At 35.4% G+C, this 114,711-nt stretch overlaps 1 protein-coding gene across 8 annotated transcripts; it reads left to right on the plus strand.

The window, feature by feature from the left end:
- The first annotated feature begins 11,417 nt into the window (after positions 1 to 11,417).
- On the plus strand, positions 11,418 to 110,236 carry LOC121424355 (adhesion G protein-coupled receptor L2-like). 8 transcript variants are annotated; one of them, XM_041620006.1, is made up of 25 exons: positions 11,418 to 11,470; positions 30,644 to 30,789; positions 38,768 to 38,990; positions 48,539 to 48,651; positions 53,243 to 53,494; positions 55,428 to 55,544; positions 69,960 to 70,066; positions 70,773 to 70,964; positions 71,358 to 71,541; positions 80,420 to 80,560; positions 81,450 to 81,765; positions 82,233 to 82,368; positions 83,027 to 83,130; positions 83,867 to 83,969; positions 84,900 to 85,053; positions 85,594 to 85,660; positions 86,284 to 86,350; positions 87,140 to 87,237; positions 90,547 to 90,633; positions 95,728 to 95,775; positions 99,508 to 99,537; positions 101,135 to 101,303; positions 101,800 to 101,928; positions 102,518 to 102,611; positions 108,992 to 110,236. In XM_041620006.1, exons 2-25 carry the CDS (start codon positions 30,708 to 30,710, stop codon positions 109,789 to 109,791), a joined length of 3,813 nt encoding a protein of 1,270 aa, XP_041475940.1. In that variant the 5' UTR covers positions 11,418 to 11,470; positions 30,644 to 30,707; the 3' UTR covers positions 109,792 to 110,236. The 8 variants fall into 8 exon arrangements, with proteins under 8 accessions (XP_041475940.1, XP_041475941.1, XP_041475939.1 ...); XM_041620007.1 differs by lacking the exons at positions 11,418 to 11,470; positions 48,539 to 48,651 and adding exons at positions 14,488 to 15,451; positions 47,111 to 47,223; XM_041620005.1 differs by lacking the exon at positions 11,418 to 11,470 and adding an exon at positions 14,489 to 15,451.
- Positions 110,237 to 114,711: the final 4,475 nt, after the last annotated feature.

Here is a 114,711-nt window from a genome sequence, read left to right on the forward strand (position 1 = left end):
CCAAATACATGTTGCAAATTCTAGACTGTATTATTTTATTCTAATGAGGGAGTCGATGATGTTACAATCTCACCATTCCTTTTGTATTTTATTACATGCTATATAAAATATATATAAATAAAAAAAAGCTTTGATTGCAGCTAGCTTTTCACTGATTCACAATAAACTGAATAATGATGACTTAAAGGTAAAAGACAGTAGTTACAGCAAACAGTTATTTCATGAGAAAGTCTTTTAAATCAAGGTTAAATAACACTTCATAATCATAGATCTAGTTCTGGTACATTGAAATGAACTTATCTTTGTGAAATCATGAAATCTTAGCTCAAAATCAATAATTCTGATGATCACTATTACACAGAAAAGCATATGTGGGACAGTGTATTAATATTGCTTCGAAAAATACCCAACATTTGATGGGATCCTGTGCTTTATTTTACTAATTTCTCAGCAATTACGAATTTTCTTCCAAATCTATTTGGCACATATTTTTTTATTTATACATACATGTACAAACATGTGAGTGGTAATATTATTGGATTCTGTTTGAACTCATTTTTGAGATTGTTACCACAACTGGTATTTATATTCAACGCTTTGGATGCAGCTCTTCAAAATGATACACAGTAAACTGAATAACGATGACTTAAAGGGGAAGTTCACCCTGAAGAAAACTTTGTTGTAAAAATAGCAGAAAAAATAGTAAAAAATATTGATGAAAGTTTGAGGAAAATCCGTTAAAGAGTAAGAAAGTTATTAGAGTTCAAAATTTTGGATTTGTGACGTCATAAACGAGCAGCTGCCCCATGTGTTATGTAATATAAAATGTATGAATTTCAAATTTTGTATGGTTCCTGATGACTTAATTTTGTTTTCTTTTCATGATCGGGTGTGAAATGATTTGTCTATTGATATACAAAAGTTCCAGTGAAAACCATTTTCAATTTTCTGAGAAAATGACATTTCATTGATTTTTTACCATTCGCTATGTAGGAATACTGCTCGCATATGACGTCACAAATCAAATAATTGAAATTCTAATAACTTTTTAATTATTTGATGAATTTTTCTCAAACCTTCGGCAATATTTTTTATTATTTTTTCTGCTATTTTTACAATAAACTTTTTGTCAGGGTGAACTTCCCCTTTAACATATTCCATGAGGAATCATATTAATTTTTACATTTATTGGCAGAAAAATAAAATATTTGATATTTAAATTAGCAAAATACTGTAATCTACACAAGCAAGATCACATGCACGGCAATTTATATCTTATTTTCACAAAACACTATTTCCCACTCAATTCCCCGACCTGGGGAAAGTTGTTGAAAAGTGTGAAACTGTTTTGTTCAAGAGGTACCGGATTTCCTTCCTTGTAATTCACAGGTTTTTCTTGAAGGTGTGGAATGGAGGGTATGTTCATACTTAATTTCCTGAGACATGTGAGACGGATTGCCAGCTAATGTTTTAGAAGTTAACGGGAAACGGGAATTCAAAGCACTCTTGGTTGGAGTACTATTCATGCTCAACTTTTACTTGTTTCATGAAGGAATGCCAGTCTTAGAAGCGAGGAGTTACTAAATGGAAATCTTCTTTAATTGGAAAACAAAGTTAAATATAAATTTATCCACCTTTTGTGATTTTATGATTGATAATTTGAGGAAAACTTAGTCCTTTATATAAAAAATGCCTCTACTAGAATAATCACATAGGCCTACTAAGTTACGCTCTTAATAAATTTCATAGATTTGAAATAAATCCAGATCGACTGTGGCACTGTGCTATAAACAGTGACCAGCCATACACTGGATTTAGATCAAATCTGTGAAGATTTGAATTTTGATCCTTTGAGATTGAAAAATAAATCTTTTGGAATCAAATTAATTTGGAGTTTCACTGCTCGCTATTAGTTTACAGCCAATCTGGATTTATTTAAAATCCATGAAATTTTGAGTATCACGCTCTGAGCTAGTACAAATTACAAACATGCCCAGGTGGTGTGAACACACCCTACGCTTGATTGAAACATAGACCTAGTGTAGAAGTTTCTTGGGCCAGTGCCTACTTCTGATCCTCGGTACAAATTGGATTTTGTTAAAAGATGTGGGTGACTCTGCAAAGACAGAGATTGATGGATTTTGAAAATCTGAAATTTATGATTTGTGATATTTTTCAGGATTTTATTTCTGATCCAGCAAAGTATCTCAAACATTTAATGCGTCAAATGTGTTCTTTTCAATATAAAACTAATTCATTAAGTTCTACTTATGAATTCATGTTTTCTCTAGCCATAGATCTCTTATTACTTTAATTTTTTAACAAGCTATCTTTAACTATTCATTAATAATTTGATACATTTAAAGTATAATTATTTTGATATAAGATCCTTCAAATGATTTGGTTGTGTATGTGTGAGTGCTATTGTATTAAGTTGTATTCTGAATGAGAATAGTGTTTCACTTAAACAGAAATTCCAGTAGTTGCAGTAAACACTGATTTCATGAGAAAGTCTGTAAAACAAGGCTTAATTGTCAGTATATCATCGAGGATCTAGATCTGGTACAGTTACATTAACTGAACTTTGTGAAATCTTGAAATCTACGCTGAAAAATGTTAACACCGAAGATCACCTACACAGATAAGCGCACGTGGGACAATGTATAATTATTGCTTAGAGCGTTGGGCCCGACGCTCTACTCGAATCCTGTGCTTATTTGCTGATTTCTCAGCAATTACACAATTTCTTCCAGAATCCTTTGGCACATGCGTTTTATTTATACAAACTTACACTTTGGTGTCATTTTATTGGATTCTGTACAAACTCATTTTGATATCATTACCAAAACTAGCATTTACCTTTAAAGGCAGTTATGGCATATATGTCCAAGATTAAAAATTGATCCCAGATTCAGATTCTAATTCTTTTATAATACAATTCTTTAAGTCAGTTTAGGTCAAACAGGCAAAATTATCCAGAGCTTTGTCAGTTGTCCATCAAGATATCAACATTGTCGAAATTAGGGTATAATTAAAATCCAACATATTAGTTCAAGATTTATGTCCACAGATTTGAATATTTAAGAATACTTTTCAAGTTCAAGAAAAACTATTTAAAAACTACATTCACAATGCAACCCGAATGGTTATAATGTGCATGTATGTGTACACATGGCTGCTAAGCAATAAAAACCAAGGTTAACTTGCCTATCCCAGCCAGTGAGAGAACTCCAAATTGAATTTAGTTTAGATTAACCCGATGTCAATCTCTATTTATCCCTTTCTCATCATCTTCTAATGATGCAGGCTCAATGTCTGGTGTGACTAAGATGGTGAAAACCAGAAGATGAGTGGCAATAGTTTTGAAGAACATGCAAATAGTTGGTATTTAGATAGTTTTCCGGTTCATTCAATATTTTTCCTTACTTATTTGGCATGTTAAAGGCACCTTTTTTCGAATGTTCTTGCTTTGTGTGTGTGTGTGTGTATCGGGGATCGTACAAAAAAAAAAAATTGAAAATGATCGGTTTGCAAAATTAGTGGAGATTGAATCACAAATGTGATCAGCTTTTTGTAGTGAAGTCTTTCTGTGGAGACTTAATTTATATCCAATTAGCAGTTCATTTATGACATGATGTAACAACAGAACTGATTAATTGTACCTCTCTCTGTTATAAAGCCAATGTGAAGAGTGTACTTATAACTAGATTTAATAGTTATAGACTGAGGCAAGTTGGTGTAAATTCTTTGTGAAATAGTCTTTAGATGTGTGAAGACTGATAGTTTATGAAAATCTCATGGGCGGAAATCCCAGTGGGGGGGTGACAGGGGGACGTGTCCCCCTACCAAAAATAGTAGGGGGACACAATGTCAAATGTCCCCCTACTATTTTTGGTCTTTTATGATGGAAAAAAATATTTCATTCACAATTGAATTAATACATGTAGTTTGGACTATTAAATGACCTTATATTTGGGGTGAAAACCTTTTTTTTTTCTTTCTTTTTTGCTTGTCATTATTTTGTAAAAATGACCTCATATTTTGGGTGATAAAATTTTTTTATTTCCAGTCCCTGGTCCCCCTACCTTTTGGGACAAATTTCCAACCATGGAAAAAACTATTTACCCTGTCTGACAAAAAAAAGATCTACATACACCAACCATACATTATCTAGCAAGTTTGGCAATGACTGCAAAGCAGTTATTTTAATATTTTCTCATATTAGACCTAGAACTTTAAGGTTCACGATCATCAACGTAGGTTCCTTAAATGTATCTCCTCGTTAATTTGCCAGTCACAGTTCCCTCGTTCGCACAAATGATGGAATTCTCCTTAGTTGTACATATAGTCTTGAATGGCATGCTGTATTGGTTTTCTCTATTAAAGAACTTACATTGTAAATCATATAGAACATTCGAGAGAGAAATAAAGGAACAAACTTTGATTGAACATTGATGAGAAAATAACCTAAAAGAAATTAATTAGAAACCAACTTCCTCAGAAGTAATTAGAACTAGAAGTAATGTAATTCAATAGGAACATATTTTGTTACTTTGTAAAATTTGTTACTTTTTAAAAATTGTTACTGTTGTAAAAAGAGAGGAAATATTAAACCTGCAAGGTTATGAAAAAGTCTCTGATATGAACAAACAAGAAAGAAATAGAAAAGAAAACATAGATGAAAACTTGATTCATCTACCAGACGGCAAAAGTAGAAAAAGAACAACAGATGTTCATTATTCGGATGTAAATGTAGCTGTATAGAAGAGGGTATGACTGCAATTGATGATTTACTCATGAAGAGGTTGAAATGGAATAATCATTACTGGCTTGAGATCTTTCATTGATTCGCTAACATGACAGGGGCAGTCGCGTCAATTAGGAGCCGTTTAGAATCGTTGTTCGGCTTGGACTCACAGGCACTTGACGAGATAGGCAGATGCGTCCATCACAATCCAGTCAGTCAATGAAAATCTCCTTGATACGTTCAAGATCAACTTTCAGGCAAGATCAAATGAACATTGCATTCAGGCACTGTTCTAGTGTAACGTAAGAATGTTGAAGAGTTTTCTTCGGTAACCAGGGGTAGTGTCTACAGTGGTGGCTGGGAGAGGGGGGTAGCGACCTCTCCCCCTCATGATTTTGCAATTATGAAAAAAAAAATAGGAGAGAAAAGAAATAAGGAAAAAAAGAAAGAAAAAGAAGGGTATTAAAATGACAGGTCTGAGTTGTGAAAAAATTGACATCATATTTAGGTCATCTTGTCCCCACCCCCTCTCCACTCCGTCTATAAAAAAAAATATTCTGGCACCACCCTTGTTAAAGGTCAAGTCCACCTCAGAAAAATGTTGATTTAAATCAATAGAGAAAAATCAGACAAGCACAATGCTGAAAATTTCATCAAAATTGGATGTAAAATAAGAAAGTTAAGACATTTCAAAATTTCGGTTATTTTCAACAAAATAGTTATATGAAGGAGCCAATTACATCCAAATGAGAGAGTCGATGATGTCACTCACTCACTATTTTTGTTTTTTATTGTTTGAATTATACAATATTTCAATTTTTACAAATTTGATGATTAGGACCTCATTGCCTGAAGCACAAAATGTTAAAACTAGAATTTAATTCGTCATGCGGACGAATTAGGTGGTCTGTCATGATTTTTCATTCAGAGTCGGCTAATGTATAAAATGAATAATTTAGATATGATTGATAATCTTGATTCTAGACATCCTAAGAATAAATTTTGACCATTGCTCAATGTGATTATTAATGTTTCCCATAGACTTTACACGTAAGCAATTTTGAGAATTACAATTCCAATATTGCAAGTGAAAAACGGGCATGATCCCGGCATCTGATCAAAAAGTGGAGGGCACATTACCGAAAGCCCAGAATCTCAGCTATAACATATTAAAAGCTCCGGCAAAACTGACAAGAAGAAATGGAGATATGGCTCACGAAATAGAGGAATGTCGAATCTAGTTTTGGGAAAAAGTCATGTCCCATAGAGATTACACGCAAAATACATGTGATATGAAAAAAACAATTATAATCTGTTTTATCTTGCTAAATTTTAACTTTCATACCTTTTAATTATCATAAAGGATCATGTAAGAGGTGGCAAAAAGAAAAAAAAATGAAAAAAAAATCATCTTTTCTACCCCAGGAATCGAACCTCCGCCCTCGAGAAAGCAAGTCAAATGCGTTATCCACTGAGCCACGATATTCCCCCATAGAGATTACACGTAAGCAATTTTGAGAATTACAATTCCAATTTTGCAAGTGAAATACGGGCATGATCCCGGCATCTGATCAAAAAATGAAGGGCACACTTCCGATAGCCCAGAATCTCAGCTACAACATTTTAAAAGCTCAAGGAAAGCTGACAAGAAAAAATGGAGATATGGCTCACGAAATAGAGGAATGTCGAATCTAGTTTTGGGAAAAAGTCATGTCCCATAGAGATTACACGCAAAATGAGGAAAAATGACATGCCTCTTTTCATCGCTGTTTTACGCAATGATGCGTTTCTCAAAACGAAAATTCATGTTAACTGAGGAGAAAGAGTACATTATAAACTACAACATGTTGAAATCTGGGCGAAAAATGATCTATATTCGAGAAGTTACAGCCAAATTTGCATAAATTTGATGACGTCATTTTTTAAAAAATGAAAATTTTAGTTTGGGCGCCATTTTGATGAAATTACGATATAATTTAGGGACAATGGTGACATGAAATCAAATCTACAACTAATATTCTATCGATATATGAAAAAAAAGTTGGGGGTCAACGGACTTTTTAAAGAGCTACAGTGAATTTACAATAGGCATGTTTTTGCCCATATATGGCCTATAGTGAGAGCTCGCGCGCACACGTGCTGCAAACTTTAATGGGTGTTAATTTCTATATTAATGGTTGTAGAAGGTTGATCAAGGTATCAAATTGCTCAGAATTTTATTAGCAATGCAATGATATTAAAAGAAACGGTTTTTCTGCGTTGCGTTAAGGTGTAACGCGCGGAAACGCGCGCGCATACATGCGCGCGCGCAAATTTTTGAAATGCTTAAAATGACCTGAAACGTACCCAAATTTTTTTTTAGGTCATTTGGACGATTTTTTTACCTTTGACGCGCGCGTACGCGCGCGTCATGACCTCTACATGACCTTTGATGACATTGACAGTTGACCCTTGACATGAAGTTGATGTCATGTAAATATTGGTAATTTTTGATAATTGATAATGAAGATATGATCAAATGAAGAATTTTACAAAATGGCGCGTAGATGACGTCATCATTACCATATGACCTTGAAAAGCTTATTTTGCCGTCTCTATGATAGATTCTATATATGACGAAAAAATCAGCAAAATTGATTCAGCCAATTTCGAGAAAAGTTGGCGACAAACATAGGTGCCAAGAATAAAGAAATAAAGAAATAAAGAAAATTCTGACGAAATCAATAGGTGATCTGTCGTAGACAGACCACCGAATAATGGAATTCCACGTGTTTAGGGAGGAATGAAACTTCATTTCACATGACAATGACGAGAAAATAATTTTTTTTTTATATTTCAAACAATAAAAAACAAAAGAAATAGTGAGTGAATGACATCATCGACTCTCTCATTTCGATGTAGCTGGCTCGTTCATATAACTGTTTTTGTGAAATGAAGCGAAACTTTGAAATGTCATAACTATCTTATTTTACATCCGATTTTGATGAAATTTTCAGTGTTATGCCTGCTGAATTTTTCTCTATTTATTCAAATCAATAGGGGTGGACTTGTCCTTTAATAACCATACTCTACGATATGGAATTGGGAGAAGACCATGTGTAGAAGCCGTATCAAAGGACGATGCAGGAAACTAGCTGTTTATGACTTACTCAAAAACCTTTGAAAAAAGTATATACCAAAATCATGACATTTTATACAAAAATAACGAAAAATTAATGTAATTGTTATTTAAAATAATTAACATAATTTTAGAAGATTGCTATTCAAAGTAAAATACTTATGTCATTGTTAAAAACCTTGATTGATGAAGAGACTTAGTCCCACACAACATTGTACATTGTTGGAGTAACGTAAAGTAAGTATTAAGTAAGCAAGTAAAACTATACCTGAAAGATGAGAAAATTTGATGCCTGGGAAAGAGCAGTATACTTAAGTTTGGTCAACCCATATTCATGAAAAATAAAAAACAAAACCCAGATCTTTATTTGGTCTCATTTACATCAACTAATATCAGATTATTCTTAATGATCATTAAATAGCGTTATACGGGAATGATTAATGTGTGAGGAACTTACACTTCAATTATTGTTTTTTCAGTAATCATTTTAGAGGAAGATATAAGGAAATGATATGTTTCTGGTAAATAGTGTTTGTATAGGAGATTATTTATTTTTCAATGATCTGGGGCCTGTTACACAAAGCTTAGCAATGATCGTAGAACATTTTTCTACAATTGATTCCATTGACTACAATGTACAATCAATCGTAAAAATCAAGCGTACAATCAATTGCTAACCTTTGTGTTACAGGACCATGATTACCTGGATACTGGTATAGTATCTTGAGAAGTAGGGCAGGTCGATATTCAATATTCTGATATTTTCTTCTTGAAATCTGAGATCCAATTCAGACATTGCAGTATTAGTGTTGAAGTCTTGATAGCACAATGTTCTACCATACAATAATATTTGTACTGTGTGCGTATGTTTACAAGAACTTGTGACACAGGATGGTAGGGTCCATGGATTAACATATACAGGGGTATGAGAGACTTTTTAGCTTATTTCAGCTCTTTGCTTTTGGTTGACAGCTAAAAGGGGTGGTCGAGGCTGAAAATATTTATAGCTTAATACACAGAATACACAGAGTAGAACTCACTGAGCAAAACGCTGAAAATTTCATCCAAATCGGATAACAAATAATAAAGTTATTGAAGTTTAAAGTTTAGCAATATTTTGTGGAAATAGTCATTATGAATATTCATTAGGCGAGCTGATGATGTCACATCTCCACTTTCTATTTTCTTATGTTATTACATAAAATCATATTTTTTTTTTCATTATTTCATACTTGTGTGAATAAAATGTCTCCCTTATAATGAAATAAGTTGCAGCAATAAATATCTAATGCACTAAATCAGTTGTCAATCCAATTTTTCTAGTTCTTGGAGGAAAAAATTTGAATAAACCTAATTTCATATAATAAAATACAAAAGAACAAGTGGAGACGTGACATCAGCCCATCTAATGAATATTCATGACGACTGTTTTTACAAAATATTACTAAACTTTAAAATTCAATAACTTTGCTATTTGTTGTCCGATTTTGACGAAATTTTCGGCATTTTGCTCAGTGAATTCTACTCTATTTATTAAGCTATAAATACTTTCAGCCTGGACCACCCCTTTAATTTCAGCTTAATTCAGCTTTTATCTGTACAAATATATGGAAGCTCTATGAATATCATCCTTTTTTCAACTCCCCAGCCTTTTCTTTAGCATATTTTATTCACAGATGAATGTTTACCACGAGTCGGGGTTAGGCATTAAATTTGGTTCATGAATGGAAAATTTGGTACTGGCTTAAGGATAATATGGGGTTAACGATAGTCCATAGTAAACGATTGTCCTGGGTTGATGATAGTCTGGGGTTAACATTGGTTCTGGATCAAGAAAACATCATGAGAAAAGGGTATCAGAAGGTGGTTTGAAACCGCCTCGATGACAAGAAACCCCGTTAAATTTCAAGAACTTTTTTAGGCTGAAAAATACCCATTAATTATTCTTGCATTCACACCGCCCTGAAACATATCCTTCGGGGTAAGTTCCTGTAGTTACGAGCATGCGCAGTATGGTCTGATAAGCGGGCAAGGCGCGAGATTCAAAATCACTAGCCCAGCAGCCACCCAAGGCGCCGTGCCCAACGACACGTTGGGCTAAAAGTTCCCGTAATTTGCTTTCATGTCGCCAAAATACCTGCGACCTTGGAAAAATCCCCACGAAAGTTCTAGTAATTTCGCCAAGTACCTACTTTCTTTCGGGGAAATTACGCGTAGTTTGCTTTCACATTACCAAAATACCTGGTATTTTCTGATCGGGTAAATTTCCCGATCAGAGAATACCTGGAACTGACGAACTTCGAGGCGGTCTGAAACCACCTAGAGTGTAGTCGATTACTATCATCCAATATTGTGAAATAGTAGAAGCAGCAGGATGAATAGGTTGCATTATGATCAAGATCTGGGGCCGTTTTTGTCTCTGTGATGTATTTATCCATATGTCTCCCATTCGTATGATCTCCTTTCTCACTAATGATGTTTACCCATTTTCATGCATGCCACATTTTATTTGTCAAGTCAGACTTAGGTGATTTCAATAAAAGGTTGGGGTCTAATGCAAATATGACCAGATTGTGGTCATTGTGAAATCCACATGAAAAGGAGACTATGCATACACAGACCGGTTGCACACTTTGAACATTCGCATTTATCTTGAATGATGTTTAGATGGTGTGCAAGATTTTTCATGTACATTTATGTTATACCCCTTTCATAAACCCATATTATCAGAGCTACCAAGTCTCACGCATTATGCGTGAGACTCGAGCATTTTGGACTCTTGTTCATCCCCTCATATCTCTGTCTCACGCAACTATCACAGCCTATCCACATATACATTTTACACAATGTCTGTGATCTCACTCAGATTCACAGAAAATCTCACGCATAGCTGGTCTTTGAACTTGGCATCTCTGTATTATCCGCATTACTCTTAGGCATTCACAAACTCCGAAAAATAATCCACACTATTTTTTACGAGCGCCTGACCTAAAAAAGGCGGATAATTGTCATGGCAACTGCACACACCCCCTCCGATGGGGTTGCGTTGGAAAAGGGTGACCTTGTGACTGCACCATGGCAATTATCCGCATTACTTTGGAGATGCGTTCATGAAGTCAAAATCTGGTCCCGATGCCGCTATTATGCGGATAATTGCAGCATCGAAATAATGCAGATAACTCTGGTCCCGCTCCGATTTTATGACCAAATTATGCGGATATCCGCATAATTGGGTTTATTAAAGGGGTATTAGAAACATTCATATCACTCTATCGAAACACACAAGAATGTCTTTGAGATGTGTGAGCTCTTCTTTGCTGTTTTTATATGCATTATGATAATTGAAATATTCAGATATGCTATCTTTACTTCCAAACTACTCATTTTAATTAGGCCAAATATTTTAAAAACCCAACTAATTTGACCTATATCTCCCTCTATATACATTACATGCATCCTGATTAGTTTGCTACATATGTATTACTACGCAATGTTAAAGAAAATGTTTTATCATATCATTCTTACATTGTAGAACCATTTTGAAGCTGCCACTTGGACCTATTGTTTGGAAAGGCATTGATCCAGTTTCACCACACTATACCCAGGTGGGTTAATTTTTTTTCTTTTAATTCTATTGCAATATGTGCAATATTTATTTGAGGGCCATATAAACTACCATGAAAATTACTCTATTGTGTGTGGTTCCATGTGTATCAAATTGATATTGAGACAACCATTTGAAGAATGACCTCATGCCTCTTGGACATATGTATCAATGATGAACAATGATCATATTCAAGACTAGATATCAATGATCTTGGGTCTGGTTTCTCTTTGGTTTAGAAAATTTTGTTGATTATTCCCATTCTAATTGGTTTATTTCATTGCTTATAGATTTTATGTGATCTGTTCAGGATATCTAAAAATAGTGCACGTTGTGCTTTTATCAAGATACTGAAGACATCTTTTATTTTGGGGGCCATTTCTTTACTGTAAGCTTGAAAGAGTCGGTTGAGGAGAGCACTTTGTCTTTCAGTTCAGTTGATTTGAATTAGGGAATAGAAGAGCAGAGAGAAAGAATTTAATTTGTGCCTAAAAATAGTGCACCTTGTGCTTTTATCAAGATACTGAGGACATCTTTTATTTTGGGGGCCATTTCTTTACTGTAATCTTGAAAGAGTCGGTTGAGGAGAGCACTTTGTCTTTCAGTTCAGTTGATTTGAATCAGGGAATACAAGAGCAGAGAGAAAGAATTTAATTTGTGCCTTAAATATTATAACCTTAGAAGTATGTAGAACACATAAACGTGATATGATATCCCAATATACCTCCCACCACTTCAAATATTTTTTTTCTTTCATGAGCGTGACTATACCCCTGAAGAACCCTAACCTCTGCTCTCCCAAATCATGGTTTTCATTGTCAACTCTCGATCTCAAAAGCCACCGCCAACCCTGGCACCGCTGGAATGGCGAAATTCAAAGCAGCTAGATATTCTGCCCTCATTCACACGAAAGCCTGCCAAGGTCACAAAATATGTTCTGTCACAGGTTTGAATGATAAGACTTGTTATGTCAATAAATATTACGTGGGAGGAGAGGATTAGCTTTGCTAGAGGCCTCCATAGCAACAGGTCTGCGAAGTTATGCTAATAATTTTTAGATACAGATGCATTTATTCATGACTTCATCTGAAATTATTTTATGTTCAGATTTATGTTTGACTTTGACTTAAGAAAGAGTTGCATTTGAACGCAAGTAAAGAAATCAATCTCAAGTCCAAAATGCTTGCTGCTGATTGGCTAAAAATCAAGTGGCGCATGATTTTTAGAGTTGCGGTTAATTGCAACTCTTTCTGCAATGGGCCCCAGATCTGCTTCTGTATACTTGTGAATATTGTTTTTTAAATGTGTTCGAGGTTATATTTATTTAGATACCATTCATGAAAAAGATATACAAATGGAATAAGAGCAAATTAAAGTCATGAAAAAGATCCAAAATGAAACAGAATATGACTGGAAGGTGAGCAAAGGGACCTTGATACAAAAGGAAAATGTGATAAATTTGAAAATTATAGCTTATTCAGCGTTAATCATGAGAAGCATTTCTGAACAAGAAAATATTTTACAAAGAGATAAAGTCTTCCCCCCAGATGAAATTGAATTGAATTCTTGAACTGGACCATTACCTCCATGAGCGAACATCTTTAGCGCGTTGGATTCCCTCCTACGTGTTCGTTTTCTATAGGGATGGATGAGTCACCTTCTTTTTCATTGGAAGATGCATTGATTTTTATTGGGTAGTACTAGTCTATGCTGCAGACCCTATATAGAAGCTAAGAAGTCATGTGTGTTTGTTATCTTTATTCAGTTTTTGTTATGTTTTGATTGTTAGGGCATTTGCTCATCAAGGGATTCTAAAACAAGGACATATAGTCTTAAGTGGGAGATCTTTCCTTTTCTAAAACAAATTGGACAACTGCTGTAAAGCTTTGTTAGAAAAAAAAGAAGTCTGTCATGTGCGGTTTCTTGTGTACATGTAATCGCTGTCTTTCTTTGCATGACATGAGGAATATTGATTGAATTGCCCTTCAAGGACTATTTGAATAGGCTTGGTCTCCCATTGAATAGGATTAAATTTTATTTTGCTCAGTTCTCTAACTCATTTGACAGGATTAGTGTGAGCTGCAGACCCAGATAAATCCATTGGTCCAATAGAACATCAGTAAGCCCTAGTAGTTACCACCAATTATATGGGGTTTTTATTCCCTAGATCTATATGGTTATATGAATATAGGCCAAAGTGCAAGTGTATTGCGTAATTTATTTGGTGTCCCATGTTGACATACATTGCGGGTTAAGTGTATGAATAATTTAACATTTTTACTGTGATGAACTGAGCCAGTCTTACCAGTCATTTCCATGGCGCGGGTTCGTATCCCACAGTTCCCACCGCTGCCACCACGCCAGTCTTACTCATAAAAAGAAACATAAGTTTTATACCAGACAGAGTTATAAGTGGGAGTGTGTGGTTTATTTTCTACATGGCAAGGAGGCAGGATGACTGGATATCCATGCTCTTTACATTAGGATCGCACATCAAACGATATTTAACACATGCAGTGAATTTGACCATTTCTGGAAAAGTTATTGGCCCAACAATGGTTTTTATTACTGGTAATGTTGGACCCTTAAATCTTGCTATTTTTGGAAAAATTACTGGCCCGACAATGATATTTGTTACTGGTCATGTCGGACCAGTAAATCTTCCTATTTCTGAAAATCTACTGGCCCGACGGCAATTTTTACCGGTCTGGGACCGTCGGACCGCCGCTAGTGTCGAGCCCTGCCTATGTTCAAACTATGTGAAGATGTAGATTTCCACATACAAATGAAATGGCTGCCGCATCATGGCTAAGAAATATTATAAATACATATTTTGTTTCAAGAAAGCGCATCATGATATAAGCCTTCTAAAAAAAAAAAGTATTTTTCATACCCAACTGGTAGGAGATTCATGGCTGCAGAAGAGAGAATGTGAACAGAGTATGTATGTTAGACTAGTCAAGGCAGTGTCACCAGAGCACTGTGAAAACCCTCTCTGCACTGCATGCACGCACAGTGACTCGGAATGCAACAGTTCATTCAGGTGCTAGCAGTCAAGCAAAGAGGACGCTCGTACCTACTGCAGTTTGAAGTCAAGTCTTTGGTTAATATACATATATACTTCTGCAATCTGCATCTAATGAGTTCTCTTGTCTTCAACAAGTCCTCTGCTGGTGTTTTTTGTCAAGGATGGACTTCTTTTCATATGGATGGACACTGCTTTTGTAATTCTTGGAGATTACCTTCGCATCAAAGCACATTCTAAATCAAGTGCTTTTTTAAGTAAGACAGTGGCCAGCAATTAAGGAGCCTGGATTAAAAATTAAGTGGCAATCTCTCACCAAGTGTTTGGAATTATATAGGCCTATCCCATTAACTCAACACTTAATGACCTCCCCTTCCTTGTTCTTTGAAGATGTTGGTTTAATAACACCATCCCCTTTGAAACCATTTACTCAGGGTGAAACTTGTAAGAGGAGACCTTCGTGCTCCAGCGGACGGACGGCTTTCATCGCTAAACGAACCCCTTTTTCCTATTGTGTATGTAACAGTGGACAAGAGCACCTTTCTCATTGTATGAGCCAACACTGAATACGCCTCTGCTTGATATTGATGTTTGCTGTAGGTCAACAACCCACTGCATCTAACACAGTACTGAGTGAGTCTCCATGAGCTCAGCCACCCGCTGTATCCCTTGTTGCTTGTGAGATATTGTCAGACTTTGTCATCGGGTTCAAACGGAGTAGCTTCGGGGAAAATCTCCCTCCGTTCTTCTAACCTACTCGCTTTGCTCCACTGCCAAGTGCAACATTCTTGAGTGGAATATGATTAGTGAGAATTGCTGACGCATTGCTTATGGATATGTTAGTTTGGATATATACCTTTCGCTTTCTTGGATGATACTTGACTTGGTTAGTCATTACCTTGTCAAACAGGAATTAACTTCTTCAATTGGATTACTCCAGTTGTGGCTTCTGTGCTGGTAAGTCATAAACCTGTCCGGTTCACATCAAGTTTCTTGTTTTATATTATGAAGTGATTCTTTTGAAATCATATGATTTTGCATGCACCAATCTGCTGGTAGAGGCCTACTAAAGTAGTACTTAAGTTAAACCTTATTGTACTGGTGTTTTTTTTCTACACGAAGAACATGTACACTTTTCTGTTGATATTTGTATTCAATTATTGGAGAGGAAAAACACATTTTGTCTGTCACTGGGATTAAATACACAGAGGCGTGAGAGGCCTATATTTTCCTCATTTTATGGAGTCTTAAGACTTATGGTTGTTGTGTGTCCGGACGATCAATTTTAGAAAGTCATTTGGAAAAATTTACAAGAGAAGTTTCATGACTTTTAGGAAATATTATAGAGAACAAAATAGAAGATGATTACAACTATTGAGTTCATATTTTTAGTGAAATCCAAAGACAAAAAAGAAGGCTTCAAAAATATAAAGTGTCCGGACACCCGACCCCCCATCCCATAGTTTGCACATGGAAATCAGCAACCATCCTGGTCTTTTTTAAAGAGTTTCCTATAGTTTCTCAGATGATTTTAATAATATTCATTATATGAAGTAGCAAGAAAGAAGCCCCATTGTATTTTTTTGTTGAGAATTAACTATTGAATAGATGTAGGTATAAAGGCCTTTTGATTTAGTTAGATAAAAGATAATTGTCATAGGCCTGCATCACTTTAATTTCAAATCTGCTCCTTACACATGCTGTATTAAAAAAGCCCTACATGTAGATCCGCCAACCTTCCATTACTTTTCAATTCATTAAAGGAATACATGTATGGAAACTGAATTATTATAATATAACTCCTTGTATTGCCTCCAGATGTTGAGGCAGATCCGGGGGCCCCATCTTAGTACAAAGAGTTACGATTGATCACATCAATCGTAAGTTTGTAACTATGGAAATCCATCAGTGTCATGATTTTTTTCTGCAGGAATTTGCAAAATAGCCTTTGTAAACAAAGGAGAACACACCATATTGTCAAGAAATCAATGAATTTATGGATATACATTCATATCTAGAATTTATTTTGAACAAACTGACTTTGCTGGCTTTCCGTAGTTGCGATTGATCAGATCAATCGCAACTCTTGGTAAGGTGGGGCCCCGGGGTCCCTGTCTTACAAAGAATACATCATGGATAAAGAGTTTGTATCACCATAAGAAAAAGCTTAGAGAGACACTTTGGGTATTTTATAGTCCACCAAAGGGAAAGTTGTTCACATGTGACGTCACACATCCTTGTCGCATTGCCAATGGGAGGATCTCCATAGCATTAGTGATTGCAATATTAAAATGTTTTTAACTTTCTCATTGTTTGTCCGATTTTTCCCAAACTTTTGTTGATCAGATCTGTTTCTTTGATTTTTCTGTTTCGACACGAGCCTACTTATTCCAAAGGTTTTTAAAGGCTTTGATATGAAGTAAATTGACCATAAAATTGCTGAGCCTACATGTCATAGTTTTGTAGGCTAGGTGTTTGATGTACATGCTGTGCTGTATGTATAGTACATGCACCTGCGTATTATGAAGGACTTCTTTTCAAGAGGTGCTGGCATAGCAATCAAGAGGTTATTGATAGTTAATAGAGAAAAAAATACAGTCATTAGGCCTATCTTGTAATACAAACCGAAACATACATTTTGTCAGTGCTCTTAAATAATGTGGTCACACGATGGTTTTGATGATCTCCATCATTTTCTTCTTCTTCTTGTCGTCTTTACTTCTCAACATCCTGTATCAGGAACCACCCAAGTTCTATCATTTACAAAGATGTAATAAGAATAGGCCTACTTACTTAAAGTAACAGGGGCTTTGAACTTGTTATCATTGTTTCACTTTTTTGAAATTACTTAGATTAAAACTTTCATTATAGAGTACACAAAAGTTATATACTTTACTATTAGTTTTGATCAGGGGTCCAATGGAGAAAATTTGCATTTGAATGCAACATAGATCTGATGCGATTCCCAAATGTAGGCCTACACTTGTGATAGGTTTGAAATCAACTTGAGTTGATTTATTGAAGCATGAAGGAAGATGACAAAATTAGAAGATAGACCTAATTACTGCTAATTCAGTATTCTTCCAGTTTTTGCGGTAAGGTAAGGGTAAGAGTATGATTTTTTTTTAGTTGTGCATGATTACAAATCTAGAATTGCAACAGGCTGCGTGTCACATTAGGTGGTTTCAAACCGCCTCGATTATAAGAATCCTGTTAAATTACGAGAACTTTTTAGGCTAAAAATACCCATTAATTATTCCTGCATTCACACCGCCCCGAAATGTATACCTTTCAGGATAAGTTCCTGAAGATACGAGCATGCGCAGAATGGTCTGATAAGCAGACAAGGCGCGAGATTCAAAATCACTAGCCCAGCAGCCACCCACGGCGCCCAACGACACGCTGGGCTAAAAGTTCCCGTTAATTGCTTTCACATTGCCAAAATACCTATGACCTTGAAAAAATCCCGCGAAAGTTCTCGTAATTTTGCAAAGTACCTTCTATGTAGCGGGTATTTTTTTTCAGGGAAATTACACGTAGTTTGCTTTCACAAAATACCTGGTATTATCTGATCGGGGTAAATTACCCGATCAGAGAATACCTGGAACTGACGAACTTCGAGGCGGTTTGAAACCACCTATAAGCCTATACCGTATGATGATATGAAAACAAGTACGTTGTTCATTCTATAGCATCATTGAACATTGGCCTATCTGTAGAGGTAGCTTTAAAATATATCCATGATCATATTTTGGACTAATTGAAGCCATTATTAGCCATTGCATTTCAAGGCCCCCTGTGGTGTGCACGAAATTAAAGGGATGGTCCGGGCTGAAAGTATAGCTTAATAAATAGAGTAGAATTCACTCAGCAAAATGCCGAAAATTCCGTCAAAATCCAACAACAAATAGCAAAGTTATTGAATTTCAAAGTTTAGTAATATTTTGTGAAAACAGTCGTCATGAATATTTATTAGGTGGGCTGATGATGTCACGTCTCCACTTGTTCTTTTGTATTTTATTATATGAAATTAGGTTTATTCAAATTTTTTCCTCCAAGAACTAGAAAAATTGGATTGACAACTGATTTAGTGCATTAGATATTTATTGCTGCAACTTATTTCATTATAAGGGAGACATTTTATTCACACAAGTATGAAATAATGAAAAAAATATGGTTTATGTAATAACATCGGAAAACGGAAAGTGGAGATGTGACATCATCAGCTCACCTAGTGAATATTTATGACGACTGTTTTCACAAAATATTGCTAAACTTTAAACTTCAATAACTTTATTATTTGTTTTCCGATTTTGATGAAATTTTCAGCATTTTGTTCAGTGAGTTCTACTCTGAGTATTAAGCTATAAATATTTTCAGCCTGGACCACCCCTTTAAGAAGTCTAAATGATTTGCATTAGTCTTAAGTCAGGCCTTCATAATTCCTAAGACACAAACCTCTGATCTGACTACCTAACATTTCTGCTGTTTCCATGGAAACACATACTGTAGCTACGTGTATGACTGAAAATGGAAATAAAGCTGTAAAGTAAGCAAGGAATTGTTTGTGAGATTGGCCTCCATGCCTCATATACATGTATATATTTTTTCTATTTGCTCTATACAGATGTATATCGTATGTAGAAATATCACATTGAAGGTAGCCTTGTCTTAAAGTTATTGAAATTTAAATTTTGAAGGAAATTAATTAGTCCATCAGAAATTAGATAGGTCTTGGTTGGTCAGTTGTGTCCTACATCCATGCATGAGCCTCAAATACTTCAGACAAAATATTGAATCGATATATACGCCCACTCATTTCCCATAAAGTGTCAAATGACGATTTCTTTTTATTATGTGATTCACGCATATGATATCTCTTTGTTGAAGTCATCTTGTATAAATTTTGAGTGCTTCAACGTCCACGAAAGGTATCTTTATGTACAGATGTACAGGTGCAGTTTGAAAGCTATCAATATGTTGACTGTCTGGTCTGTAAAACTTATTAAAGATTACACTGTCAACTCCCGTGGCTTACTGTAAGAGATAAAAATCTGATAGAAATTCATGGTCGGTTGGGCTTAGATTTGAAACTGTGGTAATGATTTTGAAGTAGAGTTGGGATTGAGTGTTAATATTTTGTTAACAAAGCAGGCAGTGAAGAATGAAATTGAGTATTCATGGCAGTCGGCTCCTATGCTAAGTATAGGGGATTGGTGAAACAAAATAACTTCATTGAAAACGTACATGAACATGTAGAGTTGAAGCTTGTATTGAAATGATTACCGGTATGAAAAGTCATCATGGTGGAGATTAATGTTTATTACAAAGATGTTTGCCATTTCACTGAGGAATGCAAAACCTTGGAGAAAATTATGATTAGCAAAAAAGTAATTTTACATTATCATTAGAGTGAACTTTATGATGAGGTGGAATTAGTCATCTTTTGTGGATTTAAAAAAATGTTTCAGAGAAATGTAATGTATATGGACATTTTTGTAATTTTTCTTTTGAACAAAGAGAAAGAAAAGATTTCAAACAACAGCAGTTTAGGAACAACAAATGAATTAATATTCAATATGATCTAGTATATGATCCTACAATGATCAACTTGTAATGATTCAATTGTTGTTTGAAGGATCATACAAATTAATAAGAAACTTGATGTAGTGATTTTTTGCCATTGTTAAAGAGCGTTATTGAAGCGATAAATCTCAGAAGACCATGCATTAAGGCGATATTCATAAGACTTTAACCAGAACTATGCAAACATGTCAACTCAAGTGATTATTACGTCTTATAAAACAGCACTCCAGCGTGACTTTGGTTTGGAATTAAGACAGGATGAAAGGAATAATGGAATGGCATGTTCAGACTAGCCAAATATTGATCTGAAAAGTGAAAGAATAGCACCATGGAAAATGAAATTAGCAATCTTTGATCACAAGATTTGTAACAACATATGAAATGAATGTCTTGGTTGAGTATGATTTCTAGTGGCAGTGCATACTTGCATTTTCTAGGTGATATTGTTAGATTTTTTGATAGTCAAATAATTGTAAGTTGATAAAAAGTTCAGTTAAAGCAAGAGATTTGAGGCATTTGATTGAATGACATTGAAATAAAATTTACTATGATAATTTTACATTGGTGCATCTTTCATAATACCAAGCTTTTTAATATATAGAAGCCTGATATTTTTTTCGTTTTTAGTTAATGCTTGATGACAATGCCATAACTTCAATGATTAAGTGAAAGAATTATTTTTCTAGAGAAATTGGGCCCTACACTCTGTAAAATCATTTCTCAGGGCTAGGGTGTATTCATGCCGTTTTGACAAGGAAAAATCTTATTTTATTTGATCAATTTTGAAGAAAAGATTTTGAAAAGACCAGTGGAGGCCTGCCTATATTAGGGGAACTTTGCAAATGTTCAATCCATGAAGTACAGTGTATAATGATCTTGCGCATCTTGAATGAAAATTGTTTTGGATTTTAAGTACAATTTTTTTTTATAAATCTTGATTAGGTCAGTTTGCATGCCAGGTATAACCATGGACCCTACCATGGTATAACTAAGCAGATTCGTGATCAGCCTCATGCAGTGTTTTTCTCATGTTTGTGTGCCAAATGTTCTGAATGGAACTTTGGCTCGTCTGCAAGTTTTCATTTGCTGTTGTTCTTCAGAACATATGTTGTGATGTATGGAATTTCTTGTTATCATACTGCAATATTAATGTACAGTTAAACTGCAGTGCAAAGAATTATCTGCATCTGTATAATTAAAAATCTGCCTAGGAGCTAGTGAGAAGAGAGTTTACATGACATTTTCTTTTTCTTTATCCAACAACTTTTTATTGTATTCAACAAGCAAATCTGAAATTGCGGTCAGGTGAGGGACTTGCTAAAAGCTTTTTGTGGTTTTTGCAGAGTATGACAAATATTTGGAAGGAGAGGTATTGCACGCAGTAACAGAAGAATGTAGACAGGCAAATTTCCCATGGTTTGATTTTGACATAAAGGTCGATAGGTCTTTTTTTTTCTTTGTATGTATAGGGACATTCATGGTCCTTATGGAAGTGAGCAGCTGTTTTGGGTTACATGTATGTTGGCAGCACAAGTTTTGCCTGTGTGCGAAAAGATGACATTGTGTGAACATGTAGGCTGCATATACAACAAATTTAGGCTGACATTTATTCATGCTTACAAGTTACAATACTCATTAAATTGTTATAGGTTGTTGAAACCTCAGTTTACCATTTATTTAGCTTTTTAAAAGTGAGTTAGTTTCACATGTCAGCCTAGGCTAGATATACACAAAACTAGCAAGTTGAACCTCTGGAAAAATATATGGGATAGGTCAAAACTGAAACCCTTATATTTTTTTTTCTCCAGGAAATCCTTTTATGTCTCTTTGTCTGTCAAAAATTCGTACTTAGGAAGCTGTGGGGGCCCTCGGAATGGTTCTGAAAGTGGGGGGGAGGGACCATGCAAAATAATCACAATCAGATCAGTCATTTTTCAATGAAGTAAACGGTTTAGGACAAAAATGGGGGGGGGGTTGAAGCCTAGTCACTGTACTGAAGGTTAATATGTTGCTAAATTCATGAAACATCTTAATTTTGTTATCTACTAGGAGTGAATTCAAATAGGGCCTAACCCATAAGCATATTATTCTGTGATAAAATATAATCTAACTATAGGCCAGAATGGAAACATTTCCCGCTTACAATCAATCATTGGGTAAGAAGATCTCACCAATGGAACTGAAGAGTTAGCCTACTATCATTTGATGTATTTTTATGTCTTCACTCACATCTCATTTATCATATTTTTCGTGGGAAAACTCTGGGATATTCCTGCCCTAACTTCCCCACTCCCCGAAGACTTTTTCCATGCACTGAGCTAACATATTAGCATTCCAAGGCTATAACTCACAACCAACTCAGTTAGGAAGCTGTTGTAATCGGCCCTGATGTTTGGTACAATAAATCTACGCCACTTGTAGACTTCAGTCTGAATAGATGATCCTCTTGTGGTTCATTTTATTTGGATGCTGATGTCTACCTCATATATCTTTTCTCTCCAAGAGCTATGGAAGGATTTTTTAAAAAATCATGAACGGGGGCCGGGGAATGTTTCATGAAACGACTTACAAGACGTTTTACCTGTCAAATTTTGTCAGACAGTTACCATAGCAACGGTGCTTCTCATCCAATCAAAATCAAGGAAAGTTGTCAGATTTGACAACTTGTCAGACGAAAAAAATTGATGAAATGCTCCCCAGAACTCGGACATTTGATCATCTGTTTCTGGTCCAACATAGCACTATGAGCTGCAACAGGGACCTTCCTTTTTGGATGTTGTAGAAACTTGAGGACCTATGAAACTTGGGCAAGTGGTATAATTGTTAATTTCATGAACATACAAGTATCAAAAGATCCTTATTAAGAGGGCGAAGTGAATGATAGGAAAGTGAAAAAGCAAACAAAGATACTGCCTAGCTGAATACCTTCAGTCAAACAGCTGTAATCCTGATCTAATGCTCTTTGAATGGTGATAACTAGTATGCAAGACAAGCATGTTCCTTTTCTAATTTAAAGGCAATACATAATTTTCAACCCAAGACATGTCCTTAGAGCTTTAGAGTGGACCTACTCTGAGGATGATCAAAAATAGGTTTCCTACACATTCCACACAAAGAAAATTCCCTCTAAATTTTCTGTTTATTGTTAAGAAGAACAAGGACATAGTGAATAAAAGGAGGTGGCCAATCTTTCCTTCCCTGAAACCTTTGAAGACCCTATAAGCCTATTATTAGGGATTCAGAATTTCAGATTATGGGGCTTGAAAGGAGATTAAATGTACAAAATAAAGATGTACATGTTTTAAGTGAACCTCTTTGAGGCTGTTCTCACTACGTTCCTAAAACTAGTTTACTGGAAACTAGTTTAGTGGAAACTAGTTTAACGCGTAGTGAGAACGGTCAAAGCGGTCTTGGAAGCGATCTTCCAAACCAGTTTGGAAAACCACCTCGCGATGTAGTTTTCAAGATCGCTTTGCCTTGTTAAAGTGGTTTTAGCGTAAGTGAGGACACAACCGTTCTTCGGGAAGCGATCTTCGCACATTTTGAGCGCGCTACTCCACATGACAGGTGTAGAATGCCTATGCTGCGGTTTCGAATTTCGCGCGAAACGTGTCACCCTACTGAGAGCGTTTCCATAGCAACAAGAGCGCTTTACGTGAAGTGATTTTGAAAACCACTTTCGTGTGATCAAGTGGGAACGCTCGCAAAGCGATCTTCCAAAGTGGTTTCCTGAATCGGCTTCCAGTAAACTAGTTTTAGAAAGCGTAATGAGAACGGCCTCTATGTGTGTATGTTTTCTTTTGTATATGTATAGAATTGGGCATTGATACATACTTAGGATAGCATAATTCTGAGAAGAAATTTGTGAGAAAAAATCTGTGAGATTCTTTGGAACTTAGACTAAGAGAATATCTGAATTGAATGTATCTCCTTAATCAATACTTGATGTGGAATGTGCCAATTATTTGTGCTTTCTGCAAACATTTCTTTTTTACACAAAACATTGTTTCATGGAGCAGGGTATAAAAAAACACTTATTGGGGCGAAAGAAGCAGAGGATCATCAATATGTACATGTAGAAACAAGAGATTCAATATGTGAATAACCTGGCTTGGGGATGGCTAAAATAGTACCATACAACTAGTCCTTTGTCAGGACCGTTGTGTGTGTGTTTTTTTTTACTCTGGCCCCTATACTACACAATCGACCTCTACGCCCTAAATATAAACAACCCCTCGAATTATCCTTCCCCCACAACAGGGCGTGAAAAATAGGGAATATCGCGATCAATGGGGTTTGGTACATGGTGGAGAATGAAGAGAGGGGGAGAGAAATGAACTACCAACGGATAGAATCTAGACTACCATACAACATGCTTACTGATGTAATATATAAATTCACATGACCTCAGTATAACCTTAGTCGATCTTCAAGGGATTCAGTCTTCCCAGCAATATAATACTTACAATGCTGCGAAAACCAAAATTATCCTTGCATCTTACCCCATTAACCCATTTAGCACAGATCTGCATAAATGGGGAGTGACAAATGAAGATAAGTAACTTGCTATATGTAGGAAATATGTGTTGCAGTGAGTATTGAACCATGGACCTTGTGGTTCAAAGTCAAGGGACCTGTCAACTGATCCATGCACCACAGTTCATGCATCTCTAGTCAAATATCATAGATTTGAATGGGAGGAAGCCTATCAGTCTGTACCATATCAGATTACTCCTTCTGATTCTGCGAAACCACTTCAAATTCTGAGAATCATAAATATTCATTTGACTCCAGTTTATTTCAAATATGAGTGATGATTCACGGATGCCTCTCCTTTGTTTACACAGTCGGTGTCGGTGTCCGGTGCGATTCCAAGAATAGTGTATATTTGCATTATTAATATATATCAGGGGGCATTGACCATACCTTTCTGTATGCAGTACCCCTTGAGGACGGATCCTATGCCTTTCTGCTGTATTGAAATGCTAATGCTTGGACGGTCTTTGTGCTTCATCTCTATTGTGTTCGGCCATTGATATGTTAAGAAGAGTATTAAGAGCTATCTTCTTTTCAAATTAAGGGCTATTTTTTCCAGTTAGCTCGGTGAAAACCCTTTCCTGTTAGTTGTTTATCTGTTTTCACATCCTTTGTTCATTGTATACATGTAGTTTTTTTTTTATTTTAGGTGACCATTATACAGCTCTTCTTAATAGGTCATACCTATAAGTAGTTCTATTTTACTTGATATGTTTAGATATTTAATTTGTTTTATTCAGCTTAACCTATTGTGGAGAATATGCAGAAATGTGAAAAAAAAACAATAAGAATGTAGATTGATATAAACAAGTAGGGCTGAAGCTTGCAAGCTTAAAGGTAACATTTGACTAATAAGCATACAGGTTGATATTATTTCATCCTTCAAATCACATCGGATGTTCACATTTGATAATGCTATAGCCTTTATTAACACATTTGATATTATGATAGGTCCCGTGTATTAGTCTGCAGGCACAGACCCTGATTCAAACTGTGATCAACAAGTGTGTCTCCACACAAAGACTAGCACATACAAATCTTGCCAAGCGAGAGGGCCTCCAGTACACAAAGCATGAGTAGGCTGCACATTCAGACCCGTAACTCGAGTCTTTGGACAATGGAGCAACATTTAGATTTCCATTCTGACATGCATCAATCAAGCCTACAAATTCACCCTTTTGAGGTTTCTTAATTTAATTAAAAATTCCAAGCCGAATGTTGACAGATTTGGTTTTGAGAGGATTAATTGATTGAAAAACAATCATCAGCTGGTGGACAGTTATGAAGATAGGGAAAGGGTTTCTCAAAGTTTTCCTTGTTATGACTTATCACATTGTACATTAGCATACAAGTGTAAAGGGTGGTATACTGTACAAGCATCACACTTATGGTGCCAAACTGGTTTATGAAATTTGGTACACCTTGATATTGAGTTCTCTTTTATTTTTTTTTTTGGGGGGGATAATTAGAAATATTAGAAAAAAATGAGGTTTACAAAATCCATAAAAACATCAAAGTTTTTATTGAGGTTCCATAGATTCCAGTGAATGAAAGGTTTAATTGGAAACAAATAGTTGTGCCCCCTCTCCTTGGATCAATGGTGGGGAGGGGACCATATGAAACTGTGAGAATATTTTTTTGTTTACATGTGTATCAAATTACTGGCGACAGGAGTCAGGCAAAATTCAGATTAAGAAATAAAGCTAAGTTGCTGGTATGGTATGCATGCAAATTGTTTGACTAAAATTGTAGGTCATGTTTGTAGGTCACCTATCAAACATCCATTATTAGTTGTTTCCATAACTCTGTATGTATAAGTGATTATATTTTGTATGTATTCTATATTCTAAAAGGTCAGAGTCTGAAAATTGGGCTTATTCTGCAAATATTTTTGTATACAATACCAGTTATTTGGAATTCCATACTCATACATGTACATAGTAAAAGTTATGTGGTGTGGGCATTGGCTTATTTGACTGTATATTGGGCATACACATTCCTACTGCTTGTCATAGATAGAGTTTTTGATCGCAACACAATTATTGATTTCAAAGCAGTCATTATTTTAACAATGAGACACATCTCTTCTGTGAATATATGCAGTCAGTGTACCTTCCTTTCCTATTCCGGAAATCAATAGGACAAGATGGCTGACAAAGAGAATGATATGTAGTACGTTACACATCATAGCTTATGAATGAAGAAGAAAAAAAGAAGAGAAAGAATTGTGCTTTTCACCAATCCCTTACTTGTATTACAGCTAGAAAAATGAGAGGTTTTTTTTACAAGTACTGAATCCAACATTTGCAAACATGGTTTCCTTATATCTGGTATGTTGACAGACTTGGACTTGGAATAAAATAAGCTTTAATTGAAGCGATTAAAAGCACCATTCACAGGAACTTATCATGATAAGATTGAACGATTTGCCACTCTCCACCCAGGTGTTGAATGGGTATTCGCTAGGATGTGAAGGCCTCTAGCAATAGAATCTCGGAACTCTTGGAAGTCCCCAGGGAGTGGAGTAAGTGCATTTTGCGCAGGCCTGCCAGAAACTGATGATCTGGGTAATAATATATCTGTAAAGTGCTAATAAGAGATGTCGCTCACTATAGGTGGTTTCACACCGCCTCGATCACAAGAATCCCCGTTAAATTACTGGAACTGTTTTCGGCTAAAAAATACCCATTAATTATTCCTGCATTCACACCGCCCCGAAACATACCCTTCGGGATAAGTTCCTGAAGTTACGAGCATGCGCATAGTATGGTCTGATGAGCAGGCAAGGCGCGAGATTCAAAATCACTAGCCCAGCAGCGACCCACAGCTCCCACACCCAACGACACACTGGGCTAAAAGTTCCCGTAATTTGCTTTCACATCGCCAAAATACCTGCGACCTTGGAAAAATCCCCGTGAAAGTTCTCGTAATTTTGCCAAGTACCTACTATTTAGCGGGTATTTTCTTTCGGGGAGATTACGCGTAGTTTGCTTTCACATTACCAAAATACCTGGTATTTTCTGATCGGGGTAAATTTCCCTATCAGAGACTACCTGGAACTGACAAACTTCGAGGCGGTCTGAAACCACCTCATGTATTAAGCATAAAATGTTAAAGGCCTGTATACTGAAGTCAGGGTTAACTTAGACCATGGTCTAACTCCGTGCTAAAATTATGTGAAGCCAAAAGTGTCAAAATTTTTTTAAAGTTGTATGTTTCTTATGTTTACTGTGCTCTTTCCTGATTTATCAATGGTGAAGACAATCATCTATTTATATTTCCCAGACAATTATGAATGATTTGAGAGCAAAATGAAATTTGATATCTCTACTGTTAGTGATTTATGTAACAATTGGCTATACATACTTAAACGACAACTTCAAACCTGAGTTTAAGTTAACCCGACTAAAGTCTTTTTGGGGCAATGAAAAAGAGCCTTCAACTGTCAACTGTGACAATTAAAAAAAGTAGGGGTACATTATATGAAAAGGCTCTGTTATGAAGTGGGTATGATACCCATATTCTAATAAGTTAAATGGAGCTTGCTGGGGGCGGTGGGGGAGAAGCTATAATGATCTGATTAAGATCATGTTTGCCTTCAAAACAAAATCAAGTAAATTAATAATTACAGTAAGTATTAAAAATGAATTTTTTATTTGCTAGGTAACATTCTAATCATGATATAATTACGAATTGTATGAAAGTAACCATGTTAACAACAAGTCTTTAAAAATTATGATCTTCACACTGAAAGAAAAATTAGTGCAACGGTTGCAAACAAATCCCTAATTCAGGGCTTATGTCGAAAGGGTGGGTGCTGTCGTGTTAGGGTGCGTCAACGCGAACGCGAAGATTCGTCCAAAGGCCCCCCGGTTTGGCCGAAAGGGTGCGTTGGGAGTGCCACGTCGCGTTGCGTTCACTGGAACGTGCCCTTTCGTCCAAAACCCCCCCCCCCCCCGGTTTGGACGAAAGGGTGTGTTTAATAATAATTAATAAATAAATACAAATATTTATAAGAAAGCTGAATATAAGGTATTTTGTCAAACATTGCCAATTTGCACGTAAAATAGTGGATTTTCAATCATTTAAAGCATTGACAATTTGAGGAAAAGAAAGAAAAGTTCAACTTATAATAATAATGATAATAATAATAATAATAATAATGATAATAAAATCAGATACCCACCCTTGCAATAAGCCACTTGGCGCCAATTTTTCACTCCAAATTCATTTCCATAAATTCACTCTTTGAGGTGAAAATTATTATTATCATTATTATAAGTATTATTATTGTTATTTTTATTATTATAAGTATTATCATTATTATTATTATACAAACAACACGCACATATTATTATTATTATTATACACACAACACGCACACATACACAACAGATACATCTCACAAAATATAATGAGGCAGGGTCTTAAGTGTAAAATATAGCAAGGTAGGGTCTGAAGAGTTAAACGTTGTGAATGCTGACCCGACATCAATTTTGGCCTTGCCCTTCCATGACACATCTGCCTTAAGTTTTATAATTTGGGGGACACCAAATATCTCCAGGTATACGAATGTTTTCCTTTGTAATAAATACACACCTGTAAAGTATAAAATTGAAGGTAAGTTACTTTTTTTTGTTTGAAAGAGCCTTGAAATCAGTCATAATTTTTACATGTATCAATATATTACACCATAAAATATTTCCACCGAAAAATCCTCATGCAGCATGCCGTCATTGTTTTTTTTTTGTGCCATATGATGATTTATGTTCCTATGCAAATTTCACATATCACTCGTCTTTTTTGTTTGTTCAGCTTTCTTATAAATATTTGTATTTATTTATTTATTCATTATTATTAAACACACCCTTTCGTCCAAACCGGGGGGGCTTTGGACGAAAGGGCGCGTTCGCGTTGACGCACCCTAACGCGACAGCACCCACCCTTTCGAAATAAGCCCTAATTCAGTGTAGCTACTTTGAAGACAATGTATTTGACTCGCATCTGCCTTTATTATGTGAAGCAAGTCAATCATGGCAGAAATTTCTTATAAAATTATGTCATTTTGTTTGAATGGTTTTGCATAGATCTAGAATCTGTGACTCACTCACTCTTGTTGAATAAAGATATAAGCTGAAATTCATTTCAAAATTCTCCTATGAAAGGAGTTGGTGAACCAGATATCGAATATTATTTTTTGTTTCCTTGTCATGCCAGAATGATTGTCAATGGATATTTTCTGTACAAGTCTTTCTCACAAGGGCTTAATTGACAATATGAAATAGTGAAGGAATGGCATACTTGTAAATAAAGTCTGATGAAAATGTTTTTGAAACTTTTGCTTAGGTGTAGGAAGTATAAGACCATGATAACACAAAATCATTTGTTTTATCTAGTGACACTTTTGCAACTTCTCACATTTTTTTAGGCACACTATGACTTTAAATTTCTTTTGAGGCCAACCTCACAGAATAGAATAATCATTAGGAAAAGGGAGACTTAAGAACAAATTACAGTAATACATATGTGGTGAATTTTTAAAGCACAACATTATAAGTGACCATATCCATTCCCGATTTCACAAATAGGTTTCTGATTACTAATGTGATCACATGGTTATAAGAAAATATTGATTTGATATAATTGATGAAATATATAATTTGATGTTATTCAAAATGTGTTGTATTTCACATTTTGAAATATATCTTGTAATTTTTTAGATTCTTATTGTACTGTCCTAATTGGCTACTGATCGTAGGGGCGGATCCAGGATTTTCCAAAAGGAAAAATTGACAAAAAATAAAAAAGAAGGAATATTAAGTACATTTCATCCATCACTTTCTGAAGGGGGAGGGGCACAGCTGTGTTTTACATTACAAATTTTAATTGTGCATCTCGAAGGGGGGGAGGGGGCACGTCGATTCGCTAGTGACTGATTGAATGGCGCTGGTCGGGTTTATGATGATAGATATTTGACTATCAATATTCGATATTTATATGTATTTCTTTCTTTCTTTATTCCCCTAGATAGTGCTAAAGGATTGCAGTGTCATTTTCCAGAGGGAGGAGGTAAATAGGAACAAATGTCAAGATGGCAGCCTTCTGGAAGGCTCTTCCACCATGTGTCGTAGTGCAGTGTGTGATGCTTCTTCTTGCATTCTTACAAACATGTGGTAAGTACTAATTAGACCCTAATGAAAATATTAGTATCATGATATTCATGGACATCACCTTCATTCGTAGAATTCTTTCTCCTTGAAGTAGTAAAATTTTGATTAATCTTCAACCCCTCCCTTGCTGCCCACTTAAGCTGGACATCCAGTCCAGCCTTTCAATCTGCAGCATATACTTATGCAATTCAAATTTACCGTGTTTACACATTGACTCGGCTCGGGTGTTGAATCCGCGAGCCGGGTTGAACACTGCGAAGAAGGAATCAGAGATCGCGTTTATACGTACATATAAAAAGGCGAGTTCAACACGGCTCGCGGATCTCGAATAGAAGAAGAATTATGACGTCGCAAATTAAACGCGGGAAATTCACCGCCGGAATCGAATCTTGTCCGTGCGAACAACAACATTGCCAAAAGTGAAGCGCGCGCAGTGACCTGGTCAAGAGAGTTCGACACGGCTTTCTGTTTACACACGAAAAAATTGCCGAGTCTGACTCGGCTCGCGGGTTGAAACCTACGATTTTGGCGGATCAAAAAAGCCGTGTTCGACACGGCTCGCGGATCACACTGATCGCGTTTACACAGCATAAAATTGCCGTGTTGAGCACGGCTCGCGTGTCGAACCCCCGAGCCGTGTCACTGTGTAAACACGGTAATTATTATTATCTCCAAACTCCAAACTTTAGAGCATCCACCATTTTCTTTTGGGTTTTCTTAAATTTTGTTTTATTCTAGCATTCTGTTCATTCATTCATGCAATTTTACTCTGTTGACTACATATCAAAAGTTTTTTATGTCCGTGTTCAATGATGTCCTGATTTTGCAGTACCAAACACATCTATGTATCACTCGTATCAATCAAACCTCTGAGTTATACCCCCATAAGTCCAGTTTGAAATGATGAACACGTTTCAAAATATACAGTCATAAATATAATCTGAAATAAATTTTGTAAGATGCTTTAATGTAACCATGTATAAAATGGAATGAGTGAAACCAATTCGTCAACCAACTCCTTGAATACTTCGAAATATAACAAGGTGTCTCGTCAAACCCTTTGATAAGGAATTAAACATAAATTCAATTAATTAGATGCAGGGGTCTGGTATTTGGGTTACATAATAAGGGGTCCGATTCCCCTTCAAATTAGAACTTCCTTAATGGTTTCCCTTCTACTAATTAACCATGTGTTATAGAGGCAATCAACCTGTCTCTTAATTGATGTGAATTTATGGGAGGGAGTGCAGTGGTTGATTCTCTTCTCTTGATCAGAGGGTCGTGGGTTCAAACCCTTGCAACCATGGCATTATATTCTTTCAGGAAACGTTTTAGCTATCCACAAGTAATTTCAAATTGACTCAATCACCAAAATACTGGCCATGAATTTATGAGAATTTGTTCAAGCCTCAAAATACCCAATAATTAATTAGAATTAAGATGTTAAGTATTTGTCTTTGTTGTACATAGTGTGTAAATCTACTTCGTAAATGTTGAATGTTTAAAAAATCTATCAAAAAATGATATGAAAATATTTTTATATGTACTATTGAATAGGAAACAGAGACAAATTAAGGGTCCATCTTTGAGTGGTAATGCATTCAGTTCCAACAAAACTTTATTTCCAAGTATTATCCAACACGTGGAATGTGATATCGTCATGTCTCAACTCAATACTATTGATTAGTATACACGTAATTGTCAAAGATAATTGACCTGAAACAGAAGTTGACTTCACCAGAGAGAATGTATTCATGAAATTCAATCCTCAACCTGGCTTTATATCATTATTGCATCAAGTTGACCTTTTAAACAGATTTTCCTTTTAAAGACTAAATGGAAACATCTACACATATTATCTCTATTTTTTCTCTTGTAACTGAATGTAAAACAAACCTTTGGCTGCCATACCAGTATACTGTAATTGACTCCTCTTCTTTTTAGTTTGATCTGTGGTAGGAGTAACCACACACTATTTTCTTGATGAAATCTGTGGTTTTGTAGGAAATGAAATATGAATAACAAGATTCTCAAGCTGAGTGAACAGAAATTCATCATGATGATTACGACTCCATGAATATTTTACCCTTTTATTGCGGTTTTTCGCGTCTGCGTGTGTGAGATATGCGGAGTGGGACCATTTTGATAATACAATTGCTTTTGTGTTTTTATTTCCCTTGCGGATATAAAACCTTGTGTCCACATTTACACCTGTTCAGAGTGCATTATGATGTGTTAGTTTTCACAGTCTTTGCATGGCTGATTTTTCTGTAAAATTTTCGGTGGTTAGCTAGCACCAGTACGGTATATTTACTTTGGTAAGGCTTCAGCATTCATTGACTGAATTTTTTTTTAATGCTATTTATTTATATGGCTTCTTAGTGGGAAAATATATATCATACATTCTGCTGTATTTCCAACGGTTGGGCAAATATCTCGTCTGAGAAGGTGAAGATTTTTTCAAGAAGACAGGATCTACATGAGGAGTCAAACAGAAAAGACAAGTTGGAGGCCTATAGCTGCTGACAAAGACAAAAGGAAGCAACTATGTGAAATTAGTTTCTTATATGCTTTTCACACTGCATTTTTTGTCCTAAATTGGTGGGGCTAAGGGGGGTCTTAGCCCCATTACGAAAATTTCATGTTTGATTCTCGACCGCACTTCGGACTGCAAACTGCGGTCGGATACCCCGTTTTTCGTTTGGAAACTCTCAAACAACATTTCCAACCCCGATAAACCCATCTTGGCCAGGTAATCCCCTTGTCTCAATTTCACCACCACGGGCCAGCCAAACGAGCATTGAGTCAAGGACGAAATGATAAACAACAGCTGTGCTATTACTTAAGACTTGTCTGCCTGTAGAAGGATCTTCGGAATGAAATTATTGTATTCGATATTAATCACGTTTTCAAAGGCATATTACATTCAGACATTCAATACTAGTCCATTTTCAATTTCGAACGAAGAAAATCGACCTCGAAATAAGGAAAGTAAGCGAATAAAAATGACGGCATGTTTTGCAGAAACCGAGCTCAGCGCTGCGCATGCATCCCATTGTGTGTGGCCGCCTACTGTGACTGTATATGCCGGCTCTTATCTTTGAACCGACGTCAAGAAACAGGTGTTTTGAAACTTAAATTGCTTGCTTGGGGCATGTTAGGGTTTGTCGTATTTGGAGAAGAGAAGGGAAACCAGGGTTTAGTGATCTCAAATGGAAGTTTTTCGTCATGCCACCAATTTCCCGGGGTTAAGCTTAGCCGACTTCGTTTTCACACTACGTTTTAGCAAAGTGGGCTAGCACGGTAAATAGTAGGGTACTATCTGGCCCTGCAAAAAAGCAGGGTTAGCTGGCTTATTGTGGTGCTAGCACCACAGTTGCGGTGCTAAGAGATGCAGTGTGAAAACGAAACAGGGATAAGGAAAGTGGGGCTAAGCATTAGCCAATCACAGAAGTCAAATTGCACGTTAATCACGCTCTGTTTTTTAAAACCATCAATATTTATGAGCTGAGAGATAGTCCGGGGTTAAGGCATTAAAGATAAATTCCAGTATTGGTAGCAATCTCAAAATGACATTTTACAGAATCTAATGTAATGACCACCCAAGTGTCTGGTTGTATGAATAAAAAATATGTGCCAAAGGATTCTGGAAGAAATTGTGTAATTGCTGAGAAATAAGCAAAATAAGCGCGGATTCGGTCACTTCCGTCTGGTCTTTATTCCATCAATAATAATACACTGTCCCACGTGTGCCAATCTGTGTTGGTGATCTTCAGTGTGAACATTTTTCAGCGTAGATTTCAAGATTTCACAAAGTTCAGTTTATGTAACTGTACCAAATCTAGATCCTTGATGATATACTGACATTTGAGCCTGGTTTTACAGACTTTCTCATGAAATCAGTGTTTATTGCAATTACTGGCATTTCTCTTCAACCACGGTTGAGCAGATAGTATGGGATTAAGAAAGACAGTGTGAATCGAAAAAAAGATAGTATGGGGTTAAGGATAGTCTGGGGTTAAGGATAGTATGGGTTTAAGGAAATGCAATGTGAAAAGCATATTAGTAAATGAGAAATTGTATGTGAAAGTTTGTATTGAGTTACTTGCTTTTGAAACATTTTTCAATTTGGGTCTATGTGACTCCAATCCCTTTAGCATAAAATATTCAAAATCAAGAAAAAAGTATTAAAAAAAAAATTAGATTCGCTTTGTTTTGTTATTGGACGGTAGTATAGTTGTTCGAGCCGTTGGTTCACTATAACACCGTTCTCTTTACCTTCCTAAAACATATCTCTTTAGTTAAGAAAATATGCTATGTAGACCAAAATCAGTAAAAAGAGCTCTGAACAAGCGCAGCTGAATATATCCATATGAAAGCTGCGTTATATAAATTAATGCTTATTATTAAAACTAGTTTAGTGGAAGCAATCTTCCAAACTGGTTCTTCGGGAAGCGATCTTCGCACACTTTGAGCGCTACTCCACACGACAGGTGTAGAATGCCTATGCTGCGGTTTCGTATTTCGCGCGAAACGTGCCACCCCACTGAGAGCGTTTCCATAGCAACAAGATCGCTTTACGTGAAGTGATTTTGAAAATTTCGTGTTTCGTGTGATCAAGTAAGAACGCTAGCAAAGCTATCTTCCAAACTGGTTTCCTGAATCGATTTCGAGTAAACTAGTTTCAGAAAGCGTAATGAGAACGGCCTCTATGTCAGTCATTGGATGACATAACAGTCCTGGTGATGCAGAAAGAAATGAAATAAAAAAACAAGTAGGGCCAAATATACAGGGCAATAGGTTGTAAAGAATAGTTTGATAGACAATATATTCAGAAATGAGTCGGATCGCACATGTACAGTATATGGTTTAATGACTCATTTTCTAACACAGATCTCTTTTCTTGCAAGTTCACTTGACTTGGAAATTCATTACCACTCTTCGTGGTAATAGCATTATGCCCTATTGTTGAATCACGATTGGTACCAAAACATTTTTGATCTAAATAATACATGACCTTTGATATACAGATTGATATCAAATGAGTGAACTATAAATTTTAAGTCCAACTGCCATGCATTCCTTTGAGCCATAGCAGGTGATGATATCAATCCTGTAAAATCGTTGCATGTCTCAAGTACCAGTACAAGTTCATCGTATTGATGTTTGATGGATTGAATTACGTACATGGCTTTTATATGAAAATCATGCCATGGTTAATAGTGCAGTAATCCTATAACAAGCATTAAAAAGCAGAGTTATTACTGTTCCTTTTTTCAACCTTCATATTTTAATTGTCGACGTGCACCCGTAATGAACTTGATTATGAAAAAAGAATAGAAATAGAATAAAGTCTTAATAATATTCATGGCCGTTGGGGCATGCTGTTTGTATACTACTACACAATTAGCTCCGTGGCGCACCATACTCGCCGTTCACAATACCCTGTACCAGTTCATTACGTATTAATGAGGAAAAGATTGAAAAGAATCGACTATATGGCTGGGAATCGGCGCCGAGCCGTAAGGTTCAGGGAAAGTTCATCAACCTTGGATTTAAGAAAATTAACTGACAGCATGACACCACGTTCTTTGTTTATTTTTAAATTTTTAGATAGATATGTCATTGACATATTGACGTATTGTATTGCATTTTTAGTCACTGTATTTCAAGAGGTTTCAGAGCTTTTCATCTATGGTATTTAGGTAGAAGGATATTTTGACTGTTAAGTGTCCAGCAAATTATATATAATTTTACTCCATGAAACCTTGTTCTTTGTTTATTTTTTAATATTTGATAGATATGCGATGTCATTGATAGGTATTATATTCCATTTTTAGTCATTGTATTTTAAGAGGTTGTTAAGAGTTCTTCATTAGTGGCATTGGATAGAGGGTACTTTGACTGTCGAGTGTCCAGCAAATTACATGTAAAATATAACCATGAGAGAGATAAATATTTTTGTTACAGGTAAACACCTGTTGAGAGTGTTATATGAAAATATCAATTAATTTGGAACAGGGGACGGGAGGTTATATAACTAAGTCTATCCTTAGTTGAATACTTAATTAGAAATGTAAGTATATCTTTAGTTGGATACTTAATTAGAAATGAAGGTATTGACTAATGTCCCCGACTATTGCATCACAATTATCAGCTGTAAAATTTGTAGTAGGTTTTGAACAGTATAGAACTGTACAGAACTTTGTGAAAACTGCTTTCATGCTGATATTGTGTGAAATCATAATATGTTGGTAAGAAATTGAATTTTAGAATCAAATTTATTCCCGGCAAGAGATGGCTTGATTTTTAATGTCTGAGCAAGAAGATTTAGTTGGTATACAGTCATTTGTATTTTGATATTGTTCTTACGCAGTGCTATTGCAGGCAACTACTTTGAATAACAAACCAGACATAAATTTGACACACAGGACCCATGTAAAGACAGCTAAATGGATTTGTTATGTTTTAATTACCCTAGCCTATCAACCCTTCAATTTCTAAAGACAATAAAGAACAAACAAATGCTGACATATTATAATTCATTTTTCATTCATGTACAGAGACTGTTGATGACAAAATTAGATCAGTTTTAGAATGCTTAAACAATAGGCTTAGTTAACTCATATATTGTCAAGTAATTGAGAAGGACTATGATAGCATGCTGTTCAATCGATCAGACAGAAGATCAAACACTTCGTAAAACGGCTGGGGCATGTGTCACTGAGTTAATTCAGTCTGCAGACGTATACCTTGAAGTATATGTTAAAAGGCTTGTAACCTACCTAATTGCTGTAGGCTTGTAATATAGAGTTCATTTGGAGAAGCTGTATGAAGTTCAAAGCTCATAATATGAGCAAACAGATGACTGTGTAAACATTGTAGACACAGAAATTCCATAGTTGCAATGTTACATTTGAAAGTACATTGACTGACTTGTTGATCTTGTGCATATTATCAATGGTTGGCAGTTAAAAATCTTTGTGTCTTTGCAATTCGCAAAGTATGCTCACTTGCACAAAATGAAAATTTGAGAAAATAAACTAGAATTGTAGAAAATCATTGAAATGCCTTGTTACTTCTATTGCTTATTAGCCTTAGCCATGGAATGAAAACTTTTGAACGATTTTAGGTTGCTCTTATTCCCTCCCCTCTTCCAAAAAAGTTGAATCATGATTCAAAATACAATGTCTAAATTGCATTTTTCCTCTGTAATGTGTGTGAACCTGCTGTAATACAAGAATGTGGAATGATTCAGGAAATAATAAGTTCATTGAAAAAATTTCATATCTTGCTTATAATGACTGAATCATGCCCCTTTGCTTCATTCAGACCTCCAAAATCCAACACAAGGGCCGTCTGCACCAGCCCAAGTTTTCAAATGAGCGCGCTACATCTGATCTGGCAAATTATCCAGATCTGAACAATCTCGAGATTATTTATAATGGAGACACAATTATCGATATTCATTTGCCATTAAGATCATACTACCTTGAATACAAGCCGGTAGTATGAATGGGTCGTCTGGATGGATAATGTACCGCTGCAAGATTACTAGTCATCTCAACCCTCTTGTCAGGATTAATTAGAGAACCAAAGGATTAGAAGGGGACATACCTGTACCTGTATTGCTTTTTACCCTACTTGAACTTTTCTTGTTCATTTATCGCCCTTAAGCATTTTCCTCAAGCCATTTTAATATTTCAGATTTTCTGCTCATGCACTGTTTTTTAAATTTCATTCCATCTATTAATATGATATAGCTGTATAATTGTAATTGATACCCTTTTCGCTCCAGAATCATGTTTTGTGGGTTCTCCCAATTTATGTGAAATTTTCTATTTTACGTATCACAAAAAACGGGTGACTTTGCAATTAAAACTTGAAATTCAGTAACTGTTTTTGATTATTCTGATTGGAATATGTTTTTTAAACCTATCTTTCATTACTTCTCTTTTCGTTTCTATTTTTGTCATTGCAGATAGCGTACCTGGTTTACGGAGAAGACGTCAGTCAGGTATGGAAAACCTCTTCTACACCAGTGTATGCGAGAGCAAAACAATGGATCTACGCTGCCCTGTTGGATTCGCTATTCATATTGAAACAGCAAACTTTGGACGTACGGACAATGTAACATGTACGAGTGGGCCTGTGATAACCTCTGAGTGTTTTTCAGACAACGCCAAAGAAATCGTTGCCAATAGGTAGGTAACAAGTGTAGTTTCCTTTTGAAATGTCTATCATGCACCTTGCACTTATATTGTCATATTCATATTTCAGTTTAAAAATATCACTTTCATATATTAAATTTAAAAATATTACTTTCATACTTCCATTCCATTTGAAGCTTATTATGGCATTTGATTCCAAAAGTCATCATTAAGTGATTCACTGCTAAAGGATTATTTTAATTTCAGTGAAATGCATTAATAAGACCTGTTTGCTAGGTCATTCAAATGTATTAATGCTCTTTTTCTGAGGACTTGTATTACTAGCATCAAAATATATTTACCTGGTATCAATTTCACTTGGATTCCAGTTTGCATACGTATTGTTGCTATGCCTGAAAAGCCTCTGGCAAACTATTGAATCATTTTTTAAAGATGTGTTCAATACTTCACATGTAAATTGTATTTTTGTTCATTATTCATTCCTGTTCATATTTTCTTTACAAAATATCATTGAATATATATGACTCATCTCATCATCATTGTCAACCATATAATACATGATCCAGATGGGGGCAGGGATCTCCTGGGGCACGTTTCATAAAAGCGTTTTAACTCCAGGGACTTTCATAAAGAATTGTCTTTGCACAGCTTCCATAACAAGTTTTCTATCAGCCGATCAAATTTAATGATTTCAGTAAATTTGTTATTGTAACAAGTTTTATGAAACGGGCCCCAGCTTGGCGCCATCTCTATGAAAAGCCAAGATGGACAATAATCATATGTGAACAGACGTCTGCTTTCCACATGCAATACCATGCATCTTCTTTTGGTTTAAGGCCGTGTTTATGCTTCCACTTTTCAGGCCAGAATCAGCGTTTCGAAACGTGATTAGTCCAAAACACGGTTGCGTCCATGCTTACTTTCATTTAAATGCTGTTTGAAAACGCTGATCGTAAACTCACAAAAAGGTGTAAACGTCGTTTGACCAGAATCAGGCTTTCTGGGGAAGTATAAACAGAACCACGATCGTAAACGTGTTTAAATGACGTCATTTGGTACATGCCTCTAGTGAGATGAAAATCCGCGGGCAAATACAGTCGCATTGCTCCATGTTATCTCCACGTAATAACACTTGGAAAAAAAAAACTTTCGAAAAAGGGGGCGCCCAGTTTGACCTCGCTTACCAGCGAAGCCAGCTGGAGATCGTTATTTTGCCTCTGAAAAGTTAAGCATAAACAGCACTCCCAGAACCACGTTTACGATCGGTGTTTTGAATCGACGTTCGAAAACGCTGATTCTGTCCTCGCAATGGAAGCATAAACACACCCTAATTCTACCCAGATTTGCTTACAATAGAGATGGCGTCGATCAGGAGTTATCACATTTTGATGAAACTGCCCCCTGCTATTCATGGTTCACTATACATCATGGGTGATCAGGGTTTGTACATGTAGCTGAGTTTAATAAAGTAATTGACTCGTTGAATGACAATTTCAACAAACCCTGAAAGAAGCACACATAGGTAATGACCCTTGATGAATCTGTGGCAGTCCTGTGAGACTACACTCTGCTTGGCTTGGCTCGACCTATCGACAACTGTCTTAGAGCCACTGGACACCTTACGATTGGTCTGCGACCTGATTTTAGAATAAAACTTAGTAGAATTTGATGCTAATATCGATAATGGAATATCTTACTGTGTAATGATCTAGATCATCGTACAGATAAGTACAAATGTTCAAATCTGTGAGTGACTATGCTATCATCCTTATTAGAATTAATAGGAAATTTCATATCTAGTCGTAATGATGTCATAGCAATCATACTGATGGCTATGATTTGAAACTAATTTGGCCTTTACTCCAAAATAAAGGCTTACAATCATCCAAAATTGTTAATTGATGATGTTTCTGTTAATTTGAGCCTCAAATAAAAAGATACTTTTCATTGATATAAATTTCATATTTTCAGAAAAAGAGCAAAATGCACTTTGTTGTGGTCGTGGTCCAGTCGTGAAGCGTGCAGTTGCCTTAAGTCACATGATACATCTACAAAGATGTTGGGAAAACAAAAATTATCGAACTTGGAACTCCTTGTTTTAGACTAATCCCTGGTAATGGCCAAAGTAATGGGGACAATTTGTAATGGAATTTTTTTAAGTCATCAAACAAAGAATAGAAATGGATACACAATATGGGATGTAAACAGAACCTGGTACAAGGTCCATCTTACACATATTAACATGTTTACATTACAACACATTCATCAAGACATGACTCATCTGGTGCTGGTCTGAAATCTGGCCTTAACTCTACCAATTCCTAAGTTATTCTTGCCAAGATTAATTATTTTTCAAATATTTTCTTTATGTTCGTCACTCCATCTGTCCATAGACAATCAAGCAATTTGCATGTTGGAGATCTGATTTTAACACATGGTTTAATAAAGATTCTCATTAGCATTAACTTTTCACCGACTTATCAAAAGAGATTGTGAATTTCTGTGAATTAATGTAATACAAACACTGGCTGCGGTCGGGAGGGGGGGGGGGGGTGGGATGGGGATTTGCCCCCTCCATTTTTGAATTATGAACAAGAGCCTATGGAGAGATTCGTCTAGCCCCCACCCCTCCAAATGGACCAAAAATCTTACAAAATCGTTGCCTATGGATATATACATTATAACGACACTGATACACACATTCTGACGCTGAGTTGGGGACTTTTATTCAACAATTACAGAGAAATCTGCATGTTTTTTTTTCCATTCTAATAAGAAATTTACACAGAAAATGCCTACATGATATCCATATTGTTATATACCGTTTGATGAGTACCAAATACAAGGAGCTTTATCAGCAATTGCAATTGGTTTTTACTTCTTCTAATTTCATAACCTTTGCCCCCACTCAGGGGAGCTTCAGGATGCTATTGGTAGAAAATATTTGTTACAGTGAGTGACTAATAAATACTTTATCGGATTTATCCCTTAATCCTGGTTCCATTTTGGTAGACTCCAATGAGCAACCAATGATAATATGTTTGCTTATAATAGACAGTGCAATTTACCAAACAAATAGAATGTGGAAATTCATATAGGCCTACATATTTATCTTGAAATACATGTCATATCTTAAAGATTAGATAAGATAATGATTGGAGCCAAAATATATTATAAAGATATGCTTACATTGAATGGTTGTTGAATAAAAGATGATTAAATGTTTGCTTTTAATAGACAGTGCAATTTACCAAACAAATAGGATGTGGAATTTCATATAGGCCTACAGTTAAAACATATTTATCTTGACATACATGTCATATCTTGAAGATTAGATAAGTTGATTATTGGAGCCAAAATATATCATAAAGATATGCTTGCATTGAATGGTTGTTTAATAAAAGATGATAAAATGTTTGCTTCTGATAGACAGTGCAGTTTACCAAACAAATAGGATGTGGAAATTTATGTAGGCCTAAATGTTAAAACATATCTTGACATTTATGTCATATCTTAAAGATTAGATATGATAATTATTGGAGCCAAAATATATCGTAAAGATAAGCTTACATTGAACGGATGTTGAATGAAAGTTCAATAAAACAAGAAGTAAATGATATGAACCAGCAAACATGCTTACTGATAATGATAAGATCTACACTAGGATGGCGGGTGATTTCACCCCCATTACAGCCTAAATGGCCCTTTAAAGGGGAATCCAACCCAAATAAAAACTTGTTTTTATAAGAAAAAGAAAAATCAGACAAGTTGATAGGTGAAAGTTTGAACAATATTGGACAAATAACAAGAAAGTTATGAATTTTTATAATTTGTAAATATTGGTGATCACTATACCTATGGAGACTTCAAATTGGCCGCTTATGTGATGTCATAGTGATGTAAGGCAAGGACTGCTCTTCCATGTACTTCAATACATATTATGGCTAAAATGTCATTTTCCCCAAAATTTTTTATTTCAAATTGTATTTTTCTTTCATGAGGACATTAAACAATATACTACCTGGGTTATATTTAGATTACTGCCCTAGGGGAATGGGTAATTAGGAGAAAACCACAAATCCCTGATAATAAAGTACATGGCCTATGGAAAAATTGTCCTTGCCCCTTGTCATAATTTACTTACCCAGTTGCCAATTTGATATCTACATGGTATTAGTGATCTCAATTTTAAAGCAGCTATAACTTTCTTATTGCTTGTCCGATTTCTTTCAAACTTTCACCATTCTGTTTAATTCATTTTTCTCCTTTCCAACACAACATTCGATGGCCAAGGCTGGATTCCGCTTTAATTCCAAACATGTGCTGTGAAGTGAAGTCTTTTCAAGATCTACTTCAAACAATATTCAAGAATATTTTAAAAAAGTCAATATTCTACATGTGGCAGAATATTGCTATTTGCATTTGCTCATTCATTGCACCAAAAAGTAACCCCTGAAATGAGAGAAATGGCCCTCAAAATTCACCCCCCAAAGAAAGAATATATCAATGAAGGAGTCAATCATATAAGATACATAGATTGGGGTTGCATTTAATGTTTGAACTTGTGAGTAACCTTTGTTAGATCCAGGTGCAGATCCGGGGGGGGGGGGGGATGGGTAGATGCCCCTTTTGGATGAATGTTTTGCTTAGTCATAAAATGCCCCCCCAGTAAATTCTTGATTCACCTCTGGACTGACCTTTGTCCTTATCTTTCTTGCAAATAGATGTTATTTGATGTGCTTTATTTGTCGCTACAGCTGTGTCTTAGTTAGATTTCACAAAGATCTCTGACTTAACCAATTAGAAGAAAACAAGAAGTAAGGGGAAAAAATGCAAATATATGCTTTTCACACTGCACTTTTTGTCCTTAACCCCTTGAAATTGGTGGGGCTAAGGGGGGGGTTTTAGCCCCACCAGTTTCCCGGGGTTAAGCTTAGCCCACTTCGTTTTCACACTACGTTTTTTAGCTAAAGTGGGCTAGCATGGTAAATAGTACAGTACTATCTGGCCCTGCAAAAAAGCAGGGTTAGCCAGCTTATTGAAGTGCTAGCACCTAAGAGATGCAGTGTGAAAACCAAACAGGGCTAAAGAAAGTGGGGCTAAACATTGGCCAATCACAGAAGCGGAATTGCACATTAATCACGCTCTGTATATGGTAAAATCATTAATATTCAGGAGCTGAGGGATAGTCCAGGGTTAAGGCATTAACCCCGGTTGAGCAGATAGTATGGGGTTAAGAAAGACAGTGTGAATCGAAAAAATGATAGTATGGGGTTAAGGATAGTCCGGGGTTAAGGATAGTATGGGGTTAAGGAAATGCAGTGTGAAAAGCATATAAGACTATTAGAGTACATGTAGACTTATAATATACATGTACAAGATTTCACCAGAGTTGCTAATATTTCGCATAACAAGGAATACCAGAGTACAGTTGAATTATCATTAGGTCACAGGTAACTAAATCTAACAATTTTTCTGGAATTTGTCATTACTATTTATTTCGTATCAAATATCAATCAATAGTTTGTAAAACTTATACAAATCTGCTTAGATTGAAAACGTGTTTATTCTTATGCCTAACAAAGTTGAAACAATTGAAAATGAATAGAAATGTTTAATTGCTCTAGAGAAATATTATAAATTGGAGGTTGCCATTTAAACCTTAAAAACTTTTTGGTCAAAATTCAAACAATACCTGATCAGTTCTTTATTAAACCAAAACATTAAATACCACTTCAGGGGGGGGGGGTTCACAAAGATGTAAGCATGACTTAGAGTTATACTTGAATGCCTAGTTGCACATGGTGTAAAAACAATGACCTCCTTAGTCAGATCATGCCAAGAGGACACGCACAAGGCCTACTAGGTATTGATTGATAAGATTGCGGGTTCCATATCATGTACGCATCGGCTTTTAAGTGCGACTTAAAGTCATACTTAGTTCTTTGTGAAACACTCCCACTCCCAGTTATATACTTTCACATTTTAACAGTCCATGTATGACTTGTGAATAAAAAGAAGGATACTGTTTGCATCTTAATTTTGTTCTTTGTACCTGTAGAGAACCTTGAACTCCTATATTGCAGTCAAGCTACATGTTACTAATTAGATGTAATTAAAGCAGAGGTCTTAATGGGCATACTAATTAATTGCTGGGTGCCAATATATTGCTTACATCAAGTATGGCATTAGCCTTCTAATAAGTAAAGGTTGCTTATTTTTTTATTAGAACTTTGAGGGAAAGAAATTTGGAAGAATAGTAATATTGGAAAAAATAAAAGAAGAAAATAGAGGAAGAAAAATTGCATCATAAACAAAATTAAATAAAGGAATTTTTTAAAGATCAACATGTTACAGGTTTGTGACATCTTTGCACAACATTATTTGAAACCAACATTTCAAAAAACGAAATAAATGTAATTAAATGTAATTTTGCCTCTATTCAGTGATTGAATATATTTTTGGTTCTCTCATAAAAAGTTATTATATTACATATTGATTACACGTTAAAGCATAATGAATTTATTGATAGCTATAGGGAAAATTCCATTGTATTTTACTTTGTCATAATATTAGGAGTACTAATTATTAGATCCTCTTTGGTGTATTTTAAATAACTTAATAATTGCCTGAGACTTACCTGATGGAATGAGCACGCTTTCCTTGTCAACTTATAATAAATTATCCCTTTTTTGCCTTCTCTCTATTAACAGGAATCCACCAAGAGTTCTTTGCCCCATAGTAAATAAATCTAATCCTTCTTTTGCTGTGAAAAGGGAAGAATCATATTTGTTTTTTAGAAATTTGTAAATATGCATAAATGAAGATGTTATGAGAGGTGAATATAGTGTACAAAGAAAACAGGGCTGATCCCCCTCCTTGATTTTTAGTAATTGTGATATAAATATGAAGTATTTATAAAGGGCTCTTTATATATTGCCAAAAAAATTTAGGGGGGACCACTTGAAATTTTGGGATAGGCACAGGCAAAAAAAAAGGGTCAACAACCAAAATTTTAGGGGGGTCCACCTCAATTTAGGGGGGGGGGTGACGCAGGAAACAAAATCAACAAGCTAAAGGTTATCAACAGAAATTTTAGGGGGGTTCGTCCCCACCTCAAATTTAGGGGGGGACAGGACCCCCCCCCTTCCGCCGCCTATGTCTTCATATAGTTGCCTATTTGAAAGTGCATTAACTATTTCCCCAGCTCTAGCTCTTCTGCTGTTTCCAGCATTTAAGGAGTTAATTCTCCTGGGTAACCATTCACCTCACCTGTGTCAAGTGCGACATAATGTGGATAATTTTCTTGCTGAAGGAAAACATGCTATGGCTGGTCCAGGGATTCAAACTCAAGACACTGTTTGAAAGATCAAGGGTCAGACCATGATGCCCCCAGAACTTTAGAGAGGTTAATAATTCATGTATTGCAATATATGATGCAGTCTGTTTGCAAGCCAGCTTCTGATGGAGGGGGTGGTGAAAAATCCTTGATAGTTTGTTGAAATTTTATTTGTGGCTTACCTTGCATGCGCAGTGGAGAGTATTGTTAGGATAGAAGTGAAAACATTGATAGGGAGTGGGGACAACATGGACAATATTAGACATTGACAATGGTTTATTTATTTAGCACATTCAAACACAACTTTGATTTTAAGAAATATACACTTCACAGAAAAGAGCTAACATTAAGGGCTGAGCTTTGGTGTTCACCCTTTCCCATTATATTCACATGTCACAACTCTTTCACTTCTTGGAGGAAAACGAAATAGTTACTCCGAGGTTAATCAACTTAGTGTCCCAAAATGAGAAATCATGTTATGATATTTGATTTCACTTTCCTCTACTTGTATTGCACAGTGTTTCGATTTGGGATCTGTATAATAATATCTGTAATTTCTCTTTTTCTTGTGATCTTTAAATATTATAATATCATTTGAAATATTCTTTTCCCCCTTTTTTCCTCAAAGGACTTGACCTTTTTTAATAAAACCCTATAAAATTGAATGCATTTTTCCATCTCTCTGGAATCTCTTCCTAACTTAACTGATGATTTTCCCTTTTCACCTCTCGACTGGCAACGCCTTCTTTCTGCCCCCCCCCCCCTCCTATCCTACCCCCTGACTTGGTTGCCCCACCCACCCCTGTCTCTTCAGTTGTAACAACCGTGGTACCTGCACAATCCACGCCACAATGCAATTATTCGGCGACCCTTGTCCGGAAGAGCCCGCTAAATTCCTTGAAGTCAAACTACGTTGCCGATTACCCAGTGAGTAACGAACAAAACCGGAATGAAACGCCTCAAAAAAGATCTGAATGCTACTAAATCCAAACTGCATGGGGAAGCGGAATGCTGCCTCGTGCTCACTCACTGCATGAAGAACACGAGGATCGTTTCGGCCAGTCGGTCGTTAGATTGCATGCCACGCTGTCGTTTGAACATCGAGCGACAGCTGCACAAATTCTGGCTGAGCTGAGTGTAACTAACTTGATTACGGCATCGTCACTTTCTATCATAACCCCACTAATTCACCAGCCTCTTACGAATGTCTATGCATGTCATTACTAACGACTAATATCTTGACTCCTTATTAGGATTTTATCTCTGTTCGGTCATTCTTCTGTAGAGGATGGTGAAGACAACAAGAATTTAACAAGAATTCCACATCATTCAGTTACAAGGCAACACAATTATACATTATCTTGAATTTTCTCTTTATCTCTCCTATTCTTTCTCTTCTTCTCTTCTTTTCTCTCCTCTTATCCTCCTCTTATTTTATCCTATTGTTATTTCATATCAAAATTAGCCCGAATTAACTACTACATGAATACATGAACAAGTTTGCGTGAACTTTAAGTGTTATACATAGAAAAATTTACAAAAGTGCTGTTTGAAATAGTCTGTCAAGACCTTCCTTCATGTCTCAGGGCCTTTTTTGTATTTACATCAATTAAAAATATAAACCAAAACCAAAACAAACAAACAATCATGACTTCTACAAACACAAATAAATAATTTTCTTCCAAAGAGTAGGACATTACCAAAAATACTTACAATTTATCCGAAATACCAGTATTCAGTAAGTTTCACATCTTATTAATAGAAACAAAATCTGATAATTCAATGCACTGCATAAAGCACCATGCCTTGCCCACTGTCGCAGCTGATGATGGCCATTACTTCAGAGTTCTTCCATAGTCTTATTTCACAGCCCTTGCTATAATATTAAGTCCCTTCAAGGTCTGTGATCTCATGACTAGTTAAGTTCCACACTGTTCTGTTATATTTTACTCACATGGAGACAGCATTTACACAACAGCTTAGAAAACCAATATGAAATGTTCACACAAATGTGTCATATACTGGTAAGTGTGTTTAGCCCAAAATTAATTTAACTCGCCATACTGTTAGCATATAGGTGCGTAGAAAGAAAATTCTATATCTATTAAAAAAAAGTGATACAAATAGTATATCATCACCAGTTGTAGAAATGCTGTATATTGTTAGACCCAATGGAATGCTTTCTTAATTTGCATGTCTCTTTTTGTTCCCTAACAAACTTTAATTTTACCACTCCGACCAGCTGCGACGACAAGTCCTCTTGTTCTATTCAGACTACGGATGCGGTTTTTGACAACGATTGCCCACCCGGCACTAAAAAATATCTCGAGGTTTTGTTTGCCTGTTTAAAAGTCCGTAAGTATCACGTGCGGGTTAATGTTTTGTCTTTCCACGTCCTTGTGTTTTAGTAGTTACTGATTTTTAAGATTTTTTTTTTTTTGCAGTATTTTGAAGGGGGAAAGATATTGCTGAATGCTTTAAAAAGAATTATAGTACCAAAATTTGAAATCAGGGTCCCGTATCACAAATGTTTAAAGCTTGCGTATAGTTTGGGTAAATCCACCAGAATGCACCTATCACTATTCCAATTCATTGCTAGCTTATATGAATGGATATGCCCTATGACAGTTATGATGTGGAGGATATGAAATGAAAATGTGTTTTACAGGATAAATTTTGCGATTTTACATGGAAATTTAACTTGATCGGGTCACCCGATCAAATTAAAATATCTGTGTATTTTTGTCTTTCAATTAAATCCTATTCCAAATCATGGAATGGGCTGAAACTTTCAAGATATGTTCTTTGTCTGTAACTTTTGGATATCTAATCACTAAATTTATAAGATAAGTGCTTGAATGCCCATTTTTTAAATTTAAAATAAGCATCGCCGAGAGAGGGCGCTATATATCCAAGATTTGAATATTTGAAATTTTCTCAGAGAAGTGCAGTTGGAAAAATATCTAACGGTCTCTACGCTTCAGTAAGACTGTCATATTAGATGATATTCGATTATCAATCACATTATTGACCCTTTACCAAAGCTATACACAGGCTTTAAAGATTGATTGTTGAGCTCATTATCATGATTGAATATATTGATCATTATATACTGAATGATTACTTGCTATTTTGTGTGACAGGACCCTTATCACATTTCCGAAGAAAACTTTGTTTAATGAAATTTCTTGGTTACAATATCCCCAAATATATGAAAGTTCAGTTAGGTATTTCATAGAGCTGTTTGAAAGGGAGACTTTGCGAACAACTGGTGATCCTTTCTTGTGGTAAATGATATTTACCATTTACGTTCATGGGTGATTATTTTGCGCATCAGAAAGGTTCATCAGTAGCTCTTTACTTGTGAAAACTTTATGAAACACCCACCTGAAATAGTTTTGTGTTGCTTATTTTGTCTACTTGTACCTTCTTCCCCCTGAGTGATATTTAGAAAGTGTTTCACTCGAATCAGTAACGATAATGAAACTCTTTCATGAATTTAGTGTGTTATCTTGTGAAAAAGTCCATTGTTATGCACCAAAACAAAACAATGTTTGTTTGATAAACGTTTGATGTAAAAAATAACACCCATCATTCAAAAGAAAAGAATTGAAAACATTATTTGAGTATTTATTTACAAAGAATTTTTGAAATAACAACTGATACCTGCTGAATATTTTAAAATGTCTGAAAAAAATCATTGTAATTTATCAGTCTTATTTTGTATTATTAATGATCGTTATCTGGCTCCCATAGCACGAAGGTCTGTGACAGATTGATAATATGAAAGAACAATTTTTATTGGTTCTTGGTCAGTGTTATGAATAACATGTGCATGTTACACCTATCTTGATTGGCCTTCGCTGTTCAGTGATTAATTGCAAACCTTTGTGGTATGGACCCCTGATTTGAATCAATATGTAATATTCTCTTAAAGGGGAATCCAACCCAAATAAAACTTGTTTTTATAAGGAAAAGAAAAATCAGACAAGTTGATAGGTGAAAGTTTGAACAATATTGGACAAACAAAAAGAGAGATATGAATTTTTAAAAGTTGTAAATATTGGTAATCACTATACCCATGGAGATTTCAAATTGGCCGCATATGGGATGTCATAGTGATGTAAGGCAAGGACTACTCTTCCATGTACTCCAATACATATTATGGCTAAAATGTCATTTTCCCAAAAAGTTTTATTTCAAATTATATTTTTCTTTCATGAGGACATAAAACAATATACTACATGGGTTATATTTAGATTACTGCCCCAGGGGAATGGGTACTTAGGAGAAAACCACAAATCCCTGATAATAAAGTACATGGCCTATGGGAAAGTTGTCCTTGCCCCTTGTCATAATTTACTTACCCAGTTGCCAATTTGAAATCTACATAGTATTAGTGATCTCAATTTTAAAGCAGCTATAACTTTCTTATTGCTTGTCCAATTTCTTTCAAACTTTCACCATTCTGTTTAATTTATTTTTATCCTTCCCAACACAACATTTTATGGCCAAGGCTGGATTCCCCTTTAATTGTTTTTAATAACATCTATTGTGTTTCACGTATATGTTTTAACTCTGCTAATAATTGTTATGACTAATGACTTCTCATGTAGCAAAATATATAGTATCTATTCTAAAGCATGTCTTCATGCATATGTCGTAGTTGTAGGATTCTATAACCCCATTTATTACTCAATAATATTGTCTAATTCCTATAGGCCTATTAATATTATAGGGATCATCATGGGCTCTGTCTTACAAAATCTTCAGGTTGATCCAAATAATAAATATGGAAAGCGATTAAAGCGATCAATGTCAGAATAATTCAGTTTGGAAGGAGCATTGGTCAGAATACTGATGCACACTCACAGTTCGTCATATTAAAATACTTTGGATGGAAACAACGTGTATACCTGTAAAGTGCTAGACGTCGCTCCGACGTATTAATTGCTATATATAAAAAAATGAATATTCTTGATGTTTTTGCTGGCTTTCCATAGTTATTAATGATTAGATCATTCAATCACAAACTCTTTGTAAGATGCAGCCTATCACCAATGTGTTTATTATTCTCTGTATGCATGTTTTATTGGGTGGACTTGTTCAGTTTTTGCATATAGAAGTAGTTTTATTGTTATTATGCATGTTAGTGTGTGGAGTATATGCATGAAGTAGACTTTAGTGTTTGGTATTGGAAGTTTCTGGTGTAAAGTTTTACTTTTATTATCAGCATGCTATTGGTGGTTGTACTAAAATGATAATATGAGATCATGATATTTTTAGAATACTTTGGGGTGTACTATATATTTTAGTTAAGAACTAACTATTTATCTTTCAACATTCTGTATACTACTGGTAATGAATTGAAAAATATGGACATTTAAAAATAGTTTGACTACTATTTTAGTCCCATGTGGATGTCTATGAGCAGGGCAAGTGCTGTAAAAAGCACAGAAGCCAACAATTCTTTAGAGCTGTTATTGAAATGGAAATGAGTTTTCAATACTGCATTTCAAATCACAAGGAGGCACAAGCTATATCATAATCTCCCTATTGGTTTAGTGGTACATTATATCCAATGGATTTTGTTATGTATATAGTGTAGCATAGTTTTCCGTAGTATATTCTCAACATACAGACATTATGTAATACACTTATGGTGAGGGGTCTATTGACAGTCATATTAAAGAACAACAGAAAATAATTTTGAATGATGAACATGACCTCTCTCTTCCATTTTCTCTCAAATTTATCACCTCTTTGTTGTGATCAAAAAATCATTTGGTGAGTAACATGTCGCAGAGCAGTTAGAGATATTCATTTATAAATTTAAACTATTGTATTATATGCAACATGTAGAATAGAGTATTAGAATATCTTCAAAGATGTAGATTGAATGTGGACCTTGGCTAAAATGAACAAGAATTAATAATCATAATAAAATTATCATGCTGAAAACTTGTACCGTGGCATTTACTAAGTCAGACATCACTTAAAAGTTTATATGTGACAAATAGTTAGAGTACGATGTAGATACATGTATGTCTATGTTTGTAGAGTGATTTTGGTTTTGACATACTTTAATTTTTTCTACCTTAACACCTTTAAATTATTCTAAACTTTATTTTGTTCCTTCTGTCATCTAACACAAATTTGAATAACTTAACTGTTTTTGTAACTACCTAGAGCAAAATAAATCCCAATACTTATGTTTTATTCAGAATTGACCATATATATATATATATATATATACACTCTAAATGCAAATGAGCTAAATCTGGTTCCTAATCACTCTCCTGCCAGAGTGAGACGAGGGACCAGTCATTTTGGAATAGGATTTATGTCTATTTAGAGTGCATTTTAGCCCCCTCCTGGAGTGAAAATGTCTTTTAAACAAATATATACAATGTTCTCTCCAGAAGCTATTAATGCACTCTCAAATGATGTAAAACTTACTCTAAAATGACTGGTTCCTCATTCCACTCTGAAAGGAGTGTAATTAGGGACCAAATATGCTCTTTTGCATTTCAAGTGTAAGGAATATGTGCATTTTCTTTAGAATTGTCACCATTTCTGTCTGATGAATTATATTTTAATAATTTAGTTAAGATCAAGCAATGTGTTATATCTACAAATGACATTTCTCTTATTGTCAACATCTATATTTGTTATTTTATTCATATGCAATATTGGTAATAGGCCTACCTGTTTTGAGCATCAAAAATATAATGTGTGTTTCCAATATTGACATAACTTTTGTGAATTTGTTGAGGGATGGAAGAAAAAATAGTCATAATTTTGATGTAATTAAAAAATTACAATTGTACTTCAATTATGCAAACGTTACATATTTCCAGCTAAGCGAAAACCAAAAGTTTGTGACTTACTGTAGCAGTATGCACATATGCTAATATTATTTTGTTTCCTTTCCTTCACCAATTAGCAACGACAATAGCACCCCCCACCACCCCTGCAAGGGAGACTACAACAGTCACCACGAAATCACCCACCACCACCCCACAACCCCGCGAGAGGACAAAGCAACCGATCATCATTACTCAGTTGCCCAACGATGCTACCACGCTCTCACCGGATGGTACTACCACCATGCTACTACCTGTGACAACCAAAGCAGCAACAACAGCAACAACCCGTAGGCCGCCTACAACAACACCAACAACACCATCCACAACAGGTGCGTGTATAGTACTCGTAACAATTTTGTGGATTGACAGAATGTGATAGAACTGCTACTTTGGTGATAGAAATCTGTGGTAAAATGTTAGCTTGTGTGGATATAGAAAAATCAAAGAATTGGATCAACAAAATTTGGAGTAAAAGTGGACTAACAATAAGAAAGCTAGCATTAGTGTGTTGGCTCAGTTGGTAGAGCGTCCGTCTCACAACTTGGAGGTCACGTCAGACCAAAGACATTAAAAGATGGGAGTTGCGTCACCTGTTTGGTGTTCAGTGATTAAAGGGATAGAGCTTTGTCGATCTGGCGCTGCACAGTGGGTGTTGGGCCCATGATCAATTGGGCAAAGCAAATTTTTGGAGTATTTCATTTCATGTCAATTTTGAACAGTAAAATATGGATTTTCATCTTTATCTTTGGTGATCTCTGTATTAAAATGCTCATTACCTTATTATTATCCATTCAATCTTCCTCAAACTCTCATTTACGTGTTTTTTAATTATCTCTTGTAATTGAACATGATTGGTTTCAAGGGTTTCATTCTTTAAAAGATAGTGAATATATGGGCCTAACATACTAAACAATATGAAACCAATCAACATACACAACCAGCTGATGAAAGGCGTGGGTTAGAATAGTTACCAAGATTAATATGTTAAAAGTATTATTATCCTACAGCACTTTATTTTTTCAGGGCATTTACTTTGATATGACAGTGCTGAGGTACATGATATGTATTGAGATTGCAAATATGAAACTGAAAGTTTATGATTAGATTTTCTTTAATGTAGTCTGAAAGAATATTTCACTTTCAGCATGTGCACTCAAAACCAAATGATGCTGCTTCCCAGTGTAATAATGAAAATAAATTGGAGGGGGGGGTCGTCAACTATTATTAATCTGGAAAGTATCTTTTTTAATCAGTGGGACTTCTGTTTAGTATTACTCTTTATACTCTATTAAAAATGGGTGAGGGAAACTGTCATTAACAAATGTCACAATTTAATTTCTGTCTGAGAGTATGAGATAAGATTCGGTACCCCATCGCCTTTCATAGACTAACTAGGAACACTATTAGTCCAATACCTTACACAGGGGCAGAGGAACTGCTTTGAAAGTGAGGGGGGGGGGGGTGCTGACCAAGCCAAAACTCACAATCAGATGGTAATTTTTACGTTATTGTACATGGGTTTGAAAAAAGTGGGGGCTTCAGCCTGCTTCAGCCCTGCAGCCCCCTATGTTCCATGGCCCACTGATGAATGTTTAGAACTTTTAGTGTATTTTTGAAACTCCATTGTTTCATGATTTACAGTGGAGTGGTTGTTAGAAATATTATTCATTATTGAAAATGTATTTCAATAATTCTTGCTCACACGATAGGGTGATGAAATTATCTAAACATCTTGAGTTGAAGCAAGGGTCACTTACTATTCTAGAATAGATCAAACTGCTGTTGAGATCCAGTCTGGAGGTGGTATAATTCAGAAGGCAAGAAAATGGCAGAGGATTGAATCTGTCACAATAGAACAAATATTTAAGAAAATATGTTCAGGGAAGCTGTTGAAAAAAAGAGCGTGATTGAATTGTGTTATTAACTTTTTTGTCATCAATAATTCATGATAGTTTGATAGGGAATATTCCAACGAGGAATCGATGAGAAGTATCCTTTGCAAAGAGCTCCAAGAGCTATTCACAGACAAACTATATTGGAGTTTGAGAATTTAGTAGTCAAGAGGTGAACCCATCCATACTGGAATCATATTGTTGGGGTACAAAGTCTATGGGAGTTAAAGAATTGATTAGTCAAAGGGTCAACAGGTTAGAAGTTGTTTCTTAATCTTAACCCAAGCTTTATATCTAGAGTCTAGATCTTTCATTTAACGAAATATCTAATGATTTCTAATTTATTTTATATGTTTCCTTTCAATGGCAGTTGTTCAAACCACCAGAAAACCTGAGTTTTGCATGCCAATAATTGTGAGAGGTGTCCAGTGGGAACATGCTCCAGCAGGTACAATTGATGTGCAGGCATGTCCACCAGGTCATACAGGTAAGTCTATGGGTATGTTCAGACTTAAAGAGAAATACCAGTAGTTGCAGTAAACACTGATTTCATGAGAAAGTCTGTAAAACCAGGCTTAATTGTCAGTATATCATCGAGGATCTAGATCTGGTACAGTTACATAAACTGAACTTTGTGAAATCTTGAAATCTACGTTGAAAAACGTTCACACTGAAGATCACCAACACAGATAGGCACACGTGGGACAGTGTATTATTATTGCAGGAATAAAGACCCGACGGAAGTGACCGAATCCGCGCTTATTTTGCTTATTTCTCAGCAATTACACCATTTCTCCCAGAATCCTTTGGCACATATTTTTTATTCATACAAACATACACTTGGGTGGTCATTATATTAGATTCTGTAAAAAGTCATTTTAAGATCGTTACCAAAACTGGAATTTATCTTTAATGTCAAAGTCATAAACCCGTATTCTGAAGTTGGGTTTAACTTAAACCCAGGTTTAAAGTTGTGGTTTTATGTATGGATAGCCAATTGTTACATAAATCACAAACAGTAGAGATATCATAATTCAGCTCATTTGGCTCTCAAATCATTCATAATTGTCTAGGAAGTATAAGAAGATGAAATTGTCTTCACCATCAATGAATCAGGAAAGAGCACAGTAAACATAAAAAACATACAACTTAATGAAAATTGTGAACCTTTTGGCTTCCCATAATTTTAGTGTTAGACCATGGTCTAAGTTAAACCTGACTTCAGAATACAGGCCAGAGTGTTAGTCCAGGAATGGCATGAATATGAAGTTCAAAAGTGAAATGATCGAGAAGGGGTTTTGATGATGGGTGTTTGGTATAGGAATGATAGTGCTTCAGAAAGAGTGCTTGCTCGGTGTAGAAAATATATAAAAAGGTGTTTCATGAAGGGTGTTTGGTGTAGCAGTGATCCAAAATGGTGTTTGGTGAAGAATGTGAGGTGTACGTATGCTGAAGTGTTTATATTCAGAATTTAGGTTTGAGCTGCAGTCATGTTTGGGTGTAGGTTTAAGTCAATTATCTAGATGGAAATTTAAGTTTCAGCAAAGTTCTCAATTCAGGTTTTGTTTAAAGTACTAGTATCAGATATTGTGTAATTATAATAGACACATGACCCGATAATTATATCATGCAGTCATATCTTTTGAGATAAGTAATTAAAAAAAGTGAATTAGACCACAAAATTGTTCAGAAGGAGTGTTTATATATCTAGGACAACAGTTGTGCACACAACCTGCTGCCCCAGTAATATAAACATGTTATGATTCGTCATATATGAAAGAAAAGTAATATCGAATATTAAAACAGCCAAATATTTTGAATAAACAGATGTTTCATAATCTAAGAAACAGGAAACCGAAAATAGATTTGAGTGAAACTCTTGCCAAATAAAGAAACATCATCAAGCAAATCATCACTGGTGAAACATGGCAATCATGATTGACGATGAAAGCCAAGGACAAGAAATCAACATTTCGGTCCAATTTGATTATAAAATATATTGAAGGATGTATTAAAGTTGCCAAGTGAAATGGAAAAACAGAGATTAGAAAATGAAAGATTGCCTTTTTAAGGAAATATAATGAAATGTGGACATAAAAAAAATATTTTGGCTATGTGTGACTACCCATTTCTTTTCAGTGAATTAGAATAGAACTACTAAATTTTACAAGCATTGTTTCATTTGAGATATTGAAATAATGGAAGATTGCCCTTTTCAAGTTTGTATTAGCTTAATATATATTAATAAATACTATGAATATGTAATACTGGTAAATGTTAGTCAGTAATAATTATACTACGTATAATAGGCTGTCGATTATTCATTTTTCATTTCATCTTTCCATTTCAACAAACTGGGATAAGTGTCTTCTATTAATCCTCAAAATTTTTCGTAAACTGTTTCTCTTTCTTATTGTATTCAAATATATCTTTACAAATTTTCTCCTCTCTTGTATTCGATCCCCTGAAAAATGTAACTCTTGACAAGAATCGGCTGTTTCTGCGTCAGTCTTTCCAGTGGTTGAAACTATAATCGATGAAGGTGACGTCTTTGGGGGTGCTGGTAATTTCCTGCCATTGGGGAAGCACGGTGTGATTAAAATCAATTAAGAGGAAGATGGAAGGCTGGATTCTTACATGAAACTGACTCTATCAAGATCCTCTGTATTCTAGCAATCAAATGATATGTCAGTTTTACCTCTCAAAATAGGGTATTTCGGGAAGCCATGGAGATACCTGCAGATAAAGCGTTTTTGTAGGAAAGCTGGTTAACGTAAAGGGCCTACTTGTGAAAGATGATAAGTTAGATGATGGAGTGCAGAAGAAAAATTTATTTTTACTAAGTGTGAAACTATCTGATTTCCTCCTCTTGCACATCCATGGGAAACAACTGTCATGGGAAACAACTGTCAAATTGAGCTTCCACTGAACCCACCCACCCCCCCCCCCCAAAAAAAAAGAAAATTATTTATCTTATCTTTTTCATATTCAAGTTTTTCTGAAGGAAAAAAAACATGATTTTTGAAAACATTCTAAGAAAAGGATAAAGGTAACATTTGCTGAAAACCCATTACCGTAGTAAAGAAAAAAGAAAAAGGAGGAAATGAAGAATGATTTTTGAAATTTTTTTGGAAAAAGTAATAAAATAAAGTATAATTAGGGGGAGGGACACCTGATAAGTGCCTCTCCAAGGAGTCTGAGATCTCAGTAGTAAAGCATCCTACAGCAAATGCTCTGTAGATCTTGCCCGTTACGCTGTGCATAATGTTTACTCATGCGCAGTGGTGAGTGCATGGTTATATATCGTCTATATTGCCAGTCAAGCCCAGGCGACATTGACTTTTACTTCATTCCCGTCGACTTTTAAACTAGGTTTCATATCCTTTTTCGTTATTCAAATGGTAGAAAGTATATTAGAAATTTTACCTTGCCAAGGCATGGGACACTGTCTGAAAAGTTTCCTGACATTTTTCTAATGCCTTCTACTTTCTCTCTAAGAATATATTAATTCACCAAGAAAGTTGTGTAACTTGACCTAAGTGATCAATGTGAATGTTACGTCAAGCATGAACATATGAGAGAAACACGATGACTTTCAATGGAATCCCCTTTAAGTACCAAGCTAAGCTTTGGTGCCAGAGCAAGTGTGTATAGTAGAGAGAAAGTTCACGGTAAAAATAACGGAGTAACTCATCACTTGCGTTTAGTTTAGGAGTTAAGCATTTTAGCTCTTAAGGGGTTATACCCTTCGAGAGGAAACAGAGACTTGTGTGTCGTTGACATGGTGTGTTGATGCACTTTGTAGCGTAGCTTAAGAGGGCATGTACCCCTAATCATGATTCTTTTTTAATATATAAATACAATTAAAATAATATTAAAAAAGGAAAAGAGATACAAAGAAGAAAGGTTACTGGAAGATTTCTTTTGAGTTGTTTGGTTAATTCTTTTTATCAAGTATTCATACCTTCCCCTCTCCCCTCACCTTCGTAATATTTGGAATGGCAGCTAGACAATTTCTAAAAGCAAGTGAATATGCTGCAAGTTCAACCATCTGATTAGAAATAAAAAATTAAGATGTGATACTCCGATCACTGTCCCGTATAAAATCACCATTCTTTCCTTTACACAAGCAGTTGTCTTTCCGCTGCTCGCATTTTGTGGGAGGGAAGCAAAAATCATGTCGAAAGACCGAGAGATCTATTAAAGAAGAGAAGGGGGGAAACTTCACCGGGTGTAAGACAAGCCGGAGCGGACGTGGGATGTGGATTTAGAAACATTGGGGTGTATTTTTACGCGCTCCCGCTGATTAATACCCTAATGGGCCGTGTCGTGTACGTCAGCAGAGGGGCTGTTAATACGAGGGGAATTCACGTTGGGGATCATCACGGGCGTAAGGGATGATTAAGAGGGTCGATTAGAGAGTGTCCCCCCGGAGGGTTCAAGATCCCAGGTACCAATTGAGGCTTAATTGCTCTATAGACATGCATGATACATGAACTCGTGTAGCGGGATGATAATGTTTATTGCAGCGGGGAATGGATGGAGTGTGGGTATGGGGAAATGTGTTCCATGTAATAGGTCCATGGTTCCATGTATTATTCACTATTCATTACTTATCTCGCTTGATGAACTAGGCTAATGTAGCCTAGGTGTACATGCTCACAGACATTTTAAGAATGAAGTTATTTTTCAACCTATTTGGCAGTTTTTGATAATTTCTTGAGGTTTTGATATTAAAACAAATATTATTTTTAAAATACTTACCTTATGTGTTATCATATACATAAGGAATTAATTTATATTGCAATATTGCAACCTGTTTGGAAGTTTTTGCTTTTTTTTAAGGTTTTGATATAAAACAAATATACATCAGAAATTAATTTTATATTTTTTTTTATACTGTTTGTAAATTAAAAAAAAAAGGTTTGATGTTGATCTACACAGAATACATATACATGAACAGTATACCTCTTATTGCAGAAGCAACTTTTTCTTCTTTGGGCAATGAATTCTGGTATGGATGGATGGTAGTTGAGATTGTAATTCTTTGTGAGACGGGGCCAGAAGAAGCATTGCCAAAGAAACCACACCGTGAGACCCAGAGGTGTGCCGAGTCCTGTGTGCCAAACGATTCTTCGTTCATAATTCAGGAAACACCGTCAGGAAATTTAATTGGGGATACGAGGTAGGGTGTTTTTATGCAAGGTGCTTACCTCATATCAACAGAATAGCAATTAGATTATGAGGTTTGGAGGCCTGCTGATGAGTGATAATTTCATAAAATAACATATCATGGAATCTGTTCTCCTGTTGTTTTTTTTGTCAGACAATGATATTTAAATCATTGCACTGTGTGATTGTTTGGCTTAGTTTCTTCTTCTGTGACAAGTTCAGAGCATAGTTGAATAGACTGATTAAAACGATGAAGAAGAAGACTTATCAATGTTGTTATTGGATAACAGTCACAAAGGAAATTATACATTTCAAAAGATTTTATATGATACTAGTGTTAAAATAGTAATCAAATTGACCATCATGGCCTGTTCTGTTCTTGCCCCAATCCAGTCGAATATATTGCCATCATACTGTTCATAAATCCATAATGCCAACTCCCTCGATCGATTTAAGAACTTGCTAAAGACCCACCTTTTTAATATCTCGATATTTCCACATTTCTACTCTGTATATTAGTTGTGGGTTGGTCTATATGGAGATGCACTTTGTTTTGTTTCTGTTTATTTTAATGTGAGATTTGGTAATTTATTCATTTATTGATTGTATTGATTACACTTGTTTTTTATCAGAAAATTGAGTGCTTAGAAACATCTTTATTAGGTGCCTTGTAAATATTATTGTTATCATCATCATCATCATTATCATCATCATCATCATCATCACCATCACCATCATTATCTTCATTTTCTATCTTCTTCATCATCATTGTCATCATTATCATCATCATCATACATCCAACCTCATGTAACATGTCAGGTTCCACTCTATACCCTTTTTCAGTTGCCATGGCAACTTCATTTGTGAGCAGCCAAACCTTCAAATTGTGCCAATTATTGACGAAGACCTGCAGAGATCCATATCATTAGTGATGAAAGATCTTTTCATTTGGACTTGAATAACTCCTCAATCAGATAAACCTCTAGGGATCTCCAAATTGGCAACTCTACAGGATCCACATCGGTGTTTGTACACAAAGGCCCGCATTCTGAATTCTTGTTGAACTTAGGCCATCGTCTACTGTAAATCTATCCTAAGGGAAGCCTAAAATATCATAATTTCGTTAACAGAATATATTTCTGTTGCTCACTGTGCTCTTTCGTCATGCTATAATGGCTACACTGTAAAAAATATTGGGTTAAGTTTTAACCAGCATGAGGGTATATAATTATGTTTCTAAACCACTTATGGGCAGTATTCATACCCAATGCGGGAAGCATATTGTCCAGTAAGGTTAAAAAAATAAGCAGCAATTACTTAAGAATGGGCAAGATTTTCATCACACTCGATAAATGAAAATGCCCCCCAAAATGCCCAATGCTGGTAGGACATATAATTACCCTCACGGAGCATTTTTACCCAATATTTTTTAGAATGTGAGGAACCTTATTTTAGTTATCATTCCCAGACAGTCGAAGGAACAAATCGAACCTGTACCATTCAGATTTCTATCACAATTTTAGACCAATTAAAGTCAATCCCGAGTTCAGAGTATATTCTTACAGACTATCATACAAGCTCACACACATCGTGGTCTAGTGGTTATGACTCTTGCCTTTCAAACAGAGGGTCATGGGTTCAAATCCTAGCCATGGCATTTTTTCCTTCGGCAAGAAATTTATCCACACAGTGCTGAAAGGTACCGGCAGGAAGTAATTCCTCAAAAAGCTATGCGCACCAGAATCGGTAGACTAGCTTAGCCAGGGTAATATAGGAGTGCCTTGAGCACCTAGCAAGGTGGATATGTGCGCTATACAAATCCTATATTATTTATTATCTAAAACAAAAAATCATTGATTTTGGGTATTAAAACTCAATTCTTTTCAAAAAGCACACGCCCCATATAGTAGGGTGACTTAGGTATTACTGACTTGTCAGTTAGGTTCGACTCGTTCTCATGACACACTCGTTCATCATCATATCATCACCTATCAGCAAACCATCGTGCAAAGACTAAGAGCCAAAGAAGAGCCAAAATCCGGCAAACATGAGCTGCCAAGAATTGACCGAATTTAGTCAAAATTGTTGTTGATAAAACACTCTTTCCTGCTGTTCAGTTATTGGCATCAATTTGCAGTGTTTTTTTTTTGCAGGTGATGGTCGACCCCTTATGTGGGTAGGGATAAGATCATTCTTATTCTAATTCTTTTTGCCCCGAAAGAGGAAAAATGACCAATATACCTTATCAGAAGGTAGCATCTAATATGACTCATTACAGCATCCAGATGTGGATTTAAAGGGATTTCTACCATCGAGATGTAAAAATAGAAATTCAATCCATTATTGATGATAAGAAAAGCTGAATTGAATGGGAGAATGAATGGAAAATGTATATGATGTGAGGGATCAGAGAATTGGGTCTCCTTTTCATAAAGACCTGTTATGATCACAAATGCATAGTATTTTCTATAACAAGATTGATATCAGCCAATTAAGTCAAATGATTTTAGTAGCTTTAAACTGAATCGCGACGTAATGCAGGCGAGACTGCCAAAGGCACTCCACTTGCTGAAAAAATGAAAGCATTTTGATAAACGTTGATTATAACAAGTGTTATGCAAAGGTCCCCCGAACTGGGCACGTATGAAAGGACAAAAAGTTGTTGCATATCCCTGGTTTAACATTCTTTTAAAAATTAGTATTGCCATTTTGACATTGCTCATCTGTCGGAAAAGGTGAAAAGGGAAATTAAATCAAGATTTGTAACAGTCATAGGCTTGAATAAGTGCAATCAGAGCCAGCGGTCAGTCGCTTGTTGAGAGGAAGAGAACAAAGAGGGGGCTTCACCTTGAGAAAATAAAATAAACCAGTCAACGAACTGAACTGAAATTCATCAAAGAGTCTCAAGCCGTTTCATGGCTCCCGGATACTCCGGTTTCATGAAGATTTCTCCTGAAGGATTTGAGTAATCTTACCATCCTCGTGATTTCATAAGAATGAAATCATTCCCCAACCACCGAAACATGTCTAGCTCATACGAGGGAACTTTCTACAATATACTTCTTATATATACACAGACTACGGCCCGAAGTTGGGTCAATAAACTTAAGTTTAAAGTTGTAGTTTAAGTATGGAAAGCCAATTGTTACATAAATCACCAACAGTAGAGATATCATATTTCAGCTCATTTGGCTCTCAAATCATTCCTAGTTGTCTAGGAAGTATAAATAGATGATTGTCTTCACCATCGATGAATCAGGAAAGAGCACAGTAAACATAAGAAACATACAACTTAATAAAAATTTTGACACTTTTGGCTTCCCATAATTTTAGTACAAATTGAGACCATGGTCCAGGTTAAACCTGACTTCAGAATACAGGCCTATGTGTTGAGGTTGCAAGAAGAAGATATATTGTTTATTACCTCATCTCCAGTCTTGTAGAAAATCTCAGATTTAGACCCAGAGTAAACAATATTCAATAGACTTAATTGTCCGAACAGATTGAAATCCATTAAACCCTTAAGAGAGTAATTCTTCCCTGTTCATCCAAGTAAATTTAATCCCACTTTTCTTTTGTATTTTTATAATGTTCTCAGAAGGGTCTACTGAAGGTGACCTTATGTAGAGAGAATTATTTGAGACTTTTCTACAATGACATGAGTGTTCTTCAAAATGCCAAGAAGAACAGACTTTTGGTTTAAAAAAATGATAGTAATTTTGTAAATCTTGCGAAGATGAAAAAAGTATGTAAAAAAGAAGAAGAAATGTGCGATTTACTGTCTAAGGGATTCCTTCATTAAAAGATACCGCACATCCTGAATATATCGTCTAGACTCCAGACTCTATTAATGACTCCTAACTTACTTTGGGTTTAGCCTGCTTTAATTTGTGATTGACTTTTGAATTCCTGTTGGGGAATTAAAGCGGCCTTCATTTCCATTACTCAGTCAATAGATAAGGAAGCATTCAGAAAAAAATGTCCCCATTTAAAAAAAGATCATTCAGAGTGATGGATAGACTAATGAAAACTTTAAAAATTGTTGAAATATTGTCTAGAAATATGTTTTTATCCAAGAAATTCATTCATACATGTCATTAATATATTAATTATTATCTTTTGAATGTTTTTATTCTCTTATTTGTCTGGTGGTATTTGTGCATGAATTGGGTATTACTTCAGCGATCATTTATTCATTAATTTATTTGAATAAATTCATACAGGATGAAAACCTGATCAGCAATAGCTGTTTTACATCGTGGTTCCTGATACGGATGAAAAATTATCAAAATTATCATCATCGTCGACATGATTTTAACTTGATCTTGATTTAATGTCACTGTCATTATTGATATTACAATGACTAGAGCAATTTAACAAAAAATCTCTGTTTTCTATATTATTATAACAGTTAAAAAATTGTTTCCTGAGTGCGAATACATGTATGATTTAAACCGGGGGCCTGTCTAAAGAGTCTCGATTGATCCGATCAATCGCGACTATGGAAGGCCAGCAAAATCAACATATAAAATGCATGTTTGTTCCAAAAAATTCTAGATATGAATTTATATCCATAAATTCATTGATTTCTTGACAATTTGGTGTGTTCTCCTTTCTTTGCAAAGGGAGTTTTGCAAACTTGAAGAAAAAATTATGACACTGATGAATTTCCATAGAGTTACGATTGATTGGATCAATCGTAACTCTTTGTAAGATGGGGCCCTGAAGACATTGCATCAGCCTATCAATTAAATGTTTTCTCTTGAGGTTTGTGGTTTGTTCCTTACTATCTCTCATCATCCGCTTCAAATTTACAATTAATTTTGGCAATTTCTTGACCATGTTCTTTATTAGTAACTTTAATGTGAATTTCCAAATCAGGATCATATGAGACCCTAATTAGGTTTGTTGCATACAATACGGGCGTCTTTGTCAGAATGAAGTTGCTTCTCTCCGCTCGCTATTTCAGGATTTAGCCCAATCAGAAATGCTCGTTTGCACAATTCATGCACAACTCGTTTGTAAACGCTGTGATATAGTTAACTATGGAGAGCGTACTAAGTGCTAGTTATTATATTGATGGAAAAGTTAACCTAAATCATATTTTGTTTGTACCGAAAATTGTAGCTTTTTTTTCTTCAGAATCAACATTTAATTACAATCTGTCTTTTGTACGGAAACCAGCTGATTGAAAATTGGTCACACTCTATCACGCATTGTATGCTGTTTGAAAGAATCTTTTCATATTTTTATTAGTTATTACTTATCAGTATAGGCTATTGAAGGGGGACATGGTAACCCCTGTGATGCGTTAGTTACCAGGAGCTAGCTATGGGCTACTGAAGGGGGGAAACGGTCACCCCCGTGATGCGTTAGTTACCAGGAGCTAGCTATGGGCTACTGAAGGGGGGAAACAGTCACCCCCGTGATGCGTTAGTTACCAGGAGCTAGCTATGGGCTACTGAATGGGGGAAACAGTCACCCCCGTGATGCGTTAGTTCCAGGAGCTAGCTATGGGCTACTGAAGGGGGGGAAACGATCACCCCCATGATGCGTTAGTTACCAGGAGCTAGCTATGGGCTACTGAAGGGGGGGAAACGATCACCCCCATGATGCGTTAGTTACCAGGAGCTAGCTATGGGCTACTGAAGGGGGGGAAACGATCACCCCTGTGATGCGTTACTTCCCATGAGCTAACTGTGGGCTACCGATGGGGGGAAACGATCACCCGTGTGATGCGTTAGTTATCAGGAGCTAGCTATGGGCGACTGAATGGGGGAAACGATGATGCGTTAGTTACCAGGAGCTAGCTATGAGCTACTGATGGGGGGAAACAGTCACCCCCGTGATGCGTTAGTTCCCAGGAGCTAGCTGTGGGCTACTGAATGGGGGAAACGATGATGCGTTATATACCACGAGCTAGCAGTGTGCTACTGATGGGGGGAAGCGATCACCCCTGTGATGCGTTAGTTACCTCCTCAGTTCACCCCCCTATTAGGATGTGAGTCACACACCTGGTAAACCTGACGTGAGATTCCAATCGCTCTCTGATCAAGTTTTCTCTCTTCTCACAGCATTGCATTGCTGTTGGATCTAGCTATTTGAGTAAGACCGTGTTTATGCTTCCACTTTTCAGGCCAGAATAAGCGTTTCCAAACGTGATAAGTCCCAAAGACGGTTGCGTCCATGCTTACTTTCATTTAAACGCTGTTTCAAAACGCAGATCGTAAACTCACAAAAAGGTGCGTTTGTAAACGTTGTTTGACCAGAATCAGGCTTTCTGGGGGAGTATAAACAGAACCACGATCGTAAACGTGTTTAAATGACGTCATTTGGTACATGCTTCCAGTGAGATGAAAATCCGTGAGCAAATACAGTCGTATTGCTCCATGTTATCTCTACGTAAAAACAACAATCGGAACAAAAACTTTCGAAAAAAGGCGCGCCCAAGTTGATCTCGCTTTACGATACGAAACCAGCGGGAGATCATGATTTGCTCTGAAAAGTTAAGCATAAACAGCACTCCCAGAACCACGTTTACAATCAGCGTTTTGAATCGACGTTTGAAATCGCTGATTCTGTCCTCGCAATGGAAGCATAAACACACCCTTAGTTGATTCAACTGTCGTAGGTTTGGGATTACGAGGTATAGAGTTTGTTTACTTTCTAAAACCATTATGAACATTAATGGGAGGAACATGAGTGGATAGAAACAGACATACAGATATAGAGAGAAATAGAAACGGAAAGAGAGAGACTGATAGAGAGCGGGAGATTGGCAAAGAAAGAGGGAGAGACTGATTTTGAGAGAGACATACAGAGACAGAGAAACAATGAGAGAGAGAGGCAGACAGATAGACAGAGACAAAGAAAGAGAAATACACAGAGACAGACTGACAGAAATACATAGAGACAGACAGACAAAGGGAGATGCAGATGTATAGAATAGAAATATAAAAAGGGTAGCATTTACTCGATAGGAGACAATGAAGAGAAGTTGATATGGTTAAAAATTTTATCTAAACGTCTTTGAAGACATGATTCTAGGTCAGAAAAGGTGTCAATTAAATGTATCCTGATATTGAAAAAATAGAAAGAAGTAAAAGAAAGATGTAAAGAATAAAGGAATTTAGTTGATCATGATGAAATTGATTTTGAAGACTTAATTGATAGAATGATTGAGAAAGATGAATTGACGGAAAGAAAAGCGTGATTGATAGGCTAACTGAGAGAATTGATAGATAGAACGGAAATGAAGACAGGATTTTCAAAGACTAAAAAGTTAAAATATATGTATAATATATAATTGGATTTTATTGCAATAAAACCATCAAAATATACAATATACAATCACAAGCAGTCCAAAGACTGAAATATGTAACTGTTTACAAAAAGGATCATAACAAAAAATACGAAGAAAACGTTATAAGTAAATATTCCAAGTGAGAAAATTAAGGAGAGGATTGCCGATGGAATAGTATATATTGAAAGAGGAAGAGTGCTAACAGAGAGATTGAAAGATTGACTTTTGGAATGACGCCAAACTTGTCTTGTTCGTCAGGAACGGGGATACGTTAGTGCCTCTGTTTTTCTAAGATTGCGGTATATCGAGACACATATTGAATTATGGGAAGTCTGTCAAGTTTCAAACCACTTGTCCATTTTTATTTTGAAACCTGGAGATATTTCAGGTCCTCAGATTCAGTTATTATAGGTATATAAAAACTATTTTTAAATAAACTAAAAACTTGTCCATTTTTGTTTTCAAACTTGGAGATATTTCATGTCCTCAGATTCAGTTATAGATATATAAAAAAATGTTTTGAGATTTCCAAAAAAAAATTCAAGGAATAACGTCACAAAATATGGTTTCCGTTGTTTGTACACATGCATGTATGTATGATTACATATTAAGTCATACACAGGATATATGTGTAGTACTGAAAATGCCAATTGAAAATTTGAGAATAAACATCAAATGGAAATAGATGTGACAATCTTTATTGTCACAGTATATCATGTTCACAAGCGATTTGTGTCTGTTGCACTTCCATGGCTTTGCATCATGTTAAGATATGTTCCAATTAAGCTTCCTCTTTTTCTTATTAGATATATTGCATTCAAGTATTCTTATATTCATTGTAAAATATATATTAATTTGATAATTCGAAGTTATTTGATAAGTTTGGTTGAAGTGTATGTCTCAGTCTGATAGAAGTTTTAAAGAGTGAGGGGAGAGGGAGGTAAAGGGATCTTTAAAAATAAATATTTGATGATATTAGATTAATACAAAATATGTTCTCATAATGTTCAGGACAGTGTGAACATTTTTTATCAATACTTAGTTTATAAAATAATAATAATAGTAATAATAATTAAGACTTATATCGTGCCAAATCCACTCTGTAGAGTGCTCAAGGCGCTTTTTAGGAAATTATAAAAGAAATTAAGAAGAATTGAACAGAAATGTTTTGAGGTAATTTTTGAAAGTTTCAGAAGTCAAGCACTGTTTGATGTTATGAGGGAGGCTGTTCCATAGTTTCGAGGATGAGTAAACAAATGATCTTTCACCCAAGTTTTGGAAACTTTGGGGGTAACAAGAGTATTGGAAAGGGAGGAACGTAAGGATCTTGAAGGGGTATAACTTTTGATCAGTGAAATAAGGTACTGGGGAGATGAGCCATGAACACAATGGAAAGTTAACAACAAAATCTTGAACATAATACGCTGTTTTACAGGGAGCCAATGTAAGGATCTTAAAATAGGAGTAATGTGAGTGCGCCTGGTGGATAGAGAAACGATATATCATGTTCACAAGCGATTTGTGTCTGTTGCACTTCCATGGCTTTGAATGTGCTTTTTAGTTTCTTGCTAAGAAGCTCTGATATAGGTCATGTTATCATTTTGTCCCCTGTAATATATTATCTTGTATGAAGCGCCTATTTGGGGTTCAATCTTTTCAATCACATCTCGTCAAATCATGCTTGAAGCAGGAGTGTCAAGAGGGAACATTTCGTGAAGCCTCGTGTTACTGATTTTAACCTAAAACTGTGATAAGCTACTGAAATATTCACATCTGATTGGCTGAAAGCAATTTTATTGATAAAAGTCACTGACACTAGACTTTGTGAAACCTTTCTCATGAGTTTATGAGTTGCATGGTTGAGGGAGATAAACCAATATCTCCAAGGCTTCTTTTGGGGTTTTTGCATCGATCGATCAAATGCTTCAAAATTACCCAGAAATTGGAATGGAAATTGAATATGTCTGCATACCGATTTAAGATGATCGTAATGAGATTTTCTATTTAGAGCATATTTTCAGCACCTCGTAGTGAAATCAGAACTATGTTTGGGATCTTTCTTGAGATATGAGCATTTGTTGTTTTCCTCTTTTTATTACTCTGCACTTTTGTTGGAAAAGAGAAAGAAAATGCTTCTTCATGTATTAGCTATTATATTTCTTTTACGTAAATTTTACTGATAATGTTTGTTGAACCTTTAATGATATATGGTTTGTATAGAATGAAATAGACTATATGTTTGCTATATCAGATATTTTGTGCTAACATGTTTTGTATTTTCACAATTGTCTATAATTTTATCAATTGAAAGATGATTCATTTTTAAAGGAATTATTATCTTATGTTCCAGTATTGTTCTAAATTTATGAAAGAATGCTTCCATGTATTTGACAAGATAATAATTTATTTGATTTTGTATATTTTCAGGTCAAGCTATGTGGAGGTGTGATGGTTCCCCAGCACGGTGGACACCAGAGTCTGGTCCAGACCTGAGTGACTGTATCTCACTCAAACTAAAGAATATTTCAGACCAGGTATGTATATCTCGGAATGTAATCTTAATCCCAACCTACATATTTTTTATTCAAAGTCACATATGACCACCTTTCACATTATCACCGGAAAGTACAAAAGAAAAAGTACTGTAACAGATATGAAGAAGACACTCAAAATATAGTCTCTTCAACAGAGACAAAAATCATATCGACTCAATCTTCCGGCAGGCACTCACAGGCCAGATCACCGTGCCAGTGCGATCTACTCTGCGCCCGGCCCAAAGGAACTTGCCTAACAATTCAACTACTAATAGTTTTTTTCTCATTGCAACAAACAAAAACTGTTGTAAGTTTTCTTTCATACCACGTTCTGCTGTTGACTGGAACAACTTACCAAACCCAATGAAATCAATTATCGACAAAGAAATATTCAAAGTAACAATTCAGAAGCACTTAAACCAAAATCAATACTAAGCAATGCCTCTTACCTCTGCGTAACAACCATCAGCGCACCCTACCTCTGCCTGTTTGACCCCTTTTAGGGGAGTTTGGCAGTATCCTAGAAGTAAGTTAGTAAGTAAGCTGAATGGACGATTCATTTAATCTTGGACAGTGGGGGGATGAGGTGGGGGCAATTGCTGCGATTCTGTTCATGTAATACCATGTTTGGAGCATAGGCCTATGATGTCATGCTAGCCAATTTGATATTTATTTAATTATTTTCTCTCCCAACAATAATATATAGTTGGAGAACGGAGCATCGGTTGCAACTATCTCTCAAGATCTTGTCGAGACCATTGACGAAGGCGAGGAGCTGTATGGTGGGGACATCGTCGCAGCAACCGCAATCTTGACGACATCGTTGGAGAACCTTGACAAGGAACTGGAGAATGCCACAGTCGCTGAGAAGAATGAGAAGACCAAAGAAGTCACAATGGTATGTCAGAATGTTGAGGTGTAGTGGTTTTGTGCAGCTGACACTCAATCTAAGGGTTATGGGTTCAAATCTCACCAGGTGCTTATCAATGTTCCTGGCCAAGACACTTGCCTGTAGATGTTTTCCACTCTCCATCCAGCTGTTAAATGGGAACTCAGTAGGATATGAACTCCAATGTAATTAGATATCTTTAAAGTGCTTAGATAAGATGTTCCAAGCGCTGTATGAAAAGCAGAAAATTATTGTTTAAATCTAAGGAGACGAAATGCGATGCAACCATGATTCATCTATCGTGAGAATCGAAATCCTGTAAACGGTATAGTAAGAGAAAAGGGTTGATGAATGAATGTGTTAATAAAAGTAAAAATTCAATGTAATTCTGTCCTATTTCAGAATTATTTAAAAGTTGGAAGCACCATCCTGGAAGACACCAACCTAGATTCCTGGGACGATCTCTCCAAGGAGGTCCAGACAGAGACAGCATCCTCCCTCATCACATCACTGGAAGAGAGTGCTTTCCTCCTGGCCAACACCCTTGAAGATGATCAGCCATTCATTGATGAGGAAGAGAACGTTGGTAAGTGTCCTTTTCCCTTAGCACACTATCTATGGACATTATGGATGATGTCATAATGGGTGATTTCAAGTTCAGTGTTGACCTTTTGGTGTTGGTGTTAGGTCAATTTTTACACGATTATAACGCAAAAAACATCAAATGAAGATGGTCCCGAAAAGTCAATCACTAGTTGTTGAGATATCAATAATTTGGATCAGTTTTACAAACGATGAATAAGTTTTGGAGCAAGGGGAAACAATCCAAATTTCAACACCAACACCAAGGCCAACACCGAACTTGAAATCACCCAATGTCATAGCGCCCTCCCTCAGAGGATATAGGATTATGTGTAAATGGAGTTCTCAGAGGCATGGTAACGTCAATGCATAAAATCTATATTGATAAAGGATTGTTCCATTACTCGGTTGGATCGACTGCCTCCCTGACTATCTTCAGATGACCAAAGGCATGTTTTATCATTAGCAATCTTATTCAGGCTTTGTGTAACATAATGCCATAAAACCTTATTCAGCCCTGTGTGACATGATGTCATGAATACGTTTTTCAGGCTTGATGCATCGAAGCTGAACAATGTTCATTTTAAATTGACAAACAAAACAGACTGAAAGGCACTTTCTTTCTCTCTCTTTTATTCTGTAAATGCACAATATCTAGGCTATAAAATGAAAAGGGAGAAGAAAATGAATAGGGTCAAAGATAAGATGGTGTAACTTTTGTTAGATGCATGTAGAGAAATACTTTGCGGGAGGGTGGGGGTTGGGGGGCTTAGTCTGCAGGCACAGACCCTGATTGAAACAAGTGTGTCTCCACACACAGACTAGCATATACAAAACATATATAATATCTATCTGCTGTGTCAATTCAGAGCGAGAGGGCCTTCAGTATACAAGGCATGAGTAGGCTGCACATTCAGACCCTTTACTCGAGTGAAGGGTTTGCACAGCAAACTGGGGGGGGGGGCTGGTATAGAGTATTTGGGTCAGTGCTTTGTGTCATGATTTACCGGTTGGCAGCGCGCTCTTGAATGTGCGATATATCCCGTGAACTTGGTTGTCCTTTCCATGTTGGTCGGAGCAGGCGGTGAGTCTGCAGATCGCCAGGATCCAATACCAGCCAATTGTTTCCTGTGGGGCATTGGGTGAGGGTGGGAATTTAGAACAGGGAGACGGGGGAAGAGAGGCGATCATGTGCAAATGGACAGAAAGAAATGAAAAATGTGTTGGTGAAGGAAGGCATGAGAGAGAGCAAGAGAGAGAGAGGGTGTGTGTGTAAAAGAGTGGTTGACGTGTATGGACGTGTATGGATATAAACATAGCTAGAGAGACACAGACAGACGCAGACAGACAGACAGAGGCAGACATAGATCTAGACAGAGGGACAAAGGGAAACAGAGAGATAGAAAGGGAGGGAGGGGAGAAAGAGAGTGATAGAGAGATAGGTATTAATAACAAATAGATAAATAGCAACAGAGGGATAGAGAGAGACACAGAGAAAGATACAGAGAGATAGAAACAAAGGGAGGGTGAGGGATAGTAAAGGAAGAAAGAGAGAGAGAAACAAGACAGAGAGATTGATCAAAATACAGACATACAAAGAGAGGCAAATGGGGAATGGGTACAAATTAGTCAGGGACCTGTTTCATAAAGCTGTTCGTAAGATACAAATGACTTTACGCACGACTGGTGACCCTTTCTTGTGCTATATGATATATCCCTATGTAGTCGACTATGTATAAGAATATGTTCCAGTCGTTTGTAAAGTTGTGCGTAACTTTACGAACAGCTTTGTGAAACACCACCCAGGTTTAGATGTGAAATTTGAGTTTATTTACCTGGACCCAGTTTCACAAAGCATTACAATAGATTAAAATCAATCTCAAATTCTGATTGATCTTAACATAAGATGGGATGAGAGAGAAGGAACAGAAGGAGGAAGAAAGGATAGAAAGATAAAATATCAATCGTCATTCTGAAGAGAAGAGATAATCACATACTAATACCGTGATAGATAAAATAAAACCACAATGATTTTGACGTTTGCCAAGTCAACATTCATAAATTTGGTTTCACTCAACTAGTTCTTTACTACACATCTGTATAACAAGGGAATTGAGCACTCCTTAATTCATGGGCAGGGGTTCTCAAATGGGAGTAGCCCTCGGAAATTCATCATTTCTTTGGGATTTATGGTGTTTTAAGATGGAAACATTACTTTCACCCATGGGAAGTGAAAAGCCTTGCTGCTCGACCACGTGTTTCAGTTTTACATGTCATGATCGTACCGGGAGCAGATACTAAAAGAGAATTCGACACTTCATCATTTTTAGAAACCTGCAGTTAATTAGCTTTTAAGCCTCCCTTCACCCTCCTTTATGAGCACCTAGTTTCAAATATGTACGACACTAATCCGCTTGTCATGAAAATTAACCTCTCTCCAACACAATTCAACTAGGTTGAGGCAAAATTGTGCACATTGCGAAAACCTCATTTACTTTTGAAATAGAATACAGTACTACTTCTATTTTCAATCACAGAACTTGATAAAAGTCCACTGATGTACATGCATTTTATTGAGCACATATAATCTGTCATTTTAGATATGTCACAAATTAATTCATGGTGTTACTTGCATATTTTGGGGACCAAAATATCAGCAAATTCATGAAAAATCTTGAGGTCCTCTACGGTATAATAGCCTAACCCTAAGAATTAATAGCCAAACCCTGAACAACTCTTTGAATGTTTGCCAACTTGGAAAAGTGCAAAAATAAATCAGAATGAGAACTAAGTTAAAATGCATTCTTTGTTCAAAATAAGATATGGCCTCTTATATTGCATGATGTGATATAAATATACATGAATAAGTGGACACCAATGTCATAAATTATATATATGTTATTGTGAGAACAGACATGTACATTTTAAATGTTGCCCTTTTGGTATATAGGCAACAGTTGTGTTTTATTGAACAGCTGATCTTGCCCTAGTTTATAACTCTCGTAATCATTAATAAATTCAAAATTACTGTGACAGTGAATAAATGTAAAGAGGGGTGAGGAGAAGCGAAGGCAAAGAATAGCCAATGTTTCGTCATTTTTTTTCAAGATTAGTTTAACAGTGAAATACAAAGTGAAATGATTAATTCCAACATTGAACTCTGAAAGTTATATATTTTTGTTGATTATGTATTATCTCTGAGAAAGGCCTATACATAGCCTTTATGAGGTCAATATCTATCTGCTTCTCCTCTTCAATTTGGCAATGATTATTAACTTTATATTCATTTTTATACCTTAAACATATACTACAGGTTAGAATGAATGATTAAATGACATTTTTAATGAGATTTAATGAATTTGCATTTGTAAACAGTGATTTGTTTTCATTGCATTGCCAATTTAGAGTGTGTAAGGATTCAGGATAAAGAGGAATTACACCTTTAAGAGTTAAGATAATTGTTTAACAATCACCTAATATGCACAGCGATTGAGTGTGCCCAATAAGATGGCGCGATCATCACTGCAATGATGCAAAGTCAGGGTTAAATTTGTGCTTCGCATCGTGTGGCCTCATTAAAGTTGATGAGTTTTTAATTAAAGTCAAGTAATGGTGAACTTCAAGACACTTAATGTCAGTCTTCTCAAGTCTTTGATTCTGGTTGAAGAAATTGCCTATCTATGATCCATATTCTTGTAATGTCTGACCCCAATGCCCATTTACAATTATGTTTCATATCAATTTAGGATATGGTTGTAGTATGCACTTGTCTTAAATAAGACAAATGGGGAAATTAGGAGACGATATTGGAATTAGACCATTTGACCATTAGATTAGACAAAATGACTTTCAGCCAAAAAAAAGAGGTATAGAAAGTGATGTCTGATCAAAATGATTGTATACATTAATGAGGTTTAGCTGGGATAGTGTTTATTAAAAGTAATTTAGAACAAGTAACCATTAGCCTTTAAGGGAAAGCTATTGACACACATGTTCTTGTAGACCTATAATGTATTCCATGTTTAATAACACATGGCAGGTGGCCCTACATAGAAGTGCCTGGAGCTCATTATTTATGTTGTAAACATACTCGTTGCATGTGGTGTGTTAGAGTGAGTTGCGAAGGAATGAAAGGATTGGTATATTGTTAGTAGTGAAATATTAATGAAAATTTGAGGTATATGGATGTGATTGATTTGGGCTTTAGTGGTATAGACTAATGATATAATTATGATTCTAATTACTGTTTAAAGACATGAAAACTTGTCAGACATTTCCCATGTCTCTCTTTCCCCGTAGCAAAATTTTCCTTCATATTTGGTCAAAAGTATAGCGGGATTCCTGGTAAAAAATGTAGTACTAATCTAGACTCTTGCTAATTTGCCTTAAGAACTCAACATGGTTCGTATTAATCTATCATGACATTACATATCACATTCCCCCTCACCAGGTGGAGCATTGCAGGCACCTGTCATTGTTGATCAAGACACTCCGAGGATAGAAGTCTTTAAGAGATTGATTCTTATGTATTCTGCTGGCCTTGCCTGACGAAATAGATTATTGCCTCAATTCATTAGTGAACAATTTCTTTCAAGGTTTTCTTTTTTATCGAAATCCAACAGGTGATTGTTGAAAAGTATTTGCACATAAAATTAAACATTGTTTAATATCAACCTTTGTTTCTTCAAGATGCTCTGCATACTATCATTATGATAAAACCTATTTAATTTTTTAAACTGAAATGATTATGTTACTGGCTGGGGCTGTAAAAAGCAGAACTAAAGATGATTGATGTATGAAATAATTCAGGTTCGTTACAAATTTCAAGGATTTAAAATAAATCCAAACCGGTTTTGAATAGTGACCATGGGAATATTGGATATATTTTTAATCTTAAGGATTATTTTTTAAATCTCAAAAGAGATTTAAATTCAAATCTTTTAGTTTGATCTGTAAATCCACAAGGTGAAAATTAAATTTTATATTTGGCTGGTCACTATTAACAGCAGATCTGGATTTATTTTTAAATGCTTGCAATTTGGAGTACATTTCTATGTCAGGATATCGATTGGCACTGCTCCAGTTACATTACATGATTTCTTTTGGGCAAGTAAGTCTTGAGAAAAATTGTTACTTATTTGTCTCACTGATTGAATTCAGTTCGGCTTTGTACGCATGATGTTTTTCTACTTTGTGTTGAAAAGTATCTTATGAAATGAGAATTGACTTAGTATTGGTCTGGAGAGAGATGTAAGAAAATCAAGGTTGTTTTTTTTTAGTTTCTAAGGGTCACCTGTCCTCCTCTATCAAAGAGTGTGCTTTGTGGTTGGCTGTCAACTTTGTCTAGGAGGCTGTTCTCATTACGCTTTCTAAAACTAGTTTACTGGAAACCTATTCAGGAAACCACTTAGGAAGATCACTTTGCTCTTGTTGCAATGGAAACGCTCTCAGTGGGGTGACACGTTTTGCGCGAAATTCGAAACCGCAGCAAAGGCATTCTACACCTGTCGTGTGGAGTAGCGCGCTCAAAATGTGCGAAGATCGCTTCCCGAAGAACAGTTGTGTCCTTACGCTAAAACCAGTTTAACGAGGCAAAGCGATCTTGAAAACTGCATGGCAAGGTGGTTTTCCAAACTGGTTTGGAAGATCGCTTCCAAGACCGCTTTGACCGTTCTCACTACACGTTAAACTAGTTTCCTCTAAACTAGTTTCCAGTAAACTAGTTTTAGGAACGTAGTGAGAACAGCCTCTAGGAGTTGTTAGAGACTTTTAGGATTTGCGGGAAGGATTGGAGAAAGAAAATGGGAGACGAGAGAAAGTGAAACAAAATATGCGGGGCATATATACATATATAAAAATGGCATCCAATATAGATGTGGTACTTTTTAGATTTTTAGATTCAGTTTTTTTTTTTCATTCTGGATAGCCCTCTCTACATGTAGCTGAATGGCTGTTGTTTCAGGGGGGATAGAGGGGGTCCAGACATAAATAAAATTACAAAATAAGTGAGCATGAATTCCAGATGAAAAAAATCACATCCATAAAAATTCATTGTAAGAGAACACACAAACCCCCCCCCCAAAAAAAAAAACACAAACACATAAAGATAGGAAAAGGGAATTAAATCAAGGAAAGAAAATGCTTTATTATTGTACCTGCAAGTGTCTTAATTTTCCAGATGGAAGAGGGGATAAGAGAGAATTGATGAGAGGGGTGTATCTAATATTCTACCCTGTAACAGATTTTGTGCAGGAAACCTGGGCATCCATGGACATCACATCTTAATCCAGGTGTCACTGCTGTCTGGAGGAGTCCATTTCCTGTATCGGGGACCTTTATAGCCATGGGGAGACAGTGAAGGAAAAATTGAACATGCATGGTCATTGAACACTTTGACAACTAGCATGCCCGGGGGGGCCACTTCCATTCACGAATGGATACCATGCGCGACCATGGGGTCTCGAAAAGCACCCTAAACACGTAATTTCCATATTCTGAAAATGCACCCCTTAACAAGTATTGGCGTGTGAAACCCTACCCTTAACAAGTATTGGAAACAAAACGATACTCTTGGCAAATATTCCCTGAAATGAACCCCTAAACAAGTACAGGAATGTTTTATTGTTACGGGTCCTTCGGTCGTCGGCTTTACCTTATTTGATTTAGTACGACCCACCTTCTACACTGACCTCGCGCAAATCGGACTCTAAACACGTAGTGTTGGGGCAAAAAGGACATCCTTTTTAAGACATATTAATTTTGTCTCATCATCCCCGCAAATTCGACCCTAAACACGTAATTTTCCTAGTGAAATAGATACCCTTTTTTCATTATTTTTGCGTTTTTGACACCCTTATCACGTTACGTACGTAACGTGCCCTATCGTGAAAAAGACATCCTTTTTACGTGTTTTTTTGGTCGCGCATGGTATCCACTCGTCAATGTAAGTGGCCCCCCGGGCTAGCATGGCAAGTTCTGTTTTACAGAGCTAGAGTGCAGTGTGTTTGAATTTGTGATTGGAAGCGCCATGGTGTAGCGGTTCTGACTCTCGCCTTGTAATCAGAGGGTCGTTTGTTCGAATCCCACCATGGCCTAGCCCCCTTTGGCAAGGCGTCAATCCACACTTTGCCACTCTCACCCAGGTGCTAATTGGGTAGCGGTAGGAATGGTTGGTTTAGCAAGTGTGCACCTAACACGCCGCTTTGAACAGTGGTAGATTGATAAAGCGCTATATAAATGCCAATTATTATTATTCTTTCTTTCTTTTACCATAGATTTATTGTGCAGGAAATGTGAGGAGAGAGATAAAGGAATAGAGAGAGAGAAAGTATTTGGTGAGATAGGGTAGAAGGAAAAGAGAGGATGGATAAGAAAAAGATGAGATGCCATGGTAAGGACTGGTAATAAAGAAATTTGAAGTAAAGATTCTGAGAGCTGGGAAAAGATGAGTGGTAAGGGGTTTAAAAGAAAGAAATCAGAGGTTCGGGGAGGAGGTAGATAAGAAAGAAATAACACGATTGTAGAAGGGCTATAATACAGAAGTAAAAGGGGAAAAAAGGATCAAGTTAAGGATAAATCTAACTTATATTTACATTTAAATATATAATTGGATAAAGTAATGTAGGGGCTAATTCAGAGAAGGTTCTATGAAATAGGGGCAATTCTCTCTGCCCCCTTTCTCACAAATGAGCACCATCTCTGACCGTCCAGGAAAGGGCTAATTTGTCGCCCTCGCCTGGCCTTGCCTTCATCTCGGAGAAGCCTCAACCCTGTCTCGTTGCAAAGGACAAGGTTTGAGATTAATCAGTGTGCTACAGGAAACCTACCTGCCTCACCAATATAGTTGGTAATAAAGCAGATTGCGGAATGGAGATAACATTTTTTAAGTTCCTTCTGATGAACCACATGAAGATCTTATACATCATCGGGAGCTGCAGCTTTCTTTGTTAATCACCTTTGTACATGTATCTTCTCAGATGAGTAACTTGAATAGTCTGAACTGCTCTGAAAGCTTTCATCATGTTCATTAAAATTGATTGCAAGCTTTCATCCCATGTTTCGTGTACAGGGAATAATTTTCCTGGTATAACATCGCAATTTGCTCCACATTTTTGAAAGACTGCTATGCATCAAGTCTTTTGTATAGGACTGTACAATACTTGGTTGAGAGCTTTTCTCTTATGACCAAAAATGCTATTCAAATTTGTAAAGCAATTAATCATTCCCTGATGTATTATTTCATATGTTTTTGTGATAATAAGAAGCAACATTAATAAATAACTCCTGGGGTCCGTTGCAGAAAGAGTTGCGTTTAAACGCAAGTCAAAAAATCAATCGCAAGTCCCAAATGCGCGCTGTTGATTGGTTGAAAATCAAGTTGCGCATGATTTTTTAGAGTTGTGATTGATTGCAACTCTTTCTGCAAGGGGCCCCTGGGCCTATTCAGTGATGATTATACAACTGATCTGTATGATCGATTGCATATAACGATCAATGCAATCAATTATAAATCTCAGCTCTATGATCAAGTGTAAATCTTTGTGTTTCGGTGCCCTGGGGGCCCGTAACACAAAGCTTAGCAATCATCTTAGAAGAATATCTTTACGATTGATTGCTTTAACTACAATGTACAATCAATCAAGAAAATCAAGCATACAATCAATCGCTAGCCTTTTTGTTACGGGACCCTGTTCAGTGAACACATTTTCAGTCAGTGGTCAAGCTTTCTGTAAGTAAAGTTTGAAAGCCTTTTTTCAAACGTATGAAGATATTCATTACTTTTTCATTTGATTTAATATGAAAAACTACCGTTATGGACAATATTCCAAGAATAGTGAATTTTTGACTGTTGTGACAAATGTCTTTCTTTTTTCCTCTTGCAGTTATGGAGGTGGTGGTACGAACTGAGGATGACGACGATGACCTGATCTTCCCTGATCCAAACAATTTATCAGATGATTGGAAAGGGATCACAGACTCTATCACTCTCCCTGCGGATGCTATCAAAGGAAGAAATAAAGATGGTACATCACTCTTTTCACTTCGCTGAAGAAATGAAATGTCTGTCTATTATTAATAATGATGGTGATGATGATCATGGTGATCATGGTGATGGTGATGATGATGATGATGATGGTGATGGTGGTGATGGTGATGATGATAATGATGATGATGATGATGATGATGATAGTGATGATGATGTTTTGGGCTTCTAAAATACTTATATTGATAGTAGTTGATTTTTAAATGCTTCACAGCAACACCAAAAACTCCCAGAAAAAATGTAAATCGATTTTCATTCAGTTTTAAATATAAAATGTTCATTGAAAGTTTATTCAAGGGTAAAAAAAATATTTGACTGCTTTCTAAAAGCAGTCAATTAAGAATATAATTTTCAGTTATTTAAAATGCCTAATTTGTTTATTTATCTGCACAAGAGTAAACTATCAAAGAAAAACTCTGAAAATGGTTGTAATAAAATTGTCTTTCTTTACCGTAATTGGAATATTTTATTCACACCAATGAAAGGTATGAATAATTGTTTTTCTTTGTCATATGGGGTGTGGGGTGTATATTTTAAGTATTGATGTGAAAAATGATATAATATTCATTTATTGTGATTTGAATATCCATTTATGATGATTTAGATATTCAGTAAGATGATTTCAACATTTTCTGTGAATATGTAGTGTACAATCGGCTAAGAAAAAGTTTACTCCTGAATGGAGAGTGGCAAAGAGAACTTTGTATATTGGAAAAGACCATTGGTGTGGTATATTCATCTACAAGTTAACTAATTGAAAGCGATTTAATAGTTTCTTTTTATTCAGAATCTGGTGAAAAGAGTTTTCAAACCTTTATCAATTTCTCTGTTGCGACTTGTAAACATTTACTTTTTGATTGTCAACACAGGGAAATCCAAAATTGTTTTACTGGCGTACAATAACATCGGACAGTTCCTGGGCACGGACGACATGGAAGAAACATCGACGGTACGAACGACGATCAAACCGGCGAAGCAGGTCGCACGACGTCCCTGCAGCTCAGAGCCTGAAGAGATGTGGGAGGATCTTGGTCAGACGGTCAACTCTCGGGTTCTTTCGGTGTCTATCAATGACCCGTGGGAGACCACACCGCTCGTCAAGCCTGTCAATCTAACCTTTCAACATGCTGTCACAGGGGAGAATGTTTCTGATCCGGTCTGCTCTTTTTGGAAGTTTGATAACAAGTGAGTCTTAACCCACCCTCAAAATCTCTTTGAGTTTATTCTTCCTCCAACAGTTCTGTAAAAAAAAACAGTAATCCTTGTGTTTGTAGAACTGCTTATTCAACTTAAAAAAAATTTCTTCTTGTTCTTCTTGATCTTCTGTCGTAAGTCATTTAATGTGCCTTCATTGTTTTAATGGTATCCAACTGTGCATCCTGCAATGCTATGTTGTGAATCAGGGGCAGATCATAGATTTTCAAAAGGCCAGGGGGGTGCATTTTTGTACAGGAAAAGTATGATGAGCAAATAAAAATATATATGTTCACTTGTGTATGTATGACGATGTTCCCCTTCAAAAAAAAATGTTTCTCAAACGAGAGGGAGGGGGGCACTGGCCAAATGTGCCCCCACCTGGATTTGGCACTGTTCTGAATGTAGATAAAATAACACTTTTTTTTTATTTTTTGGGGGTATTTTTTTCCATTTAGATCTGGTGAATTCCGTACAGGAGAATGGTCAGATAAAGGATGTGTGATGGTCCATAACAATGATACGCATACTGTCTGTTCGTGTGACCATTTGACCAACTTTGCAGTCATCATGAATGTCAAACGAGGTGTTCCAGTAAGTGAAATGATAAACTCTAATTCTTAATTCCTGAGTTTTATTTTATGAGACATGTATTGCAGAGAATGTGATCCTATTTAAACCTTTGATAGATGTTAACAATTCTGTTTATTCAATGTATCAATTCGGTCTGTATTGTGTAAAAAGCATTCCGAGAACTGTCGAAATTGCACTACGGAGAGCAAACACTGTCCATATGGAAGCAATCAGAAAGGTTACTGGTAAAGGTAGATGTTATTTTAACCTCGGTTTAATGGTAGAATCAAGTTCTATTCCAAAAATCATTTGGAAAGTTTGATTGTTAATGCTTTGTAATGCAGATGTTCATTTTAAGTTTTAGAAATGACAGGAGTACTGCTAGCTGAAATATTATTCTCAATCATGTTCTATCATCAAAATTTAAGTTGAATGCTATGTTTTATATTAATATCTTTCCTCTCAATAAACCTTCTAATGCATACAATATGTCTATTGTCAAAATTCACTTTTTAATTGGGATATCAGAAATACATGTACACCCATCCTTTTTTTTATAAAACATTCAAGTAAATGACATTTTCTTATGTAACACTTCATACCCATGCAAGTGGACTCTTTCTATGAGAATGTCATGTAGTCCCACTCTAAACAACACCTGTTGTGTTCTTTCTACCAGCTTCAGAGAGGTCATGCCTTTGCGTTATCTTTCATCACTTACTTCGGTTTCATCATCTCGATACCGTGTCTGATCCTGGCTCTCATCACATTCTCGATATTCAAGTGAGTTTCATGGGATTGTTTCACAAATCAAATAGTCAGTGATTTTCATTGACTAAATTGCTCTAAGCCAATCAGATTCAAGGATTTTGGTAGCTTATAACAATTTTCATAGAAAAATGACATACTATTCTTTCATGAAGTGCTCCCCATATCTCGAAGATTCAAGGAAGGGGGAATTGTTTTTCAGAAGGAGAAAGAACCTTTGAAACATCTTCCATAAACGACCATTTTCAAATGGATGTTTAATCAAAGAATTTATTTTCCTTTTCATTTTATGAAGGATATGATAATTTGGATTTTAAATGGTCTTAATTTTAACTAATCATTGAATGAATTATCTTCTAGATACATAAGAATGTTACCCCTTTTTTTGTTAATTATTGTCTTTAGGAGATCTAGGAAATTTTCATTCTACTTGCCTATAAATCATCTTATTTTACAGAATGTTTTGTAAACATATTTTGGAAGGGTGTGAGGGTACTGAAAGAAAAAAAAAATTAGAGAAGTTGATAGAGAAACCTCCTTTGAATACGTGGATGACTTCATTGATTGTTGAGTAACAGTAGTACGGTTCGAAACTAGAACAACACAGAGATGTCATCTTCTGGCTACAATTGTACCATATTTGTGTTATTGCACAACTTCTATGGAAGATAAGGCTGATGATATTTTGCCAATGAAATAAACTTTGTTTCGGTGTTTGATATGATCTATCTATTCTCTATATTTCTTACAGGAACCTACAAAGTGACCGCACAACAATCCATAAGAATCTATGCCTCACGCTAATTATGGCTGAGGTCATCTTTGTAGCTGGTATTAGCCAAACAGCCAATCAGGTAAGTTAGATATTATCTTTCACGATAAATCTCCTGTACAGGAAGACTCCCTTCCACAAAGCATCCCCTTATCATGTATACATCAGATTTTATTGTTCCATCGAGTAATACACACTTGAGCTTGAGACCATTTACTCTATAAATTAAAATAAAATTTATTCTTAATATTCCCTGGTCTAAAATGAAAGCCACTTGTCTGTAAAGACCACTTTGTCCAGTACTGTTTGCGCCTCACTGGGGACTGACTGTAATACTCCCCAGGGAGTGGAGGATATGCATACATTGTGTGTGTGGGAATGACCAATTGAATCCGATGACCGGGGTAATATGTCTGTGAAGCGCTTAGACACGTCGTTATTAAGCGCTATATAAAGTCAGATTATTATAAAGACCACTTGATACTGATATAATAGAAACTTATGCGTTGACGTCATTGTGCCGCCATCTTAGAGGCTGAAGCCACTGGTGATTTACAGCTGGCGCATCTCAAACATCTCTGTTTGCTTTTAGTCCTATATCCTCTGAGGGCGGACGCTATGACATTATGAAGTCAGTTGCATAAGGTCTATAATCGGTATTTAGAATCAGTCCTTATCGTGGAGCGTTGTGGCCCAGTGGATTAGTCTTCTGACTTTGAAACAGAGGGTTGTGGGTTCGAGTCCCAGCCATGGCATAATTTCCTTCAGCAAGAAATTGATCCACATTGTGCTGCACTCAACCCAGGTGAGGTGAATGGGTACCCAGCAGGATATAATTCCTTGAATGCATGAGCGCTGAAAGGCAGCTCGAGCTAAAGCCTGGGTAATAATAATAACATTGCGCTATGGAATAGAATGTTTCTAGATAGATAGCGCTACATAAATGCCTATTATTATTAAAGAACACATTCTTTTGATTCTCTGTTCTACCTTTTTTTCCCTTCCAATGCAGACGGTTTGTGCAGTGATCGCGATACTCCTGCATTACTTCTTCCTCTCGGCGTTTGCTTGGATGTGCTTAGAAGGTATCCAGCTCTACATCATGCTGGTCGAAGTCTTTGAAGCCGAGAGTTCAAGACGAAAATACTACTATCCGTTTGGATATAGTAAGTTGAATATTCACATTTTTTGCAGGAGTTTCTGCATTTATTGTGTAGTCAAAATAAATTCATAATACATAACTATCATCGTAGTATGACATTAAAGTACATTGTAATGTGACAAATTTATAGCAGTGTCATAACAAAATTTAGACATGGATACAATTGAAGGATAAGACAAAGTAGTGAAAAACAAATGCAGTGGCAAACTATATAAGCCAAAGAAATGCTTGAGTAATAGCAGTTGCATAGATTGTGTGGACTCTGGACCACTAATTAATCTATTCTTTAGGGTTCATTGTTCTTATCAGACTTCTGTTGTTGGCAAAACAAACTTATCTATTTGTATATTTCCTCATTTTCCTATTGATAAAAGTAAAATTTGAATTAGTAATCTGTTATCATTCATTTATCATTTATTTAGAAAACAAAAGTTTTTGTTTATATTGAAATTAAATTACATCTAATTTTCTTTCTCTCACCCTAAAATGCATATCAACATATTGTAAAATTTACTCTTCCTTACTTGAATTTTCTTAATTTCAGTTGTACCTTTGGTGATAGTTGGTATATCTGCAGCTGTCGACTTTGAAAGTTATGGAACTCCAGATTAGTAAGTACATTATTGATCACTCACTCACTGCCCAAATTCCACTATTGAGGAGTTGAATTATTGTTTTATTAGCCCAAACATGGAGTAGTGTGTGTGTGCAGTGCTTTGTAGCCAAAAGGAAAAGGCGCTATATAAAATGTCTATTGGATTGGAGGTTTTGTGATAACTCCCCATCACTTTAATATCTTCTAAGCTTTTTGTGCATTATCATATTCACATTCTTTCTACATGTATTTTGCATATCATTGACAAATCATTCAGAGCTATTAGATCGGTTTATGCATTACATTTTACTTTGAGACCAAAACTTAGTGGCAGTTATGTCCTTTTCTTGTACACCTAGATTTATATTGCATTGCTGTAAAGTTTACTTTGGGAAATCATTGAATTTTAGTTTAGTACAATTGAACTCATTTGACCAAAGCCATTTTCATATTCAATGTATGTATGTATGTATGTTCATTCATTTCTGTGACAAATTGATGATGCTCTTCGCATATAACGTGCATAGAACCAAAGATTTAATTATTGTTTGATTGATATATTTTTTGTTGATTACAGTAATCACTGTTTGATCAGTTTTCAGTAAATACATTCTTTTTATTTATTTGACTTATTTATAGCTGCTGGATGTGTGCAGAGAGCAACTTACAATACGCCTTTATTGCACCAGTTTGTCTTATTATATTTGTGAGTATGAATTAACCTTCACCGGTTTAGTAGTTCATATTACTGATTCATTCGTTGTTCGGCAACAAACAGGGCAATATGATAGTTTCAATTGCTAAAAAAAAAATATCCAAATAATCAAGGGTGACTTGATATTGCTCTTCCTTTAGCCAAAAAATTACATCTGGGGCAATTAGCCTTTTCTATATTATCAAATTTCTACAAAAAATATAGTGACTTCGGTTATTTTGAAGACATCACCAGAAAAGGCTCAGAAAATGTTTTAAAAGATATTGATAATATTGACCATATTGTGCTATTACTTGCCAAACAGTGATTTTAAGTATGGCTTTCAATCCCAGTGCTAGTAGTCGTATTTTACAAATGGAAATATTTTTTTAAAGCTATCCTCCAACTTTTTCTTCTCAAGAACCCTATCAAACATAAACTGTAATACAAAAATATTGTACTTTAGACCTTAAAATGTAGATTTTGATTATTTACCAGGATTCTAAGAGTAATATGACTTACATGGGATATGGTAATTTTGCTTCTATATTCTCATATGATCAGGAGATTTAGGCTCAAAGTTGGATTCTACAAGAAATGTTTGTTGGTTTTAGCAGAATAACTTTAGTTTTGTTTTATATGTATATTTTCTAAACTTTCATTTAAATAAACCTTTTTGCCTTATATTATATGAAATTAGATTTATGCTTTATTCTTTTTTTTAGTATTTTACTTCTATATAAATCTTTTTGTTATATATTTTCTTTGTTATTTAATTTTTATTCAAATAAATCTTTACAGGGAAACGTTCTGTTCCTGTCAATGGCTCTGTTTATAATGTGTCAGCATAGCACACTACAAACCAATCCAAAGGAGAAAACACCAAAGGAAAAAGCAACGTAAGTTCCTTTCTTCTACCCATTCAGGACCATTTTATCACCTATAAGATAATTTTTTTTACCTATGAGGATATTTTTGCGTGGCTAGCAATCAATCCTTTGCTAGTGTGTGCTCTATTCACATGGGAAGAAATGAGTTTTCAAATTATGAATATCCTAATGCTACTGTATTCATATACCAGCCGATTCCTAAATGATGCTCTAAATGATATCCAATACTGTTTTATTCACAATTTTATTTTCTTGTAGTGTCATAGTTCTAGATTATTGTTAGTTTACCCATAATCACCAAAATGTTATAAACATATTATTTTTTTGTGTTAATTTAGAGCATGCCAAATATGATTTCTAATAGCTGCATGTAAGCTCCAAATGTATAGGATTAGCAGATAATGTACATTTAATAGCCTTATTACCAGATCTACAAACCTGATATTTAATCTACATAATTTGAATTTTTTATTTAATTTTATATTTGGCAGGTCTTTCTGTATATTTAAAATTCCCTGTGTCATATTCAAGCTGAATTTTAGCTCTGTTCTGTGATTTTCATGCTCGGAATTCAACATTGTTTTAGTAATTTCATCCTGGGTCTCATAACACAAAGGTTAGCGATTGATCATATGCTTGATTTTTTACGATCGATTGTACATTGTAGTCTATGGAATCAATCGTAGAAAGATGTACGATCATTGCTAAGCTTTGTGTTACTGGGCTCAGGTGGTGGAAAATGGAGTGTTGAAGGGTGCACATTATTAGCTCTCAGTCAAATTTAAAAAGATAATAAGTTTGATGACTCTAAGAGATGTTTATGAGAGTTAATTGTGACATCAAAATTCTCACCAGTCAGAATATCAGCATTCAAACATACATATATCATAAATAGACCAATATATTGTATAAATATTTGTTTTCATGACCTAAGTATTCCATTTCATAGTAGAATAAACCGTATAATTTGAATATTTTTCTGAATAGTGGGAAAAAAATAATATGTAATATAGATATTCTTGTATGTGATGTACATGTATGATATATATGAAAAAATCTAGTACATGATTTTAATAGTCTCCTATATTCCTGTTTTATCTTTATTCTCTGAAACAATCCCACACTCTACTACAATCAGATAAACGCAAATGTGATGATAAATCTTATTAGGACAGCGGAAATTAAAAACCTGTGTTTGTGCAAAAGAAAAGGCCAGAGTTGACAGGAAATGGCAATCTAATTTGCTATCAACACAATTTTTCTAATGCCAAGGAAACTAGCGTTGGGATTGGGGAGAGTTTGGGCTTAACTCTGTCTGGTATCCAGGGTCTCTCTCGTAGTCAGTTTGCAAAATTTATCTTTTTAGGCAGTTGTGATGGTCAGTATAAACAACGTAAAATTATATTTTGGCCAGATGATGTTTGTGGGAAATATGCGTACTCCGTAGGGAAGAAGTAAACTAGGATAAAACATAGTTCTGTCACAACTTAAAGGCAGATTTGAAAAGAAAACTCATTTAAAGCTTAAATATATGATATTTAAGAAAAAAAAGAACTCTGTCAACCAATTTTTATGAGACCCTTTTACATGCATTTTACATGAGATAATATCTGCTACTAAAAGTTCTTTTAACATTCAAGTCATGTATTTTCATTGTGGGTAGTTTACTATTTTTTGAGGTTGCATTGAGTGAGACTTACAGCTCAAAGTACATGTATTTTGACATTTTTATGCTGAAAAATTATTAGAGATGAACTAAAATGAAAATGAATTGTGACTTTAGTTTTTGAGTATCACAATTCGTTACCATCTTGTTTTAGTTAGGGGTGCAGTTCAGTGCCCCACTTTACCCCCCTTTACCCCAGTCATCACCAATCTCTGTTCCATGCCTGCCATCAACTCTCATTGTGTGATCACGCACACAGGTGATGTCGGGTAATTAAAACCACATCTTAAGACCGATCCCAGAGAAAGACGAAATCAAAAGAAATTAGGGCACTTCGAAGTTGTTGTGTTCGTTCTGACAGAAACCTCCTTCCTCCCTCGGCGGTCACTCGACCCCTCGCTTCCTGCGCAATGCTGCATGATGGGAGGAAATAGGAGAGGCGATGACCTTTGACACCCTGTGGGACCGTGATTCAATTCCAGTCATCCTACACCAAGGACAGGGACCTCTGGGTTTCCTTGGAGATTTGTTTTATTTTTAATAAAAAGAATGTGAAAAATGGTGAAGACGGGGAAATAAAGCCGTAACCTGAATGAACCCCGCTCTGTCTCCCCCTTTCCTTGATCACAATTGACCGTGACTTGGTGTCTATTGGTGACCATAGCCCCTCTCCTTTGATTCGCCATGTCAAGGTTAATAGGCCATGACCGACATTGGTCTTTTGGATGAAATACTTGTCTCTTTTTAGTGGTAGAATGTTAGATTGAATCTTTCAAAATATGTGTTAAAAGATATCAAAACCTTACTAGCCCAAATTCACGAAAGAGTTTCATGATAATGATAAGATGAATGTACCTTATGTAGTATTTTAAAAGTGTATTTGTATATTTCTTTGTATATATTTTAAATTTGTGGAAATAAATGAATTGAAATAGGAGTACCAAATACACTCTGCAGAGTGCTCAAGGCGCGTAGAGAGATAAGAAGAAAATAAAAAGGTTTTGAGCAAACCTTCAAGAGATTCAACAGAGTTTTGTTGACTTCGGGAAGGCTATTCCACGAAGTGGGGGCTGCATGAGCAAAGGATCTTTCCCTAAGTTAAAAAAAAAAATTGATAAATAAAGTGGCCATATCCACATTACGATATTATGTGGTTGGATTCTGTTTACATGTTCTCTTTATTTTCTAGATAAAAAGCATTTTCCCCTCTCCTGATTATCTATTATTATCTAATAGATATACATGTATGTGCAACTTTGAGGTAAAAATGATAAATAAGCTTTTCTGAAGTGGTACAAAGCTGCTTGCATTAATATTTTTTGTTACTGAATGAAGTGTGTTCCATAAGATGCAATAGCACAGAATAGGTAGATTTATTTAGCAAATAACAAAACCAGGTGGGTGTTTCATAAAGCTGTTCGTAAGATAAGAACGACTGGTGAACCTTTTTAATTCTTACGCTCTAATTAATGGTAAATATGATTTACCACAAGAAAGGATCACCAGTCGTTCTTATAGTCGCTCTTAACTTACGATCAGCTTTATGAAACGGCACCCAGGGCCGATTTCCCTGGCCAAAGACTTTACAGACTGATATTAAACTAGCTGCATGTCAATCTTCCTTGTCCCATATATTACATTCCCTCAAACAGCCGGAAATACCGTAGGCTATCAGCGTCAATAGCACACCTTCGTCGAACATCATCCATTTTCTCCAAGCATGGCCGAAAGAGATCAAAGTTTGTATATGTTCCTCATTTTTTTATTTGCTTTAATTTTCTTCCGGATCTCTTTGGAATGTCGCCCTCTATCTTCATTTATTTTCCAATCATTCATTATTTTGTTTACTAACATCAGGAATATGGTGTTGTCATGGAAACCCTCTATTTTCTTCAGTATGATAATATATTCTCATCTCCTCAGCTCTTCTTTGGATGGATTCTTGTCAATGAAAGTTCTTCATATAATCTTTGACTAACATCACTTTCTCTATATAATTTCAAGAATATACTTGTGATTGGAATCTCTCCTTTTGTGTATTTACCATGATTAATATCTTTTTTTCTCTCTTTTCAAACTTATATATCTAATAAACTTGGTGTGGTGTTTTGGGCAGAGTTTTTCAGGTTTTTACTAATCAATTAGCACCCTCCCTCCTAATATACACTCTGCATATATAATCTTATTTAAGTTGGTATTAACTTGTACCTTATCGATATGAAGCAGTATAAAATATACAGGTACTTACATGTAATTGTAAATACTATATGAAACACAAACAAACTGGATGTGTTAATCTACAGTCCGACCTCTCTCATCCGGCCCCCTTATCCGGATCTCTCTATTATCCGGACGCACACTTGCCGAGATTTTTTTTTTTATCTTGTACCGGTACGTGAGGAAATGAGATTTCAATCTAAACTCAATCCTATACGTAAACTCTCTTTGATTAAATATATTTTCCAACATTCACCCTACACCAAACATATTTTTCATGAAAATATCTCACCCAAATCACCAAAAGAACTTTAGGAATGATAATTTCCAGTAAATCAGGGTGCAGCACAAACATTTCATCACGTTTCTCTTTTTGCTTCGCGGGAAAAACAACACATGTCTTGCTAGCTAACTTTAGGCCTCAATACGGACAGCGCCATCTATCATGTTTGAGCCTACAGTCAGTGTAACAATGGCTGACATTGCGAAGCTGCGATACCCGTCGCGATGATCTAATTTTAAAACTTGGTTTCATCGAGTCATTCTCTTTCTTTTGAGGTATGCTCGATGTATACCTCAGTCATTTTAGCAGGTAAATTATCCAAGAGTTTTGGCCATCGATCGATTTAATTTCCATAAAAACAATGCCTATAATTTGCACTGACTCTGCAGTGAATATTGTCATTACCGTACGCCCACTTAGTGTAGCTATCGCCGGTGGCCTGGGGCCGATTGCACGAAAGGGTCTTTCCAAGGACCGTCTTTCGTGTCGCCCATCTTTTATGATGCGCCATGTGAAAAGCATTTTAAATAAATCATCTGCAAACATATTTCATTCATCCGTTAAAATAAACAAAATATTTGTTTATAAAATGATGTGATATATCATGAAATTGTATAAAATTTGATTAAAAAGCAAGCTAACGAATCTTATTCTTTATCAGAAATTTCAAAAACGCTCCGCTTATAGCGTATCATAAAAGATGGGCGACACGAAAGACGGTCCTTGGAAAGACCCTTTCGTGCAATCGGCCCCTGGGGAGGCAGTCGGCAGCGCAGCTGCGTGTATTTAATATTGGGTCTCCCAGATCCGGATAAATCCCTTATCCGGATTGGTGCTGGTCCCAACGTGTCCGGATAAGAGAGGTCGGACTGTATATTCATTTGAAGTATGGAAAGCTACAATGGATTTTATCCAATATCACAGGGTCAATTTGAAATGTTATGGAGACTATTCATGTACTGCATTTTACTCTTATTGATAGATATATCACCATAGGTAGATTAACCTATTTAACTGAAACTATATTTCTGTCACAAAAAAAGCAACAAAATACCCATAGATCTTTATTGTTGATATACATGTATATTCAGAAACCAATATTTTATCTACATTGTAATGCATTGGTGAATTATTTTTTTTATGAAGATCAATGTAAAAGGCTCCTTGATCATGGATGTGTTTGTTTGCATATTCTATGGAAATTTAATGAATATTCTAATTTTTTTGTATCTGTGTATGGTATCCATGCATGTATGTATTCATATTTCTTCTTTTACAAGAGATGACACATTTATTTGGGGTTATCTTCATTCTAACTTTATGATCAATATGAAGTGGCATGAACACAAACTGCCCCTTTATTAGATGGGATGAAGTTGAATACGTTCTTTATTGCTATGTTTGTTGGGACAGAATTCTTGTGCACAATAGGGAAGTGAGTGGAATAATCAAAGCATTACAGTCCCATTGGAAATTGTCTCAAAATTTGCTCATCATTGTGCTTTAAATATCGCTCGTAATTTGATTTGAATTATTGTTTTCTTCTGCATCCATAACATTCGTATAATACATTTTTCATAACATAATATGTTAGCATTTTTGGCATGAATCATAAATAAAGATTACTAAAAAGATAATTCCAGACAAAAATTATTAACTATATGATATTCACAATTTGCAAGAGAAGGGTTGTCATCATAAGCAGATTGCTTGAAAAAATCAGTGCAAAAATACAGTAATCTGACAAACATATTTCCAAAGAGGAAAATAATTAATTGAATGAAGAAAAAATGGTGTTAAACTGAGAAAGACAGTGATTATTAAAGAATGTGTCCTGTTTATCACAGTGTTCCAATGATCAAACTCTGTCTGAACTGGAATTCTATCCCACGATGCATTGCGCTACAAGAACTATAAAGGCATGTATTCATGCTATCAGTTGTGAGCCAACAGAGAACAGTAACTTGCCACTTGGTATGCATCAACTTTGTATACTTTCCATTTGGTCTCATCAAGCATGGTCTGAATGGCCTTTGTGGTCTAATTGCCATTTAGCATATTTACTAAGCCTGAGTCGAATCGATTTTAAAATTGGTGTTCGATCGATGGCATCGAGGCCCGATGCAGATTTATCAAATTCGGTGCATCAAAGAAAATAAAAGAAAAAAAAAAGAAAAGAAATAATGACTTTTCATTTCGTACAAAAATCATCAAAATAGCAGTAAATGTCAATATCTAACTAAACTACTACTCACTTGAATTATATTCCCCAAAATGAAACAATTCATTTGTTTATGACCCGATTATTTGCCATTATTTGAAGTTTATTTTTATCAAAGTTTGTCTTACTCGCGCGTGCACGGCCGAGATAATTTGTGCCTGATGATGAAATTTCTTCATCGAGATCGCGCATGCGCACTGCATCAAAAGACCGAAATGATACTCCCGATGATACTGCTTGGATTTGATTTAAAAAGAAAAAAAAACAACATTTCTTCGTAAGGCTAAGACCATAGAACATTATTTAATTGTAATATTCTAACTTTAATTTACATAAAATAATCATAAATATGAATTAAGAGCTCGATTTGTGAATTGGTATTTTGTTTCAATTTGTGAATTGACATCGTATAGAATTGGGCAGCGCGCTGCAGCTGAGCTGGATCTGGCTGAGAGCTGTGCCAGCGCACTTCATTCTTGAAAAATAAAATCATGTCTGGATTAATTCTCGAACATCGTGACGGTGTGACAATTGCGGAATATTACAGTAAATATAAATTTAGGGGCTCACTTTTACATGGCCATCCCGAGAAATTATGTTTTTTGTTATTTATTCAGAGCTCATTTTCATCTCCGCAGTATCGCACCGGTTGGCTAGCTATAGCACGCCGGTAGTTTCGGGGTGATAAGAGCGTGGTGCCCCGCCGCCGGTACCGGGGTACTTACGTGTGTGATTGTGACTCGATGCGACGGAGCTGAAAAAAATTACTTGATTTCTCCGCCAAACTGTTGATGCATCGATGTTCGATCGAATTTAAGCTGTCGAACACCGGTTTACAAAATAATCGATATGACTCAGGCTTAATATTTACCAATTTTGTCTAATTTCCTTTTTATCTATAACCAACTTGGTTCAAAACCACTAAGTTCAAATGATTAAATGAACTCTTTATGAATTAGATTGTAATTGTAACATACTGTATATAATAGTGTAGTAGGTTTCATGGAACACCATGTATCTTTCTTGGGCAAATGCTGGTCCTGAAAAGGACCACCTAAACTCGACATTTTGACAAGTGTGTTCTTGTCATCTTCGGGAGAACATTTGCCCAAGAAAGATACATGGTGTTTGTGAAACCTACCACACTGTTCTTCTTTGCCATGGCAACCTTCAGAAGTTATGTACTAAATAGTAAGTAGATGAAGAGGAAATTGGACAATGTGGGCATGAGACTAAATTACTTTGAGGCAAAGTGAGTATTAGACCAAGTGATAGTTGGTCCAAATGGCAAGTAGACCAAACTGATAGTAGACCAAGTGGGTCAAGTCATGATGACAAGAATCGGTCCATCTGCTTGAAAACAAATGGATGCAAAATGGAAGGAGAACCTGCAGAGGCTATAGAGAGAAGTGACTGACTTAGAAGATAATGGTCAGTCATGCACTGATAGGCTCATATTCTGAACTCTGATTTAACTTAAACCATGGTCTAAGTTTGTGGTTTAACTATGGGAAGCCAAATATGACATCAATTTATATAATAAGATGATCAATTTATCATCACATCACATATGGCAATCAAATCATGAAAAAAAGTCTTGAAATATTGAAATGAATGCAATGATTTTCTTCCCCATGAAGGATTCCAGTTAACACAAGAAGCTTTACAAGTGTAAACAATATCTTGCCACTCGTAACTTCCCATGATTTTAGCCAAGACGTAGACCATGGCCTACGTTAAACCAAACTTCAGAAAACGAGCCTCAAGAACTCTTCATTTCATACTGTTATGATCTATACCATGTATACAATGAATTAACCATTTGCCAAATTTCTTCAAGAATTGGCAGTGGGATGATTTCGAAATTTGAATTTGTTTTGTGGTATTATTACTAAATGTTTTACGGTAAGTTAACTATGCATGATCTAAGCATGTAACTGGTCAGTATCCTCGATCATAATAACATGGTTTGTTATTATCTCAATTATTGGTACTTTATTTTTACTCCCGTTTATTTTTCTCTGAATTTTGTTTTCCAGGGCTATTTATTATGTTCATTTTTTTTCATATTGATGTGTATTGTTTTCTTTATGACTCAACTTTTTTTTATAGGGAGGTGGATCCTTTAGACTATTCCATGGAAAATTCTGACAAATTAGCGTAAGCTTGGTATTTCAATATGTTTATGCCTGTTTATTCCTATCTCTGTGTTGTGTGCAGTCTTGCATCTTCATTGTTTCTCTGGGAACCCCCCCCCCCCCACGGCAGTAATCTGCTATTCCATGTCAAAAGGAAGCAACTCTAATATTTATTTTTTTCAAAATTGACTTTTTTTTGTTTAAAATAATAATGTAGTAATAATATAGATGTAGGTATATTTACCCAGGGAAGCCACTTCAGTTCTGAAAACTGTTCTCCCAGCGGGCCCTGCCATTATAATTCTCTGTATTCTCTACATGATGCTAATTAAAGGTATTAGAGTCACGTACATACATTATAGCCCCCAATTTTTGAATTAATTTAAAAGAATAATTATTTATTCTCCACTTGTGAGATTGATGGCCCTATTCAGCTAGTCTGCAGGCACAGACCCTGATTGAAACTTTGATCAGGAAGTGTGTCTCCACGCAAAGACTAGCACATACAAAACTTGGTGTTTCAATTCCTGAGCGAGAGGGCCTTCAGTACACAAGGCATGAGTAGGCTGCACATTCAGACCCTTAAAAACTCGAGTGAGGGGTTTGCACAGCAAACTACTCTTCAGCCACAGGCTGTTCTTCTGAGGGGTCCAGACTCCAAACATTGACCTACTGATATTCCCCCCATAATACAATGAGACCTTTTCCACATTTACGAAGAATTTATCCCACAGAGTTGCTCCCCTTTGTCATTGGATGGCATTATTGTTGTGTTCTATTTGTACATCAATTTTATATATATTTCCTCACAAAATAAGTTAAATCAAGAAAGCAGCAGTGAAAATTCCATTGAATAAAAAAGGAAAGAGAAAATTACAAGAATTTTAGTAGTCTATTGTTTTGTTTTGTTAATGTATTATATGAAAAATTAACAGGCTGTATGCAAATTATTGCATCATTTTAAGAAAGAATCTTTACTTTTCCTGATGTATTTCAATGGCATTTTTCATTATTGTGCTTTTTTTATTTTATACTCTAGATATGGAGTCATCTCGACTCGTGTTCTGTGGACTTAGTTTCTTCATACATGTATATATCTATAATTGCACAAATCAAATGTATACGTGCATAATTTACACTGTATTTACTGCCTGTTATAGTGTATATCTTTTATAGTCATTAGTATCATATTATTCATGTTCTGAATGACTTTTTAAATTATAAGCATGAATGGGTGTCATTGTTTTATGTTCATGATGTGATTATATTCTATATATCTTTTTACATGAAATCGTTGTGTTGGTGCAGGAATGCCCTTAGCACCACACTTCCGCGCACCTCACCGATGCAGAAACGCCCTTATGCGTGCAACTAAGGGCATTTCTGCGAGCATTCGCGAAATTATGGTGCTAAGGGTGTTCCTGCAACGACTCGGCAAAATCTGTACATACATATATCGAACAACAGGATGTCTAGGGTTTTTTCCTGAAAAAAAATCATACTTTGCAGTAAGATTAATTCCCCCACATTTAATCCAGAATAATTTTTATTAGTGTTTTGCATGACCAATTTGTTTCTGAACATTGTATGCAAACATTTTTCATTAGAGATTGATATTTGCATACAGCTGTGGAATCCTACTCTTGTTCAAAATTGTTAAATGTTCATCAATATGTTAAATATGTCATCAAGTTAGATGTAGTTTAGCAGCAAAAGAGATATAGTCAGCAAATCGAGAAAAAAAAGAATAATACCCCCATTTCTCTCTCTTTCCTCTCCATCATTTAATAGGTAGCACTTTCATTAAACAAGCACAGTCTCTTGAAATATCAGATTCATATCATAAATTATACTATAATCATATCACAATCCTGGCCAAAATTATATGATAGGTACATTAACTTAGCACAGGATTGCATAAGACATTTGCTGTAAAAAAAAGAACTCTGGAAAACAAAATTATGCCATTGAAAGTTCAACAGTAAAAAAGTCTTGCAACAAAATTCCCAGAGTTTTGATATGGCAGAAGTTTTTGCAATGGGTCCCTTTTCACAAAAACTTGTTATAATAACAAATTTGCGAAAACAGTTAAAAGCTACTGAAATCCTTCAATCTGATTGGCTGATAGTAAACTTGTTATAGAAATTGTGCATTTGTTATTATAACAAGTCTTTGTGAAACAGGCCCCGGGTCCTTTGGAATTTAAAAGCTCCATTTTGGTGGACATAGATTATATAAAGTTCCAGGAGTGCCATATATGATTTATAGATTAGAATCCCCGATTAAAGGGGACGTTCACCCTGACAGAAAGTTTATCATGAAAATAGCAGAAAAAATAATGAAAAAGTATTGAAGATTTGAGGAAAATCCATCAAAAAATAAAGAAATTATTAGAATTTTAAGTTTTGATTTAGTTTGTGACGTTATAATAGCAGCTTCCCCACATATCGTATAGTAAAAAATGAATGAAAAGCCATTTTCTCAGAAAATTGAAAATATTTTTAACTGTGCCTTCAATATATCAATAAACAAATCATTTCACACCCACTCCTTTAAGAAAGAAATAAAAACGGGAGTCACCATGAACCATGAAAATTTTGAAATTTATGGATTTTATATGATAAAACTTAGTATGGGGCAGCTGCTCATGTATGATGTCACAAATTAACAACTTTAAATTCTGATAACTTTCTGAATCTTTGATGGATTTTCCTCAATCCTTCATCAATTATATTTCTGCTATTTTTACAACAAATATTTCATCAGGGTAAACTTTCCCCTCAAACTTGAACATATGGTATATGACCTAATCTAGCAATATTTTACCATGTAATATTCAAATATGTTGAGACGAATAACCTGCACATTACCTTTATATATATATAAGAATTGCCCATGGTTGCACAGACAAGGCAATGTCCCAAGTTTGGAACAATTTGTGTTATGGGACTCATAACAATTCTGTACTAAAAGTACTGCAGTACTATGATATCTTGATTTGTTTAGTGGTGTCTTGTGAATTTGATGAATGCAGTTTGAATTCAACATAATTATAAACACTTTGAATTTACACCTTGTAATGCATGAGTGTTAAAGTGTTGGTGTTACTGTCTTTCTAGCGTTATGAATGTGTTTTGGCTTTATCATCGATCTTAGTCTAGTATCCAGTTTGCGATCATTCCACAATATTTGCCTGTCACATAAAGTATTTTCTTCTTTCACAATCTACGTGTATATATGTATTCTGTGCTTAAGATCATTATTTTGCATTGAAGTTATTGTGTTAAGATTCTATCCCTTAAAGTATTCATATTTTCACAATTTTTAATTCTTGAATTTAATTCTTTGTGTAATGATATATTTCAGAATGTAATGTGTATTTTCATGTGACACATGTTATATTGTTAGGATCAAGATTTCAAATTGTAGACAAGGCGTGTTTTACCCATGGGTTTGTGTCTTTCTTAGTTATTAAAAAGTATGAACAGTTTATTTTTGAATGCGCAGAAATACCAGCACAAACACTGTACCAAGTTATGAACAATGTAGCTTTTTTTTACTTTGTAATCTGCCGGAGTCAGCAATGGTCCACGCCTCAAATCACATAACACAGTTAATTCATAGTTTAAAAGCAATTCATAGTTTAAGCTTTAACCAACTAATGCACTAACAGAGCTAACATGTTGTGTTTTTTTTTATTTCTTTAACTCTTGTGTTTGTTTGCATGCATGCCTAATACCATATAACACTGTAGACTGGGAAATACCAAAGCTGAAGCCTTCAAGTGAGTAACAGAAAAAAAGAGGATTTCATGAAATTCCTTTTATATAACCACACCAATGTAATATCTTATATGAATCCATTTTTATGTGTAGCAATACATGTCATGTACATATTCTGTATACATCGGCCCGTATTCTGATTTCAACTCTGATTTAAAGTTTTGGTTCAACTATGGATAGCCAGTTGTGTCATAAATTTTAACAGTAGATGTGTAGTCTATCAGCTCATTTGACTGTCTGAGAAGGACAAGAAAGTTGTCTTCACCATGAAGATTTAGGAAAGAGAACAGTGAATATAAGAAAATTGACATTTTTGGCTTCTGTAATTTTAGTGCAGATCGAGTCAGACCATGGTTAACGTTAAACTGGAATTCAGAATATGGCCACTTGATATAAGAGATGTTTGCAAAGATTATTTGGTGATTTATTATTTTTACATTCATGAATCAAAACAATGATTGTAGTGAGCCTTGTCAATATCATCCGATTTGGCTAAATGATTTGGAATATGATAAAAATATTGACTGGCTCTTCATTCAGGGAATATGAAATATATTGCCTTCAAGGTCAGTCAATATTATGTATAGTTATTATAGTTAAGCATTGGATGCTCTCTTGTCTGGTGACAGATTGGCGCATCATTCAATTAACCTTTCTTTAATGAAATGAAGAGAGTGTATTATCCAATTAACGGTCAAGTTCTTACTTGCTGTTATGACAGGCAAGTTTGAGGTTTGTTAAGAACAACAGATATTTTATCGCAAACATTAACTTTTCAAAATGTTGTATACTACCACCGAGTTGTTGGCGTATTATGATTTGTAAGGTATTGCATTGGGTCTTCTATTTGAATGATGGCTGAAGGCAACTCTAGAAACTCAGGAGTTTCTTCATTACAAGATCAATGCCTCTTATGATGATTGTCTATTACATTATCAACCATCTCAACACCCATCCCCAAAACATGTCTTCAGGGAAGATTTGTTGAAAGTCTTTATGGGGGAGCTAGTCATCCTCATATGATAATAGAGTACCCATTCTGTTCGTAAGTGTATACTTTGCAAATCAGATATACTGGCCCGAATTTACATAGGGTTTTTTTTAAACCGCTATTTCCTTTATAAATTATGTCTATTTACCCCCCCCCCCCCATTATATGTCCAATGCTGATGCACGCTTTTATGACAGTGCTTCGAATTGATACCTGTTCCCGTGGTTATCCACACTATTTTATTCATGAGTCCTCTGTTTTGAATTAACGAGTCCACATTTAAAAACAGTGCACTCACGAATAAAGTAGCATACTTTACCATTGCAACAGGTGTCAATTTGGCGCGCTGTGACAAAAGCGCCCATCAGCATTGGACATTTTTTTGATATACACGGTACATGTATATAAGCGTTATTCATACAAGAAATCAACATAAACCATGGGTTCAACCGATGGTTTTAAAAAAATACCTTTGTGAATTTGGGTCAATATGTCTATTCGTGAAAGCTGATTTAGTCAAGGTCATCACCATCATACTCATATTGCTGTTCCTCTGATAAGTGATATAATATAGATATTGTATCGATTTGTCTTCCTCCTATACACAGGTCGTTAGTGAGAGGGGCATTGGTGCTGCTCTGTCTACTGGGGGTGACGTGGGCGTTTGGTCTCCTTTACGTGACGGATGATCTCATCGTCTTTGCGTACCTCTTCACCATTACAAATGCATTCCAAGGATTATTCATCTTCTTATTCCACTGCTGCATGAATGATAAAGTAAGTTATAAACTTAATGCATTTTGAGGGTTGATGAGCGGGAGACAGTGGAATGAAAGCCACCTCTGTTTTTAGAATCATCCATTGAGCTTGAATATTAATATACCGAAATCGAAGAAATTTCAGTTTTCAGCCCCTCCATTATCAAATTTGTTCTTTGCTCCCCCTCTATTTCAAAATCCTGGATCCGCAAGGCTTTAACTAAAATCAGTGATTCAAAATGATTGTTCTACCAAGCAAGTACATGTGTATGTTGTGAAGTTTTTTTTACCATATAGATGATAAGAATCTTGGCCGTTTATTGTCAAGACGTTTATCTGAATTTGCCACTCTCCATCAAAATGAGATAAATGAGTACCTGATAGCAGACAGAAGGAAATTCCTTTAATATTTGTGTAAGATTTGCATTATTTTTCCCCTTTGCTATAATTGTACATGTGTATAATATATTGAATTTTAATTACCCTTGTCAATTTCTTGTTTTTTTTTTTTGTAGGTGAGAAAAGAATACAGAAGATATGTACGTAACAGCACGTGGATACCTACCTGCATACGAGAGCAATACGGAGGAACATTCCTGACAAACTCAAACCAACAGAACTCCTACAGATCAAGCAGTGCTCAAGTAAGTCACCACCTTCAGTACAGTTATTTTAAGCTACATGTAAATCAGAATAATGCTGGTTTAATTAAGTAAAAGAAAGTAGTTGCAGCAAAAGCAATTATTTCATGAGAAAGTCTTTAAAATCAATGTTAACTGCCACAATATTATCATAGATCTACATGTAGATCTGGTACATTGAAATAAACTTATCTTTGTGAAATCATGAAATTTTTGCTGAAAACTGATAATTCTGATGATCACTGACACAAAAAGGCATTTGTGGGACAGTGTATTATCATTACTTGGAAAAACACCTGACATTTTATGGAATTCAGTGCTTACTTTGTGCATATCTCAGCAATTACACATTTATTCCAAGGGTCATTTGGCACATATTTTTTATTTGTACATACAAACTCTTTGGTAATTTTATTAGATTCTGTTTAAACTTATTATGAGATTGATACCCCAAATGGTATTTATCTTTAAACAAAGCCTAGGAGGGGTGAACGATGGCTCAACCCCCTCTTTGTTGATTCAGATATTCTGTCGCGACTATTCATCTCCCGAATACGCACTTTAATATTTCTGCTTTATTCTCTTTCTGCAGAAGAGACCAGACAGTAAACGCTTCAGTAATACAACAGGCTCATATAGTATGGACAATCAGAAGATATCCAATTCATCAGTTTATAGAAATTCAGGTAAAACAACAAAAATGCATCAATATTATCTAAAACCTTTTTCCCAATTGTTTCACACTCTCTCCTCTGTGGATGTCAATAACTCTTTCTAAACAACTAGTGTTTTTTCTTCCTTTCTAATATGTTGTTCTTTCAAACGATGTGATTTTATGTTTCCAATTAAAACGTGATTTTGTTCCCTGCATATAATAAGAAGAACATACAAACATCGGATGTGAAAGTCATTCTCAGAAGTGTAAATGTTATGACAGTGTATCTGCTAACAAATTGAACAAATTATTGGATTAAGTCAAGCTCATAGCACTTATATCAGGATCATAATATCCAAAGTCCCTTGGAAGCGCATAGAGATGATGGATAATGTGATATGTGCTATACAAGAACTAGATATTATTATTATATAAAAATGATTCAGCATTGATTATTGTGATTAAAGAAAATATCCAAACAAATTAAAATACCTGTTGATAATAATAATATAGGTATATTTACCCAGGGAAGCCACTTCAGTTCTGAAAACTGGGCCCTGCTATTGTTATTACCCCAGCTTTAGCTGAGCTGCCTAGGCGCTCAAAGCATTCAAGGGATTTCTTCCTACCTGGTACCCATTCACCTCACCTGGGTTGAGTGCAGCACAATGTGAATAGATTTCTTGCTGACGGAAATTACACCATGGATACAAGAATTGAAAACCATTTTCTTGTCTCATTTATATATCCCTCTCTGTTTGTCTCTCTGTTTCTCTCTCTCTTATCTATTGTATGTTTCTTGATGTCATATACTAAACCATGTGTATGTTTGTCCGTCTCCATACCTTGTACTCCTACCCATATAAAATGCTGACATTACCTTTCATCTTATTTTTCCTAATATACCCCTTCATCTTCTCAGTAAGTAACAATAGGTCTTATATCAAACCATTTCAGTTTTTTTTAGATGTTTATTTTAGATGTACATGTATATCAAATTATTTTATTATATTTAAGTTCATCATTTCATGCCCATGTACTTTTTCTTTTAATAAGTTTTTTAAGGTGTATATCAAATTGTTATATAATATCTAGGTTCATTATTTTATGCTCACAGGTGTACATTTTGTTTGATATATTTTATAATTTGCTGATTTGTTTTGTTATCTATGGTTTTAGTTATACATGTATGTATACAAAGTAAGTGGATATAAATTTTTCATTTGAAAAATTGTGTTTGGGGATTTATTTTATTTGATACAAAATGAGAGAAAAGATTCTATGAGAAATAGATCTGTTACACTTACAAGTAGCACAAAGGTTAGTGATTAATTTATACTTGATTTTTACAATTAAATGTATATTGTAATCAATGCAATCAATTAAAAATGCTCTACGGTGAGTGTTAAGCTTTGTGTTACGGGCCTGTTATTATTAGCACAATATTTCTGGATTAATTGATAATGCATTTTAGTGACTTCATTATGTGGATCAGACATTGTATATCATGGCCATGTGTATGACATAGCAGATATTCATTAAAAAAGAAATCATACTTTCGAAAAAAAGGACAAGCAAAGTAAGGTTTATTTATCAATGTGATTTTAATCAGTTGAGTTCATTTATTAATTTTTTTTTTCAAGGGACACTTATTTTCATTTATTTTTCATCATCTTTTCATCTTTCTTTCCTACTATCTATCCATCAATCTTCACGGTTCCAGTGTTAACGGGGGAACCTATAGGGGTGACATACACATCTCCAGTTTAAATTCATCTTCACCTTCATCCATCCTTCCAGCAAGAGTATTTCATTCTTCACCATTTCAAAGTACACACAATAGTTTCACTGATTTCTGCTCGCTATATATTCATTTCCACATATATATATATATATTCAATTTTCATTTTTGCTTTTGCTTTTGAATTATTCACGCTTAATTTCTCAATATGCATAGACACTGACACTTGTGTATATTTGTTTAAGATGTTTTCTAATCTTTTTTTAATTTATGTATTATTTTTTTCCATTTATAAAAATAGCATTTTTAATTCATTTATTTATATCAGTTATTTACTTACCCATCTAATTTGATTGTAATTTTTATTTTTGTATTTTTATATTATTAATTACTTATTTATTTTTTGGGGTAACCCTCATTGATATATAGTAATTTACATATGATGATGGCATCATGATTGTACATTGACTCACATGATATAACAGTATATATATACTTTCCCCTTAATAATCACAAAACTTTTGGCATCATTCTTTAAATAAAGTAAACTTTAAAATTTCCATCCTTTTTTAGGCAATAAAATAACTCGTCTGTGTCTTAAGTCATTTGTACTAAACTCAATTTTGAATCTCAATTACAGTTAAAGGTTGGCGGCTCCAGCTAAAATAAATGCATGAGCAAACAATTTGGGAAATGGCCATAATTTTATTAATGTTTTACTTTGTAAACTGAGCTTATTTTCATGCTGATTAATATTATGTTAGTATCCAAATAATAATGCCCAATTATAGATGAAATAAAATTAACAACATATTATGAGAGTTTACTTCAGTATTGTAAAGTGAATTTATAATTGTTAATCTATAATATGATATTCCGCTTATACATAGCACTTAATACATCGGAACAATGTGTCTAAGCACTTTACCAATATATTATTATCCCGGTCAATCAGTCATTCCTACACAATGTATGCACATCCTCCACTCCACCGAGGAGTATTCCAGTTAGTTGCCGTTAAGGTGCACACAGTACTGGACAAGCTACAATGACTTTCACATCCTACGGGGTACCCATTTAACACCTGGGTCGAGAGTGGCAAGTGTGGATTAACGCCGTGCAAATTAAAGCATGCCAGACCGCGGTGGGATTCGAATACACGAGAGTCAGAACCACTACACCACGACTCTTTTTTGAAAAGTCCTTTCTAAAAATCACAATTTTAAGCAATTGCAAGCCACAATTTTATGAGATTTTTGGTCCATCTATGGGAACCGAGATAATCCTCTCCCACTGAGGCTCATGTACAAAATTTGAAAATCAAGGGGGGGCGTAGCTCTTGATAGTGGCTGTGTCATTGTGGCGTGGCTTGTGTCATTGCAATTGCCCGACTGGATGCGAAAAGTCGGATGCAGTTTACCCGATGTTTTATGAAAATTATAAGCCATATAACCAAAGGTTGGGTAAGCTGGACCCCTCCTTTTGGGGAATTTGAGGCAAGGTGCTACAAAAGCACTTGCCCGATTGTCCGGGACAAGTAGAAATTAGAGTCGGGCAAGTAAAGACCAAAACTACTTGCCCATATTGGGCAAGCAAAATTCTCACAGTAGAATGACCAAAATTAGGGTCGATATGATATATTGACCCTAATTTTGGTCATGGCTGGCAAGATAAAATCACTTTGGAAAAAGAAATGCATTAACAAAGTAGATCAATCATCAGTTCATGTCAAAAGAAAGGAAAGGGTCAATGGTTTATAAAGCCACAAAACTTTCTTTTGAAGAGGTAGAACTTTTTTCGGGCGAGTGAAATAGATTTTGGGGCAAGTATATTCCAACTATTTAAAAATCTACCTGCTCGACCAGGCAGGTGCTTCTTAAAGTTATGTAGTACCCTGATTTGGGGGTCATTTTCTCAAATAGTTGGGTTACGACAACTCTATGAGATGGCACAAGCCTAGTGGCTTTAAGTAGAGTCTTGTTTTCCTAACTATGTATTAATGCGAGGATGGTGTCTTGATGATTCTCATTGTAACAGGTGTTATGAGAGTAGTTGTTATAGTGGATTTGGAATCACCTATGGCATTGCCCGTTTATATACCATGATGCTTGGCTGTGTGGGCTGCTTATAAAGTTAGGGTAAAGGTTTTCATCATCACCTTCCTGTATCGTGCTCTGCTCATTTAAAAGCTCATGGAGATATGATGTATGAAATATGGCAGGATCCTTTTGTAATATGATGTGACAGTTAAAGATAGTGCTAGAATGTTAGAAACCTAAAAAAAATTGAAAGCAGCTCAGAAAAAGCTGTTCCAAATATGGTAATGGTGGCAAGCTCATATTGTCTGAAAAAAAGTCTTATAAAATCTTCCATGGCAAAAGAGGTTTTTTTACTCATTTAGTAATTCTAGCATCTAGCTTTTTTGAGCTTGCTTTTGAAATTTGTGAAATTCTGAAATACAAGTTCTTAACTTTCCTATTAACCGTGTGAATATAGTTTTGTTGAAGAATGTTCATGAAGAAAAGGAGATCCCAAATTTAAATAATAGATCAGATTATACTAGTATACGAGTTCAAAATTTATTATTAAGCTTAAATTCTCTCATTTGGATGGAGGTGGGACTTAAGATGGAGACAGATGTCTGCTTTAAAACTTGCATTTCCAAATGTAACAATTTTTTTGTAAAAGAATTATAGAGAATAAAAAAAGTATCATAAAGACTTGCCTTTCAGTTATTCTGCGAAACATTTAGAGATTATCTCTTGCCCAATTCAGGGCAAGGTTCAGATGAAATATAGCATGGAACTACCTTTTTATTAATTTCTGTAATGTATTGTATAACGCACATCATTGTCTACTATTTTATTTATAATGTACGTATGAATCATAGTGAATTAGGCCATTATTGCAAAATCACTGTACATCATATCTTTACTGAGCTGTGGCAAGGAGTATCAACCATTTGTTAGGAAATGGAGGGAACTTTGAAAATAAACACCTTAACTTGCAAAAAAAATTCACAACTGAACTGATGGAATATCATGTTTTAAAAAATGCTCACATTTCTATTAAGTATTTCCATGAAGCAGAAAGTAAATGTTTCACTGTGTTACTGGACATCTTATTTTAATCATACATTCTCATGTAGACTACCCTTATGCGCCATATATCATCTTCGCATCCTGAGGGGGCCTTAACTATAGCTGGTGGTTTAATACATGTAGTAAAATTCTAAAGTACAACATTGCGTTCTCCTATCTGCAAATGGTTGATGTGACCTTTGACCCCATGAACCACACTCCCCCTCTGCTAGCATGAATGAAATGAAGTCATCAAATCTAATCATGCCTTGCCTGCCGCATCACCACCTTTCTCAACAGAACTTTGGACCCTGATTATTCCAAGTCCCTTACACCCATTCATTGATCCTTTTCTTATTTTATTTCAGAGTGATGACAATTTCTTTATCAAAATTCTTTTTGACCATTTTCTTGTTGAATATATACATCCATAAATATGATACACATGCAACATAATTAGTATATGAAAAAGGGATAAGTGAATAAGGCATTTTCGTCTTCCATTTATGAATTCATGATTTATGTTCTATCATTTATTTTCATTTTCTTCTACTTTTCCTCTTATTTTGATCCTTCTCATTCTAAATTCTAAACCCATATAAGCATTGGTCATTTTGGTGTTAATAGTTAATCAGTTTGAGAAATGGTACTGGAAATCCCAAATTAAATGAAAATTAGGAACTTAATATGTGTTAGTGATATTAATCTAAATCAATTTGTATTGTGTTTGTGAGTTCATGTAACTCATTTCATCACAGTTGTTTTAAAGAAAGCTTGTAATCTCATGTTATTAGATTGCAGCATCAGTGCTTTTTTAATTTTTATTTTGAATAGACATTTATATTTGTGTTTAATTCTGATGAGCTTATTATTATTTGAAATTAATGTTTGTAGTGATGCTTAGTACACAATTTTAATTCATTATTAATTTGCATGACTATTATTTTGGTTTTCTTTATATTTTGTAATGCTTTATTACACCGTTCACAGCAAGTGATTAATATCAGTTGCATTTTGCATGGTTTTTAGTTTCTACTGGCCGGGCTAAGCTTATAACAATGAGAGATTACAAATAATACATCTCATATTATAAAAATAAAATAGAGAAAGATAAAATGCTCTAGTTCTTCTTAATTCAATCATTTGACGGAGGGAGCAAAGTTCAAAATAATCTTTGATATTTTTTGTTTATGATTACTTAGAATCTCTGAGTAGACTTTTTAAGGGGAGGATTGTTTAAAGAGGATTCCCCCCCAAAAAAAAATAAAAACTAAATCAATCAAATCTTTTGAGGTCTTCACTTAAAAGATTAAGGCACAAGAATCTCTTATTCAATTATTAAATTTTATTCCTTCAGACTTATTCCTCTTAATTTTATTAAAATGTGGGTTTTTTCTCATAGATTTTCAAATCATGTCAGTTCTTGTTTCGTATGGAGATTTCCCTTATGATAGAAGCTCCAACGCCCCCCCCCAAAAAAAAAAAATAAGAAGAAAAACAACACACACTTGGGATCCAGGCCAAACTTGTAAGTTTGTAAGATGAAATTGAGTTTCAAATAAGTGTATTTTTGTTCTATTATGTGTGCAGGTCAATACGAGCAAGTGAAATTCAACTCTGAGATGAGCGTGCCGGAAGAGGAGGAGCAGGTTGACTTTGGTGCAGCAAAGGTGATTGCAGATGAAGGAATCAGCATGGACTTTGAAGAACACCCGGTTCACGAGTCCACCCGAGTTGATGCGGCAGATACCACTGAACCACAGGACAACAAGTCTGTGATCACCCTCGAATTCCAACCCTTGATTCTTGATCTGGATGTCGACGATGAAAAGCATGCAAAGCTGATAAATGTTGGACAAGCCGCGGAACGTGAGCCGTCTCCCATCGAGATGCATCCTCTGATCAGGGAGTCCGGGATCGGGGGATCGCGCAGCGGTAGCAGCTGCAGCGAAGACTTCTCCCCCGCGTCGCCGTTAGCGCAGGACAAGCCCAACAAGGCCCACGTCTTCTCCAACTGCGGACCGTGCGGGATGACGGGGAGCATGCCCGATCTTATCAACCCTCTCACGGCCCACGCCCGCAAAGCTAGGATGGACCTCGTACCCGTTGCTTACAACAACACAGACAATGTTGCAGATGTTGCTGCGAGTGATAATGTACACAAAGGGTACCACACGTTACCCCAAACAGCGCCAACAACAAAAGCGCAGAATTCGCCCACGTATAAGTACCCCACCGACTCCGTCACATCACCTTGGTATAAAAGAGCTTCAAGAATGGACGACATCGACTCGGACGATCATTCAGCAAAAGAAGCCGAGTCGTTAGGATCACCGACATCGCTACAATCACCAAGATCGACAAGATCTGCTCTTGAAACTGTGATATAACACAAACTTTTCTTCAGTGAAAATGATTAAAAATCATTCTATTTGTCAAAGGCTTACACGCATTTCTCATCTAGTACCACCTTTTTTCCTGTATTCTAAAAAGTTATTTGAAATTTGTTTTCTTAGATTCATGCCAGCTGTTAGTATTGAAAGTAAGAAGCATTTACGATGATGAGAGGAATAGTTCAATATGGTGAATATATTCTCATCATTTGACCATCGTCACTGTGTGTGTGATTTGTTTATTTTCATCTTGAACAATTTTGTTTTTCCATCAGACTCCCCCCCCCCTTACAAAGCATTATAAAGAACAATTATTCCAAAGTTGGAATTCTTCTAACCAAATAGGTTGAAATAAATTTTTATTACATATTTTGTTTTTGGAATAGGTCCCTGCTAATTCATTGAAGTGTTTGATATGCTAAAGGATTTTGGACCATTAAATGAAACATATCAATTTGTAGTTCTTGTCATTGTGTACAAAAAACGCTCCTTTTATAAGGCATAGAAATGGGACGTTTAACGCACAGTCACTAATACGCGCCGCTGTCTTCGCATCGTGCAGGCAGTCTACGTGTATAGTGGCGGGCTGCTACATTGCGGTGCAGGGGTGTTCAACTTACATATCGTGAGCGCACTCAGCTGCGTGTTTTCACTTATTCTCCTTTCTCTCCTTTTCTTGTAATTTTTCCTCGCATTACTTGTTTTCATAAATTTCCCTCTCACTTTCCTTGTTTTCTCACTCCCTTCAGTTTTGTAACTCTTCTTGATCACTTGCATTCATTGGCACACCCCCCGGTCAAAAATGGTACGGTTCTATCCAACATACACAAGTTGTCGCTGTACGAATAGTGACATTCTTCACGCGCTGCGTTGCCTAGCTATGCGTGTTTACTGTGTACTGTACTGTGTACACACAATGCCATCGGCTGAACCGGCCGCCAAACTATAGTGACCAAAATTGCAAAAGCTTTTGCAAATGTGAAAAGTGACAGAGGTTTTTTTTTATCCAATCAAAATCATTCTTAGGTATTCGCAATCTACAGCATTTTCTGCAAAATGTCTTTTTTGATAGGGTCTATTGTGACGTATATATTTTTTTACAACAATGTGAAGTCGCACCAAACGTTTCGTTTCCCGCACTTGCCCATTGGCTCATGTACAAATGGATTTTCAAAATCATCAAGAAAGGTTCCAAAAACCTCAAAAGTGAAAGAACTTAATTTGACTAAAATTGACTGAAAATCATATCATGTTCAAGGTGAGAATCTGCTCTATTCTATTCTGTTTTGATAGATCACCTTGTTGACGCGTTTGGGAGATATCTTAGTAAATCCCTCAAAAACTGCGTATTTTCTATTATTCTCCATAGGGAAATAATTTAACACGCTACGCACTGCAAAAAAGGAGCGCAAACAAACTGATATGCAAGATTAATATGTCTCACCATAAACAGAATTTATTCTATACATTACCATGATATACCTCTTTGATTTTTGCCAAATTATGTGGTATTCATCACAATTGCACTAAAAAAATGCATTATAGCACTTTCTTTTAATTTTGATGTGTTCAGTTTCATCAAAAATTAGTTTAATTTGGAAGAATGGAGATGGAAAAAATAATGGATAGCATTCTAGTGTATACCTACATAAAAAGAATATCATCTAGCATACACAGGTATTGTGTACTCCAAGAGATTCAACAGCAATTGAATAAGTTTACAAATAGCATTTCATCATATCGTCGCACACACCACGAACCGTCCTCTCTGCGCACTTCGATGCGAAAGTTAAGCGCACTGTATCTATTCCATGAACCTTCCTCTCTGTTACGTTGCCCACTGTGGCGTAAATAATTAACTTCAAGAAAATATAAAGATACAGGATGAAACTTTGGAACGTGAATTTTTTAACGAAGACACTGGTAAATAATTGCTCTCCTTGTAGGTGCACTTGTTGCTGGTTAAAAAAAACTTTTCTTTAATTGTGTTTTCTGCATAAGTAACTTTCGCATCGAAGTGCACAGAGAGGATGGTTCGTGTTGCGTGCGACGATATCTAATCAGAGTTAATCAAATATTGTGATGATTGGTGCTATTTGATAAAAAAATCTTTTGTTTGATCTAGAGGCAAGTTTTCTCTTGTTATTTTGATTCCTAGACAGAAGCAACAAAAAAAAATCAAACAAAATTTGAAAAAGCATAGATTTTATGTTGTATTCTGATAGTTCTTTTTATAAAGAATAATGTGAAGTCCCACCCTAGGGATTTTGTGTGAGAAGCATTATGCCGAAATGAATACCCACCAAAGAAATGATTTGTTATACCAATAATCAGTGTGCCTGTAATGCCTTATTTTTGTTATTTTTTGTATTTTCCTCTGAATGTAATTTGCATTTGCAAATGTCTAAGTAAGACATTTGAGTTTTACATATCAACTTCAAATTTGGGTCATATGTGCATGTAGGAGTGCCAATTAATGATCAGATAAATTGGGAGGGAATTTCGAGAGTTCAAGGTCACATGTCATTGTACACCTGAACATTGAATTGAATTTGTGATGTATTTCAAATTTGGCAATGATAGAGGTATAATCAGTGTACAATTCATCCAATCATGTTTTAGTTAGACACTGTTCTCACTACCATCTTAAAATTAGTTTAACGTGTATTAAGAATGGTCAAAGCGGTCTTAGAAGCGATCTTCCATACCGGTTCAGAAAACCACCTAGCGATGTAGTTTTGAAGATCGCTTTGCCACGTTAACCTGGTTTTAGCATATGTGAGGACACAACTGTTCTTTGGGAAGCAATCTTCGCACATTTCGAGCGTGCTACTCCACAGACTGTATGTGGAATGCCTATGCTGCGGTTTCAAATTTCACGCGAAACATGTCACCCCACTGAGAGTGTTCCCATAGCGATAAGACCGCTTTATTTGAAGGGTTTCAAAAACTACTTTCGGGTGACCAAATGGGAACGCTAGAAAAGCGATCTTCCAAACTGGTTTCCTGAACCGATTTTCAGTACACTTCTTTTCGAAAGTATGAGAACGGTGTCCGAGTTTAGATAGCATTCATTAATTACGGTCATTAAGAACCTTGAATATTGTGTGATAATCATTTCTTATTTTTTGTTTTTGGTGCTTGTTTTTTGTATTCCTTTTTGTGGGACATGAATTGGTGCTTAAAGATGTATATCTTTCTTTGAATTTCAATGAAAATGATGTAAATCAAATCTTTTGTAATATGGCCTTGATTTGGTAAATTATTAATCAAACCTGTTTCAAGTTAATACTTGACAAAAATTATATTCATTTTGACAATCATGTTATTCAGATTGTATTCCCTGCTCAAAGATGCTGTTATCTTATTAACCGAGTCTTGCATGGAGGTAGATAAAAGAATGTCCACTTTAACATTTATAATTCAACCCTATCTTTAGTTTTATATCAGATACTTTATTCACTTTTATTGCTTACAAAACGTGTTTATATTATTAATTCATGCCACTTGCTGTAGCATCCATTTATCCACTTTGGAAATGGAAAATTTGTAAGAAAATTACTAGAAAATAAAAATGTAGGTGTATAAATATTTCAAAGTTATGTTACAAATATGTAGATATTGTAGATATAAGGTATGAGTATATGTATATATGAACTTATCTACATTTTGTAATAATTTGTGTACAAAGGATACTGCTTTGTATGTTTGATGAAATCATGATATTTGCAATATGTTTTTGAGCTTTTAGAATATGATTACATGCTTATTTGAGAGATGACCATTTGTTTTGGGGCTAGGGAATTTTGTTCTTTTGTTGACATATTAGGGCTTTTGATAAGTTCTTGTGCCATCCCAACCTCCCGAACGCTGTCATTTTAAATAGTTTGAAATCAATAGCATAGAATGTACATGATAATACAATAAAGGTCATGTACCAATAAAGTACATATAGTTATATTTATATATATACACAAACAGTACAAATCACAATGTAACAATGAAAACAAAGTGGTAGGATCAATAATAGGCCTTCAAATTTTATTTCAAAGAACAACAATGTCTTGTTGTTTTGTTCATGTTGATAACACTCTCTCATATTGAGAATGGTATTAAAGATTAAATTAAACATGAGTGGATATGCTCTGTATGTATTAAAACAATGAGAAAATCGACATCACGCACTCTTCAAGTAGTAGCCTAAAGTGACATAAAACCTTCAAATATCTTGGTTTTTACACACAATCTATTTCTCATTTGTGAGGGCTGTGGATGGCCTTCAAAATTCCTTAATTTTTTTGTTACCTTTGCTTCTTTATTTCATATTTAAAATGTTCTTATTATTGATTTTAAGAAGATTTTATTTGAAGTTTGTTTCCTTATAAGATTCATTTACTTTTTATACATTTCCCTGAAGGGGTTAGTTAATTGGTGCAATTTTGTTAGATATTTTTTTTAACTTTTTTTTTTTGCATTTTGTAATGCACTTAATATAATTTCCATATGAAAAGTTTGCTTAGTCAAAATTTTTAATATTTGCTGTTATTTTATATGTAACTCTAAATCATCTACAAATAATTTGCTTCTGAAATCAGCTTTTATGTATTCAAACAAAAATGAAAAGTATTTTTCCTTTATATTCTAAACCATTTTTCTGTTTCAAAAACATTCAAAGGTGTTTTGATGATAATTAGGGACATCCAAGAAGAGTCAGATCTTTGTCATCAAAGTTTCGTTTTATAGTTATGACTGTTGTAATTAAGGTGTTTTTGGAAGAAAAAAATTGGATAAGATTTGCAAGCATTTCACATTCACTTTAAATATTAATGAATAGGGGAAGATCTTGTATGTTTTATCATTTCTAAATTGGAAGTTCTGAATTGAAATTGACAGTGTTTTTCATTTTGCTTTAAAAGC

The sequence above is a fragment of the Lytechinus variegatus genome, chromosome 11 (assembly GCF_018143015.1).
Source record: "Lytechinus variegatus isolate NC3 chromosome 11, Lvar_3.0, whole genome shotgun sequence".
NCBI lineage: Eukaryota > Metazoa > Echinodermata > Echinoidea > Temnopleuroida > Toxopneustidae > Lytechinus > Lytechinus variegatus.

What these genes read in the sequence shown, in the direction of transcription:
- LOC121424355 (XM_041620006.1), top strand. Translation starts at nt 30,708, where the DNA reads ATGGCAGCCTTCTGGAAGGCTCTTCCACCATGTGTCGTAGTGCAGTGT. An exon ending in TTTTGGAAGTTTGATAACAA is followed by an intron (nt 81,766 to 82,232) that starts GTGAGTCTTAAC and finishes TTTTCCATTTAG; the next exon opens with ATCTGGTGAATTCCGTACAG. An exon ending in ATGTCAAACGAGGTGTTCCA is followed by an intron (nt 82,369 to 83,026) that starts GTAAGTGAAATG and finishes TCTTTCTACCAG; the next exon opens with CTTCAGAGAGGTCATGCCTT.